Raw genomic sequence first — 144,179 nt, forward strand, 5'->3', positions numbered from 1 at the left:
TAACCACTTTTTCCAAGAGATTTGAAAAAGCCCTCATAAACGCTGCGTATCTCGAGAAGCGGTATATTTTATTCTCCGCCCCACGCAAGCGTTATGGCAACAGTCATTGGGCTTATTCAGTCAGTGTCTTGCCAGCCTCACCCGAGGCGATCTCTGGTTTTTTTGTGGCAGTATCCAGAGAAAAGCGAGTTACCCCACTGAAGCTGAGTGATAAAATAAAAAAGTGTGCAGGTGAATATAGGCTTTATTCAGTTCACTTGACCACTTATTAAAATTTATTCGGTACGCTCTGGGGATAGTTAGAAATCCTTAGCATAGGTCAATTAGACAAAAAATAACGTCGACATGTTTCTGCTCTGTCGGCCCGAGGGTCTAAGAGCTTTCGTCAGGACAAATATACAAAAAAACACAGAGTGAGTAAAAAATAATGTCACACTTTTGACATAAAGGGACTCTATTAATTAATAGTCTTACCCTTGAAGGTTTTCATATACCTAGGGATTTGAGAGAAAAGAAAATGGGGGTAACTAATAACCATTTGGCAATTTCATACTAGAAGAGTGGTCTTTCAGACATGCATTGTGTCGATATGCCTATTGCATAATTTCTACAACCAGTAGTGCAATTATAAGAAACACACAACAAAAGTGACATTAAGGTGAGTGAAGGGGAAGAAACGGCGATATCACAGTAGTGCACAATTGACTTTATGGTATGTTAATTCATACCTGTGAATCTTGGCTTAGTTTACTTAGAGCGCTTCGATAGCAAGGGGCGGTGGAAATGTAAAGTCGCTCTTGTACATGTATAGGCATTGTACCTCGTGAAGAGGTCTTACCTTAAAAAGAAATCAACCGCATTTCAGCAGGAGGGTTCAGGCTGCAGGAACATCAAAAAACGGAGTTGTAATGAAGCTGTGTGCTGGTAACTGACACACGGCGGTGATGTGGAGACATATGTCTCTAAAAGTGCCTCGTTTACCATACAACAAATGTCCGCTTTCTCTCTCCATGACTGAATTTGGTAAAACGCCATCGAACGCGTGCTCCTGGCGTTCAGGAGGCAGAGCCAGCACAAGACGCGGAGTACGCTTCGAAAGCGGGTGAGTGTTTCCACATCACCGCCGTGTGTCAGTTACCAGCACACAGCTTCATTACAACCCCGTTTTTTGATGTTCCTGCCGCCTGAACCCTCCTGCTGAAATGCGGTTGATTTCTTTTTAAGGTAAGACCTCTTCACGAGGTACAATGCCTATACATGTACAAGAGCGACTTTACATTTCCACCGCCCCTTGCTATCGAAGCGCTCTAAGTAAACTAAGCCAAGATTCACAGGTATGAATTAACATACCATAAAGTCAATTGTGCACTACTGTGATATCGCCGTTTCTTCCCCTTAACTCACCTTAATGTCACTTTTGTTGTGTGTTTCTTATAATTGCACTACTGGTTGTAGAAATTATGCAATAGGCATATCGACACAATGCATGTCTGAAAGACCACTCTTCTAGTATGAAATTGCCAAATGGTTATTAGTTACCCCCATTTTCTTTTCTCTCAAATCCCTAGGTATATGAAAACCTTCAAGGGTAAGACTATTAATTAATAGAGTCCCTTTATGTCAAAAGTGTGACATTATTTTTTACTCACTCTGTGTTTTTTTGTATATTTGTCCTGACGAAAGCTCTTAGACCCTCGGGCCGACAGAGCAGAAACATGTCGACGTTATTTTTTGTCTAATTGACCTATGCTAAGGATTCCTAACTATCCCCAGAGCATACCGAATAAATTTTAATAAGTGGTCAAGTGAACTGAATAAAGCCTATATTCACCTGCACACTTTTTTATTTTATCACTCAGCTTCAGTGGGGTAACTCGCTTTTCTCTGGATACTGCCACAAAAAACCAGAGATCGCCTCGGGTGAGGCTGGCAAGACACTGACTGAATAAGCCCAATGACTGTTGCCATAACGCTTGCCTGGGGCGGAGAATAAAATATACCGCTTCTCGAGATACGCAGCGTTTATGAGGGCTTTTTCAAATCTCTTGGAAAAAGTGGTTACAAGTGTCCTATCTCCTTTTTGATAAACTGTACCTTAACTGGAACAGCCTTAGGGTATTTTGGCACCAGAAGCAAAGAATAGCTTTTCGACTCTCATTTTGTTTGTACGCATGCAACGCTAGACTCACTGCCAAGTGATAGAATTACCAATTTTTCATGCAACTCAGTGCAGAAACAAAAGTTGCAGCTGCTGCGCTGCATTGCATGAAAAGCAGAGAGTAGACCAGCGCCATATCTACTCAGATATAGCACTTTTTTTTTTAATCTACCTACACTGGTGCACTTTAGGTTGCCACGTGCAAATACACACACCCTTGTACTATAGTGCAAGGGTGTGTGCATGACAGCAGCATAGATTTTGCACTGTAAGGGCAAGCATAATTCTACTACATAATACTATGCTTCGGCATAGTTTAACACTTGTATGCCTTAGTATGTGTGCTGTGCGGTGTAGCACACATATGCAAAGATGGAAAGGTTAGAGAAATGGCAATTTTCTCAAACTTCAGCCCTGCCCTGAGGAGACCTTAATTTTAGGCACAAAGCTCTGTCTACTTTTTTAGTACATAGGGCTTGGCATTAGATTTCATGGGTGGGTGAATAGGAATGTCCATAACTCATCCTAGGAACTACCCCTTGAAGCACAATAGTGCAAACCAGCACAAAGTGTTACTTTGCATTATTACTACAGGCTACTTTTCCAACTAAATAAGGATTTGACCTAGAAAGTAAATAACAAAATAACACTTCGCACTGATTTGCCTCACTCTTGTGACACAAATATGGTGCAAACTGTTAATAAATCTGCACCATAATGGTTAAATGTTGGCGGTATCTGGAGAGGCCCCTATCAAGGGAGGAAAAGTATGTCTCACTTGGGTCAGGTCAGCATTTGCACAAAATCCAATTCGAGGGCCTTTGTGTCCTATATGCATAAACTTCAGCTTTGAAGAAATTGGTCAGTGTTTTAGGGCTTGATTTTTAAAAGTAAGCATTGTAGCTATGTTCAATTAGGTGCGCAACGTTTTCACCTTGCACAGGAAGAAACCCAATGTGGATTTATCCAATGAGGGGTCATAAAATTTCAACTGTGTACAGTGCGTTTTTGATTGTGGATATTTTAGCAGTTTGATGGAATGTCAACGCCCGCAAATGTGGTACAATGGCTTGGTTTTTGATGTTCATGTGTCCCATATTGCTTTGGTGCAGAGATATATAAAGGTGGGTGATATTTACGCTGTGTATTCCTTGTGATGAAGGATAATCAATGGGCTGGTTGGAGCATGCTAGGAAATTCAACTTCTGGAATCTAAATGATCAATGTAAAAGTCTTAGGGCCCGATATGGATGTCGGGATGAGAGCCTCAGGGGTCAGAGGCTCTCTGTCCAATATCTTGACCTTTCCCTCTGACCACCGTATTTTGATTACGGTGGTCAGAGGGAAAACGACAAGGGGCTCTGTGAGCCCCTCAAAAGAGGAGCGGAATAGTAATCCCTTCCATGATGGCGAAGCCAGGCTCGCCTCCCCCATCAGCATTAAGATAGCGGTTTCCAACAGCCTTTCCCTGTCAGCCTTTCAGACATAGATAGGCTTTCTAAAAGTGAAATTGGGGTCCTTAGCAGGGCCCCCTTTCCCGCTGGCACTCCGCTTAGGAGCCTGGGGGGCACCTATGATGCCCCACTGAAAATCCCTGCAGTGTGGAACAGGCACCGTGAAGTGCCTGTCCCACAGTGCAGGGATTTTCATAACCGCCCATTTCTCAATGGGAGCTTGTGCTGTAGGTGATTTCCGCCCACCGCAAAAGCATCCATAGAAAAATGGGAGTTTGCAACTGCATCATGTGTGGTTGTGTTGTAATCAGGTGTGCGGAACCGCCGACCTATTGTTGTGCGGTTCCCTCACCGAAACGGTGTCGGTCGGCAGCAACTCCGATCAACATCGCAATGAGGGCCTCATTGTGGAAGAACCAAGGTGTCCATTTCTTTGGTCTTGAATGGTGGTGGCAAGTAGCTGGATTTAGGCGTTGGACCAGAAGGGAAGTTACATAAATAAATAGGCATCTGGCTGGTGTCTGAAGATGTACAAGAGGAGCAACTGGGGGCTATATTTCCAGCATTTAAATATTTCATTTTCCACATTGGCAATGGCAGAATTACCACCAGGGAATGCCCTAAACCACAAAAAATTGCATCCTTCAGACAGAAACAGGAACAATACTTACAGGGTGAAACATCTGCCATCACGATGGACCATTCAAAATACAGAATATTTACAGAAGGTACAATAGATTATTTTCTAAATATCCTCATCTAAAAGTAGTGTTCTGGCTCTCATTGCCAAGAGAAAAACTTTTACCTATTAGAAATCTAGAACGCCTTACAATTCATACATCCTCTATACTGGAAAGTGGAAATTCCACCAGAAAAAAACACTACATTAGACCTAGCTTTCTTAACCCTGTGGAATTATTTACTGGGCCAGGTGTGGCCAAACATACTGCATGTGCACCGTGATTTGCTATTACAAATAAAGTTTCCTTTGAAAAACTCCTTGAAAATAGGGTAACACATTAAAAGAAAGGAAAACAAAAGAAGGAAAGTATGATCAAATGTCTGCCACTCCAGAGCCAATTGACCAGTTAATTGGAAGAATGTTTCAGAAGGTGGTGATGTGCATTTTGTGAGTTCCATCAATAAGATGGTACATTCTTCTTTAATGCAATGACTGAAGAAAATGTAAAACAGAGTAAAGGAACTATGATATTTAGTGCAATGGGGAACATCCATTACAACGCGGATTTTAGACTGCAGTGCCATTACAACGCAGGATTTACAACGCAAGTCGTTACCACGCTGGAGGGCACTCTAGACTAAGGAATAGTAGATTTACTATTCCAACACCAGTGCAATGTGCGTATTTTGGGCACTCAGGGACATTTCACTTGGTGAGATTGTGGGGTTACAAGATTGGCTAAACGGAGCACAATATCCTGGTAAGTTTTTGCTGGTCACTGGTCTAACTGCATATAAAATATTTTCTCCAATTACACACTTAACTGATATTATTTCATATAGTAAGCCTGCTCTTTTTAATCACTAATCAGAGAATGAAGATGGGAATATCCCCTGCATGGTGTGTGTACACCACTGATCAGTGTGGCCGACTGCATGTGAAACTGGTAGACATTTTATTTTTATCCTGTTGTCATACTGATCTATTACAAGTGCAGAGGCCTAGGCTTGTCCATTACAATGGCAGATCCCGGACCTGTCCTGTGACATGGTGGGGTGTACCAAGTATTCCTTCATGATGCACAGTGGAGTATTTTCCCTTTCCTACGCCTAACACATTAATAATGGGGGCAGAGTTCTGTGTTTTAGGATTTGTGGTGTGACTAAACACTTTTCAAGTCAAGTCAACAAAGCTTTATTTCGATATTTGATATCATAAAAGCACATTTACAATTTAAAACACAATTAATAATAAATACATAAAGTGAATTTCATCTAAAAAACATTTTTACAATGGATAGATAAAAATATATTAAACTTTTACAGCTTTGTGGATGTTTAAAAACAATTAATTGTATGGATTCATCGTAACCCCTTTAATCTTATCAACCATGCCCAGCTTAAGAATTTAGCCACCCCACAGGCTAAGGTTGTGCTGGCATCAGCCTTAAGTATTCTAATCCTTTTCCCAATGCCTGTCACGTCTTGTATAAAGGTTCATTGTTATGTGTGACCCAGAACCTTTTGTAGGAATCCTAGGACAGATTTACTAATATTTCTTGCAACACAACAAAGAAAGGCAACTTGCTACTTTGGGTTGAATTGCATGAAAGGGAGAGACCTGAAGTGTGCCATATCTACTAAGATACAGCTCACTTCTGCTCTTGCCTAGAACTGGTGCACTGCATGTTGTTTAGCACCAATGCAGGCACCTTTGTGTCATGCTGCAAGCGTGCCTGCTTTATAGGCAGGGTCGTTTTGTGCAGGAAGACATACCTCACTGCACAAAAACTATTCTAAAAGGCAACTTCCTCTTTCTATGTGTGATGAAGAATGCGTCATGGAGAATGTAACTAGGATAAAAAAAGATATTTCTCCTTGCTATGCCTCTGTCGGGTAAGCGCACTATTTTAGAGCAAAACACAGATTTTCAAGTCTTTGTAAATCTGGGTTTGCCTTAAAATGCATGGGTGGGTGCCGGGGAACGTCCATGCTCCAGCCACGTAACTCCTACCCAATGCATACTACTGCAAAACAGTGTTACTTTGGATTTACTAAAGTACACAAAGCCACACAAATCAACTTTGTGTGGCTTAGTAAATGACAAAATAGATTTTGTGTCGGGCTGCACCAAAATCGTGATGCAACCCAGACACAAACCCTTTGTAAATCTGGGCCCCAGATGCATTTGTGTGAGTACAGAGAATGTGAGTGTTACATGAAGACTTTGTTAAGAGAACTCACACTTCATTGTGCCTTTGATTTAGGTAGCCTTTGATTGGAGACAGCACCTTTGCAACTTGCTATGAGAATCATTACTTTACAAACAGACTGTCCCTGAAGAGCAGCCTGCAAATGTCATTTGAAAAGGAACCACCCCAAACCAGTACTGAGGCATGAGACACTGGATACACACCCAGTCTAATATATGTGTATAAAAGTGGGATCAACACCACCCCACTTTGTCGCAGGTCCAAGTTCTTCTAGAACAAGGGAGGGAAGGTTCCACAGAGTACTTTAAGTGCTGCATTGCAACCACGGCTGGTATCTGTCTGACAGCCAGACTACCAGTTGTGATGAGGATATTCCCTGAAGTCAACACTTTCTGCTGGAACAGCCGAGGGTCTGCAAATTACAGCTGCTGTGTAGTATGTCTGAAGGCAAAAATAAAGTGCTATGACATGGTCTACGCTGGCAGAGCAATAGCACTTTTGTTACTTTCCATTCAATCATGCTGCACAACAGCCATGCTGCTGTATAATTGTGCAAAAAACATTGATAAAGCCAGTAGATCTCGAATAGGTGAGGCGTATTGGATTTGCTAATGCTTTTATTATATAGTGTACATTTGGCATTAGAGTGCTTTACATCAGCTCCAGATTACATTACAGTTTTTGATTTAGGCACCGGAAGGTTAAGTGATCTGTCTAAACTCACCGGATGTCAAGCTGAGGGCGTGGTTTACACTGGGTACCCTAGTTTCAAAGTCAGCAGGTCTAGCCGAAAGACCACATCTTCTCTCATTTTATTGATCATGACTAGACCACATAAACAGTAAATTTCCAAAGGGGTGAATCTAAACTGGTCCAGGCTAAGCACTTTCTTGCGAGTGGACTTTTTCGTGCTTTTCGTCAGGAATGATGACAGAATCTATGACAGCTAAGAACACGAAGCATGATGTCCTATTCAGAAGGAGCGACCATCCATTGGCGGTCCTATTTCTTTTTTTTACTTTTCTAAATAGTACCTTGTGTTTCATACAGTGGTTGCTGCCAGAGTTTATTTGTATACACCTTCAAAGGATGGTGGTGGGATGTGAGAATGTTTCTTCATGCACCAATTTAACCCTTTTTTGTAAGTTCAAATTAAATGACAATTTATCAACTCTATTTGTGACATCAGCATGCAATGTTTCATGGACATTCCATATATCTTAAATTATCCTAATTCATAATGCAATAACATATATTTATTAATTTCTAAGTCCTTTAGTTTATCAGTCTGGGAAGGGTGAAAGTCAGAGTCATCCATGACAAGTTACACACTTGTGACCTTCTGACAGCTTAACTCATAGCCTCATTCTTATTGAAGGGAGAACACTGGTCATTTGGAGCATTTTTTCTCAAAGCATTTGCTCCATTTCAACTTCACAGCCGTAGCTGCAGTTATATACAAAAACTCAATGGTCTATTTAAGCCCTCACATCCCATTATATTAGTCGATGCACAATATGACCTGCACCACTTTGGAAGTCTCAAATCCTAATAGTGTCTTCACTTTTATACAGTTGACCAATTCCTCTCTGGAAAGGGTTGTGGAAGGAGAGAACATTGGAGCCCAACATGGGGCACCAATATTACACAAACTAAGACTCTGACTTAGCTCTGCAAGGTTTGTTTTCACACTTATGAGTGTCACAAGTGAACTTAGTTAGAATGTGCCAGCGATTAAATGTAATAGGTTTTTGTGGCCCCACACCACCCCACCTAGTAATATTGTAAGTGGTCTTCCTGTTTAGGGACTGTTAGTAACCTAAATACACAGATGCAACTTCAGTTATGTATCAAGTGAGGTTGTGTTGGGCTACAACAACCTGTCCTGTGAAGATCAGAAGAGGACTGCTCTCCAGTCTGAAGAACCTGAAGGTAAACTGGACCCTGCTAGCAGTGACTTCAAGAGTCATTTGGCCACCAGCAACATCTCGCGGCCGTAGAGGGGGAGACCACAGCTCCCAGGTTGCTCAGCGGCTACCCCGCCCACTGCCACGCATTTCGCGCGCCCAGAGGCTCTTAAACATTGGAGGCTCCTTCTAAGGAGCGGGGGTGATTGTTAACAAAGCAGGGCCACCGGACCTACGCTGCTCCAGTCGTCCCTGGGTTCCTGACACTGCTGGTCTCCCTGCCGCCGCCAGCAACTTCTCGCAGCCGCAGGGGGGGAGACCACAGCTCCCAGGTTGCTCAGCGACTGCCCCGCCCACTGCCACGCATTTCGCGCGCCCGGAGGCGCTTAAACATTGGAGGCTCCTTCTAAGGAGCGGGGGTGAATGTTAATGAAGCAGGGCCACCGGACCTACCTGCTACGCTGCTCCAGTCGTCCCTGGGTTCCCAACGCTGCTGGTCTCCCTGCCGCCGCCAGCAACATCTCGCGGCCGCAGAGAGGGAGACCACAGCTCCCAGGTTGCTCAGCGACTGCCCCGCCCACTGCCACGCATTTCGCGTGCCCGGAGGCGCTTAAACATTGGAGGCTTCTTCCGCGTCATGGGACGCGCGCGGGCGTCGCCGGGCTAAGCCCGGGCAAAGGGCGGGCAGTCTGTGGCAGTCCGGGGCAGAACGAGGCTGGGCTGGGCCAGAGGCTCTACATGCTGCGGATGCCATTAACTCCAGTACTGTGAGATCTTGCAAACTATTTTCATTTAGTGTATCTGAAAGTTTGTTGTGCCCTAGGACCTGGCACAATCGTAATTTTATTGTATTGTCGAATTTCATGTTAGCTTTCGGCCACTAGTAGTAGTCTTGTCTTAGTTGTATTTTACTTCATTTTGCTCTTTTCTTCCCTTTTAGCTATGTCTAAATCAAAAATTTTGAACAACCCACCGGTTTTGGCTACACTTGATAATTACCTGGTGAAGGTGGTCAGTAAAATTAATAATGACAGGCGATTGTCCTTGGGGTTAGGAAGTCCGCCCTTGTCCACTACCCCACTACTCACATCAGCCCCATCAGCTCTGGGTGACAGTAATGGCCTTAATAATCCAGATGCTACCGATAAGGAAATCACAGAACAACCAGTGTCAAACCAAGTTGTACTGGATGACTCCACTGACACCTCGATACAGTGTTCCCCGACCCCTGCCCCCAGAGTGGGCAGGGCCTGCAGAAAAGTCCAAACCAAACGAGGGGGAACTCATAACACAAAAAGAAGAGCAGTTACGCCTCCTAGAAATATTATTGAGGAGGGAGAGTCTGCAGTTAAAGATGGCGCAGTTACCCTGGATATTGGGCAATTTAACCTTTTGGTAAGCGCCATTGACTCTAAGATAGAAGGGATTATTAAACCCCTGGTGGCTAAACTCGACCAGCTTTCTGATGAGGTGATAAGACTAGGGGGCCTTTTGAATACCCATATGGCTTCAGTTAGAGGTGCTAAGACCCAAGCTGAGAGCAACTTTGCCAGTGTTAGCAAAGCCTCTGCGAGTAGTTCTAAGGCTCCAGTTGAGAGCATCAGCAGTAATGTCAGTATAGCTGCTGGACAAGAGGGTGGACCATGCGTCAATAAGATAGCTACGCAGAGTGCTCTTTCTGTGGCCTGTTTGGACAAGCAAGTCGTAAAACTAGATGAGACCAAAGAGGGATGGACCAAAGTAAAAAGTAGGCGTTATATTAACCTACCACCTGATTGTGCACCATATGTGGTGGTCTTAACTAATGTACCATCAGTTGAAACCCATTCGAGCCAGGGCCAACAAGAATCCAATGATTCGTTAAAAAAAACAAAAACGTTTCCTGGTGAATAGACAATGTGGGATCCCAATTGCTTATTCTGATCAGGTGTTGACCACCAGAAGGGTTAACTGGATAGGGAACTCAAGGAAGAACTGCAGGGGAGATTGCGTCATTGTTCATTTTAAACACCCACAACATGCCGCTACCGACCTGCTTAGAGCAGCTTCTCTACCGATCCTTGATAATAATGTGTGTGTGCGGTCACTTGGTTTCTTTTATAGCCACCTTAACAAAGCCCCTTATGGCAGCAATAGTACCAGGTCTTATACTCCTTTGCATGGACCACTGTTTGATATACCGATCCAAAATTGATTTAATACTCTAAACTCCTTGGATGAAAATGACTCACTTGCCCAGGATGATCAGTGTAAACCTGACGAAACCCGAAGTGCCCGGCTATATAAGGAGGTTGATAATATTATTGCATCAGAGTCTAAAGTGGTGGCCAATTTAAGTCCAAACATCGAGAATGGAACCCAGTGTTCTGGTAACAGGAACGAGGAAAATGGTTCTAAGTGCCCTCTGACTTTGGATAGAATAGGAATAGGGGGCAAAGGGATTACAATTGTTAGCTGGAACGTTGCAGGACTAAAATCTAAGGGGAATGTTCTAGGCTGGTCGAATTTTATTAACACCTATGATATCCTTTGTTTCCAAGAAACATGGTGTAGGGAAGAAGTCAGTTATGAGGGATTTGTTTCCTATAATCTGTCAGTACAGGGTACTGGACCAGGGAGAGCGAAAGGTGGCCTATTGATATTAGTTTCTATACAACGCCCAATAGTAACAAAAAAGTATATCACTGTGGGGGACCACGTTCAGATTCTTTGGCTCATGGAAGACAAAGGGCGTAATATCCTGTTGTTAAATTACTACAATAACATTTTTGACAACACCAGGGCGAAAATTGTAACCGACCTTGCCAGTACAATTGAAAATGTATGCCTAGAAGGGAATGTTACTTTTGATTTTATTTGGGTGGGTGATTTTAATATCACATTATGTGAACTGTCAACACAAAAGGTCTGTGGGGTCACAAATAATGCTGGATGGGACGATTTGCATTTTGGACATAACAGTTATGGAGAAGCATTACATAAATTCATTGGCTATTATGACCTGGAAATTATGGATTACATGAAAGATGCAAACGGCCAGACCATTCCGACTTTTAAAAACCAACATTCTAGCTCTGTTATTGACCATGTGATTGTCTCCTCCGATATTATCTCGTGTTGTTCCCCCCCCAGAATTGAAGAAACTACATTAAGTGACCACAATTATATAATTCCGGACACAACTCTCTGGGGTAGTAGCTTGGTTAAAGTAGGGATCACAATCTCTAATGTTGAGCGACACAGACCCAACGGAGTCAGATTAAGATGGGTAGGGGACAAGGCCCATGACCTAATCAGTTCTATAGTGTAGGATAGTTTGGCAGAAATTATTTTCATTCTTGAAAATGGTGCTGATTACGAGAAGATTTTAACCTCTTTTCTTGGCATTAATAATTCTATCGATGCCAGGTTCACTAAACACAATTTTGGCAAGAGTAGAAACGAACCAGGCTGGTTTAACCATCTATGTACCATCTCTTTATCTAAACTTAAACAGGCACTTGCAAAAAAGCCCGGGGACACTGATTCAATTATTAAATTACGAGCGGAATACAAGATCGCACTGAAACAGAGGAAGAGCGAATTACAGCAGCTGGCCTGGGATTCTCTTTACCAAGCAGCAGAACTATCCAATAGTACTCTGTTTTGGGCAACGGTCAACTCTCCTTTTCTTAAAGACAAAAAAATACCAGAGCTGACCTCTAATGTCCAGAGCGAAGGGTGGGTTACTCACTTTTCTAACATCTTTGATTCTAATGGAAGTGTAGACACCGACCCTTGCAGGTGGGTTGTTTTACCGTTGGATATAACAGCCGATGAGGTTGAACTTGGCATACGTGCGAGCAAGGAGGGCAAAGCCCAAGGCCCTGACGGGGTGTCAATTGATGTATACAAGGCAGCATCTGAGATGTGGGGACCTCTCTTGGCTAATGTTTTTAATGCAGCTGTGTGTTCTGAGGTCCCTAAAACCTGGGCAGAATCTATTATTGTCCCGATTTATAAAAAGGGCAGCAGGTCTGATGTGAAGAATTACCGCCCCATTTCTCTTCTTGACTCCTCAGTTAAGATCATGAGTAGGGTCATGTTTGTCAGGTTAGAGGAATGGGCCGAGCGAGAGGACATACTAGCTGATAGCCAGTATGGCTTTAGGAAGGGCAGGGGTACACTCGATCAGTGCATCAATCTTGACTTGCTGATCGGGAAATATACTGAAGCAAAACCTGGCTCACTTTACTTATGCTTTGCTGACCTGAGCAGCGCCTTTGACATGGTAGACCATTCTATTTTATGGTCAACCCTGTTACAGTCGGGGGCTCCAGAGGGCATAATTTTCTTTCTCGCCAGGTTGTATGGGAACCTACAAACTTGTGTGCGCTTTGGCACCAAAGGTGAATGCACCCCAAAATTTTGTGTTAAAAGAGGTATTAGGCAGGGCTGTGTATTGGCCCCCTACTTTTTATACTATTTATTAATGGAATCGATGCCATTCTGTAAAATATTAATGCAGACGCCCCCCAGATCATCGGCATCCCTGTACAGGTGTTATTATACGCCGATGATGCAGTTTTATTATCTATAACTCCCCTGGGACTACAACGTTTGATTGATAGTTTTTCTACCTTTATTAAGGATAGGAAACTACTAATCAACAAGGGGAAAACATACACTATGACCTGTGGGGTTAAAAGTAAACTTTCAACTGCCTTTTTTATTGATAGCGAAAAGGTGCAGCAGGTAGATAAATTCTGCTACCTTGGTATCACCTTCTCCAAAGATAGGAAATGGACAGAAGAATTTAATAATATTCGGAACAAAATGGCCAAAAATTCCTTTGGTGTTTTAAGATTTGCTGCTAAGGTTGGGGATCGACGAACCAGGGATATGCTTAAGATTTATCAAGCAAGATGTGTATCCATTGCATTATATGGGGCGGGTGTATGGGGCCACAGTTGCGATAACAATAATTTGCAAATAGAGGAAAATTCTTTCCTAAAAAAGCTCCTGTGTCTACCACCTTCGGCCCCAACTGAGTTAATCCATCGGGAACTAGACATAAACTATTTGATAGACCTGTTATCCCTAAGGCCACTTATGATCTGGCGTTCAATTTGGCTTAAGGTGGAAAAATCTTTTAATAGGTCTATAATAGACGATTGCTTGACTCTTGATAAACATCTTAAGATACCTTGGGTAAAATATGTTGTTGGTTCCTTTTCTGAGATATTTAACCTGAATATTCTGCTTGATCTAAGTGCAGCATCTAGGATACCCAAAGCTGAGCTGGAAAGAATTTTTTTGGCCTTTAGGGCAAGGAAGCGGGCCTTAACTTATGGTTCCTTGAAAACTGTTGTGTTTTACACTAGATACAGTTTGGTAGAAGGTTTCCCTTTGTATTTAACCATCGTGACCAGGCCATCTCACAAGTTTGTACTTACCAGACTTAGATTCGGTATGGCACACCATCTGGTGGCTTTCCCTTCCATTAAGAAACATCTGTCGGGGCCATGTATGTGTGATGGCGTTTCTACTCAGCACTTTTTATTGTTTTGCAAACTGTACTCAAATTTACACACTGCTTTTTTGAAACCGATGCTTATAAAATACGGTGTACGTACAGTTAATCAGGCAATGATTTTAATCTTTAATCTGGAATCATCCGATATCTGTTTTTATACAGCCACGTTTTTAAATTACTGTGTTAATGCCAGGAAAAGCATGTGTTTTTAATGAATTATATCTGTAATTTTGTCTGTAAATCTTTTTTAAATACTGATGTATTTGTTATTATGATATTTTTTATCCTTGTGCTTTTATGGTCATTTTACATGTGCCGAATAAAGCTTCATGAATTGAATTGAATTGAATTTCATTGAGTCATTTGGCTAGCCTGCTGTTTGAGTTATAGAAACGCAATAAGTTTTCAGTGTGTGGCTATGACTCCCAGTAGTGCATAACAGTATGTGGGTGGTGTGGGGGTGTGTGGCCATGACTCCCAGCAGTGCCTAACAGTATGGGGGTGGTGTGGGGGGGTGTGGCCATGACTCCCAGCATGCCTAAATGTATGGGGGTGGTGTGGGGGGGTGTGGCCATGACTCCCAGCAGTGCCTAACAGTATGGGGTGTGTGGCCATAACTCTCAGCAGTGCCTAACAGTATGGGGGTGGTGTGGGGGTGTGTGGACATGACTCCCAGCAGTGCCTAACAGTATGGGGGTGGTGTGGGGGTGTGTGGCCATGATGCCCAGCAGTGCCTAACAGTATGGGGTGGTGTGGGGTGTGTGGCCATGACTCCCAGCAGTGACTAACAGTATGGGGGTGGTGTCGGGGTGTGTGGCCATGACTCCCAGCAGTGCCTAACAGTATGGGGGTGGGTGCAAGGGGAGTGCCAGAAGCCTGCAAGGGGGAGGGTAAGAGGGTGCAAGGTGTAGGGCAGGAGGCAGCACTCAACCCATATGGCCCAGGTACACACCCATGCACCATGCTCAATGCACATGGACTGTTAAAGTACTGACAAGATATCGGACACTGGGCACTGGTGTAGGCAGAACAAGGGCCTCCTGTGACCAGTGCAAACACTAACACCAGGGCAAGGTCAGGTATCCTACACAGGAACTCACAACCACTAGCATGGCAGCATGCTTCATGGGGGGTCAGACACACCATGAGGGATGCCCACTTGCAGATCACACTCAAACTACTAGCATGGGTGTGGCACACACCCCTTACAGGAACTGATTCCCTGGGGACAGGAATACTGATCTGATGACTCATCCAAGCAAAAAAAACACAGTGCTGAATCACAAGTCCATTGTGCCACTCACACAATGCTGTCAACACAGTTTTGTGACGCTGTGGATGCACACAAGTAGCACCATGGACCTGGGTATTGAGAAGGTAATGCATCTTGGAGAACTGACACGTTCTTAATCCCTCTGCCAGAAGCAGGTGTACTGGTCCTGGGGGATTGACAGTGGGTGGCCGTCACGGCACAGCAACACCTCTCAAAAGTTTCAGATTGAAATCAGAAAAATTCCACTCAGTCCACATCATAAACAGGCTGCATTACAACCCTGTGCATGCTTGAACCAGGCATTAGGATTGACGCAGCATTGTGTAGATTGGCCCACACAGAGCACTGCTGGATCTGTGTGGTGACTGCGACACAAGCCACAGCAATGGCTCTGCCAGTCACCGTAAACAGCACCCAACATGTAAAGCACCCCTGAGCACATGTCAATCTCATCCCACAACATACCCATACACAAGTGAACAATTACAACAATCCAAAGCAGGTGGAACAGTGCTAACGGCAATGGTTATTACAATTGGATGTTGCATGATAGTGCATTAACAGTGTTTGTCTCTCACACACACAGGGGAACATGTGGAAACTACCTCCAACCAGGAAGATGGATCCCTGTCCCAGGCTCAGCAGGACCCTGACCCCACCGACAGCAACGCCTCTTAACACACCGTGGCTGACCCCAACCAACCAGGCCCCTCTGGATCCCAAACCCATGCAGCAGCTGGATCAGATATATCTGTGCCACCCACCACACCCATTCCCCCCACATCCCAGCAGACATCTGGGAGCCCTGACCATCATCCACAACAGAGCTAGTCTGACAATGAAGGACAAGGTTCGCCGGGCACCCACGAGGTGGCAGATGACACTACCACTGCCAGCACTCATGGGTCCTGTCGACCTGATGTGCCCACAAACGCAAGCCGTGCTCGTGTGGCCAGGGGTGGGTGGAGTGGCGCATGGCAGAGGCGAGAACCTTACCAGCCAGCTTCAGGGCCTGGTATTTCCGAACTCAGAGACATCATGGATGTATACCGGCGGGACACCAGGGAGTTCAGCCTGGTAGTGGAGGCCCTCAACAAAATGACAGATCAGCAGGCCCAGCTACATGCCAGTCAAGAACAACACCAGGGACGGACGGAGGCAAGCCTGGATGAGCTCCTGACAGTGCATAGGGAAATTAATCAATCACTCCGTCTGATCGCTGCCAACATGCAGCACCCTCCCTGTGTCACAAGGCCAGAAACATCTAAGCAAAGACCAACAACAGGCACAGGGAGGGAGGAGGAGGAGGATTTGTCAGACGAAGCATCCCACGCATCGTCATGGCCTGCACGTGAGGGTCCTCCAAGGAAGGTGGGTCGTCAACGGACAAGACATTGAGAGGCATAGGGCCATGCACAACTCCTAGGTCACCTGGTCTGGCATCTTGCCTTCGTGTGCAACAGCATCACCTCATTGACTTTCTGACTTGCCCACATGGACTTGCTGGTCGCAATGTGCCCAATGATGTCAAGCACTGTGGCCTGGACTCTGTTGACTCAACTTGTAAGGCATCAAATCTCCAGCTGTGAACTTTGGATTCCCCCACTTTTTGTACAGCACCTGCTCACTTCTCACGCACAAGATCTGTAAATAACATAATACGCAGTGGTGGAGACGTTTTATACCCAGATGTAAAAACATATGTGTGGGGACATGGAAATAATACAAGAGTATTAAACAAACTGCAGCCATCCACACACTGGGATCTGAGTCCGGTTGAGGACACACATAGGTCACAATATTCCAACAACTACATACATGGATAGCAAAACACACCTGTGATGGTTACAAAATGCAGACGGGGGGTTGGCTTGCAATACTGCAATTACAGACAGGTACTGAAGAGTCACTTGGAGATGTACAGATCATGGGTAATATGTAGGTGTCCACGGAGGGAGTACCAGGATCTGTGTACAGAGGTATGAGAACAATCAGCCGCATGCAGTTGTACTGTGGATGTCAAGAATGGTGTCCAGGCCAAGGGTGGCAGGATGGACTGCGGGCAACGGGGTGTTGGATGGTAGACGTACATATTAGTGTATTGGCCTGGGCCTGTGGAGTGCCTACTGAGTGTGGCTTTAGATTATGAAGGAGAACCTGCAGGTAACTGTGGGAGTATTGTAGGTATCTCAGGTGAATGGTCATGTGGCAGTAGCAGGGGATGTTGAGGATGAGGTGTGTGCATGCACCCTAGAGTTGCACAAGTACTCCTGGAGTCTGGTACTCGTAACTGTGTAGAGGTTCTTGCTGTAGTTGTGCTGGCTGGTGTCGTTGACGGCGACCAGGCTGAACACCACCTCGTCAACAGACATCGCCATAGCCATCCCAGAAGACCAACAGATCTCCCGCAGACAACGCACCAACAGAGTGGGTGGGGGAATCGCCATCATTCACATGAACATTCCCAGAGACACTACCAACACCAACGACACACTCCACACCGCCCAGCACATGCACTTACAGATACACACTGACGCCAACAACACCCTCAGAGGAACACACATCGACAGACCACCTGGACCACGACCACGATCCATCAACTCCATCCCTGACCTCATCAGCACGCACGGCCTTGACTACACGGATTCCATACTCCTTGGGGACATGAACTTCCAGCTTGAGAACAACAACAACGCAAGCTCCACTGCCATGATCGACAACCTCGTCAACCTCTGATTAAAACTACTCATGACCGCACCCACCAACACCGCTGGACACACACAGGACCCCATCTTCTTTGCAATTCAACACGTCCCCTTCAACCACACCACCTTACACCACTGGACAGACCACAGATGCCTCCACTTCATCTTCGGTAAATCCACCACACCACCCCTTACAAAGTACATGCCACGCCGCTGTTGGTGCAAGGCCACCGTGGACTAAGTGACCACCACCCTCGCCCTGGGACCACCCGCCGACCACACCTACCCTGACTCTGCTGCCATCAACCTCAAACAGTGGATCAACAACTGCGCCGACATCCTCGCCACACTCAAGGCCTCCGACACATATCACAACAACAAGATAGCGGCATGGTTCACCAAAGACCTCAGGACATACAAGTCCACCTGTTGGAAGCTGTAGTGGATCTGGCTCCGCAACCAAACACCATACAGCTACACTGTGCACACAAGCGCCACATGCAGACACCACCAACTCATCCGGACCGCCAATAGGACAGCCTAAACAGCAATGCACATAATAGCAAACAGGACTTCAACATTGTGATTGAACTCACAACTCCCACCTACAACACCAATGACATAGCACCATCACAAGACCTGTGTGACTCACTGTCCACCTTCTGACCCTGTAAGATCATCCACATCCACAACAGCTTCCATTCCGCTACCCCCCCACAAACGAGTACACCCCCCCTTATTCCAACATCCACAAAAATAAGCTGACCGCCCGGTACTACGTCAGCAATGAAGACACCATCAGTACCATTGACTCCATCCACTCCGGATCCTCATCTGACACATGGCTACTCAACATTTCAAAAACATCCAGCTAAACCAGCGCACCTCTTCTCCCAAAAACAATCCACATCACCTTCCAGACAGCTACCTTCAGTGGGAGCCGGGAGAATGCTGAGCTCAACGTCTCAATGAATATGCAAAATGCGGACCACAAATACCTCAAGAACTTGTGGCCCATCTCCCCCTCACAGAAAAGGTCACATTGAAGATCCTCAACAGACTGCTGACCCGCTACCTCGAAGACCACAACATCATGGGACCATCCCAGTCTGGATTCCGCTGCTGCCATAGCACAGACACCGCCCTCATCACCGCCAACAACGACATCAGCATCCTCATGGACAAAGGAGAAACATCCGCCCTCATCCTTCTGGACCTCTCACCAGCCTTCCACTCGGTCTGCCAAGACACCCTAACAGCACGCATCCATGATGCCGGAACCCTAGAGATAGCCCTGGCCTGGGCCACATCCTTCCTCTCCCGCAGGGTCCAGAGCGTCTGCCTCCTACGCTTCCATTCCAAGACCACTGAGACCATTCGCAGCGTCCCACAGGGATCATCCCTCTGCCCGACGTTGATCAATATCCACATGGCACCACTCACCCATGTTGCACTACAACATATCCTCACCATCATCTCCTATGCCAATTACACACAGCTGATCATATCCCTCACCAAAGAACCACAGACTGGCAAAGGAAACCTCCACAGAGGAATGAAGGCTGTTGCCAAATGGGTGAAGGACAGCAGGCTGAAGCACAATTCTGACTAAATGGAGGACCTCATCCACGGCCCCACCACCTCAGCCTGTGACAACTCGTGTTGGCCAACATCGCTAGGTACTGCCCCAGAACACACCAACCACGCACGCAACCTGTGGGTCAACCTCAAATCCTCCATCACCATGAACATGCAGGACAACGCAATCTCATCTTCCTGCCTCAACACCCTCTGCATGCCCAGTACGATCTTGAAATGGATCACTTCAAACTCTTGATAAACAGTCATCTGGGCCCTCTCCATGAGCTCACTGGATTACGGGAACGCACCATATGCAGCTACACCAACCAAACACATGAGACAGCTGCAACACATCCAGAACGCCTCATCACATATGAGCGTCCATGTCCCCAACACGGCAACATCACATCACACCTGAGAGGCCTGCACTGGCTCCCTGTCAACAACAGGATCCCCTCCAGACTCATCATCCATGCATACAAAGCTACTAACCACGCCAGACCAGCATACCATTGCAACCGACTCAACTTATACAGACCCACCCGCAGCCTTCGCTCTGCAAACCTCGCACTTGCCACAGTCCCTCACTTCCAGAAAACCACCGTCAGTGACAGATCCTCCTCCTACCTTGCCTCAAAGACCTGGAACATACTCCCTACAAGGCTACAACTGACCCAGGACCTGCTGGCCTTCAGAAGACTTCACCAGACTGGGATTTTCAATATGTAGCAGCCCCCCCACCAGCGCATTGAGACCCTCACGGGTAGGTAGGGTGCTTACTAATAAAATAGATTGATTGTTTGAGAGATGGCTTAGTGTAATTGTGTGTGTAGGATTGGGGTGTTGTAGATGATAGTCACAATGAGGGTGGACAGGCAGGTGGTGTGATCCGGATGTGCAGATGTTTGACAATGCGGAGTGTGTCCTTGGTGTTGTATGTGACTCTGAGGGTGTACCTCCTTAAGTTGGACCAATCATAATCCTGGTTTTGGTCTGTGGTCCCAGTGGGTTTTGGACTATCCATCTATGATGGCTATGTAGAAGCGCTGTTCTGATGTTGCGTACTACCACGTTACAGTAATGAAGGGGATGTGTGGTGCAGTAATGTTGACGAGGTAACACAGTACAATGTGGTGCTGCTGGAAGTTGTGTGTGTGATGTACGAGGCCCATATCCTGTTTGCACGTAGACGCACTGTTAGGTGGGGCTGTATCGTGTTGCCAGTATGAGTTGCACACACAGGCTGAGAAGCTGTCATGGGTGTGTTTGTGGTAGCGTGATACTGGGTGGATGATTGTCTGGAGTTCACTGTGTGGAGGGTGCCTGGAGCAAGAGTCTGTTGAGTCACATGAGTCATGAAAAGAGGTGAGCATCTTGCAGTGTGCTTGTTGCCGGTGTTGACGGACCTGCCTTTCTCATGGAGGTTGTGCAACAGTGGCACAGACAAGCTGCGGCATCGCTTTAGGAATAGCTAGATGGAGTAGTGTCTTGTAGGTGTGTGTGGTGCAGGATCTGGCCACTTGGTGCTGCGTTGTGGCTGGGGATGCAGCAGCACAAATGAGTGAACACATGATGGCAGAAGGGGTGTGACAACATGCTAAACAAGCACACAAATCCAAGGATTCTAGCAGGGCACAAAGTGACATGTGTATGTGAAGGCTGGAGTGTCTGGTCACCCATGTCTCAACATGAGGTAAATGTCTGAACAGTCTCCAAAGATCATGGGCACAGGATTAGGCAGCCTAAGGACAAGCGGGGCACATGACACACAGCATCAGCAGGTGTAGCATGCATGTCATGTATAGCAAGCTAAAAAACACATACACAACCATGTACGTCTGGCACTATATGGTACATTTGCCATTCCCAACAGCATGCATGTTGTTACTGTACACGTAATCACATGTGAACAACCATCGTAAACAAGGCCATATTTAACGCATGCAGACTGACAAGAGATGTGCGTTGACAGCAATGAGGCACAATGTACTGTGTTAAACACACTTAGTACACAATAGGATAACGTTGTTTGTGAGGCCATGCTGCATTAGCCATTGTACATGCCCAGTGGCATTGCTCTGAAGACAATAACAGTCATGCAATGATGTCACCTGTAATGCGGCAGAAAGATTCTCCACACGACTTCCAGGGACTGGCCGTACCTTTGATCATCAGAGTGGTGCGATGCTGAAAAGGTTCCATCTCCAAATAGCCCCTTGGTCTGAGTACAAATGACAGACACAAAAGGGAGATCAGGCGAGGGAAGGAGAGGATGGGAACTGCATGGAGGGAGATCTGAAACAAAGTTAAACATGCATAAGGATTCAATACTGTCACAGAATCACAGAATAACTTTGCACCTACACTGTACCAGTCACACCTGTGAAGTGTAACCACTGGCACTGCACCCAATGTGTGATCTCAGATTTAGCAATGAGACTAGATCAGATGCATCAACACCAACAGATAAATAGGTAGTACAGTTTCTCACCTGAACAAAGCAAGTGTAACGCTCACAAGGCTGTTACTATGCAATTAGATCCATGCGGCCATCAAATATTTCACAGTGTATGATTGAGGGTCCTATTCTCAGTAAATCTAATGTATAGTAGTGCTACTGATACAAGGACAACAATCCGTATGTAGCCGTGTGAATCTGTAAGGGCCATGACAGGACAGTAGCATCACCCGCAAGAGCCGTTAGCTGCACCTCGAATGAGGAAAGGAATGACCTAAACACAAGGAAGCCCCACAGGAGCCAGTCATTGGCTCTTGCAACTGTGCCCCACTATGCTAAACATGACAAGCAGGTGTGACCTAACTCAACAGCGAGTAATGAGGAACAAAGCCACTAAAATAAGCCTACCATGACCATGAGATGCTGCACGGCACAAGATAATCCTGTGAATTACCTCACTCGACTGGTGCCACGGACATGTAATATTTGCTATAGCCTAACGTAGTGATGACATCAGCGCAACATACCTGGCATCATGGGAATGGAAAGTGAACATCAACTCACGAGACGGCTAGCGAAGCAGTGTTCTCCACCGGCACTGAGTTAACGACATGACAGTGACATGACATACTGCCACTAGGGGCAATGCATCCATGCAAACAGACTCACAGGACAGTTGACAGAACATGTTGGACATACACTGGCCCACACCGACACAACATTGTCATTTGGAAATCAAACTGTACTGGCCCACAAGGTTGAGTGATGATTGGGACACATCCTGCTGCACACAGTGAGACTGTAATTCTCCATGGAGCCAGTGTTTGTGATGTCGCACACAATGGCAAGCCGTGTCATCCGCAATGTGTCAGGCTCAATGTTACTACACATTGATGCATTCACCAAAGTCAATACTCAACTACAGATGACTGTCCAGAAAGGTGAGTGTCTTGTCATGGGAGTGGCGCAACATGAAAAAGATCCATGGTAACGTGACAATGTATGTATGGGCCTACAACATGCACATGAACAGTTTACACACATTTATGAACCATACCAACAATAAACTTCCTGTTTGTAATCCTTACCCAAACTGACATTTCCACATGTCCGTGCAGGGAACGCAGATTCATCCGACGTTGCCATCATCAAGAGTAATAGCAGGAGGACCAAGATGACACAAACACACAACAGGCAGGGCGACCTGGAAAGGACAGGCACACAAGGGGTCACGTCATGGATATATTAATTCATGAATTCTGACATGGTCATGTACAGAACACTAACAATGCCGTACACTTGTACATTCAAAGTGCACTCAGTGCGCTCATGTGTGTGGCATCACATCGGCACTTGTGTGACACTGCACCACAAACATCAAAGTGACATTGAAGACAGTCTGCTGGACACACAGTATGCTACACATGTCACTCCATGGTAGTAGCATGAACACTATTTTACAGGTACTCACCGTTATGAGAATAAGTTGCGTATGAGCTGACTCCGGATATCATCATCATCCTCCTCATCGCTAGCATCCTGGCCGAGGCCTTCATCCTCAACGGGTGGATGTTCCTCATCATCAGGATCCAGGATGAGTGGCACGCCCTTCTCCACTGCCATGTTGTGCAGCATGCAGCACACAATGAAGATGTTACACACCTTGAGCGGGGCGTATGGTAGGGATCCGCCTGTCTTGTCGAGACACCTGAACCGGCTCTTTAGGAGTCCAAACGTTCGCTCTATCACTCGCCTGGTCTGCCCGTGTGCATTGTTGTACCGCTGGTCTGCAGCAGTTCTGGGGTTGCGTAGTGGAGTCATGAGCCACGGCATGTTTGGATATCCGGTGTCTCCTATAATACATCATGGCAATGAGTGTGTAAAGAGAAGCCGTGAGAGAGACAAATCACATTAAGACATACATGAGAAACAGTGTTTACCCACCAACAAGAAATGCCAGATGGTTGCGCAGCTGCAGCATCATCTGTGTTACCCTGCTCTGCCTCATGATGAATGCATCGTGGCACAAACCTGCAAAACGTGCACAAACATGGGAAATCATCATGTTAGCAAGACACACCACCAGGGCATTTATGGAGTGGTAATGTTTCCTGTTGCAGACGGCCTGCTCCTGAGCCCGTGGTGGCACCAGTCCAACATGTGTCCCATCAATGGACCCAATTACATGTGGCATCTGTCCCAGGGCATAGAATTCATCCTTGACATTGGTCAACTATTCTGGAGCAGGGATACCTGTGTTGCGGTTGTAGATGTGGTTCCAGCCTGTCCGTCAACTTCTGAATCAACTCACGCGTGAATCTGTAGCAGCGTATGCAATCACGTTCCCTCATGGCATCCAAGTCAGGCAACGGCCTTGGCAGAGGGGGTGCCCTGCAGAACATGTTTGGGGAGAAAGGTGTACAACTATCAGCATACAACAATTACAATGTACATAGCACAATCAACACTGCTTCAACACATCAAATGAAAAAAGATTGTGCTGTGGACTATACATCATGGACACTTATGCCAGCTAGTTGGCACTCCTACAACAAAACTGATACATCTGTTGTCAGTGAACTGGACATGACATGCACTGAAATGTTCAGCTGGTCTGCTCTGAGTTACCAGAACAATGTTTCACGTCAGTGACACACGTCACGTGACCTGCATGAGAAGGTTGTCAACACATCCAGACAGCTGACTGCAAGGAACACACGGACGTCACATGTGCTATATTTTGTTAATTTCTGTGATGTTGTGCCTGATTTGTGCATTTGACTAAACTACACCACACCCATCCTCAGAATGCAGATCTGTATGTCTGTGGACAAATGCTCTATGATGCCATCACACACATGAGCTGTAGAAATGCCCCTGTGGCATGGTGTGCGTACATGTGAGACACTTGCAATCACGACACAGACCCATCACAGATGCACCTAAAGAGGATTACGTTCACTGGATACAAACAGCATGTCCAATCTGTTACATGGCACACACATTACATTGTCACACAGGGTAATGCTGAGCGTCAATTGGTCAAGTGAGACAGTGCCCCTGTCCCTGGCATCATGTGACATCTGCCCGTACTGAAGAGTGTGACATCCCAGTGTTCATGTAAATTACAACATGTTCATGGTGTTACTCATGTGACAAGTGTGAAGGTAATGTGAACAACATAGTGGTCCATCACAAATGTCATGTCTCCACAGCCCATCACACATCAACCGTGCCACTAGATCACATGCCCTCGGCTATAGAACTGTGTGCCACACCTAGGGCCTGCTTATGTAAGTATGCCATGCCAATACCTACATGGACATCCTCTTGATGACCCCACACCCACATCCCTGCCATGTGTTTTCCTGTTCTCGCAATAGTAATGGTGCCATGCGTGAGCTTGTTGAATGCACAGTACACATGCATTCACTAGAGCGTGTGAAATGCCCAGTACCCCAATGGTACGTGAGTGTGTACGGGTCGTCTCCCTATTGCATTGTAGACATACGCGAGCAGAGCGTACCCCATGGTACGTGCGTGTGTACGGGTCGTCTCCCTATTGCATTGTAGAAATACGCGAGCAGCGCGTACCCCAATGGTACGTGCGTGTGTACGGGTCGTCTCTCTATTGCATTGTGGACAAACACTAGCAGAGCATACCCCAATGGTACATGCATGTGTACGGGTCGTCTCCCTATTGCATTGTAAACATACGCGAGCAGAGCGTACCCCAATGGTACGTGCATGTGTACGGGTCGTCTCCCTATTGCATTGTAGAAATACGCGAACAGAGCGTACCCCAATGGTACGTGCGTGTGTACGGGTCGTCTCCCTATTGCATTGTAGACATACGCGAGCAGAGCGTACACCAATGGTACATGCGTGTGTACGGGTCGTCTCCCTATTGCATTGTAGACATACGCGAGCAGAGCGTACCCCAATGGTACGTGCGTGTTTTACGGGTCGTCTCCCTATTGCATTGTAGACATACGCGAGCAGAGCGTACACCAATGGTACGTGCGTGTGTTCGGGTCGTCTCCCTATTGCATTGAAGACATACGCGAGCAGAGCGTACCCCAATGGTACGTGCGTGTGTACGGGTCGTTTCACTATTGTTTAAGTTGCATTCGCGACGGAAAACGCACCGTACTTGTGTGGGAATTCCAGATAATACATAGGGAACATCTAGGGGACGAGTAGAATGCCCAGAATGCAGGCTAGTTGTCAAGGAAACAGAGATGTGAGTGTGTTCTACAGGTGTTCAGGAAAATGTCAGTTGGACAAAACTATACAATGTTGCAAAATTTGTTGTGGTGCTCAAGCTCAGTGTTTAAACCATGCAAATGTGTGTCATGGCCTTATGTGTGATGGGATTGGATGAAACATATGATGCAAAGTTATGTGGCCTATCACACTGTACTCCTTGGGCTGACAGCCCCTCAGCAGCACTGATTTAAGGCTGCATGTGACTGTGAGAGGGCACTTGCCTGCACAACATTGGAGTGGACAACACTTCTGCTGTCTCGGCATTCCCTGGACCCTGATTTTGCTGAGCATGGAGAGGGCACCTGCATTCAGTGAGGAGGAGAACAAGGGCCATATGTATCATAGTTCCGTTTTGCGATTCCTAAATAGCGATTTTTAAGGAATCGCTATTTAGGAATCGCAAAATGGTATGTATGAAGAAAATCGCTTTTAATTAGCAATTCCTTAAACTTCCTTAATTGCAAATTCGCATTTTGCGAATTCGCAATTAAGGAATAATTTCCAATGCATTCCTATGGGCCAGGAGGCCCATAGTAATGATTTCCAAATAATTCTCAAATTGCTAATTCGCAATTTGCTAATCGCAATTTGAGAATTATTGCAAGGGTGCAGGGGTGTCTCAAGGACACCCTGCTGCACCCCTGTAAATTACATGTGTGTGTGCATATGGCGCACATACATGCCCTATGGGCATGTATGTGCGTCACATGCCACAATCAAAAATACAAATTAGTGTATTTTGAACAGAAATCTCAATTTACCACCAACTGGAAGTTGGTGGTAAATTGTGATTCCTTAAGCTGAATTCGCAATAGTAAAATGCTTCATACATAGCATTTAAGGAATCGCAAAATTGCGATTCCTTAAATGCTATGGCAAATTAAGGAATCGCAAGTATTTGCGATTCCTTAAGATGCGATTGTTTGATACATTTAAATTCATGCTAATTAGCCTTTTGCAATTCGCAAAAGCCGAAATTCAGCGCATTTCGGCCTTTGCGAATCAAAAAAGGCTTGATACATATGGCCCCAAGGCCCTGCTGGATGCCCTCCTCCCAAACTACAGCAAGCTGTATGGGAAACCAGGGGATCAGGTGAGTGATGACTGCACTACCTCGGACTGTGCACCTGTTGTGTGTGTGACACTACAGCCATTGTGTATTAATGGAACTGAGATGCAATGTCGTTTTGAGTGAGTGCCGGCTGTGTACATTGTGGTATCTCCCATGCAGTGAATAATGTGGTGAAATTGTGTTTACTGCTCACCTGCATTGTGCTAACTGTGACTTTCAATACAATGTGAATCACAATTTCTGCTGTACTACACCTTGCATGTTTTTGTGGCATGATTTACTGAGGTGTGACAGTGTTCCCCCCAGAGTGACAGATGAATGTACTCACTGTTGATGATTGTTATTGATCACCTGTGTGGATGTTGGCCAAATGCAGGGTTTGAAGTCATGGACATTGAAGAGTGTGAATGTTCTTTGTCACCTGGCTAATTGGGTATGTGCGGTTTAGCAACACTGATGCATGAAATATGCCACAGCTGTACCCATCTGATGTGACAAGTATGCAGTGCCTTGTGCATAACTTGGACACTTAGCATGAGGCCTGTGTCACATCTTCCTAAAGTGTGACATGTGCAAAGAGAGGTTGTATACACTGTTGACAATGACAAGCAAATGATCTGTGCCAGGGTGTGCATGTGTGGTCTGCTGAGGGTTCTTAGGTGTATTGGGATATGTGACAGCATGTCACATACTGTCCAACACCCTGAAGTAGCATATCTTGTGCACTGTGTGCCATGCTCAGTGAGTGGTTTGCAGCCCTTATGGCATCTCTAGCCTTTCAAAGACATGTAGTTCATTGGTGTTTGCTCACAGGCCACATACACATGGACAATGATGCAAGTCCGGTCAGCATCCTATGCCCTGTTGTCATCGTCAATGTGGTACAAGTGTGTGTCTTTGAGACTTGGACCAGGTGTACTGATGTTGTTTCACTTTATCTTCCTGACAGGTATCTGCCTATGAGAAGGGGGTGATCTGGCTGGCCATAGCCAGGGCTGTCAGGAGTGAGGGGGGTACTCGCCGGAGGATATCTAACATCCGCAAGAGGTGGCAGGACATCCGATGCTGGACCCGCCGTATTGCCTGTGTCCAGCTGAAGCTGTCACCTCCACACCGGCATGGCGGTGGACGTCACCTCACCCCCCACATGCCTCGGGTCCTGGAAGTGGTTTTCCCAGACCTCCATAGGCAGTTGCAGGAGGGACAGCAGCAAGGAGGGGTTAGGTACATGTCTGTTTGTTGTCATGTGTGTCACATGCTACCTGCAGTGGTCCGAAGCCTGGTGACACTCCCACAGTTGGGGTGGGGTGGTCAGACAGGCACTTTATGCATTGTCATTTAAATGCCCCATATTCAGCAGATGCTCTTTTACATCCCTTCCCCTCCTCCACATTTGTCCCCTGGTTTAGGTCTTTCATTTTTGCGCATGTCTACCTAGGGTGCAATGTATGAGTAGGCATATTGCTTATGACATCATCATGTCGGAGGGAGGCCTGTGACACGTGTTGGTACCTTAACTGTATTTACAACAAGGGGTGGTGAGGGACAGAGTCTCTGAATTAAGCAGAAAGCTCTCACCCAGTCAAGAGATCAGGGCTAGATCCAACACCGTTTTTTAGCTCACTGCACCATCCCAGTTTCAGAACCCGGCTGTATGCAAATTAGTCTGTTCCTGTCCCAGTGCATGATGGGAACAGGGCAAACCAAACTACAGAAGCCAATTCTTACACTGGGAAGGAAACAAGCTCCCGGGGACCGGTTTCTGGCATTACAGCCGTCTTCGGCCCGGTTTGCTTGAATCCTGATGGTGCAATGAGCAAGGGTCTCACATCTGAGAATACCCTTCCACGCTTAGGGTGGACAAAAATATTTACAACAAGGGGTGGTGAGGGACAGAGTCTCTGAATTAAGCAGAAAGCTCTCACCCAGTCAAGAGATCAGGGCTAGATCCAACACCGTTTTTTAGCTCACTGCACCATCCCAGTTTCAGAACCCGGCTGTATGCAAATTAGTCTGTTCCTGTCCCAGTGCATGATGGGAACAGGGCAAACCAAACTACAGAAGCCAATTCTTACACTGGGAAGGAAACAAGCTCCCGGGGACCGGTTTCTGGCATTACAGCCGTCTTCGGCCCGGTTTGCTTGAATCCTGATGGTGCAATGAGCAAGGGTCTCACATCTGAGGTACCTTAACTGTTGCACTACATGTGCACTGTGTTTGGCCTTCATGATATGTTGGCACTGATCATGAGTCTCTACATGGAGTTCAGCAGGGGTCTGCCTCAGTGGCCTTTGTCCCTGGTATACTTTGTACTTCTCATGTGTTAGCTACATGTGCACACTGTCCATGTATACATAATTGTGCTGGTGCATACTCCCACTGGGCAGTGCTTGTGTGCATATTCACAAGAAATGTTGCAAGTTGGTTGTAAGTAATATTGATGGGCAGCCACACAATGTAACCTTGGCTTACTTGATATAGCTGCCAGTTATTGATACCCAGATTATGAGTTCTCATTACTTGAGCTGTATCACTCACATTGACGGAGTGATTGGGGTGTTGTACATGGGAGGTGTGATGGGCCTGCCCGTTTGGCCTTGTCAGTGGTGTGCTGTGTATGTTATTTCTGATGTGAAACTGTCACTGTGCACTTAGCCTGTGCTGCAGGACAATGCAGTCATTGTTGGATTTACAGGCGATGTAATTGGCTCCCAGAGATGATTTTTCCACATCGTTTATTGCTACATGTATGGATTGGTGGTGCAACACAGTATTTTCTTGGTGTGCACACTAAAGTATTCAGATTTCCCATGTGGTTGCGGGTGTGTCAAGAATGCATCAATTTTTTTCAGATTCACAATTGTAGGCACATTAGCTTTGTCATTTTCGGAATTTTGGACATGTGTGCAACTTCAATTGACAGCCAGTGTGTGTTCTGTGCTAGCAACTGTATGGTGTGGTGATAGTTGCCCCTGTGACGAGTGTCACTACGATTTGTGGGGATGGAGGGAGCCTCTCTACCAATCATATACTCACTCAGAGTCAGCAGGTCAGGGTTTTATCCATCACCTCTCTGTTGCCCACTCGGCCCCCCAAGTTCAAACATGGTCATCTCCAAATCTGTCTGTCCATGTGCCTCATGGGAACAGTCCAACAAATACTGTCAAGCCATGCCTTCCCTGGACTGGGAACAAGGTTAATGGAACCACTTTCTGGCATTACAGCCGTCTTCAGCCATGCTTGTCTGTATACACATCTGTGTTTCACACAGGCCTGGCTGTAGACAGCTGCGATGCCAGTGAGAGGTGAGTGAAAACTTGTTTCAGGTCCGCGAATGGCATCACATGGCAGTTCGGGCAGGACTGTTCCCATGTGGTACAGGGTCAAACAGATTTGAAAATGACCATGTCTGGACTTGGGTGGCAGAGTGGGCAACTGAACGGTGATGGATCATCACCTATCCAGTTGACAGGCAGTGGCTCATCATTGTGACTCTCATACAAGTGGTGGCCTTGTCTGTTACTTGTATCTTTGTATACAATGAGCGTTGTGTCTATTACAATTGTGCATTACTAGACTTATCTATGTGCTCAGTTATGTGGCATGTGACTCATGATGCATGCCATGATTCAAAAAGACCACAAAAGAATATTTGCAGATATGTCTGATGTGTACAGGCAACTGATATATTTGTCTTTTTCTCCTTGCCAACAGCATCATCACCACAATCTGGAGGAGACACAGGCACGGACCGGACAGAGGGACCCAGCAACAGTGCCACCAGCTTTGAGGAGTCGTAGGGAGACAGTGGCACAGAGGGTGAGGGGAGTCAGGCGGCCGGTCCTCATGAGCACGACACCTCTTACCATGCGGACGGCTCAGATTCTGACTCCAAGGAAGAGGGGGAATATGCAGCTATGCCATCTGCAACAACTTTGCATGTACCCTCCTCCTCCGGAACCATCTCCATCCTCCCAGTTGTTAGGGTCCCTAGGGTCCGTGCTACCCCGTGTCATCTTTGTCCCCGTCACCGCAGCCCCTGCCCCTGTCTCCCCTGCTGCCCTCAGTGCTGAGCCTGTGGACCTGCTCCGGCAGATCCAAGTTGGTGCAGACATCAATGCTGACTGTCTTCCATTGCAAAACACACATCATGACCCAGTTGTTGTCATACATGGAGGGCATGTCAGCAGCCATGTCTGGCCAAAGTCGGAGTTTGGCAACCATAGAGTCATCACTGATGGCACCACTGTCCATCCTGCAGTGTCAGCCCCCCCCACTCCTTCTGACCCATCCACATCACCCTCTCCCATACCTGTCCAAGTTACACGCAGATGCCACAGGTCAGACACCAGAACAGACACACCCAGCACACCCACACAGCAGATAAAACGCAAATCTCCACGCACCCAATCTCAAGGGGATGTAGGCACACCCACAGGGAGAGGGGACAGACGCCACACACGCATCCACAGACACACGACACCTGACTCACAGCCCTCTAGCTCCACCCCCATTGTGTCCCCGGGTTCAGGTGGTAGTTTGTCAGAACTGGCAGCAGTGTGCAGCACAGAATATTTGTCATCCTTTGGCGCTGCACCAGACACTGTGGAGGATTCCACTCCACCTGCACCCACTACACCTGCCCTTCCCTCTCCTGTCCCTGCGGTGCCGGACAATTACCCCGATGATGCCCCCCATGTGTCCACAGACATCTGATCTCGATGTGCAGGCAAGTTTGGGTGTGACAACATCCACTACACCACCACTGTTGGGGACTTTATTTGGACTGGCCATTGGCCTTCTGTGAGCCTGGACTAATTCTTTCATTTTTTCAATTGTGGCGCTGAATAAAGCTTTTCATTTTTCATTCTGAACTTTTGCATTTCAGGACATTGCTTTGACTGCTGTGTGCCTAAACCACAACTGGAGGAGATCAAGAGGAGAGGCCTAATGATAGCAGCATCACTTAGGAACCTCAAAAATAAAATTGTTGGCCTAAACCTCGCCCCCCCTCCTACAAGTGATCCAAGCCAAGTTGATTCCATCTATCACATATGGAAGTGAAGCAATGAGAGAGAGGGACACGGGAACTCTGAACAGAGTAGTCTCAAAAGCAATGCGGATCATGTTCGGTCTTCCGAAATACATCTCACCGGCGCAGATCCGCCTAGAATTTGGGATGGCCAAAGAAGAACTTGCACGAAAGGGAACCTACCTTAAGACCTGGTACAAAATAAAGCAGAGGAGAGGAAAACACCCTTAACGCACTCCTGTGGAAAGACCTACAAAGTAAAAGTGACAGTCCAGCAAGACATTTTTTGGAGGATGCCATCAATCATCTTGGGGCAAGGCAACTATGGGACCTCCAAGGGAGCCCGTCAGGCTTCAAAAAAATCATAAACAAAATCGTCAAGAAAGAATCCCTCCTGCAAGACAAAGCTTCATTAGCAAAGAGAGCACATGGCTGGCTGACCGTGCAAACATACAAGAAACTTATTCCACAGGCGTACCTGGTGAACAGCTTCTCCAAAACAACAAAAGAATAGTTTTTAGAACTACGACTTGGAGTGCTACCAGCAGCGGGCCACATGGCCCCATGGCTGCGGCCATCAAAACCAGCAAAATGCCGCCTGTGCGGAATGTATGAGGAAAACATCACACACCTCATAACCATCTGCAAAGAGCTGCAGCAAGACCGGAAGAACTTACTGAGACCCTTATTCTTAAACAAAGGAATCAGGTCCTGCAGAGAAGCAGTTTTGAGCTGCTTTAGATGAGACGACGTGCAAATGGCCTGCCGACTGGTAAAATATCTCGGAGTGGCAGAGGCCAGGCTCAAAACGACGAGAGCACAAGTGGACACCGATATCACCTACACAACATCATCTGCCTCCAGTCCTCAGACCGGGCAAGAGACCCATACTGACCAAGAACATTAAATTATTTTTCACAAGAGGCACAAACACTCTGGGAGATAGCCGGTCCGTCCCCGGTGGGGAAAGAACAACCCACTTGCCGGAAGCAAGCGCTCGGACAGAAGCACACATTTTTACCTAAAACAGACACTTATTAGTACTTAATGCTGGATGAACATTGTCCAACTTTTTACAGTTTTAGACCGACCTTTTTAACGTTTCTTTCTTTTTTTTAACTGATCATTTTCTCTTAGTGCTAAAAGCTATTTGTAATGGTTTTTATTAACTGTACAATAAAGCATTTACTTACTGCTGTGTGCCTACGAGTTGTTGTGATGTTCATATTTGCTTACTGTAACATATGTCTATTTCCTGATGGTAATGAGCTGGACCATGGTATGTTTGTGCTATCCCAATGTTGCATCAAACTATCTAGATTGGTGTGTCTGCAGTTTGCATGCAGACATTGTCCCAAAGAGTGTCCCTTCCTCAGTGACACATGTGATGTTCACTTCGGACAGTTACACATTAGTGGTGATGACGTTTCTGTTGATTCCCCAGAGATTTGTACCTTCCCTTCATCAATGGCCTTGCCTTCTCACAGATTAATTCAGATAATTGGTCAGTGCTATCCATGCTACTCACTGTGCTTGGGTTTGTAGTATGTAGTAATGCCTTCAGGGAAACCATCATACTTTATCAAACTATGCATGACAATGTTATCAGCCTTGACGTTATGATTCAGATTGTACATTTATCTTTGGACACACAAAATATAATTTGTTTCTTTGTAGCTAGGGGATTTCTACCCTGTTACATCCATGAGGGAGTACCTGTTGCACCACCTGGACATTCTCATCATGTCCGGGCTGTACATGACACTTTATTATTACATTTGTGCTTCATTTGTTTGGTGGTCTGTTACATGACTGCACACTATTGAGTCACAATGGAGGGGGGGTGGTGCCAGCGAACTAGACAGGTGGATATACATGTGGGATCTGACAATACACCCACATGTGGTATGTCACACAGTGTGTGACAGGATACCATTCTCCGTGGAGTAGGTCACTGCTGTGTGTGATGTGTTGCTATGCAACTATTATGAGTGTTACCAGTTAGGGGTGTACACATACAGGCATGTACTTAAGGTTTGCTTTTGGACATGCACACCCCTATGTATGGGCACTGCTGGGAGTCATATCCACCCACCCCTGTCATGTCTGTGCACTGCTGGGGGTCCTGTAAACACCCCTCTCCTATGTCTGGGCACTGCTGGGGGTCCTGTACACACCCCTCTCCTATGTCTGGGCACTGCTGGGGGTCCTGTACACACCCCTCTCCTATGTCTGGGCACTGCTGGGAGTAATATCCACCCACCCCTGTCATGTCTGGGCACAGATGGGGTCCTGTACACACCCCTCTCCTATGTCTGTGCACTGCTGGGGGTCCTGTACACACCCCTCTCCTATGTCTGTGCACTGTTGGGGGTCATATCCACCCACCCCTGTCATGTCTGTGCACTGCTGGGGGTCCTGTACACTCCCCTCTCCTATGTCTGTGCACTGCTGGGGGTCCCGTACACACCCCTCTCCTATGTCTGGGCACAGCTGGGAGTCATATCCACCCACCCCTGTCATGTATGTGCACTGCTGGAGGTCCTGTACACACCCCTCTCCCCCCTCTCCTATGTATGGGCACTGCTGGGGGTCCTGTACACACCCCTCTCCTATGTCTGGGCACTGCTGGGGTTCATATCCAACCACCACTGTCATGTCTGTGCACTGCTGGGGGTCCTTTGCACACCCCTCTCCTATGTCTGTGCACTGCTGGGGGTCCTGTACACACCCCTCTCCTATGTCTGGGCACTGCTGGAGGTCATATCCACCCACCCCTGTCATGTCTGTGCACTGCTGGGGGTCCTGTACACACCCCTCTCCTATGTCTGTGCACTGCTGGGGGTCCTGTACACACCCCTCTCCTATGTCTGGGCCCTGCTGGGAGTCATATCCACCCACCCCTGTCATGTCTGTGCACTGCTGGGGGTCCTATACACACCCTCTCCCATGTCTGGGCACTGCTGGGGTCCTGTACACACCACTCTCCTATGTCTGGGCACTGCTGGGGGTCATATCCACCCACCCCTGTCATGTCTGTGCACTGCTGGGGGTCCTGTGCACAACCCTCTCCTATGTCTGTGCACTGCTGGGGGTCCTGTACACACCCCTCTCCTATGTCTGTGCACTGCTGGGGGTCCTGTACACACCCCTCTCCCATGTCTGGGCACTGATGGGGGTCAGGCAGATGTTGGCCAAGTTGAAATCTGGCTCGCCACTTGACCCCTGCCCCGCCAAATTTTTGGCTGGGATGGCGGAGGTGGTGAATCCGCTGGTTAATCCCATACTCAACGCCTCTCTGAGGGAGGGGAGGGTCCCTAGCTCTTGGAAAAGAGCGATGGTGATCCCCCTCCTAAAGAAACCGGGTCTCGACGCCGAGGCTCTGGCCAATTTCACTTCTTCCGGCCCTCACGAAGATCATGGAAAAACACGTCCACGGTGTCCTGTCGCGCTTTCTGGAAGCTAACAATCTGCTCCACCCATCCCAATCCGGTTTCCGTCCTAATTTTAGTACGGAAACGGCATTGCTAGAGGTCACTGAGATCATCAGGGAGACTCTGGATGTCGGCGGGAGGGCCATGCTGGTCATGTTAGATCTATTGGCGGCCTTCGACACCGTCCCCCATAGGGCGCTCTTAGCGAGGCTTTATGACATCGGCCTTAGGGGGACGGCGCTCAGGTGGTTTACATCCTTCCTTGAAGGCCGCCGCCAGACGGTCTGGGTTTCCCAGAGCTCTGCCGAGATGCCGCCATTGGGAGTTGGGGTTCCACAGGGTTCTGTGTTGAGCCCCACGTTGTTTAACATCTTTATGTCCCCTTTGGCGGTCTTGGTGGAAGCATATGGGGCCCAGATCGTCTCCTACGCCGACGACACGCAACTCCTCTTCACATGCGGGAAAGACCAGGAGTTTGATGGAGGGAGAATTCGGGACTGTCTTACATTGGTCTTTGACTGGTTCCAACGGAACAGTCTAAGGGCCAATTCTAGCAAGTCCGAGGTTCTATTCTTCGGTTGCGTTGTCGATCCGGAGTGGCAGCACTGGTGGCCGTCCGACATGAGCCCTCCTGCACAGTCTTCCTTGGTGGCTAAAAGTCTGGGTGTCAAGCTGGACAACCAGCTGTCGCTGCGAACACATATTCTTGGTCTGGCTGGCACCTGTTATGGAATTTTGAAAATGCTCCGTAAATTCCTGCCCCTGCTGTCTGAGGAGCACAGGCGTATTACTGTGCAGGCTCTCGTCGGCTCTAGGCTAGATTATGCTAATGCCCTCTTCCTTGGCCTCCCTGATTACCTAGTTCAGCGCCTACAGGTGGTACAGAACTCTGCCGCCCGGGCTATTTTTGGCCTGCGTAGACGAGCCCGAGCTTCCGGGCTGCTACAGGCGCTACACTGGCTGCCTATCCGGAAGCGGATCCAGTTTAAATCCCTGACTCTGATGCACAAAGCCCTGTTTGGATCAGGGGCTGGATACTTGCGGCGGAGACTGGCCTTTTATCGACCAGTCCGCTCCTTGCGCTCGGAATCCCTTTACAAAGCGGTGGTCCCTCGGGTGAGGAAGGCCCGCACGGGAGGGCGCTCTTTCAGCTGCAAAGCTCCACAGCTGTGGAACTCGCTTCCTCTTTCGCTGCGCAGCACTGCCAATTTGTTCCAGTTCAGGAAGAGCCTGAAGACCTGGCTTTTTAATCTTTAGGCTGTTCTTATTGTTTCAGTTTCAGTTCTTTTTCTCATTCTTTTTGCTGTGTTGTGTTATTTTTTATTCTGAGCTGCAGGTGGAAAGCGCTGGGACACTCTTTTCGAGTAGCCGTGCACTATACTAGAACGCTGTAACATAACATAACATAACATAACATATCCACCCACCCCTGTCATGTCTGTGCACTGCTGGGGGTCCTGTACACACCCATCTCCGATGTCTGTGCACTGCTAGGGGTCCTGTACACACCCCTCTCCTATGTTTGGGCACTGCTGGGAGTCATATCCACCCACCCCTGTCATGTCGGTGCACTGTTGGGGGTCCTGTACACACCCCTCTCCTATGTATGGGCACTGCTGGGGGTCCTGTACACACCACTCTCCTATGTCTGTGCACTGCTGGGGGTCCTGTACACACCCCTTTCCTATGTCTAGGCACTGCTAGGGCTCATATCCACCCACCCCTGTCATGTCTGTGCACTGCTGGGGGTCCTGTACACACGCCTCTCCTATGTCTGTGCATTACTGGGGGTCCTGTACACACCCCTCTCCTATGTCTGGGCACTACTGGGGGTCCTGTACACACCCCTCTCCTATGTCTGGGCACTGCTGGGGGTCATATCCACCCACCCCTGTCATGTCTGTGCACTGCTGGGGGTCCTGTACACACCCCTCTCCTATGTCTGTGCACTGCTGGGGGTCCTGTACACACCCCTCTCCTATGTCTGTGCACTGCTAGTGATCCTGTACACACCCCTCTCCTATGTATGGGCACTGCTGGGGGTCATATCCACCCACCCCTGTCATGTCTGTGCACTGCTTGGGGTCCTGTACACACCCCTCTCCTATGTCTGTGCACTGCTGGGGGTCCAGAACACACCCCTCTCCTATGGTTGGGCACTGCTGGGAGTCATATCCACCCACCCCTGTCGGTCGTGTCTGTGCACTGCTGGGGGTCCTGTACACACCCCTCTCCTATGTCTGGGCACTACTGGGGGTCCTGTACACACCCCTCTCCTATGTCTGGGCACTGCTGGGGGTCATATCCACCCACCCCTGTCATGTCTGTGCACTGCTGGGGGTCCTGTACACACCCCTCTCCTATGTCTGTGCACTGCTGGGGGTCCTGTACACACCCCTCTCCTATGGCTGGGCACTGCTGGGGGTCCTGTACACACCCCTCTCCTATGGCTGGGCACTGCTGGGAGTCATATCCACCCACCCCTGTCATGTCTGTGCACTGCTGGGGGTCCTGTACACACCCCTCTCCTATGTCTGTGCACTGCTGGGGGTCCAGAACACACCCCTCTCCTATGTTTGGGCACTGCTGGGAGTCATATCCACCCACCCCTGTCGTGTCTGTGCACTGATGGGGGTCCTGTACACACCCCTCTCCTATGTCTGGGCACTGCTGGGGGTCCTGTACACACCCCTCTCCTATGTCTGGGCACTGCTGGGGGTCATATCCACCCACCCCTGTCATGTCTGTGCACTGCTGGGGGTCCTGTACACACCCCTCTCCTATGTCTGTGCACTGCTGGGGGTCCTGTACACACCCCTCTCCTATGGCTGGGCACTGCTGGGAGTCATATCCACCCACCCCTGTCATGTCTGTGCACTGCTGGGGGTCCTGTACACACCCCTCTCCTATGTCTGTGCACTGCTGGGGGTCCTCTACACACCACTCTCCTATGTCTGTGCACTGCTGGGGGTCCTGTACACACCCCTCTCCTATGTCTGGGCACTGCTGGGGGTCCTGTGCACACCCCTCTCCTATGTCTGGGCACTGCTGGGGGTCCTGTGCACACTCCTCTCCTATGTCTGTGCACTGCTGGGGGTCCTGTACACACCCCTCTCCAATGTCTGGGCACTTCTGGGGGTCCTGTGCACACCCCTCTCCTTTGTCTGGGCACTGCTGGGGGTCTTTGCCACCCACCACTCACATGTTACGCACCATACCCGACATTTCAGCTGTGTGTGCAGCACGTATCACTATTTCAATAGTGATATGCGCTAGCGTGTGGCGCACCATGCCCCCCACTCGTTGATGGTGTATGTGCGGCACGTAACACAGTAGCAATGATGGTATGCGCTAGCGTGTGGTGGACCGCACAGGTATGCTTCCGTTGTTGTGATACGTTGTACTCACCGCCTACGCCGTCGTCGATTTCTATATACGAGGTCGTAGGCGTACAGGGCTGGGATGACATGCTCGAGGGGGTTTATGTCATGTATGTCGCGTACCGGGGTGCAGGTCGGGCCGGACTCAGGTTTTACGGCTGTTTACAGCTCTCATAGCAAAAGAGTTGTACGGAGTGTCGTCAACACGCATCGTACTTCCTGGTTCGGAAATGGCTGCCAGTTTACGTACGGACGTAGCGTACAGCGTCACCCGGAGACAATCTGTATGTAATTTCTAGATGTACGGTGTTTGGTACGAGTCGTACGGAGTGGCACATTGGGTTCGGATCGTACTTGCTCGTTCGTACGGGGACGTTGAAGGTGTACGATTTGTACGGGAAAAACGCTCCGTACGGCTAATCGGAGCGCTTTTTCCAGATTCGGAATCGACCCCCATGTGTAACATTTCTAACCCTTGTTCCCAACACTGAGCGCACACCACAGTTGTCTGATAACTTCGAGCTATTTTCCTGGAGTTAGATACGTCCTAAATAAGTAGCAAAAACATTATCAATTTTAATCTCACGTTTCTAATCACAGTATTTGAGCTTGCAAGAATCTTAGTCCATTCCGCCTCAGCAATTAGGTGTGCCGAGTCCTCTTCCCATTTTTCTCTAAGACATAAAAGAGGTGTTATCATATAATTTCTTAATGCCTGATAAAGAGATGTCACTACCTTCGTGTGTAGTACACGATGTTTGGCAAGCACTGAATAATTGAGGCTCTTCTAAGCCCATACCCCAACGGCGGCACACCCTAGAAATCACCACAGATTGGGTTTAGCCTAAATAATGTTTTAATTTTGACAAAATCTAGCTCCTAGGTCTGTATCTACAGGATTTCTCGAAATTAGTAGCTTCTTTGTTGTTTTTCAGAATTTCCCTTGCGTCGTTTTTGGATACGAACTTTTCAGATTTCGTGCAGATCCTAGTATTCTACATGCCGCGTTTGGTGTAGTTTATTATCACTAGTTTACAAAGTTATGCTATTGGTAGCTTTGATGGAGATCGTTTTTTTATCATACATTAATTATATTTTAGCACATTTCCACCCCATTATTGTAAGACACCCGTTTGCCTTGCCTTATGTCCTCTGACCTGGGTACAGTGTTTGCTGACCTCAAATCGTACTGCAGTCCCCTGCTTTTAAATGACAGTACAATCCGAGTAGCGTGCCCAGTTTGCCAAAGCTTTAACAGCTGTCCAGTGAGAAAAGCCTTGCATGCGCTTTGCCAGGAAATAAATGTAGCAAAAGGAGGAATGTGGAAAATCTTTTTAAAAATACGGAACAAAAATGCAGGAACTCGATACTAAATTCTCAAAAGGGAAGGAGCCATGGGCTTTTGCAAAAACGGAGTAGCTCTCTCTCAGAGCAGCAATGCAAATTCCAACTTCAACTACGGTCGTAGCAAAGTTGAAAATAAAATGCTGGTGGCCAAAACTTTTGCGAGTAGAGGCATAGCACCAATAAATGAAGGACACTCAAACTCTAGAACAAACGTTGCGGCTTAGCTGGAGCGTAGGTTATTAATTATGAATTTTTGGCGGGGACACCGCTCGAAGTTGTCAGGGCGCTTTACATAGAATTAGGTGTTTCTTAGCTGGGGTTGCATTGGGGTCACTTGTGTTTGTTAGAGTCTGTAATGGTTAAAGTGGGATGAACAGTGGCAAATGGAAGCGTTTCTATCGCAAGAGCCAGGTTTAGACCTTCTTGCACACTTCGCGTAGGTTCGTTGTTACATGGCAATGATACGGATGCGATGGCAGAAATAACGCAAAACCATGTGAATATGTTCAGTGCATTTTCTCCTAGCCCGTCCAGCCCCCCGGTGTCTGGTAGGGGGTGTACGTTGGACGGGGTGGGGCTATTTACATCTTGCTTTATGTCCATGCAGGCTACCATTCAGGAAAGGATGCCGGGCCACGCCTCATTGGAAGTCACGGGAGTGACCATGGGTAAACAAGTGCCGGCACACTGGGGTCAGTGGGCCAGATGTAAAGTAAAACGGGTGTGGTTTGAGGCTAACGTGTTTTTCTGATTACAGATTGTCTGTTGGCAAAGAATTAGACGACAAAGAGGACTTTGGGATTTGATCTGGAGCAAGTATGGTTGGACACACTTTCTATAATAGTTCACTCCAAGTGTACCCTGGTTAGGTGTGGCTTCTCTCTATAGAATCGGACACCATTGGAGCTGTCGCTCTTGGGCCATGGCGTATCTGCTGCTGTAGCATCAGGTTTGATGCCCGGCAACCGACACGCATACTTCCTGTGATTTGAGGGTAATCCTGTTTTCCCAGTGTCATAAATCTGAGAGCCCCTTGCAAAGCAACTGGTAATATCGAATGGGGGCTGGTAAATGGACGACCGAGTACGGCTTGTGTACCTGTCAGCGGCCTACATGTATGATGTTTGTAAACTGAGTCTTAGTTTACTGTGGCTAGGGCGTCAGGGGGTCTAGGGCCCGCAGCCAGATTATGCCAGGACTAGGAGACTGGATGCTAGGGGGTACACACAATGCGGTGCAGTTCCGGCACAGCTTTTGTGTGTGACTATGTACTGCACTGTTCAGTGGGAATTTGAGGTGTGTGTATGACAGCCTCTGCAGTTGGCTGAGTGCGCCACTACGGTTTGAGAAGTGTCAATGTGTGGGGTGTGTGGGTTTGTGTGACAGCAATGTGCCATGGGGAGTGATTGGTATCTCTTGAGTGCGTCTTGCTTTGCGGAATGCGCCAGTACAATCCGAGTAGCGTGCCCAGTTTGCCAAAGCTTTAACAGCTGTCCAGTGAGAAAAGCCTTGCATGCGCTTTGCCAGGAAATAAATGTAGCAAAAGGAGGAATGTGGAAAATCTTTTAAAAAATACGGGAACTCGATACTAAATTCTCAAAAATGAAGGAGCCATGGGCTTTTGCAAAAACGGAGTAGCTCAGAGTAGCAATCCAAATTCCAACTTCAACTACGGTCATAGCAAATTTGAAAATAAAATGCTGGTGGCCAAAACCTTTCAGACGAATTATGAATGATAAAATCAATGTAATCTTTAAAATGTCTCATAAATAGCAGACACCAACAGCGGGGGAAACACGGAGGTGGCCAGAGGAGCACGGGGAATCCATTCCCCAGAGCACTTCATGGCAGGAGCCGCTGATGCCGCTTTGCTGCCAGGAGGCACCCTTCAAATCCCCTCAGGGCTCCCAAGACACAGGAGCCCTTCACGGCAGACACCAACACCAGTGGAAACACAGAGGCGGCCAGAGCAGCACGGGGACTCCATCCCCCAGAGCACTTCATGGCAGGAGCCACTGAAGCTGCTTTGCGCGCCAGGAGGCGCACTTCAAATCCCCTCAGGGGTGCGGGAGCCTTTCACGGCAGACACTGACACTGGGGGAAACACAGAGGCGGTCAGGGCAGCACAGGGACTCCATCCCCCAGAGCACCTCAGGCAGAAGCCGCTGACGCTGCTTTGCGCGCCAGGAGGCGCCCTTCAAATTCCCTCAGGGCTCCCACGACGGAAACTGGTGACAACACGGGCGAGTGATTTACCTATCCCCTATAAAGCCTACATGCGACCCCCTGTAATTGACATTATCTCAGTCTATTCCTGAGTTGCCATTATGGGAAAGCGTACCATGCTACCACCTGCACGCCCAATAACTGCTAGCATTAACAGCATGCTTGAGAGGGCAGTTAATATTGTGTCAGGCGAAATCAAACTCACGGAGCGGCGCATGTCACTGGGCATTGAAGGGTGGGCAGACATTTCAAATTTCAGAGTTATACACTAATTGATCATATCCAAGATTCACCCTCGCCTCAGGGAACTGGAACTCATAAATCTCCAATTGCAAGCGGGAGCACAAGCAATAACGTGCATTCCAAACAATGAAACCCAACCCCCAACTGTTAGAGCCACTGCCCCTGTAAGTAATTCATGCATGACACGCGGATAAACTAGGGATTGTTCCCAATTACACCCTAACAGGCATGGCATTGCACCCAGTGCTGAATATACCACTACTTCACACCCTCCTTCCACCCGGGATAGTGCTAATGGACCAAGCAGATCCAATGGAGCAGACCAGAACATATTGCCTGGCAGCCTGAGTAGTAATGCCAAAGCCTCTAGAAGCTGTGACCCCCGATAGCAAATCAAGATGTCTTGTGTTTACCACCTGCCGCCTGCCCTTATGTGCTTGTGCTGGCAGGGGTACCAACCCTAAAGAGGGATCAGCACGAGTCATGGGTCCAATTACGCAATAAATGCGTGGATTGGCTATCAAGGCACAGGAGGTTACACCTATCTGAAATGAAGGACATTATCATGGCACACAGAGTTGGGGGAGTTGGAGCATCTATAAAGAACATTGAAGGGGACTGTATTTTCAATTTTCGTAGACCATCTTTGGTGAGACATCTACTAAGGGCATGCAAGTCCACAACATTTAATAGCACTAATATATGTGCACTACCCCTTGGTTACTTTTACAAACCAAACCATGGGCCCTGTTTCAATGAGTCCGCCCAACCCCCACCTCAAACAGGTTTCAGGCCCTGTCTGGATTGGATGCTCAAGACTGACTATTCCCCTCAGTGGAACCCCCAGACCTCGCTGATGGATCACCCTACCTCCGCCCTGCAACCAAGCTCACTAGCTCACACACACCAATGAAGGTCTTATCCAGCCCAGATCTTCGCATCCTAAGCTGGAATGTTGCAGGGTTGCACTCTAAGCTCCATCAACCCAATTGGTTACAATTTATTAGAGAGCAGGATATTCTTCTGTTCCAAGAAACATGGGCTACCCAAGACTTATTTATCGAGGGGTTTGAATGTCCTAATATTCTAGCTACATCCCCCAAGCATGGTTGACCATTTGGGAGATTATCAATCTTGGTTAACATCGCTGCAGGTGGCAGCATGAAAACCATATGTACAAATAATAATAATTTCCGAGCCATATTGTTTAACAGGGGAGGTTCTTTTTTCTTAATTAATTTCTACTGTACCAAATGGGAATTTTATAAATGTATTCAATGTTATTGCGTCCATCCAAAAATCCAAAGACTGTTTTAAGCCAACTGGAATCTGCCTAGGTGGCGATTTTAACGCCAAGTTACCTCAGCCATGGCCAAGTAAACAGCTACATAGCAGTGGACAAATATGTCAAAAGGGCACGGAGTTAGTGGACCACTTGAACAATCATAACCTAACTAATGGGTTCTCCAATCTCCACTTCTGAGTACATATGTCACAGTGAACTAAAATTAAGATATATCGAAGATTTTATAAGGGCACTCCCTGCATTGTTTTGGCTAGCCATAATGAGAAATCCCGAAGCATCCCTCACCAGGAAGATAATTGATGATTGTATTAGCTGCGTGAAAGGGATGGACATTCTGTGGCTTGCTGGGGTTATTAAGAGTTTGGAAAGTGTTAATTTTGAAGGATTGATTTTTAATCCAAACACAGCTGCCACTGTTGATAAAAAAAAGTCCATAGGTCAGCACCGTATGCACTTCATAGCGCGAAAACATTAGAGAGGGAATCAAAGAAACAAACTGTTGCTAAATTTATACCCATTGATCAAACCGAACACTGTTTGCCTAGCTACATCATATTAACAATGTCACATTGGGAGAGAGGTCTTCTCTTTCATCTAAGAGCTGGGACTATAAGATATTAGCTCTGTTTTCCCCTCGGGTATAATGCAAAACTTGATTCCCTGCCATGCCCATGTGATGGACATAGCGGACAAACACTTTTACTTTTATTATTTTTCTGTAAATACTACATGAAATATGCATAATGGCTGCTAATTCCATTCTTTAAAAAAATGTCACCAATCAAGTTAACTAATGCCCTCAGCCGCATACTCAAAATGGAAAATGATGAATTGATTGTGAGTCTTGGTACTTTCCTGCGAATAGCCATAGGAGCCCACAAATCTATGTGCGACCTGTGAAATATACTTGTATTTTGGTTTTAATAACATGTATTTTGATTATGTCTCTGTAATTGTTTTCATTAAGTAGCTCATCTGTTTACTGCTTGCTTTATTATGAATTTGATATGTTATTTAACTGTTTTGTTGTGATTTTAATCCTTGTATATGCTCTACTTTTATGGATATGTTGTTATCCGAACAAATTTTTGGGGATTGGATTGGATTGGTATCATAAATTCAGGCTATAAATTTGGAGAAACAAGAATTGTAAAATATTTAATGAAAAATGTATTAAACACTGACAGTGTCAAAGCTCAATGCATAGGTGGGAATGAATAACACGCTGGGTCCACACATTTTCTTGTTACACAAAACACCAGAACAAACGCACTACGTCTGCGCCCCTAAGGACTCTTAAGATGGAAGTGTTCGACCAGCATAAACCGGACGAGTGAAAATCTTTCTTTTGTCACCAAATTACAAACTGCATACCCTAAGTCAGCAAGACCGTACAGCAGATGGATAAACAAATCTCCTCACACAATTCTTATGTAGTCAAATATCAACAGACACTTTGCAATGGGTTTGTGTTTATGTACTTTCCAGTACCTGGAAATAAAGCAAAGCATTACCCTTCATTTAAGGGGTGTTTCATGGATGGTACATGGGTTTTCCATTAGAACTACCCATGGGTTATGATGCAAAACCCTACCTGCTCACAATGGTAGACAGGATTTTGCACCAAAAAATAACACCACTTGAAAGCAGACATTAAAAAGAAAAAATGCTTTTATTTCTTCTAACTTTTCCTACTTTGCATGTGTGCTATGCTGTCAAGTACAAATCCAATGTGGGTAACGTTTTAAAGTAGTCTAGCCATAGTATTCGTACTGGAAGGTTATCTTTTCAGAACTCACTAGACACCTTTTACAATGGTGCAACGGTGTGTGTGTGTGTGGCACTCCACAGCCTAAATGTGTGTCAGTGCTAGGGGAGCACAGAATAGTGCCATATCTTAGCAGGTATGGAGCTTTCCTCCTCTCTCCCTCTCACGCAATGCAGCACAACAACTTTGGGTGCTGCACTGGTTTGGGTGACACGTTTGTTAATCCGAGCCCTCGTGCCTTTTACTAACTGGCACGAAACTTTTATTTTCTATAGAGAGTATTCATGATAGATAACTTCATGATCATGGTGGTGCAGTCTTCACTCTCTTTCAAAGCTCTCTCGGATGATTCTTCAAGCCCTTTGGGCTCTTTGCTAACACGTCATATATCTTGCAGGACTCTTAGATCATTTGAACTTAATTTGCTGGTGGTCCCCAGAATTAGGAAAGTTCGCTGGGGCAGTAGAGCTTTCTCTAATGTGGCTCCTAGACTATGGAATTCCCTCCCTCTAGATATTAAAGCTCAACCATCCTTGTTGCTTTTTAAAAAGGCGCTCAAAACTTGGTTGTTCATCAAGGCCTACTTGTAATTATCGCATTCTACTCCTGCTAGATTTTTGGTTAGGCGCCTTGATGCCCCTGGGGCCTAGTAGCGCGATACAAATTTATATATATATATCTTGCATCTTTGTGGGTCCAAAAGTGATCTCACACTACCTGTTAGCTCTTCATGACACAGAGGAGTCAGTTGGTTTCATAATTACATCAAAGTTGCCATGTGTTGATATACTCTGGTCACCTCATCCTGGTAATAGGTTTATCTTGTCTTGAAATGTTCTTAGGTATACGTAGAGGTGTGCAGTTCCTATAGTGAGGAAGGTCGGGGGAGCCTGAGCAGGGAAGGTTCCTCCACTAGAGGGAGGAGCACCCCACTGCTTTCTCCCATTGCGAGAAAGCCAAAATATAAAATAATAATAACTTTTAGTCATTACCATTTTAAGTTTGCTTTGCGCATTGCGGGCGGAGATGCTCTGCTCTTTGAGCAGGGCAGAGGAGGAGTAGTTTGCCCAATCCTGACTGTGCAAAGACTGTTTGGTTGGCCCTCTTGGGCAGCCCAAACCAGTCATGCACACTCTGCCCTTCAACATGCAGGCTGCTTTGCAGCCTGCATGGAGAACATGCCCACCCTATGAGCCCATGGCTTGGCAGCATCCCGACCAATCACAACACTGCCTGAGGTCAATATTTAATGTACTGAACCCTAGGTTACATTAAAAACAGATATAGGCTAGAGTGAATATAATGGTCCACATTAGCTCTAAGTTTAAGTGTTGGTCAACATGTTTCTTGCCGGAAATATCACAAAGGATTGAGGCAATTAGTCAGGACTGTGGGATGTGAACAACTAAACTACTAGGAAGGAAGGTCAGAGGTATATGCGTTACCTAGTGCTGTGCCATTCCCAGTGAATGAGGGTATGTAATACACCTTGATACAATCAATGTGACCACTGATATATGCTGCACTTATCAAGCCACCTTTATATTAATATGGTCACAGTTCCACTCCAGGATGGCACCAATTTTCCCTCCTATCACGATCTAACATGTCTCCTGCTTTTGCCTGTGTTCCAAAAATCAGTGACCCTGAGAGATACTAGTGTTGCGGGCACACCATGATGACGTATTCCGCTATCACTCTTTGTATCCACTGAACCGGCGTACCTGCCCGCAGACGAGCATTAGCCGAGCCAGGGGTATGTCGCACGCTGTCCGCGGTGATGCTGAACCAAAAGTAAGACATCAACGGTCTGTTTGTGGGCGCTCTCACCTATGTGGTCAATGGACACCGCATGTGTATCAGACCCTCTATTTAATTAGTTTCTTCTTTTGCAACCCCACTTCAGGCAGAACAACGCTCTTCTAACACAACTCCACCAATGCTCATGGAGCCTTACCCTTCCTCGATTAGCGGTAAGATTCCACGCTAATTTTTGTGGGTATTTCTCCTTTCGTTGACCCTGCATTGAGCATGAGAGACCCGGTCTAGTGTATACGATAGGTACTTATTGTGTGTAACTTCATTCACTTCACTAGAACTAGTGTGTTCGCTTATCGTTGTCACCGCCTCCATATACTTGATGACATGCATGTTGTACACGAGTGGGCAATGTTGAAATTCACACCCATCTAAGACTCTACATGGGGTATTTTGACCTCTCCAGTCACTGTGTGGCCAATTGATGAAATGTTTCCACATCTACAATCACTGCACACCACTGTCATAATTGATGTGTTGTGATTATTGATGTACTGTTATTCCATTTGGGTACTGAATTCAAGCATGCAACTGCTTTGCATGTCCATTTCTATTCAGCACCAATACTGTCATTGAATATTGTTGCTGCTCTTTTCTCCTTTCTTCTAGGTCGGTTGAGTTATTGACTACACCAAGGTATATTACATACCCTCATGCACTGGGAATGGCACGGCACTAGGTAACGCATGTACCTCCAACGGTTGTTCACATCTCACAGTCCTGACAAATTGCCTCGATCCTTTGTGACATTTACGGCAAGAAACGTGGTGACCAACACTTAGAGCTAATGTGGACCATTATATCCACTCTAGCCTATATCTGTGTTTAATATAACCAAGCATTGCAGCACTGGCCCAACGAACAGCTGCCCTATGATGAAGCATGACATCCCTTGGGGTGTGTGAGGGTTCTTGATCCTGAAGGATCAGATCCCTTGACTTTATCCCTCAGGCTCACCCGACCTTCCTCACTGTAGGAACTGCACACCTCTATGTATACCTACATTCTTGGGGTAGCCTGTGCTGTACCTTGAACAGCCCTTTGTCCCTTCCTGTGATTATTGAAACGTTCTTAGAAATGACAGGAGCATTTGAGATGACTGCTGCTGCACAACAGAAAGAGAACCCTCAAAAGGTATTTTTTTGTCTTCCTAGACAGGCACATTTGTAGAAGACAGAGACCCCAGGAGTCAAAGGATCAAGCCCTCAGGAGAAATCTTTGCAGAATCGATGCATCAAACTATCTTGGAACAGTGAGTTGTCAAAATGTGGTTACCCAAAAAGACAACAGCACTCATCTTGATAAAAAAATGCCTACTAAAGGGCAATAAAGGCTATTTAGACTGCATCCCATCCAGTTAGCAACAAAATCATAAACTTTCAAAGGTGAAATGAAGCTGCCATTAAAGTTTGGGGAAATTAGATTTTCTTTATCGCTTAAGGAACATGGACTAATAAAATAAATGATTGACATTTGGGATTGCAACAACAGGATCCCTGATGCAAATAGCAAACTGCCTAACTAATACTCTTTCATTCTGCAACTCCCTCCAACCGGCGGTTTTTGAACACTGCATATTAGTACATAAATCACATCACAAAATCAGAGACTGGTCACAAATAGTGAAAAAGTGGGTGCAGAATGTGTGACAACTATTTGCGACCTGTCCATTTGTACATCTGGCACCGAATTTCTTGACGAAAACCAAACCAAATGGGAATTCACAGTCAATTTGGACTTTGGCTGGCTGAACACAAGCTGCAAAGGGACTTTCGCCCACATGCATCAACATTGCCATTTGCGATTCCTTATTAGCGAAAAATAAGGAATCTCTAATAAGGAATCGCAAATGGCTATGCATGAAGAAATCGCTAAATAAATTGCGATTTCTTATTATTCCTTAATTGCGACTCGCAAATTGCGAATCGCAATTAAGGAATACCTCCCCATTCATTCCTATGGGCATAGAGGCCCATAGGAATGAATGGGAAGACATTCTCAATTTGGGATTAGCAATTAGTGAATCGCAAATTGAGAATGCGATTTCATGGGTGCAGGGGTGTCCAAAGGACACCCTGTTGCGCCCCTGAAATCAATCTGTGCACATATGTTGTGCACACACATGCCCTAAGGGCATGTGTGTGCACAACATGAAACTTTGAAAAATGCCCAAAAGTGCATTTTTCAAATTTTTCGCAAATTACCATGAGGTTCAACCTCATGGTAATTTGCTCCCCCTAAGTGTGAATTTGCAATTTTTTAAAATTTCATGCATTGCATTTAAGAAATCGCAAAATGCGATTCCTTAAATGCAATCGCAATTTCAGAATTCGCAAATATTGCGAGGGCCTTCATCCTTCATGCATCCCAAAAATTCTAATTGCATTCGCAAACGGCCGATTTTTGCGAATCGCACCATTTGCGAATGCAATTTGCAATGATGCATGTGCCCCTTAGTGGCAGAGATAAACAAAAAAAATACCTTCTTGGGGAAAAACTGCAAATTAATTCTGCTTGTATTACCGCTGAATCAATGCTGCACGGTCAACAACAAAATTCATAAAAACGTTTTTAGCTACCGAAGCTTATTTGTGTTCACAACAGTAGAATCTCTGATCAAAAATTTCGGATCGCGATTCGAAAATTCCACTCAGAAACTGCACGTCTGACTGCGAAGAACTCTGTATAGTGGCCAGATTTCTCTACCACAGTTAAGTAGCAACTGAGAGGCAGGAAATCGTTTTTCTATATGAGTCTACTCTGAAAATGTGTTAACATAGTGGCGAGGTGTGATTCCCAGTTGGGATAAGGGAGGGGTTGTGAGGTGGTGGATACAGGAGCATCCTAGGGAAAGAGTTTGTATTGGTGCATGTTGGAAAAACATGAATAAAAAGATTTAAGCAGCCACATTTGTAAGTCTGTGTGTATTAGTATTAACGAGCATTCTCATTCACCTAGCCATGCTGGACTCCTAAACTTACATTTGAGTGTAGTAGACTTAAATATGCTAGATGCCTGTAAAATGCCTCTAATATCTCATCAATGTTTTTATAGTGTAAGGGTAGCGAGGACATGTGCTTTAGCAACATGAAAAAAGGCATCTACCTTGAACCTTGATGTCCCTCTGCTCCTACAACCACAAAGTCCTTAGATAAATAAGGGGAATGGCTGTAGCATTATCCTTGCCATTCTCCCTCATGCCCTCTTTCCAGTCATTGGCTTTGTGGGTAAATGTATTGATTAGAGAGAAAACACAGGAAGATCCTGTTTCTGTAAAATTCTTCTGCATAATTCTGGGAACATACCAGTCTGACGAGATGAAATAGACTGATGCCAGGTATTAGAAAATGAATCATTAATTGTGTGGCCTGCACAAGGAATGGGTTTACATTTGCCCTTTAGTGTGAACCAAACCCTATTGTAGCGCTTGAGTCTCACTGGGTAGTGAAGGGGAGCAGGCCAAGGCCTACTCAAGGGAGGTGGTGTAGGTTAGTAATCACCATTCACAAATACACTGTAATAACACTCAATTAACGATTGCCCAGTCTGTGCTTTTTCTTTTGAAAAGGAAAAGTACATTTATTACACCCACACTACTGAATACTATGCAACAATTTACAAATGTACACAGGCTGATGGAATTCTTGAGGACCTTGAGTAATCCCTCTTACCTTTCCCAAAGGGAGGTCTAGATCAACAAATAATGTCAGAACATTCACTAGTATTTAAATGCCAGAATGGGATGTCACGTTGAATGATCACGCTTACTATGACAATAAAGCATGTATACTTTGCTTAAGAGTGGTCGTCAGTTTCATTATTTCTTTGAAACATTTACAAGGAAAAATGTTTAAGTGATTTGTGCCATCAAATTTACCCTTTGTTTTTAAAGGAAACAAAAGGTCCTCAGCATAAAGGAATAAGTACAGGTAAATATTATATAGACCACAATAGGCTACTATATACTTCAATCCCTAGTCCAGCTGGACAGGGAATTTAATAATCAAACAAATCATTCAGAATAAGAATACATATTAGCAACAAGGCATTGTAGTTTCAGTAGAGCACAGTCCTGTGCCGTACAAGAGAAGCAAAAGTGAGAAAGTAGTAGAGTAAAGAAATATCAGGCAAACAAGGTGAGTTATCAGGCCACTGCTTTGAATCAGAATTGACAGTGTGTCCTGGAGTAAACCATACATACAGCAATGTAATAGGGTGAAACGTATGTCTACTCAAAGGAGTCGACGTTTCGATCCCGTGCTCAATTTATAGGGATCATCTTCAGGACTTGGGGAATTGTTATTGCCTGAATTGGAAATTAAACGCCTGTAGGGGAAACAGGGAGAAAACAAAAGATAGAAAGGTATAGTCATTTTTAGGAAAGATATTGATGGACATCAGCTTCAACCATTATACTTACAATATTCGGATCCGCAGTGAAATGGTGTTGCCTGATGGCGTGTGCATTCAGTGCAAACATATCTTAATAGGTGAAAGGTGAATTGGCCGCAGTGCTAGACAACTGTCTGCTGGTGGTAGGGAGGCCTGTTTCTGTGGTGAGGCAAGGTGTCAATTAAACGTTGCATGGTGATGTGAGAGGTGAGGTTCACGTGGTATCGGACGCTGGGGGAAGAAGAGCGAAATTTAGGAAACTGTTTGGGATGCTAGAGGCATGGTAATTGCAGGGCACTAAAATTTACAGTGATGATATGTTGAATCCTCACAGCGGGATCAGTGTGGGTAGATGGCCAGGCTCCGTGCAGGCAGTGTATGCGATGACGCCGTCTTGACGCACATCTTGCACTCCAAACCTTGCTAAATGTAGCCTGCACGGAGCCTGGCCATCTGCCCTTGCTGATCCCGCTGTGAGGATTCAACATATCATCACGGTAAATTTTGGTGCCCTGCAATTACCGTGCCTCTAGCATCCCAAACAGTTTCCTAAATTTTGCTCTTCTTCCCCCAGCGTCCGATAAACTTGGACGCCCAAGACCAACCAACTGAACCCTCCATAGAGGCTTTTCGAGTTCTTGATTCCAGCCAATCAATCCGGAAATCCCAAGTGCCTAAGCATTGGTAGGTCATGCATAAATTACCCTCTCAAGAAACATGTAATAATACCGGTAGTGTTTCTGGGTGTATGACTAGCTATACTTCGCTAGTAGCAATACCGCGCCTCACAAGGATGCCATCACCCCTTTATTAGCAATGTTGCTCACCACGCGAACCTCACCTCTCACATCACCATGCAACATTTAATTGACACCTTGCCTCACCACAGAAACAGGCCTCCCTACCACCAGCAGACAGTTGTCTAGCACCGCGGCCAATTCACCTTTCACCTATTAAGATATGTTTGCACTGAATGCACACGCCTTCAGGCAACACCATTTCACTGCGGATCCGAATATTGTAAGTATAATGGTTGAAGCTGATGTCCATCAATATCTTTCCTAAAAATGACTATACCTTTCTATCTTTTGTTTTCTCCCTGTTTCCCCTACAGGCGTTTAATTTCCAATTCAGGCAATAACAATTCCCCAAGTCCTGAAGATGATCCCTATAAATTGAGCACGGGATCGAAACGTCGACTCCTTTGAGTAGACATACGTTTCACCCTATTATATTGCTGTATGTATGGTTTACTCCAGGACACACTGTCAATTCTGATTCAAAGCAGTGGCCTGATAGCTCACCTTGTTTGCCTGATATTTCTTTACTCTACTACTTTCTCACTTTTGCTTCTCTTGTACGGCACAGGACTGTGCTCTACTGTAACTACAATGCCTTGTTGCTAATATGTATTCTTATTCTGAATGATTTGTTTGATTATTAAATTCCCTGTCCGACTGGACTAGGGATTGACGTATATAGTAGCCTATTATGGTCTATATAATATTTACCTGTACTTATTCCTTTATGCTGAGGACCTTTTGTTCCCTTTAAAAACACTTGATACCCATGGTCCCTAGCTACCCATTGGGTTCCCCTTGTCTTTTCAAATGATCAAATTTACCCTTAGCATGAAATATGCACTAAAAATATAGCCCCTGAAGGCACCAAGTTATAATCACAACATCTATGTAATTATAGTCCTTCACACCTGGAGTGTGGTTGCTCATAAACACTTTCATCATAAATAAAAATATTGCACTTTAACATAGTCCCTAAAGAACATCTCTATGGTAAATACACATATGTGCAATTACTACCATTCACCCCTAGAGTGAGTCTCTCAACATGAAAAATCACAGTAAATACTTCCAGGCCACAACTGGTTGCAGCCATTATCTTCCCCCTAGAGGGTGCATAATCGTATGGCCACATGGCCAAGTGAAAGGAGTTAGTGGCACCGTCAAAAGTAATTAAGAAGGAAGAGCAGGTATGAGAATTGTTTGAAAGAACAGCAGACAGGACTAGTGGACGGGGGGGAGTATATAGAGTTTGGGAGGTTGAATACCAGGTGGAATATAGAGCGGAGGTTTGATAACTGTGGGGGAATCAGCACAGTGGGTGTTCAGGACTTTCTTTGGTAACCCTGTTTAAATTGGCAGGTATAAAATAGCCGATGGATGCAGGGGAGGTTACTGTGTTACACAAAGTTTTCATGGTGACGTTTGTTTAACAAAGTTTGTTTGGGGGATATCAGGGTGTAATAGGGGTCATAAGAGCTACGGATTTATAAAAGTTTGATTATTTTGATATGTAAAGCACTGTTTGGATACAGGATATATTACTGGCAAAAAGTGGGGTCTAAACATGAATTAACAGAGGCTTATTACTCTATGCAACTGCTTTTCATCTAAAACCACTCAACACACCTTAACCATGTTGGAGTTGCCAAAGCATACATAAAAAATAATCTCCATTGACTTCTTCAGTCCTCTTGACTATGGACATCACCTGATGGTGATTGTTGAAGAATACTCCCCTTCACAACTGACAGAAGATCTCTCATCGATCACTCAAGGAAGACTCATTGAGAGATTGGATGGCATTTTCGCGACATGAGGCGTTCCTTCCATCTTAAATTCTGACAAAAGTCCACCACTCAACAGTTGAGAATTCAGAGACTTTCTCAGCCATCTTAATGTGAAACATCAGAAGAAAACACCTCTTTGGCCACAGGCCAATGGCCTTGTCGAGCATTTCACGAGTACTCTCAAGACTGCTGTTCAGCGTGCCTGTTAGAAATGGAGGCCAGCCCCTAGATGATTAATGACCTCATCAGCTCTGGGGATGGGGTGCTCGTCAGTCCTGGTGACTGAATTGAGTCCTTGGTAGTCCACACAGAACCGGAGTTCAGGTGGGTCACCAGGGACCCTTTGGGACTAAGACCACTGGGCTGGCCCAAGGGTTGTTAGAGGCCTCAATCACCCCTAATGCAAACATCTTGGAGACCTCCTCCTTGATGTAAGCTCTCACCCGGTCAGTCACTCTGTAAGTTTTGTGCTTTACAAGAGGACTGTCCCCAGTATCCACATCATGGACACAACAATCAGTGACACTGGGAGTCAAGTATAACAGATCAAGAAACTGTCCCAACAGTTTGAGACAGTCATCTTGCTGCTCATGGGTCAGGGCCAAAGAGAGGTTTACACCAACTACTGACCCATTGTGCTCATTTGAAGACAGGAGGTCAGGAAGAGGCTCAGTCTTTTCCTTTATCCCATCATCTGTCGCTAGGAGCATGCCCACTTCGGACCTCTCCAAGTGGGGCTTCAGGTGATGTACATGCAGGACCCACAAGATATTCGTAGGAGACTGCAAGTCTACCAAGTAGGTGACATCACTCTTGTGCTCCACCACCTCAAATGGTCTGGTCTAGAGGTAAGTAAAGTTTATTGTGTTGATTATTTAAAATCTTACAATATTGCACATTCGAAAAGAAGAAAAATAAAAAAGAGAAGAAAAAAAAATCAATAAAAACTATATTCATGGACAGAACAGTTAAAATATGATTCAAAATGTAAAAAGTTAAAACAGTTACATCTCCTAATTTCCTTTTAGCAGTCGTTAGAAATTTTACAAACGTAGCATTTAAAACAATATCATTTGAGTCCAAGCACCTTATTAGGGCCTGCCTGCATGTCCTTATGCCTCGTGCATTAAATGGAATCTTAAGCAAAGTTTTTCTCTCCTGGGAGAGTTCCGGACAAATACAAAGAAGATGAAGGATATCCTCCTCACAGGCATTGCACAATCTACATTCGGTTTGCATTACCGTTCTTGCCCAAGGTGGACAATGGCACAGGCCTGGTATTTTGCCAAATCTTGCATTGAGGAGCACATGGTTATTTTTTTCCGTCCAGGGAGTCACCAAGTATTGTTGGATTTCTTTCTTTTTATAACCATTTATTATTGTCCAAGCATGTTTTCTTTTGGTAAGGATAGCTTTATCATTTAGAATAGATAGAAAGCTTGCAGTTTTGTTAATTATCCTCTTAAATGATGTCTTGGTAATATTTGTATCCCATATTGATGTCACCTCAAACTCTTTTATCGCTTTCGTTAGATACAGCCCTGCCAGAGAGTTTGTGTCATTACTTAATTCTTTCCATAAAAGTTGCGATATTTCATTTCGGTCATCAGTTTTTATTTGGTTCCAAACTTTTATGAAATGTGCTTTCCTTGTATATTGTTGATTAATTAGTCGAAACTCCAATCTTACTTGTGTAGGAGAAGCGTTTGCTGGAAGCCGAAATAACGCCCGGTATACTTTGGTTATATTTTTATTCAGGATTTCAGTATCCCTACCCATCGCAGCTTCACTACCGTATGTGATAGTCGGGTCTAGTCTTGCAGAAATAATACTGAGAAGAGGGCCATAAATTAAATTGGGAAGTGATTTCTGCACAATTTTGAAAGCAGCAGTCAATGCATTTGTTTTCCTTTGGATGTCCCTTTTTTGTAATTGAAAATTGCCTTTTGAATCAAATAGAACCCCCAGATATTTGTACGACTCCACTTGCTCCAGCTCGATATTATCCATATGCATCTTAGTAGTGTGTTTTTTTGTATTATTTTTAGTAACTACCATAATCTTGGTCTGGTCTACTTATCCTGGAGGGCTCAAGGCTCCACTGGGCCATGACCCACACTTTCTGACCAGGCTGAAACTTGATCAGAGTGGCATTCTGATCATACCACTGTTTCATCTCTTCCTGGTTGGCTTCCAGATTCACCTGAGTGAATTGTCTGAAACACCTAGTTTGGTTTGTGAAGGCCAGCATGTAGCTATATACATCCTGGGGAGGTTTACTGGGAGCTTTCTCCAAGCCTTATTTTACCAAACTCAGAAGTCCTCTTACAGCGTGACCATACAGCCGTTTAAAGGGGCTGAACCCTAAGGAGTTCTGTGGCACCACTCTGTAAGCAAACAGAAGGCATGGCAAGAGGACATCCCACTTATGCCCAATAGGATCCTCAAAACCCATATTCATGCTTTTAATGGGTCGAGTTGATTCTCTCAACCAGACCATTACCTTGGGGGTGGTAAGGAGTGGTAAACTTGTAGGTTACACCGCACTTCTGCCACAGGGACTTCATATACTTAGATATGAAGTTGGTATCACGGTCTGAAACCACTTCTCTGGGGAACCCCACATAGGAGAAAATCCCCATACATCCATGTCCCATCACGGGGCGGTCACATTCCAGAGAGGGATGGCTTTGGGGTACCGGGTGGCATGTTCACCCAAGACCAGGATGAACCTGGTTCCCATAGCTGTCTTGTGATCCAGAGGCCCCACAATGTCAATGCCCACCCTTTCAAAGGGGGTGCTGACTTCAGGGAATGGTTGGAGAGAAGCCTTTTGCTTCCTCTCACTCTTACCACATGCCTGGCAAGTCTGACAGGTCCTGCATGAGTATCTGAATTCTTGAGCATTTGGGGCCACAAAAGTGGGTGACAAGCCTTTCAAAGGTCTTGTCTTGCCCCAAATGTCCTGCTAAAGAAACATCATGAGCCAGACCCGGTAGGGAGGCTCTGAAGCACTGGGTTACCACTAGCACACGGGCTGACCCAGGCTCAGCAACCTTAGGCTCGCTATACAGGAGACCATTCTACCAGTAGATCCAATGATCCCAAACTGACCGCCTGCTGCCTGGTTTGTCACCTGTTGCAGCAAACCCACAAGAGAAGGGCACTTCTGCTATTTACAGAACTCCTCCCTCGAGAGTCCTCCTTCCTGCTGCCAATGGGTCAGCTCAGGCAGGTCCCCCAGTAGGTCCCAGAGCATACTCCTAAAGGTCTGTCTCCTCCTGGACTGTGGGAACTTTGGGGGCTGGTTTCCTGCACCCCCTGCCTCTTCTCTTTAAGGCAGGCACCTGGGCCACTCTTTCAAGCTCCAGGTCATCTTGAATACCCTTACTAGCTGCCATGGACCGAGTGGTCACACATGCCCACCCAGGTAGACCCAACATCTCCAAATGAGCTCTTCGCTCCACCTTAGCCCAAGGGGAGCTTTCCAAATCATTGCCTAGCAGACAGTCAACAGGCATGGCTGGCCTCACAGCTACTTGAAAGGTACCTGAGACCCCCCCTCACTCAAAGGGAACATGGGCCACCTTGCAGTGGGTCTCTGAGTTGTCAGCGGCATCTACAGGGTAAAATGCATTGGGGATCACCTGCTCTTCAGACACCAGCCCACAGCTGTCACACTGGCTCTGGTGTCTCTCAGAGCCTCCACCCTTTGGCCATTGATGGTCACCCACTGCCTGTATTTCTTAGTGTTATCATGCAGCTGGGTCCTGGGGACCATCTCACTGGCTCCTAAAGAGACTAGGGATTTCTCTGCGGGACCCCACCCTCCTTGGGCACCCATCTCCTCTACCAGGGCTACACTAGCCATCTGCCGGGGCGGTGCACCGGTGGGTGCTGTTTTACCTTTGTTAAGACACTGAGGCTCCCAGAAGAAGTGGCCCACCTAACCATAACTAAAACATCTCTTGGGACCCCTCTGAACGGGCTTATCTGTCGGGGTCCCTGACTTCTTCTCAGGGGGAGGCTGGGAACCCTTTCCTTGGTTCCAATGTTGATTACTTTGGGGCCCTTTCAGGAACTCCCTCTGTTTACCCTTGTTCCCCATCACTCTTCTACTGGGGAACCTGCCCACCGTTGGCAAAGTCTCCCACATGACCCTTGTGGACCCGGGTACTAACCCACTGGTACGCCTCCTCAGCAAGCTTCCTAGGGATAGTCCGCTTCCTATCAATCAGGTACTGGCGTAGCTCTGGAAAACAATTATTGGACAAGTGCTCCCATGCAATCAAAATCATAAAGCGCTTCAAAATCATTCACTTTGCTACCCTAGTTGCAAAAAAAGACATATATTCCACCAAAATACTTGACTCCAGCTTCGTTCAATTCCTAAACCTTTGTCTATAAAGCTCTGGGGTCAACCCATACCTGGTCATTAAGGCTTCCTTCATGTGGACATAGGAATTCTGGTCCTCAGAAGGCAAGTCCACCAAGGTGTCCCACCCATCACTGAGAAACTGCCCCCACAACCCAGCTGCCCAATCCTTCTCAGGGCTCCGGTGGGAGGTCATAGCTACTTCAAAGGCCTTAAACCATTGTCCAATATCTTCATGCTTAAGGATGAGCTCTCGGAGTGTCCACTAGAATGCACCAGAGAACTGTGTGAAGACGCCAGAAACGCCATTCGAAACGGGCTGCGGCGGCGAGCAGGCTGTCGGTCGTGTGCTCCGAGCAGGTTGTTCTCTGCTCGGTTTAGCTCTGTAAAGCTGTTTGGCCATCGCCGCTGCCGCTGCCTTTGCCTGAACCCCCCCTCCACCTATGCTCACGGAGGCTGAGGCTGAAGCTCGTGGAAGGCCCCCGTTCGGCCCCTCCTATTTGGCCATCTTCACCTAAGCCTGTGCGCTTGACTGCAGAGCGCCCGGCAGGTTTGGGGGGGTCCGGGCCCGGTTCTGCCCTGCGTTGCTCACAGTGGAGATGCAGCTCACGGCAGGCGGGCAGTGGCGGAGTGGCGGGAGTGACGGACCTTGGACCTAGGAGAGACCGGCTAGCAAACTTTGGGCTGGTGTGCTGGTGAGCCGGTGTGAGAAGGTCAGAGAAGGAGCTGAGAAGGAGTGAGTAAAAGGGGGGAGTGCGGTGGAGTGGCAGAGGTGGCTGCAGAGGCTCTGGAGGCTGTGGAGGTTGGCTGTGCTGTGCTGTACTGTGGCCGTTGAACCTGGGTGGCTTGGTTGGTTACGTCGCCCACACAGCGGCACTTGAAGCCTTAACCCCCCCTTCCTGCATAAAAGGGGAAAAAACGCTTCTGGCCCTGTTCACGGGCTCCCGTTCTTGGAAATGCCCTGAAAAGACTTGGAAAGCATCTGATGGTGGTTAATAATAATTAAGCGCGCTGAGTACAAGCCTGCCAGCTGATCTTACTATCTGGAAAGCAGCACAGGAACTGCTGAAAGAGCCCTTCCGTCATGAGACGTCCCGCAGGTAGAAAAGGGGCTTCAACAGGGGGCACCGCTTAACCTCAAATACTGTCTGCATTGGCTGGATTAAGGCAAGACGTTGTCTGGTGCAGTAGCCTTAGCACCATCAGGACTCACCATGAGGTCCGGCAAAGTGAGGAAGGCACTAGGTGACAAGATACCAGGCTCAAGAGGTGTACTTAAACGGAAAAGACTTGACAAAATGAATGCTAACAAGGCAAACAGCCCATTGCAAAACCCATTATTATCACCAATTGCCTCCCTATTTGAGAAGTCCATCCTAAACAAAAACTCGTCGATTTCACGATTCCAGTTTCTGAAAGACCCGGGGGCAGTATTGTTTTCCTCAATGGAGTCTTGGGCTTTTCATCTCCTATTGCCCCTAATATTATCACTTCCCCGGGGGAATATGTGGCGGTTAAGCCGAATGATGCTTTTTCAACATCTACATCTACATCTGCCCCTGGGAGCCAAAGTCTTCAAAAAAGCGATACTCGTGAACCCTTTAAACAAACCGAACAATTGGAAAGCACTGACAATATAATAGGCCTTTGGGGAAAAAAATGTGGAATAATAACAGCAGCATCAGTACACACTACTCCCGAGGACACATCTATGATATCATCAAAACTGCAGTTTCCCAAAACTCCAACAACTGAAAATCCAAGTTCAGTTACAAGAGATCCAACAGTAAATCTGGATCACGATTGTCCAGCATCAATGGAACCGAGCCCTGAAGAGTTCTACCACAAGCCAATCAATTGACAAAAGTAAAGGGATGGATGACTTGGTTGAGTCTTACCCAGGCAACGGAGAGGCAGCCGTGGAAGTCGCAATGGAGAGTCCCAAAGAGGCCAAGCAATTGGACAGTGTGTGCCTCACAGAGCACTTACAAAGGCCAATGGCCCCAGGAAGGAACATTTACCTTCAGTTAATACAAGTCACAACGAACCATTAATAGAGGAACTCATGTCTAAGGTCCATAAGGATGCAGCATCTGTGAATCTTGTTGCTCCCCTTTTAAAAGCATTGCAAACGTCAACAAAAACTTTGATAATGCAATCTGACAAGTTGGACATTCAGATTGATTTAATGTACATTATTGCTTCCTATATTGCAGGGATAAATACAAAGCTGGACAATTTGAATAGTCTAATAAATAGAGCACAAGCACATACATATCAACCTCAATCCTCCTGCACCTGTGGACCAGTTTTAGACAAATTGAGTTCTCTTCCTATCATATTAGAACAGATTCTTACTTTAAACCAAAGATTTATCAATGCGGGTCTGAAGTCGGATGGTTTGATGAGTCCAAAACTCGATCAAAACTCATGGGATGACAAAAATACCTCAATTGCGTTATCCACCAAAGAAGACAATCTGGCACTTGGAAAGACTAAAATGAGTGAAGTCACCAATACAACAGCCGAGAAAGAGACAAGAAATGATGAGCCTTTAAAGCAAATTTTGACAAAGAGACAAAGGAAAAAAGAGCGGACAGCCAGAAATAAGAAAAGCGAGACAGCCCCAAACTTAGGTAATGGAATTTTTCCCATTTTTTCAAACCCAAACAAAGGATCATTTAAAAATGCTTGGACCAGTGAAAGTCATTCTGACACATTAGTAAGTGATAACATGTCTAATAAAGGAAAGTCGATGACCAAAAAGCCCCTAACAGCTTCCAACTATCAGGCACTACGACAAGTCCCTTACACACTGCAAAAAATCAGCGAATTGAGATGTCAAGCATGAATCACTTGTCCATTCCAACTCCTGACAAAAAGTGCAATAAAATCGGCGAACAGTGTACGCAGTCAGCAGTTAATTACAAGATCAAGTCCTCTGAAGATTTAGTCCAAGGCTCAGACAATGATAACAAGGAGGGGCAATTGCTATCAAGTGGCATTATATTGAAATCAATGCCACCAACATTGCAAGTGGATGATCAGCCAGTAGGTAAAAATACTGTTCCAGATAGTATAATCAGCCATGCACAAATGTCATTGCTTAGCAAAGACGGGGCAAAGGCAATTTCAGTCTCTTCTACTCAAACAATATCAGACCCGGGTATTCCAGCAAGTATGGATACTCTTTACTGTGAGCGTCAAGGATTCACCTCAGAAACATTAAGTCCTCCGACACAGGGACTTTTGATATTTTGTGTAATGAATACAGATGTAGTACAAGCACAGGAAGTATCCGGCATCGCGACACGGACAAATAGTTCCAAAACTGGCAACGAGCTGCACCAAATTATTTGGATTCCAGAGTACAAGACACAGGGAGGCATGACATATTGAATAGAAGCAATATCCTGAAGCTTATGGCTGAATTTGAGGACTTAAAAGATATTAAATCAAATGACCTTGAACAGGTACAATTTCTTAAAGGTCCCAACGACACATTAAATGAAAAAACACTGACAACCTGGAAAACGCCAGCAATAGCTAAAGCAATCATGGGGAGATCAGACATTTTTCAAACCTGGGGCATCCTAATATCAGATCCTATTTCCCCACACTGTCCGCCTCCTCTGAAGAAGCCGGCAGTGTTCAAATTATCAGGAAAATCAATGAGGCACATCCAAACCTACAAAAGCCAGTCTATTCAATTCTATATAATGCAAAGGGTAGAAGTGAAGTCCCCCTTGCATGTGTAGGAACAGAACTTGGTAATGGGGAGACGCAACATACAAAGGACAACTGGAAATGGCTCCCTAGTATGCTAAATGAAAAACTGAAGATCTGACCGTTTAAAAGTAAATCGAATCAAAATATTAACAAGGACATACATGTGTTATCTTGGAACATTGAAGGCGCAAAAAGATTACTGGAGGGAGGATTACCCTTGGCCGAATGGGGTGGATATGACATAATCGCGCTACAGGAAACATGGCTACGAGAAGAAATTGCTCTTGTTGGCTTTACACATCATAGTGTAGTGGCTGAAAAATGTAAGACCTACGGCCGCGCCATAGGAGGCCTCTCAGTATATGTGTCAACATCTTTAAAAATTACCTCAAAACAACTACAATCTCCAGATCCAAGTATCCAACTAATTAAACTAACAGATCAAAATACTAGTAATACCAAGTCAACAATCTTGATCAATTACTATACGCAACCCAAATTTCAGTTGAAAAAGACAAAGAATGCGATATTGTGCAACACTATCACGGACTTACGCACTACAGACCCATTGTCTAATATTATAACTACTGGTGATTTCAATTCCAACTTGATTCTAACTCCAGAGGAAGGTGATATATTAACAGCAGATAACATCTATTGGGGTGTTCCTCAACAGACACAAGGTGGAGCGGGAACTCGGAAGGATCTTTTAGCAATCCAATTAGTGACAGAACTAGAGTTTCTTGGTATGCGTGTTCTGAATGGGAGGACTCCGGAAGACCAACCCCCTAGGAAAAGGTATCATGGTCCACATGCTCAATCAGTCTTGGACTTTACAATTTTTAGTCTTTCATTAATCCAGTTAGTAATTAGCTTTTATATTGAATACACTCTGATGAGCGATCATGCAATGCAACATACCAAATTCAACCTAATATGGAAAGATTGCAACCGTCGTTTATACTAGAAGGTCATTTAAGTTCAGCTAATCTAAAACGTATAAACTGGTCCAACTCAAATGAAATCGAGTGGTTTACAATAATGAAGGCAACATTGAATGTTCCAGCGAATTCAGCAATGAATGGGATCCAAGCATGGTCTCTATTTTTGGAGAAATTAAAACAAAAAATGAAGCTACCTGTCATGAATACCAACACTGACGGCTCGCATAGAAAATTTTCGAAAGAGCTACAAGACCTTACGAAGGTTTCTGCGAAGAACTCGCAAGAAGTTGTAGTCTGCCGACAATGGCGCATGTCAGTTGGTCACCTTTCGTGCGCAAAGAAATATATATAAAAATAAAGTCTGGGAATTTAAAAAGAGGGCTAATGAGAGCTTTTGGTCCAAACTGATTTTTAGTTCAAAACTCCAGAACTCAAATACATTTTGGAAAATTATAAATCAGCTAACAAGACATTGTAATGCACTTACATCGAATGTGCAGGAATCTGAGTGGGCTACGTTTCTTGCGACAAAATTTACTGATACCTCTATAAAAATTCCAGGTAGTGATTTTTTCCCAAAAAATCATAATATAATGTACACAGTTAAAGAACAAGGGAGCCAGCCTTCAACTAGTAATCTTTGCAATGTATCAAGCTCTGGTCTCTCGAATAATCCATATGCGGCAGAAGAGATAATAAAAATAATCAAAAAAGGCAAATCTAATGGGGCGCCTGGCCCGAATGGCATACCCCAAGCAGCGTACAAATATGCACCAGAATTCTGGGGTCCACGACTGGCAAAATTGTTTGCAGACGTGCAAATTTACAACAAAGTACCAGAAAGCTGGCAAGGATCTATATTTATGCCAATCTACAAAGGTGGTTAAAGATCAAATCCGATCAATTATCGTTTAATAGCGTTGCAGGACGCTGAGGCAGAATAATTTGCATCGCTTCTTCTAAACGACTTGGTAACTTGGACAGGTGAAAGAGAGTTGATCCCCATTAACCAAACAGGGTTCAGAAAGGGGATCGGAACAACAGCAAATATCTTATCCATCAGCATGATAGCGGAAAAATGCATTAGCAGTAAACAGGACTTGAATTTGTGTTTTATTGATCTTCAAGCCGCCTTCGACAGTGTAGATCGAAACTTATTATGGTCGAAATTAAGAGCATGGGCCATACCAGAGAGCATTTTAAGGGGCCTGCTACTATTCTATTCCGATACCTGGTCTCAAGTCAAAATAGGGGATGGTTTCCGGCTATCGAGAAAAGTTTTTACATCGATTGGCCTTAAACAAGGGTGTGTCCTTGCGCCTCATCTATTCAATCTTTTTTTTTTTTTATTTGAAAAAAGACCTTTATTGTGAGTATCGCCAACTGCCAGTATACATTGTCATTGCAGTACGACCGTACAGTGCACAAAACTTTACACAAGCCCCAAGCGCAGATCCGCTGAATCTTATACACAGCCTGTGTGCCGGCATCCCGGAGGCCCGGCGGCGTAACTTGATGGCATAATTCAACACATCACACTGTTATCGTGCACTGTTGGCCCCCAGCTTAGTATCAGGGCAGTCGATAGCCAATGAATGGAGACACAGTAGTACGGTCTTACATGAACCAGGAAAGGGCAGGAAGGGAAAAGTGGAAAAGGGAAAAGCTAACCTAAACTACCCCTAAACACCCCCCGGGCCCTCCCCGTTTGCTATTTAGTACCGTGAAGGAGTCTCAGTGACGCTTCCTGTGTGAGTGATGTCGCGTATGCACTGTGTATGTCCTGCCCCCATCCCCCGCTAGCCCTGTCCACTAAGCCATGACACACCCGACCCACCCTCCCCGTCAATCGCCTACACTCTCCCTGGACCCACCACCCCCCAGAAGAACATTAAAGCCCCCCCTGCGGTAATTGCCTCAGTTCCAAAGCATTCTCTAACTCCTCATCCTGATGTTCCTCGGCTACCGACATGTCACTGTCGTCCACCTCCCCCCTTTGTTTGTACTCCTTGTAGAGATCCCAAAAGGACTTCGGTCTACTCTTGGGCGGCAGCAGCTCGCTGTACAATTCCGTCTGAGTGCAGCAGTATTGGAGATCCCTGAGCCATCTCGCCTTGGTGGGTAGAGGCCCGCGCATCCAGCACGCTGCCACCACCCTTCTGGCCAACAGCAACGCTACGTCTACTAATCTACGCAACGCAGGGGCTAGCGGTTTGGAGAAGCCCAACAGCGCGAGCAATGGGGATCTCAACAGCGGCTCCCCTAAAATCTTTTCCAGTTCCGCGAAGACCTCCTCCCAGAAAGCACTCACCCCCGGGCACAGCCACGCTAAATGTAAGAAAGCAGCGGTACTGGTCCCGCAGCGCTCACACTCCGGGGAGCCACGTAGGCCGTAGCGGTGAAGTCGCTCCGGGGTATAGTATACTCTCTGTAGAAATTTGAAGTGCACCAAACGGTGTCTGCCATTAAGCGAGACCCTACGGGTGTTGGCGCAGCAATAGCGCCACATAGCATCGTCTATGGGGGTTTGGAGATCCGCCTCCCACGCCGCCCTAGGGGCCGAAGTGGGTAATGTCTGATACGAAGGCCCAAGCCTGTTAACCATAGAGACCAATTTAGCCGGGGTTTTCGTTTTGATGATGTGTGTCAGTTCAGGGATCTCTTCTGGCTCCTGTAGCGCGGGGCCTAGTATTTCTCTGCAGGCCGACCGTATCCTGTGATACTGGAACCTCTGCAGCAGCGACGGAGCCGGGGTGACAGGGGGAAGTTGCTCCCAGGTTTTCAGCGTACCGTCCATGAACAAGTCCTCCATTGTTTGCACGCCGAGGGCCTTCAAGGCCTCTGTCACCCCCTTCTCATTTAGCGGATCCAGCCACAGGGCCCAGGCCACCGGCATCTGTGGGGAGTACAGTAAGGCACAACCCCGTTCTCTCAGCAGTGCTTGCCATGCATGGTTCGTCGCCTTAAGCGAGTCCATCCGCCCGATTGCTCGGTCTGTTGGGAGACAAATTGTGGCTGGCAGGGGGAGTGGATCGGCGAACAGCTTCTCTAGTATGAGATGTGGAATGCGGGCATCTCCATGGATCCAGGAATGTAAATGGGTCGCCTGTGCCACCCGGTAGTAGCGCTCCAAGTCCGGCGCCCCCAGTCCCCCCATTTCACACGGGAGTACCAGTGTCGCCCATTTGACACGTGGTTGCTTTCCGCCCCAGGCGAGCTTGACTAGGACTTGGTTTAAGCGCTTAAAGAACGATTTCGACAATACCACCGGAATATTGACAAATAGGAAGAGGAACCGGGGAAGCACTATCATCTTCATAAGGGCAATTCTGCCCAACAAGGAGAGGGGGAGCTTAATCCAGGCGTCCACATCGTCCACCAGTTTGGTAAACGCGACCCCGTAGTTGTCGCGAATCAGGATCTCAGGATCCGTGTGGAGTCGGATGCCCAGGTATCGCACCGAGTCGTCCGTCCACTGTAGGGGGTACTCCATCTCAAACGGCTGCGTGACTGGGGTCAGGGGGAAAGCGATGGACTTGTCCCAGTTCACTTTGAGTCCCGACAGCGCCCCAAAGCGGACCACTTCCCTGAGTATCGGTGACAGATTGGTTACTGGGTCGCGGACATACAGTAAGGTGTCGTCTGCATAAGTCGAAATGCCAATCTTATATGTGGGGAAGCTGACACCCTCCAGGCTATGGTATTCCCGCATGGCACACGCCAGTGGCTCAGCCACCAGTGCATACAACAGGGGGGACAAGGGGCATCCCTGTCGAGTACCTCTACCGATGTGTATCGGTTCAGAGACCCTGTCGCCGAGGCGCAAGCGGGCCGTAGGGTGATGATAAAGTGCCCCTATTCTCTGCAGAAACGGTTCTCCCAGCCCCAGTTTGCGCAATACCCTAATCATGAACGGCCATTCGACAGAGTCGAACGCCTTCTCCATATCTAGGAATATCGCGATGGCGGGATTCTTCTGTTTCACGTGCTGTATCGTTCCCAGCACAGTGCGGATGTTATAGGTTAGGTTCCTGCTAGGTACGAAGCCCGATTGTTCCGGCGCCACCAGGTCCGGGACCAGCAACGCGAGTCTGTTGGCTAGAACCTTTGCATAGAGCTTCGCGTCCACGTTCAGCAAGCTGAGCGGACGGTACGATCCACAGTGGTCCGAGGGCTTCCCTGGTTTCGGGACCGTAACCAGCAGAGCTTCCCGCATTGAGGGCGGCATTTCTCCCTCCTCGCAAACTGTGTCAAAAAGGGCTATCAGATGTGGGAGTAATAGGTCTTTGAAAGCTTTGTAAAAGCCAGCCGTGAGGCCGTCAGAGCCTGGGGCGCTCCCCGACCGCATGCCACCCAGCGCATCCAGAATTTCATCCTCATGGAAGGGGGCCATTAGAAATTCCCTGTCTGAGTTCTTAAGGAACGGCATCGAAATGTAGTCTAAATAGTCGTCAATCTCGGTTTCCGCACCCTCCGCCCTAGAACGATACAGTTCCGAGTAATATCGTCGGAACGTCTCCAGTATCTGGTCTTCCTCAACCACCCGGTTGCCCTCTGGGGTCTGCAATTCATCCACCACTAACAGTTTACGGGATCCCTTGGCCATACGGGCCAGCAGGGCCCCCGGTCTCTCCCCCTCCCCATAAGCCCGAGCCGTGGCATACTTTCCCATATAGAGGACTTCTCTATCCGCAAGCGCGTGATATTCCGCCAACATGGGCACTAGGTCTCGTCCCGCCGCTCCTTCCGGGTCCGCCGGCTGTTCCCTCTCTAGGGCCGCCATCTTGTTCTCCAGGTCGGAGAGGTCCCGTCTAATGGAGCGTAGGACGCTGGAGTGTTTGGACATGGCCATCCCCCTGATATAGACTTTGAAGGCCTCCCACACAGTGAAGAAGCTATCTACGGAGTTAGTATTGGTGGCAAAGAATCTTTCTATATCTTCCGCCAATTCCCCTCGGAAGGCGTCGTCTAGTAGCGCATAGGGCGGGAAACGCCAAGTATAAGGCGGGATCCCCTTTCTGTCGGTGGAGAGACTGATCAGGACCGGGGAATGATCCGATAACGTGCGTGGGAGAACTGCACACGAGCTGATGCCGCCCAGTACCGAGGAGGAGGCAAGCCAGTAGTCTATCCTAGTGTGTATGTTGTGATACGCTGAGTAATGCGTGTAACCGCCCTGCGTAGGGTGCTTTTCCTGCCAAACATCCACCAGGTCCAGCTTCGTCATTTCCGCTCTCATGTAGACAGCAGACGCAACTGGTCTTCGAGTAGGGCCCGCAGAACGGTCCCTGTCAGGGTCAAATACGAAGTTGAAGTCCCCCCCCCATAGCATCTTGGTGTGCGTGTGTGACCTACAGGTGGCCGCCAGCGCTGCATAGAACTCCGGGCTATCATGGTTAGGGCCATAAACATTTACCAGAAGTAGGTCCAGCCCCCTCCCCGTACACCTAGCCACTACATATCTACCCTCAGTGTCCACAGATAGCGGGGTCAGTTTCAATCTCGAGGCGGGGTTAACCCAGGTGATTACGCCACGGGCGTGGGAGGTGAAACCCGCTGCCACTATATTCCCTGCCAACCCTCTAGCCTGCAACATCTTACTGTGGACGGGCAGGTGTGTCTCTTGCAGCAGGGCCACATCCACATGGTGTCTATTAAGAAAGCTCATTACCTTCCGTAGCTTTCGGTGGTCATTTAGCCCTCGCACGTTCCAGGTCAACAGGGACAGCGCGCGTCTGGGATGCGGGTGTTCAGACATTACAGCAGCAGACATCGTGAATCACAACGTGCCGTATTAACCCCATCGGGAGGTGGAGAACCCTTAAACAGTGCATCATCGCTCAAGGCAAGCAGACAGTCACTCCGCTTACGCGCACTCACCATTCGCCAGATACTCATAGCAAACCACAGGCCCTTCAACTTCCGAACTGCAACAAACCCCTCAACTTTAACCCCACCGCCCTCCCCCCTGTCCCCTCCCCACCCACAGCTGACCACCCCCAACCCGGCCAGACAGAGCCCCCCACAATGCCCCATCAACTCAGGGACCCCAAAGTTCTACAAAACCCCAGAAAGGCCCCCCGAGGGGGCCAAAAGCCAAAAGCGCAAGGGCAGAGGAACCTAGCCGGCCAACGGCTCAGTAGGAATACCAAGGCTTGTGACCTCTTGCGTGCTCCCACCCCGCCCCCCGCCCAATGGCAGTTGACCCTGCCAGCTCTAGTCCTCTCAGTCAAATAATGTCAGATCCTCATGTGGAGGAGCCTACCCCCAGCCGGTTGAGTATCTCTCCGCCATACCACAACACATACAGACCACCCCGGTAGTAACCAGATAGATCTCACCCCAGTTGCCTGCCATAGTGGGCCCACTCCAACCGTGTCCCGGCCGTCGAGCAGCTCAGCTCCATCAGTCCCGCAACATAACCCACATGTCCGGCTACTCCTGTTCCTCCAATGGGGACGAGGCATCCATGTCTTCCCGCTGACTCCTCTGATTGTTGCGGTTGTCCTTCTCCCATTCCTTTAAGGATTTCTTGAGTTCCGCGGGATCGGTGAAAAAGTGAGAGTGGCCTTGCCTGTTGATGCGAAGCCTCGCAGGATACAGCATGGCGTAGTCAAGCCCCAGGTCTTTCAGCTGCTTCTTGTAGGGGGCAAAACGCTTCCTTTCCTCCTGCACCCTCGCCGTGAAGTCCGGGAAGAGGGAGATGTTCATGCCCTCGAACTGTAACTTTCCCTTCTCTCTGGCCAGTCGCAGTGCCAAGTCTCTATCACGATAATTTAATAGCTTCGCTATGATCGGCCGTGGCGGGAGACCTGGTTGTGGTTTCGGCCCCAAAGTGCGATGGGCCCTTTCTATAATGAACATAGGGGAGAACACATCTTCCCCTAAAAGCGTCTGAAGGAGTTTCTCTACAAACAGCTCCATTTTACCGGTGCTCGTGGATTCCGCCACTCCCGTGATGCGTAGGTTGGATCTCCGCGAGCGCGCCTCCAAATCTTCTGTCTTATCCTGTATGACCTGGAGTAGTCGCCCAAACTGCCTGCGGTCCTTGTTCCACTCCGTTTGCGCCTCTTCCGCCTCTGTAAGCCGTCGTTCCGCCATGTCCAGCCTCTCCGCGTGTTTGTCCACTCTCTCGGACATGCGGTCCATCCGATACGTCAGTGCATCAAGTTTGGTACTGATCTCTGACATGCTGCCTTGTAGGCCTTTCTCCATGGTCCCTAGCATGTCACGTATCTCCGAACATAGAGAGTTCTCGGATGTTGTAGGGCATGGAGGGGTGGCTGGAGCCGCCCCCTCGGCCCCCTTCGCCTTCCTCTGGTCAAACGACAGCTTGGGCTGTGTCCTGTCGCCTTTCCCCATGGTGGTCCTAATGGACATACAGCTGTCAGGCCCAGAGATGCGCAGTCCACCACTCGTGGTGTGTGGTCAGGTTCAGTAGGGAGTACAGCAACGCGGGATCCCCCTGTCCAGTGTGGCATGCAACCGGACTGTAACCCAAGATGGCGGCTGCTTGCTCCGGGATGCAGATATGGCCCTCCGCAGGAAACCACCTCTAACAGCGCCCCCAGTAGTCTCCGAGTCCGGTGGTCAGCTAGCTTGCCGCAGCGCTGGGGGGAGCAGGTCACTCACCGCTCCTCCGGTGTTCCTTCTCTATGCGGTGCGTGGCGCCGGGATTCGGCGGGTGGTGCGTCTCGCCATTGGGGAAGCAAATATCCACAAAGCCTCCCTCCAGTGCGTGTGCACTCCGTGCCTTCTCCCGCTGCCTCAGGGAGGTATTGTCACCAGGCTGGAGCTGACCCGCTCCACTGTCCCACAGCACTGGCCACTATCGAGTCGCCCGACCGGGCGTCCTTGCAGGTGATCGGGACCCCCTCGGTCGCACACGCCGCACGCACTGTGACGCAGCCCGGGCAGCCGTCCAGGACAGGTCGGGGATCGCGGCCTGGGTGTTTCCGCTCCGTCCGCCTCGGTATTGAAGTTCGCCGCTTCGGTTCTCCGTACGGCAAAGGGGCCGCCGACTGACCGGAGCCCCGTCCAAAGATCTGCCACTGATGTCGGTGCCGGCAGGGCAGTATCAGGATGGTTTTGCAGGATTTTAGCGGGTTGCCGGTGAGGAGCTCCGCACTCGCGCGTCTTACATGGACGCCGGCTAGCTCCGCCCCCCCATCTATTCAATCTTTTTATCTCAGATATTACAGGGAAATTGAACACTTGTAATGCACATCCTCCAAAACTAGGAGACTTACAGCTCACACATCTAGCATATGCTTATGATATTGTTCTCATGAGCCTAAAGAAGGTGGGACTAACTAGACTAGTAACAGAACTCTCAGTTTTCCTGTTGGCAAACAAGTTGGCTTTAAATGTTACAAAAACTAAAACAATGTTAATAACCAACCGCCGTGTATCACAACACTATATTTGGCTAGAAGGAAAACCGTTGGAGAAAGTCTCAAATTATAAATATCTGGGCTTCTATATAGACGAGAAGCTTGACTTAATAGACCAGGAGAAATATCTGACGCAAAGAGCAGGAGCCTTAATATTTGGGTGTAGCACTCTGTCGAAGAAATTGGAAGGTCCATCATTAAAATCACTATTAATCGTGATGGCGAATAAGGTTCTTCCAACCCTGACATATGCAAGTGCGGCAATGCACGGAAAGGATGCGGACCTATTAAACAGCTTAATAACTAAAATTTATAAAAAGGTACTTCCACTACCCATCATGTCCTCACCAGCGCAAATGCGCCTCTAATTTGGCCTAAAAAACGAAACACTGGGCAGACTATATTCATATATCAAGGTGTGGTACCAGATTAAGCAAAAAGCAATTGACAATACTCTTAATACCTTCCTATGGCAAGAGTTCAAAACACACAAAAAATCAAAAGCAAATCAATTCCTTACGCATGCGTTGGAGGCCACATGCTCGGCAAATCTTTGGGATAAAAATATGCCATTTGCCGCATTAAAACAGACACTAAACAAAGTGGCTAAACTTCATTCTTTGGTAACGGACAAAGACATTTTTTCCCATCGTTCCCACTCTTGGGCTGTGATCAGTAATTATAAGTCACTAACCCCAGCACCTTACTTGGAAACAACTTATTCTATCTTTATCAGGAAAAGGCTGATGGCACTGAGATTTGGCAAATTTCCGACCTTAGCTGAGGAGCCCGCTTGGAAACAGCATGAAGCTGTCACATGTCGACTTTGTGGTAGTCCCAAAGAGGATCTAATTCATATAATTTGTCATTGCAAGATTTTGACCAAGGAACGGACATACTTTTTAAAGCATACTTTTCGGATTGAGACACTACTAACATGTAGATCTGCCCTTATTAGAGGCTTGGACTCAACTGCCCCTCGAACACACTGCAAGTTGGTAAAGTTCCTGCAGGCATTCAAGAAATGCCTTAAAACCACAGTAAGTCTATAATTGCTAATGGTTTATCTTCTTGCCTCATTTCCTTTTATCATGATTTGAATAATAGGAGGAAAATAATCCAGTTTTTATTCTTGTTCTTACTAAATTAATTTTTCATGTGACTGTTCTCTTATCTTTCTTCTTTTTAATGAGTATCTGAAAAGTTTTAATATTGGTTGTGCGATGTATATCAAATTGCTATGGTTTTAATTAACTAAACAATAAAGTTCAAATTTCAAAATTTCAAATTTCATGCTTAAGGAACTCCTTAATTACATCTTCGGGATGAATATTCTTGTTTCTACAGGCACGGATGGTATGCTGCCACCAGAGGAAGTCATTTCTAAACTCTTGGCTTTCAATGCCCACTCCCTCAACATCCTCTCATGCTCCAAATGCATTCTCTTTTCTTCCAAGACTAACTTCTTGCTTTCTAATTCCATCTGACCACCCAGTTTGAGCTTTGCTAGCTTCTTCATGTGCGTTCTATCCTTCTCCCTTTCCTCCAGAACTTCTGGGGACAGGCCCTTTGAAGAAACACTGCTGCCGCCCTAGAAGGTGCTTTCTTCCCGGTCAGACCCAATGGCCCATCTAGCTGCCCATCTACATTCTCTGCCTCATCCCTAGGCTCTTCAGGATGCTCAGGAGCATTTCTAGATTCCAACCAGGCCCTCAGCGCCTTTTGGAACTCTTCCTTCTTGGTGATATCTTTCACAGGGATTTTAAATCTTTTACGAAAGGTTTTAAGCTGTGGCACAGTGTAGGTATCCACCCTATCTTCTTCAAATTGTAGATCCATAGATACGTTGGATGCTGCTTTGCTCATGGTAACAAGGATTGGCTGTTTTTAGCAAAAATGGAAGTCCCAAAGAAAAAGAATTCTACCAAAATGTATGGGCTTGCGTTTCCAGGAATACGACATACTGACCTATATTCATCAGGACTCCTTTATATGTCATCTGCCCCCTGGAATAACATTCTGACCTATGCAACAAATTGAACATCTTTGTGTTGCAAGCACCAGGACTATATGAATAAAAGAAAGTTGAATGAAAGAATACTAGATTGATTGAATTGGAATAAGTGAGTTTGACAGTATGAATGCAGTGTGGTATGTTTCTGGGTAGGCTATGCCATAGGATGAACTTTCCTCTTTTTTATCTTTCCCTTTATCATGTGTGTTTTGATGTTATAAATATAATGTGGATTTAAACAATGTAATCAATTTTTGTACCTTTTGCTACATAAAATCAAAGAAGACAAAAAAATAAAAAATATATATATATTCCAAAAAATCTTCTTTGAGTATATCTGGATTGACTTGTCTCTTGTTATGTGCAGTGCTGGCTCCTAGATAAATCACCCCTTTAATATTGATTGGATCCTCTCTGGGACCACTATATCATAGGGCAGGGTTGCTCTCTTGTGTTCTATTCTTTGTGGTTGCGTTATGGTCTGCACTCACTAGTAGTGTACAACACTCACTGTATGTGAGTCACAAATGCAAGTCCAAATCGTCACCCCTGCCACCAATGGTAGAAATGGGGGTCTCTAGTTGACAGAGGTAGGTACCTTTGACCAAGTAGGGGTCCTTGCTTTTAGTCAGGGTAAGGGGGCTACACTCCTAAAATAACCCCTGCTCACTCTCTTGGTAGTTTGGTACGAGCAGGAAGGCTTATCTCAGAGGCAGTGTGTAAAGCATATGTGAACACATACAGTATCAGCGCCAAGACGCCCACGGGTATATGCAGCGCTTTACAAATATTAAAAATAAATAAATAAATACAGTAATACAGTGAAAACACTACAAATGAACACCACACCAGTTTAGAAAAATAAGTAATCTTTATCTAGACTTGAAACAAGACCAAGTGACAAAAATCCACCATAGACAAATAAAAATATGACTTTTAGATGGTAGAAATAGCTTAGTTCAATGTACATAGTAAATGCAACACTTCAATCTCAAAGTACCTTGGATGCATAATGCAATATAAACAAAAGAGTCGCAGGGAAGGTGATGCACCAGTTCCTTGCTTCGGGGGAGGTGATGCATCGGTTCCTTACTGCAGCGCTGGGGAGGTGATGCGTCGGTTCCTTACCGGAGAGGAGGCGATGCGTTGGTTTCTTACTGCGTTCCGGTTACGATGCGACAAGATGGCGCAATGCAACAAAATGGCATCTTTGATGCAACGCAGAAACTTGGATGCGATGCGTGCACACCCGACGGCTGGGCCGTGAAATCAATGGTTTCTTGAGACGCGACAGATGCTGCGACGTGCTTCTCCCGTGATGCGACGGCAACCTCTGCGGCGGAAACACACTTCTCCGGTGGTGCAACGCGCTTCTCATCGATGCAACGGTGAACAGCTAAGGCGGCAACACGCTTCCTCTGCGATGTGACGGCAACTGCTGCGGCAGCGACACGCTTCTACCCCGTGCGTCTCGCTTCCAGCTCCCAGCGGCACACAGTCTCTAGAGGACCCAAAACAACAGCAGGCACCTCTCTGCAGGTAGAATTCCCAGCAAGGAAATTCAGGGGGAGCCGGTGGTGAAGTCTTTGTGTCCCTTAGACTTCAGAACAGGCGGCAAGCTCAGCTTCAAGCCCTCGGAGACCTTCCTCAAGATAGTTAAAGTACACACAAAGTTCCTTTCTCCTTTCCTTGGCAATAAGTAACCACTACAGGCCAACCCCAAACAGCATAGGGGCAGTCTCCTCCTTCAGTTTCCTTGGTTTCTCTCCTTGGCAAAGGTTTGTCTTGATTCCCAGAAGTGACCTAAAGTTCCTGGGTCTGGGCCCCAATATTTATACTACAAAATCCTTTGTTCTCTGAATGCAGAGTGTCTGTGCCCAGCCAAACCCAGTTCTGTCCTCCCTGGTGCAGCTTCCTGGCAGGAGGTGGAGACAGCATTGTTGAAAGCAGACCTGGCCTAGGTAGCTGAAAATAAATATCCTCCCCCTACTCTCTATTCTATGTAGGCTCAGGCAAGTGAAAGGAAATCTCCTCCCCCTACTCTCTATTCAATGCAGGACCTATTCAGCCCAGTCCTGACTCATCAGACTGCTGGGGTCAAAGCCCTCTCGAGCCCCCTGTCACTCACAAACCAGACATGGAATACACCAACCTAGCAGAGGCATACTGGATGGTTTGCTAAGAAAATACCTACTTTGTAAAAGTGGTATTTTCAAACACAGAATGTAAAAATCACCCACACTAAAAGATGAATTTTAACATTCGGAGTTCAGGCATACTAAACACATTTTTCTACCTTGTTCCCTGGGTCAGTTAGGATTATAAGATGTTATAATCAAACTGCCCATTCTGGCCTATGGGAACAAGTAGCCTTGCAATAGTGAAAAAACGAAATTGGCTGTAATTCACTACCAGGACATGCCACACACATCAGGGCATGTCCTACCTTGACATACAATGCACCCGGCATACAGGAGTACCTTGGGCCTACCTTAGGGGTGACTAATATGTTGGAGAGGAAAGGTTTAGGGACTGGCAAGTGGGTGCACTTGCCAAGTCGACATGGCAGTCCCAGACTGCACACAGGCCCTGCAATGGCAGGCCTGAGCCATATTTTACAAGCTGCTTCCGTGGGGGGCACAACCAGTGTTGCAAGCCCACCAGCAGCATTTGATGTATAGGCTCTAGGCACACATGGTGCACTGTACTAGGGTCTGACAAGTAAATCAAATAGGCAATCATGGAGTCACTAATCCATTACAAAAATTTACAAGAGGGAACACTTGCACTTTGGCACTTAACAGCAGTGGCAAAGTGCCCAAAGCATCTAGACCAGCAAAAACATAGCAAAAACACAGGAGGCAACAGAAAAAAGTGGAAGGGAGACCCATGCCAATGGTGCCAGGTCTAACAGTGCTGGAGTGGAATAGCTTGACCTGAAAACTGTATTGAATTCTCCTCTTCGAGCTTACTGTGAACGCCTCACTCGACCACAGGTGAAAGCCCTGCAACCTTGATGTTCAGTGGAGCCATGATGACCAAGTCATCTCAATGGACCAACAGAAGATCAAGTACTGAGGAATAAACTCTTATATAGACTTGAATCATAAAACGAAAATGAAGGCCTAAGCAGACAAGCATCAACATGCAAAAGATGTTACTTTTACTAGAGGAGATTGAGTGTTTGTTCATCAGTCTAGAAAATGAAAATCTTATGCTCCCTTCAATGCTGAGCCATTTCATGTTGTGACCAGCAAAGAACACAAGGTGACTGCCCAACGTCCTGAGAAGTGTATTACAAAAAAATGTTTGCATTTCCGCCATGCGGCTTATTGCTCGTCATGCACTGACATCAATGTAGAGAGTCGGTCTGAAAAGACAATTGCAGACCCCCTGACTGCTGTTGTTTCTACATCGCCAATGCAAATCATGGACACTTTGACTGCCTTTGCCCAGTTTCCGAAGACACAGTAGAGAGGTTAGAGCACCACAAAGGCTCATCAAAGATCTATAATTGTATATGTTATTTTTTAACTTTCATTCTTTATTTAACAGAGGAGGAGATGGAGTGTTGTGCGAGTTAGCATTGATGGAAACCTTTTGGCTACTTATGGACTTTGTAGAACTGCGACGTAAGTGTTAGAGTGTAGTGAAGTGAATGCCAGTTTAAAATGTTGAGTTAGCAGTTACACACAGAAGAATAAAGACATGTTTTACTAAGCTCTGTGTGTGGTGTAGTCATTAGAGAGTACCCGGGTTGGAGAGGACGCTACAACTTGGGCCTCACCTGCTACCTTTTTGGTACATTATCAGATGATGGTTTCTGATCAGGAAGCCACAGATGGAAAATAATCAATTGTTTGTATCTGTATTTTTACTATTGCGTAGCAGTAACGGGACACTGGTGAATGCATTCAAATTTGGCTGCAATGTAGAATTGTACCTTGAAACAGCTCCTTTAGACAGTGAACTTGGTTCTGTCTTCACTAATAAAGGGATGGTATGAGAAAGAATGGAAAAGAGGTCAAGACTAGATTACCTGTGGTAATCGCCATTACTCTTTCTCCATTCCTTCTTCATACCATTCTTTTGTTCCACCATCCCTCCCATGAGAAGCTGAAGAAGAAAGGTATGCTCGATATGTATATGAAGTAAACTAGGTAGGATCCCCATAAGAGTTCATCCCAGGAAGTGAATGACTGGGAAGGAGAAAGTAAATATAGAAAGGGGACTATGGAAAATGCTGGGGAGGTTTGTCCAGTAAAATTGTTTGGAAGAAGGAGACAAAAACCACACTAATATAGAAAAGGTACAGGGAACAATTGGAGAAAAAGTAATGGAGATTACTATGGGTTTTTCCCTACGAAACAAGTGGTACCAAAGTTAGTAGGGACGCCAATAGTGTATGTGTCCTATGGAGCTCTCCACTTACTCATGAATCAGAATCAAATATCTTCACAATCAAGTGAAGCAGAGCAGTTCTACATTTGTAAGAAAACGTTTTTGGGGGAGCCCACCTCAGGCACTTTGGAATGCGGGGACTGATGAATACCAAGGACTCTACCTCATGCCTCTCTCTTCCACCGCCCTACACTTCCAATCTCTCTATCTCACTCTTGTAGGCTCTTTTTCATCATTCATTTATCCGTTTGACACTTTATTTCTAGGTTTCATTGCCTTCTTTCGCAGCAAAAAAAAAAGCACACAGCAAGAAAAGAAAAGAGAATAGGAGAGAACTATAAAAATCCAAAAAATCACATTACATATAGCATATTTCGAATTCATAATAATCCCAAAACGATCCCCAAATGTCAACGCCAATCTGACGTTTTTTAGACCCTATAACAGCAAATAAGCTCCATTCTAACTTATATAAATTGCACATTTTAGCCCGCCAAAACTCAAATACAGGAGGATCTTTCTGCAGCCACACACTAGCAATGCAAAGGCGAGCAACAGTCCTAGAAAAAAATATCAATTGTCGATGCTTATGTAATGCAATCCCTTGATTATTAGATGGAAGCATCCCCAATAACATAGTAACAGGAGTAATTGTCAGCCAAGAATTCATAACATAAGACACAAATTTCTCTATATCCGAAATAAATCTAAGTAATTTAGAACAACTAAAAAAGATATGCAAACAATCTGCATTATCATCCCCACAACGGAAACACTTTCCATCAAACCCAGCTCCCCATTTAGACATTCGTGCAGGGGTATAATATAGATCAAATATTGCTTTAATGCATTGTACCTTCAGATTGGCTGACATTTATATCTCCCTAGATAATCTTCTCCATAGAAATATTTTGTTCTCCCAATATTGTGGACCATTTAACGTTGTATTTATCAAGATCATCTGGTTTATATGACAATAATAACTGATATAGCACACCAATTCTCTCCTGTCGTCTAACCAACTCTTTAATAGAATGGGGTGCAAAATTAACTTTTGTACAGACTAAAAAATCCCGGATCTGTAAAAATTTTAAAAACTGCAATTTAGATAAATCATATTGTTTAGCTAGTTCATCAAAAGATTTACACACACCCCTAGATGAGGAAAAACATCCCCTAAATTAGTAATACCTTTCATTCTCCAACCATAAACTATGTTATCACCAATCAAGAAGACCACTACATGTACTTCTATTCATTGCTATGTGACCCTCTAATGTGTGTAATAAAGTGTAATCACTTTCTGCCTTACCCCCCCAGGGGGCGTGGTATGAGAAACCTTAAAAAAAGTTTGAACCAAAAAAAACAAAAAACTATGTTATCACCAAATATAGTAGGTAGAATCTTAACAGCATTCAGGGGGGTATAATATGATATTGTACCCAGAAGGTCCGATTTTTTTAATTATTTTCCATACTTTATACACATACTCATGCGTCTTTCTTCCTCCGTCCTACACTTCCATTCTCTCTATCTCACTCTTGTAGGCTCTTTTTCATCCTTCATTTATCAGTTTGACACTTTATTCCTAGGTTTCTCTGCCTTCTTTCTATCTTTTCTGCGTTTCTCTCTCTTGCTCTGGGTCACGGTCTAACGATGAAAAATAAGTCTTGGTCCCTAAAAAGTAGTGCTGGTATCCCCCACGTGCAACCAAACCACCTGCACAAATTAAGCACCCCTGAAGGCTCATTTTTACAGTAACTCGAAGACAGTGAGTGCATGTTTTTCCGCCATGCATCTGGAAAACGAAATACCAAAGCCTCCTTTGCAAAATATATAAATGGAAACCAACAATCATTTATTTCGTTTTAAGAGAAAAATAGATTTCAGCATTCAAAGCATAGACGTTACATGGTAAAGGCAATCAGCAATAACGTGCCAGGCACTTTCATTAGCACACCTGCCGATATTCCCGTATGAGGAATTGCAAAACAGCCCGGAGTGCTTTCATATTTGTAATTAGCCCACAGATGTTAGAAGGAAACATCTGTCACACTTGACACCAAAATAGAACACTTTGAAAATCCGACTGAATCGGATACTCTTTCCTTTAAAGCATAAGAAGGAAGCTGAAACCTTTTACTGCCAGTCCCATTACGTGTTTATAATTAATTGAGCAAACAAACAATATGAGTCCAGGGCTGACTCGTGCACTAAAACAAGGCAGAAAGTTCAATCTACTTCATTACCCTTATATATAATATACTAAACAGTAATAATTCTGTATATGTATTGAGAATAAACTTGGCATTTGCAGTACGCGGCACCTTTAAGAAAAGATAAAGGGTCTGGCTGAAAGTTTGGCTGTGGCCCTGTGGAAGCACCCCTCCGCTTGAAGTTGAGATGTCCGCCGGCCCAGCAGAGATCTCTCGGATTTCCAGGAACCCCTGTCACAATTGTTCCTGTAAATGCTTGAAAGTTTGGAGCGGTGCAGCAAACTTTCAAACAATTTTTTTTTAAACATCCCAAAGTGGGATTTTCTTTCTAAAAATTAAAAAAGCAATGACCTCATCGCCATGGTAGCTTTGTACAAAGATAAACTTCGCAGATGGCACATAAAAGATTGCTCTCCCTACCACAAGGATCCAAAGATATGATGTCATAAATTAGTGCATTCAATTAACCAAAGCCAGGAAGCAACATGGACGGATGAAGCATTCACAGCTGTGTTTAACATGGACTGATGATTTAAAGGACATGCTTGCGCTGGTATTTAATTGTCCTACTACTGCTATTGCATTAATTGATTTAGTGCTGCAAATAAACCATCGTCAAGAAGATTATAGAAGGAAACCAAGCCTCCTCGAGGGATACCCAGTGCTCTCCTGGAGCCACCTTCAGAGATGACCACTTGCACTTATGCAAATAGGAAATGAACATAAGCCTCTCTCTACAGAAGAAAGACAGAAGAGATAGCAGACCAGGGCTTGCATGGACTGTGAGCAACTGTGCCACTTTGTTAAAAATGTGCGCTCAGTTGCAGAGAAAAATACAAGTTGCAAACCAAGAGAGGGACAAAACGGAATTCAAGTTGCTGCAAAAAGTGAAGCACATGTCCTGCTGAAGGTTACTCTGATGACTCCCATGGGACCATCAGAACGATGGACCATGCTAGCTTCGGGAGATGCAGGCAGCTCATGGACCTTAAAACCGACGAAGCCCATCATATTCCAACTCAAAGTAAGCACAAGTCAGAACCTATTAAAGGGATCAACGGTTCTACTCTTACCTCAGGAGAAGTTCACAAAGAAACAGAAGACATCGTGGCAGTTAATTTGGGACATCAATTTTTTCTTTTGACCTTGTAGACATTCCTTATTTTCACATTGTGTTAGGCAGGTCCTGGTTACAGCAACTTAATCTGCTGGTGAACTGGAAACCATCGTAGGTTCATTTCACCTCTGAATAGTGTAAAAATAAAGGTTTTCCAAAAGGCATTCCTATTCCAACTCAGCCTTTGTTGGGTGTCATGCTGTTTAATCCTCTGGAGAAGATTTTGCAATTGTGTTCAGTGAAAATGATGCTGGTATGCTGCAGCTATAGAACATATACTTGCTCAAAGTTCAACGTTTTTTATTTATTGCTCAATTAATGAAAACAATTGCAATCATCACAGGATAATAAATACATGTAACAAACAAGGGATATAAAAACGGGACATACCATAAAATCGATGTCATAAATATCAACATTTGAGGGGGGCGTGGCTTGGACGCCGATCGGGATGGCGGCGTGAGCTTGCAGCTCCGCGCAGGGTCCCGCTAATTCTCCTGAAAACTGCACCCGGAGCGACCCTGGTCGGTGTGACTGGCCTACGAAGAGTTGGGGAGCCGCTGGGGAGCGGCGGAAAGCACTTTGGGGTTCACTGGCCCCGTGGAGACCTCGCAAGACGACGGCCGAGGTGTTGCCTGGAGTGTGAAGAAAATGGCGACGGAGCGGGTCGATGGCCTCGGAAACCGAAACTGAGCGGAACTGGCGTCGACTGGCAGGGTGGCCCGCTTCTGCGAGATCGGAGCTGTGGGAGCTGTAGATGCGGTCCTGAAAGGCGGGGTGTTTGGTGCCCAGCATTGGATCGGGGTACTGGGGGCGACTGCTCGTCTCTACTCCTTCTCCCCCTCCCCCCCCCACGGATCTGGCGGCAGTGAGGTGGACGGCGCTAGCCCTTCTGATTCTTGGAGTTGCGGGCATTGTGGAGGCACTTTGTCGCGATCATTGCTGAGACGCACGTCCCACTGGACAGTGGTCGTTGGGACTTGGCGAGGCCCTCCGCCCGTGTGGAGGCGACGGAGACACCTAAGATGGCGGCTGCGGGGGGAGCGACCAACATGGAGCGGGGCCGGGAGGACGCGGCCACACTATCCCAGGTTGGCGAGGCCTCCCCGCCGATGATGGATCAGGAGCAGAGACTGCATCGGCGCTTGGATGCCATCCTGGATGCTATCACCTCGACCAAAGAGGCATTGCTGCAGGACATTGCGCAGGTCGCTACGGGGCTGGGGCTCCTGCGAGCGGATCATGCCAAGCTGGCGGATAAGGTAAAGGACCATGAGCAGCTCTTATTGGACCTGAAACCGGCGGTGGTGACCGCGGAACATAAGATAACGGACATCCTGACCCGGCTGGACATGTTGGAACGACGAGCGGAGGATGCCGAAAGCCGCAACAGAAGGAACAACGTGCGGGTCGTAGGCCTGCCGGAACGAATTGAGGGGGAGGATGCGGTGGCCTACATGGAGGAATGGTTCCGGACTGTGGTGGCACCGGAGGGACTTACTTCCTTCTTTACATTGGAGCGAGCACACAGGGTGCCGGCTCGCCCGCCAGCGCTTGGCCGCCCCCCCCCACGACCGATGGTGGTGAAGCTCCTTCATTATAAGGACCGGGACCTCCTAATCCAGAGAGCTCGGGCTTCGGGCCCATATGAGGTGGAAAACAGCAGAGTCATGATCTTCCTGGACTACACTCAGGCGGTACAGAAGAATAGGGCGTCCTTTCTGGCAGTGAAAAAGGAACTGAGGGAGGAGGGCATCCAGTACTCCTTGCTCTTCCCGGCCAAGCTGCGGATAATCCTGGATGGGACCACGCACTTTTTTCAGACCCCGGATGACGCATGGCTGTGGTTGGAATCGTATCGAGCTGGCACGGACAGGAATCACAAAAGTCGGCGAGACCAGCCTAAACCGCCTCGGGCCCGGCAGTCCCAAAGGATTCGCTCCCGCACTAGGCGTCAGCGAGAGAAACGGGAGGCCCAAATGGCTGCAGACAAGAGAGAGGCGCTTGCAGCGACGGCGGCCATTATGAGATCGCAGCCGGAGAGTGAACTGGCGGCGACGGACTCTGGCGACGACGGTGGCAGGACCGGAGAGGAACTTTCGGAGGCGGAGAGCTCGAAGGGGCCGGTGGTCACCCCCCAGACGTCTGATGACATTTTTCATGGCTGATTCTTCAATGGGACTTGGACACGGTTTTTGGTAGGGTGGCATCCTGTTGGAGCTGGTTGGGTCGCCGGGCAGGGTGCCGCGTTGGCATGGCGGGATGGAGAGCGCGGGGCGCGGGCTCCGCTTGCCGGGGTCGGCGATAACTCACCCCCCCAGGGCCCTTAAGGCCTTCTGTGGTGACGACCACAGGTTAGTCGGATGTGTGTTTGGTTTAAGGTTTGGATCGGGGCTGACACCGGGTTTGTGGGCTCTGTCCTGGGGAGTGGGGTTCGGGGAGTTTTCTTTTCTATAGTTTGGTTCGGGGGGGGCAACTGCTATGGTGTGGGTATTGACTGGCTGCATTTGAACTGGATCGCTCTATGCTGGTATGGGGACGTTACCTAACTTGAAATGCCTAACGTGGAATGTCCAAGGACTGCGAACTATGGTCAAACGCCACAAAGTGCATGCGTATTTGGTGAGGCGGGGGGTTCAGGTTGCCATGTTGCAGGAGACTCATTTAACGAAACAGGAATGCACCGCACTACAGAAGAGATGGCGGGGTCAAGTTTTTGGCACCACTTACTCAGCGTTTGCTAGAGGGGTACTGATATGGGTGAGAGCAGGGATACCATTTCAGGTGCTGAATCAATTGGTTGATCCCGAAGGCAGAAATGTGGCAGTGGAGGGGAGGTTATATGGTCGGGATGTGGTTCTCAGCTGTGTATATGCTCCAAATGTGGATCAGGCCCGTTTTTTCGATGGTTTATCCGGATCCTTGGCCTCCTTCCTAGCGGGTCCTGTGATACTGGGGGGGGGACTTTAATTCGATCACGGATGTGGCCTTAGACAGATCTCACCCTCCCCTTGTTGACTCCCCGGTGAGTAAGCTGGCCATGCATAGGAAGGATTGGCAAGAAAGGTGGGGGCTGTTGGATGTATGGTGGGAACAACACAGGGATATTAGGGACTACTCCTTTTTCTCAGCACTCCATGCTCTACATGTTAGAATTGATTCGGTACTGTGTAGCGGGTCCCTGGTCCCATTGGTCTCTCACACGGAGTATCTGGCCAGAACCATCTCGGATCACAATCCTCTGCTGGTGCATGTCCAATGGCAGCGGGAGCGTTCCGCGATTCCAACATGGCGGCTCCGGCCCGACACGCTGGAGGACTCGGTGTTCAGTGATGCAGTCCAACAGGGCATTGATCAGTATTTTAATGAGAATGAGGGTACAGCTGCGTGTAGGTCCACTGAATGGGATGTGATGAAAGTGGTGGTGAGAGGTGTGTGCTTGGGTAGGTTTTCGAATGCTCGATTGTCGGTGCTGAATGCGCTTGCCGGTGCGGGAGGAGAAACTGAGGGACCTGGAGCGACTTGCAGGCCCGGTTGCTGGAGGCAAAGGAGGTGCTGGCCACCGAAACGGAATGGTTACGGTGCTATGACTACAGACAATACGCCATTAGAGCGCATGCCGAAAGGGATAAGGTGGGTACGCTCCTGGCCAGGCTTGCTAATCCTGAACTTAGAGGCTGCCCGGTCCTAAGCATCAAAACTGCACTAGGGGAAAGGGTATATTCCCAATCGGCGGTGCTGGAGTGCTTTCGGGCCTATTATGCGGGGTTGTACGAGAGTCAGTTGGGAGTGGAGGCCTGCGAAATCGCGGCGTATCTGGAGTCAAGGCAGCTTCCGGTCCTTGACGATGACGATGCAAAAGACTTAGGTGGACCTATCACGCTGGCCGAGATCAGGACGGCCATTAAGCACATGGCGAGGAATAAAACGCCCGGTGTGGATGGCCTACCGATAGAGTTCTACCAGAAGTACGTTGATAGTTTGGCACCCAGACTGCTGGAGGTGTATACGGAGGCTTACAATTTGGGGGCTCTGCCCGGATCAATGAGGGAAGCACTGATAGTGCCGTTGCTAAAACCTGGCAGGGAAGCGACTGATGTGAGGTCCTACAGGCCATTGTCCATGCTGACGGTGGACTACAAGATATTGAGCCGGATCTTGGCCACCAGGTTGACCCCACACATGACTGGCCTGGTGCACAGGGACCAGGCGGGGTTTATCCCCACGAGGAGCACGGCGTTAAATATTCGTCGCCTGGTTGGGATACTGGATGGTACAGGAGATACGGACGGTGCCCGGGTGGTGTTATCTGTAGATATTGAGAAGGCTTTTGATAGTTTGGAATGGGTCTATCTGGATGAAGTGCTAGTGAGGTTTGGTATTGGTGAAGGGTTCCGCAGGTGGACGAAGGTGCTGTATTCCTCGGCAACGGCGCGAGTACGCCTGGGCAATATGGTGTCAGCGGCTTATCCAGTTGGTAGGGGAACACGACAGGGGTGCTCCCTTTCCCCTCTTTTGTTCGCACTGGCGATGGAACCCTTGGCGGTGCGTGCCAGGTCGGGAGACATGTATGCAGGGATCGCAAGTGGAGGGCAGCTGCACCACATCTCACTGTATGCGGACGATCTGCTGCTGTATATGGAGGACACGGAACGGGCTCTGGAAGGGGCGATGGAAATGCTGTCCGAGTTTGGCCGATTGTCGGGCCTCAGGGTTAACTGGGCGAAGACCTGTGTCTTCCCGCTTCGAGCGGATGCGCCCTGCCCCGCACGTGACATGGGGGTGGTCTGGGAGCCATCTTGCTTTACTTATTTGGGAGTCCGTATCTATCACGAGGCCGCGGACCTATTAGAGGGCAATATTGGTACGGGCGCTGAGAGGTTGTATGTCTTTTTGGGCATCCCTTCCCCTGACGGTGTTAGGTAGGATTGCTCTGTTGAAAATGGTAGCGCTTGCACGGCTCTTATATTATTTTCGAACGCTGCCCATTTAGATTCCTCAGAGGATCTTTAGGGACTTGCGGACGATGGTTATTGACTTCCTTTGGGGGCATGGCCGCTGTAGAGTGGCACTGACCACATTGCTTCGCCCCAAGATTGAGGGGGGGATGGCCGTCCCTGACTTTGAGTTGTATTACTTGGCAGCGCAGCTACAGGTTCTTACGCAGCATGTGGCTAGGGTGTTCAGAGGGCCGGAGTGCGACCGAGAGCAGGGGATACAACGCCATGTCCTGGCCTATATCGTTATGCAGCAGAAACTGGAGTTGCGGGGCCTCACTATGGAGGAGCGGACGCTCAGGTTCTGCTGGCAGAGGAGTCTGAGGAGGGCGAAGGCGACCCGACCATATGCACCAGAGATACCGATAGGCATGCTGACAGCACTGCCGCATGGGGGCGATTGGTCCCCATTATTGGAATGGGAGGAGTCGGGACTGCAAGTGGTAGGGGACCTGTATATCGATGGGACCTTGGTACCCTTCGGGGTACTACAGGAACAGTTTGGGCTGCCGGAGGGGAGCTTCCTCTTGCATGCGGCCGTGGTGGCGGCCATTCAAAAGCATTGGAGAGGGGGGCTCATCGAGCCGGACACGACTATGGCTTGCCAGTACGTTGTGATGGCCGCCGGCACCTTTAAGGCGGTGACCTGCCTCCATAATAGGATGCTGCATGAGGGGCTGGATCCGCTCCTGGGGCTGAAAATGAAATGGGAGGCGAGCATAGGCAGGCCCATTCCGGACACGGTGTGGGGCCATATTCTTAAACGCACGTGGAAGGGCACGAGGAACGCGCGTTTCCAGCAGGTGCATTTCTTTGTCTTACATAGGGCCTACTTGACACCGGAGATCAAACGGTACTTCCAGGTGCAGGAGGCGCGGTGTCCGAGGTGCTTAGCGTCGGAGGCGGATATGGATCACCTGTTCTGGGGCTGTCCGAAATTAGAGGCTTACTGGGCGGAAGTGGGGGAAATTCTCAATGCAGTGACAGACAGGGAGGTGGAGTTTGATATGGCGGCGTGCTTGTTGCTCTGGTTCCCACACACCAAACACACTAAGGTGACAAGTAAGTTTATTGACCTAGGGCTGATACTGGCGCAGAGAGAGATTACCTGGCACTGGAAGTCCAGGGAGGGACCGTCTGTGAGGAGGTGGACGAATGACTTGCTGAGGTGGTCCGAATGGGAGAGTGTGCTCCGTATGAGGCAAGCTGTCAAGCTTGATAATGAAAACAACTTAGAATCAGCGCGTGCATGGGAATTGATAGTGCAGGCTCTGCGTGACTCACTGGTGGAGGATGAGGACTGAATGGATAGGACTCAAGGACACTGCGAGGCTTACGAGTACGGAGGTATCAGCGGATCTGTAGCGGGACCCATACAAGAGTCAGGAACATGGCACATACCATTGGCGGTTGCTGGGGGGTGGGATTGGGGTTGTTCTGGGGCAGTTTAGGGGTGGGCTAGGAACCGGGAGGCGGATTGGATACGGCAGCGATTCCGGAATGGGACTGCTTACTGGGTCTGTGGAGAGTGGGTGGACAGCGGAGAAGCGGCAGGGGCGCATGGGACGGACATGATGAGGCCCTCGTAGGGACTGGGGAACGGGATTGTAGCATCTCCGTAGCACTGGAATGTTGGTCTAGGATGGCTGATGTTGGGGACAGGTTAGGGGTTGGGGGGGTAAAAGCAGATACGTAAAGAGATTTCGACCATTGTCCCTTAGGGACGCTCACCATGATGTCTTGCTACTAACTGGGATGCTGTGCCGCCCGGCCTCCGGGATGCGGGCTGAATGGCTGTGTATGATCTACGCTCTTATGATTGATGCGGGGGGACACCATGAGTGCACTGGTTGAGCAATTGTATGCAATGGTTTCTAATTCTGCAATAAAAACAAATTAAAAAATATATATATATATCAACATTTGAGAGCACATACACTTGATCAAATAAATAAATAAGAGTTAAAACAGTCAATACTAATTGATCCTCCAGATACTATTTAGCAACTAGATAGAATAAATAATAAAAGTACTCTCACATGATGACCCGCGGGCCCAACATGCGTCCTTATCATTACATTTCATATGTAATAGTCATCCGAACACTTTGAGCATGCAATTGTAGGCCATATCTATCTAAACACACCTTCTAACGCGGTTTGATGTGAAGTCTTATTAATCCACGTGGTGTGTCTTCCTTTAAAAGTACATGTGCTACTAAACCTCCACCTTCTTAAAACATAGAGACCAGACCATAAAAATACCATGAGTGGCTGTCGTGTGAATCAAGTGCACTACTCTACTGGACAAAAGCAGATGATTGAAAAAAAATGTACTGGTGCTATTCAGCCACTGCATTCAGAATGGATACTACAACCTTCATGTATTTTATAAATGTTCTGACCTATTGGCCTGAATCACCTTTTAAACACTGCTCCACTGCATCTCTGAAGGTACTAATCTTTAGCTGCCTAAGAATTGGAACCAGCCATAAGCATCTTGGAACAATAAATGTAGTGCGTATACATATAATGTGCTGTAGAGTTTCCAATGCTGCTGCACAGCACCATGCATAGCGTTTCTTGAGTGCCTGTCAGCTGGCCATATTTACAGTCTTTAAGTGAAATCAGCCCCAAACGGACACGGTGGAGTTGGATTTTTCTATCCTGATTAAATGAACAAGAAAAATAAGGTGGCATCAATAAAAACTGGTACAGCTCGGCCGATGGAATGACATTGGCTCTTGCACAGATTGCCTCTAGGTCAGCAGGGGCAGATTGCAGTCTTGCTTGCTTTAGTAAAATTCTAGCTAACTGTTAAGGTGGAATAGGCTGTTTTAGTGGAATAGGCTGTTTTAGTGGAATAGACTATTTTGGTACAATAGGGTGTTTTGGTGGAATAGGCTGTTCTGGTAGAATAGGGTGTTTTGGTGGAATAGGCTGTTTTGGTACAATAGGGTGTTTTGGTGGAGTAGGGTGTTTTGGTAGAATAGGGTGTTTTGGTGGAATATGCTGTTTTGGTGGAACGGGCTGTTTTGGTGGAACAGGCTGTTTTGGTGGAATAGACTGTTTTGGTGGAATATACTGTTTTGGTGGAATAGGCTGTTTTGGTGGAATATGCTGTTTTGGTGGAACGGGCTGTTTTGGTGGAACAGGCTGTTTTGGTGGAATAGACTGTTTTGGTGGAATATACTGTTTTGGTGGAATAGGCTGTTTTGGTGGAATGTGCAGCTTTGGTTGACTAGACTGTTTTGGTGGAATAGGCTGTCTTGGTAGAATAGGGTGTTTTAGTCGAATAGGCTGTTCTGGTGGAATAGGCTGTTCTGGTGGAATAGGCTGTTTTGGTGGAATAAGCTGTTTTGGTGGAATATGCAGTTTTGGTGGAATAGTCAGTTTTGGTGGAATAGACTGTTTTGGTGGAATAGGCTGTTTTGTGGAATAGGTCGTTTTGGTGGAATAGGCTGTTTTGGTGGAATAGGCTGTTTTGGTAGAATAGGGTGTTTTGGTGGAATAGGCTGTTTTGGTGGAATAGGCTGGTTTGGTGGCATAGACTGAATATACTGTTTTGGTAGAATAGATTGTTTGGTGGAATAGGCTGTTTTGGTGGCATAGACTGTTTTGGTGGAATAGGCTGTTTTGGTGGAATATGCTGTTTTGGTGGAATAGGCTGTTTTGGTGGAATATGCTGTTTTGGTGGAATAGGCTGTTTTGGTGGAATAGGTAGTTGCACCAGAATCGACGCTATCGTCTTTGCTGCTTTGCCTCGCAGGTGCACCCACGATAAACATTAGTAAAGTTGGACCTAAAACGCACTTTTTTTTATCATTTCCTGGCCTCCAGCATCAGACAGATTTGTCTGAAAAGTGTTCTTTTTCTTTCTTCTCCACCCTTCCTTGCTCGCACAGTGCAGTATTACCACGGATCTCCTTTCAGAACAACACTTCAAACTTCTACTCTGAAATAGTTTTCTCTCGGAAGAAAACTCATTTGCGCACCAGCCATTCTGTAAGCCGTATTTTTGCTAACAAGATGTTGCACTCGACAACCTTTTTGATTTGTTGCGTTTTCGTCATGCTCGGCGGCAGTCACAGGATAGTTGCAGGGGCTGTTTCAGGACAATGGATTACCCCATGGATTGCTAGATTTAAATACGAGTGGACTTGAGCTGTCAAGGACAATTCACAGAGCTGATGAGCAAGGGCAATTCGCCACTTTGGCCAACACAAGATAAAACTGTTCTCTAAATATATTAGGATGCTCCTTTTTCTAGGCGTCTCCCATTATTTCTTCATAAAATTCGTTTTGTTTCCCACAACACTGCGATTTGTGCAATCAAATATGGTTATTTTATTGCACTTGTATGGCTTTCTTAAAATGCATTCGTTTAGGAACAAACAGTTATCAGCAGATACTATTAGGAATTCAGAGCGAGTCTCACCAAATGGGAGCAATTGGTTTTTGGTTTGTTTAAAAATGGTAATTGGTCCTTTTGATTAAAATGGTAAATATACATTGTACATTACTACTGCTGAAACAAATGGATTCTCTTCTTTTTTACTGCCATTACAATCTCAGTGAAGTGTAGTTCGTTTTCATGCCATCTGTTGTTGTTTAGTGTTTCATTTGCAAATGCAGCAGCCATGGGACTAAGTTCCTTCAAGTATACCTTATAAAGATATTGTAAGTCATCGTAGGGGTGGGCGGAGTTTGCTCCGCTGAATTCCACAGAGTCAAAAGAAAACTCAGCGAACTCTACCTAACTCCATGCGAGGGGCGGAGCTGTGCTTGGCTGCCTGTTTGTGCTAATTGGTGCTATAAGCACACTCTACGCAGCAACGCGTGCACGAACAGCACCACGCGGTTGCCTGCACGTGCAGCCATTTTGTTTTTCCTATTCTGTGCATGGTGCTATGGCCTACTTCTCAATCCTAACTTTATCTTTGCCATCCTTACTTCATTTACCTTATCCTCACCTGTTTTACGTTTATTTCCTTAGTGTGTGTATTTGTGTTGGTGTATTTGACATTTTTGGCTCTTCTTTTTTATTTTCAGTGACTTTTTTGTCCCTTTATTCGTTTTCTCCTAACTTCTCAATTTTTTCCTCTGTAGTCTATTCCTTCTCTTCCTCCTGTCGTTCTCTTTTTTTCATTTCACTCAGCACCATTGCAGTGTGGGAGAGGCAGCGCCTGTGCAGGCGGTGCACTAAACCGCACACACTTTGGGCACATGTGCCGCCACGGGGTGCAGCCTCTGCCATTTTTAGTGAGGAGGAGGTGGCCACACTTGTTTTTAGGTCTTGCGACCTATCAATGCGCGCAAGCGCATTGAGCGGAGCGAGAATTCATGTCCTCAAAACGCTCGTGAAACCAAGGGTTTAGTTTGTGCGGTTTTCTTTAAGTTCACGTGAATCACGTGACCAAACAAGCACGCGCATCAGCCTCCCTCCTAATTGCATTTTTTCACAGCCGCACAGCACATCAAAGGGCTTCTCCCAGCGTGTGCTGTGCGGCTTCTCCTCTCCTAATTATTCATGGCCGGCCGCAGGCCGGCCGTACTTTCAGTTTCCCGGCCCACATTTGGCAGCTTCTTCTTTAGCTTTCGCTCTCCACCTAACTCGCTCATCTAGCTTTCTACGTACACATAGAAAACAAATATATTGGTTCACTTCTTGCTTTGAATTTCTATGAACGTGTGTACTTTGCTTCCTTGGCGTTGCCTTTTCCACTTCTTCCCACCCGTCCTTTGTGTCTTTCTTGTCTTGCTGCCCCCTCCGTCTCCTATACTTCTGTTTGCACCCCCGCCACGCTCCGCCTTTCATCTCTTCTCCGTCCTGGCTGCTTTCTCTCTTCCCTGGTCTCTGGCAGTCCTCCCCTGCTCCCCCCTCTGTGGCTTCACTGAAGCTGTCTGAATGTAGGTCAGCCGCCCGGCCTGTGCTCCTGACCCCTCCCACCTGTAGCCAGCAACAAACAGTATATGTGGTGGCGTTTCATTCATCTCCACGCAGCATCACGATTATTGAACATATATTTGTATTGATGTGCGCTTTTAAAGTAGGCTGCCTAGCAGAAATCAACATGGAGTACTGCGTGCAACAAACAGTATATGTGGTGGCGTTTCATTCATCTCCACACAGCATCACGATTATTGAACATATATTTGTATTGATGTGCGCTGGAAGACCAAGCCTTTTATTATTTCCACTGATCCGAAATGATTAGACCCAGGGCAGCATTGCAGTGTTAACAAGATACTAAATGTAGACCATGGCACATGACAGGAAGAGCTTTGAAAATTAAAAAAGATGAAATTGTGGCACTTAAAAAAATAAATAAAGTCTAGACAAATGAGGCGCTGAGTGGGATAGCCTATAAGAAGCGACGCTGTGCGCGGTCCTAAGTGCTACAAGGAGTACATAGAGCGTGTAGCCATGTACAGGGTTTTTTGTGCTTCAGACTGTACTCTGCAGCAAAAAAGCTGCGTGTGCACACGCTTTCAAAATATCGAATCTAGCGTAACATGAATGATGGACAACTCAATTTTAGATTTGATTGTGCAAGTTAAGAATTACAGTGCCATGCTTTATAGCATTATATCCCCAGTGAAATGTATATGTGCTATAGGCACTTCATTTTTAATCAGTTCTATATGTATAAACTATTAACGTTTCTCTAACTTCCTATTTTACCCGTACCATGTCTCTTTTTACAAGAAAACCGATATCTTATTACTATCAGACTTTATTAGGGGTGTGTATGTTGACGAATACTGTCTTATAACTGTATTTTTACATTTACTGTGTAATTATTTAAAAATGTAAATGTATAAAAAAGATTGCATACGTGCTTTGAACTGCAAACACACGTGGCGCTGCAGAATGCACATGAAATCCGTAATAAGATCGCAGTTCTGTTGCCGGGGACTGAGCCAATACCACTCTGACAAAATGATTAGACCAAAGCCAGCTCTGGCCCCAGTGAAGGTTAGCAACAATCCAGGTTAGTAATCCAAGCATCTGTTTCCGACGGGCCGCCATATGCTGCTCACGTCTCGGCAGACGGAGGGAAGGGCCATAAAACCCCCCACTCCACTTCAAAGTGGGCACAAGGGATTCTTCAGAGTTGAAGGCCATCCCCCACCCATAATAGGCTGCCTAGCAGAAATCAACATGGAGTACTGCGTGCAACAAACAGTATATGTGGTGGCGTTTCATTCATCTCCACGCAGCATCACGATTATTGAACATATATTTGTATTGATGTGCGCTTTTAAAGTAGGCTGCCTAGCAGAAATCAACATGGAGTACTGCCTGCAACAAACAGTATGTGTGGTGGCGTTTCATTCATCTCCACGCATCTCCACGTTGCCAATAGGTCTCGCAGTAGGAAAGTTGGAGCTATTGGTTTTGTAAATGACAAAGCCCTTTATGTTTTTAAAATGAAAACAAAAAAAAGGCATTGTTATTTGCAATTGTAATAGCTCCAACTTTCCAACTGTGAGACCTATTGGCAACGCCAGTGCTTGTTTTGTGTGCAGTGCCACCTCCCCTCCATGCTAGCTGCAGGCCCAGGAGTGGGTACGGCCTGCAGGAGCATCGGCTCCTATAGGGGAGGGTGCGCCATTGTGTTCGCCAATGCACTGGGGTTCAGAGCACTGAGCAGCAGCTGATGCACTGCCGGGCTGATATCCTGTACTGGGAGAAGGACTAACTCGTCCTGCTGGGCGTCCAGGTTGCGGGGCTTGTTGAGTACTTGTAATTAATTGTTACTAATTTGTTGTGTCCTATCCTATAATGCTAATATTATTTCAAAATAGTATGCTGCTCACACTCAGAGGTAGGTTAAGTTCACGTAACATTACAAACAGTGTTCCCTTGAATATGCGCGCCCGCGCACCTCAGTGCCCCCCGAGCGAGCACAGCTGTGTGTGTGGCACACACATCCCTAGGGAGCATTAGCGCCGCTGCCACTGTAGTGTGAAAAACGGGCATTTCCAACGTGCAGAAGAAATGACATTTAGAGTACGGCTGTGGGGCTCATTGTGTGCTTTTGTTTAAGTATTCGTGTTGATTGCAGAGCCCGTCACGATCTGCAATGAACATGAATGCTTTAAACAAAAGCATACAATCCACACGCTGTCACACTCTAGAAAACAAAAAAAATGCAGCACCAAACACTGCGTGTGCTTTTAGAATCACCTAAAAGCACACGCTGTGTTTGCATACTTACTGCATTTCTTCTCTTATTGCGGGGTGATTGTGTGCCTTTTTGTAAATTTTTCATGTTAATTGCAGCTCATGAAGGGGGCTGCCATTAACCAGGGCCGGACTGGGAACCAAAACCAGCCCTGGCAAAGTGCTCCCCCCACCCCCTCCCGGGGGGTTGGGGGTGCAGCCGAGCTGTTTGCCAGGGCCTGTTTTCGGCCGATTTTGTTACAGGGCCAATTTTGCAGCTATGCTGCAAAAACGGCCCTGTAACAAAGTCGGCCCCCAGGAGCCCAAAACCGGCCTTCCCCCGTGCGGTGCACCAGGGGATTGCCCGGTGCCTGCTACGGCCAGTCCGGCACTGCCATTAAAATGAAAACAGTCGCATCTGGTGACGTTTGAAACTGGCGGGAGCAACGTTATAGTTGTACTGCACTGCTACTTAGTTTTCCTCATCATGCCTCTATTTTTGGCCGTTTTATTGTTAGATCTCTACTGACTGCCAATAAACAAAGAGGAGTTGTTAAAATATTTCTGTATTTGTTCAGAACCTCTGCACAAAACGGCTCCTCCATTATTCAAGAACTACATTCAGTCGACAGGCGCCTTACCTAAAATCAATAAATGTTGTCAAAGACGGCTCTGTTTTTCTTGTTAGGCAGCAAATTCCTGGAACTTAATTCACCAGCCCTGCGACCAAAAGTCCTACGAACCTTGAATTTTAATAGATAACAGGTGACTTTAACTCGCACTTTGACTGTGTCCGGAGGTGCAGTATGAATTGTGCTGGCATTTCCCTTGCTGGAAGATGCCTGAATCACCAACCACCCCCGAGTTTGGTATGGAAGGATGGGTCTTCTGGGGCATATTTATGTCACCCAGCCCGGATTGGCTTACAGAGGGAGTTGAACATGGTTTAGACCAGGTTTCTAAGAGCTTTTCTATCAAAGTTTTGTTGAAAGGAACAACAGCTGTGAAGCAGTAGGCCCACGCTGCAAGAATTCTATTTGGAAATTTGATTATGACTCTGAAATAGGCTAATTGTTAATGAACTACTCTCCTCAGTGTGGGAAGGGGCTGGTCGGGAGTTCATATTGGTCTATTGGAAGGTATCTACACCACTAGCATTCTGTAGGTCTAAGAAAAGGCTGAAATCTGTTTAATGATGGGTGAGTAAACCTTCCACCCCATCGTCGTCCTCCTCATTATGTGGAGCATCTTGAAGCCCTTGAATAGCATCAGAAGTCGATTCTACGGTAGTACAGGCATTGGGGAACAGACTTGAGCTCATCCAAAGTTGGTTGTACCTTGTTAATCCCACAAAAAGACACAGACCTGGTCCGGGCTGATGTTGGGTCCAGATCAGAGACAGGTGTCAGCGTCAGATCTCGGGTAGGCACCACTGAGGTCAGAGCAGTTGCCAGAGCAGTCAGAATCAATAGGGCCTCCACCACAGGAGTCAAACTATAGGCCAGCACAGATGAGGACCGGATGGAAGTCCAACTGAATCAGTTGGCATTAGGACAGGCCCCACCAACAAAAGCCCGATTGTGGGTCTCTGTGGCTTAGATGGACTTGAACACTGTCTACAGTGAGCTGGCATTGTCCATTAAGGCCTCTATCAGCAACAAACCTTGATCCGGCACACTCAGGCATGCTGCAGCCAGTTTCGGCATGGGTTCAGAGATGCAGGATGGAAGCAGAGTTGGGTCCTTTGAATGCTGACTGAGTGACTTCTACCTGAAGCAGAAGTAATTGGATGGTGACGAGTCACTCTTGGACACCTTGCATTTGTTACAGGGCCGGCTTTAGCACTTTTGGCGCCTGATGCGAGAATCATTTTTGGCGCCCCACACCCCATGACCGCCTCCTCAGATTCTCTTACTACCACCGGGCATAAGTGCCCCTCATCTCTCCAGTCATAGCGTATTGCTAAACACAGCGCCCCTACATGAGGTTGGCGTCCCCTCCCCAGGTCAGCGTCCAGTGCAGCCACACCAGTGTCACTGCCCTGAAGCCGGCCCTGATTTGTCATGACGAGTGTCTCTCTTATTCATCTTTGGTTTACCCGAGGATGGTGGCTTAGAGGGAGACTGGGAACTGGTATGGCAGCTGCCTCAAGAGTTGGAGTGGGAGCAGGTCCACTGCTTGGAGGATGTCCTAGGAAGAAAGGGGAACACATGCAGTAGCGGCCAGCATGCTCGTGGGAGGGGGGGGCGCGAGTTGGGAATAAAATTAAAAGTTAGGTTCCTTTACCGCCGGTTCCGTGCTGCCTCCGAGTCCCCTCCTGGCCTCGTGTTCTTAATCCTGGTGGAAGAACAGGAAGCACTCAGCAGGCAGCCTCCCGCCACTATTCTAGGAGAAGCCAATCACAACGCTGCAATGGCAGCATTGTGATTGGTGAGTCGCAGCGGAGAGCGCCCCAGCCAGGCCATTTTCTCTATGTAGGCTGCATCATGCAGCCTACATAGAGAACAAGCATTGGCATAGCCAATAGGTCTCGCTTTTTGAACCCTATAAGTATTTAGTTATGCAGCAGAATATCCTTGATGCAACGAGACCAACTGTTGCATGGCTAAACACTTATAAGGTTCCAAATGCGAGACCCATTGGCTATGCCAATGCTTGTTTGTTTACCTGCATGTTTGGCAAGGGCTGTTTATTTTTTTATTTTTTTCTAAACTTTATTTCGGTTAGTTTTAACCATAAAAGTACATGCAATATACGTTTTCACTTTTCCACAGTTCATTTGTAATATTAAAATACATCAAATGCAATCGGAGGGGCGAAGACAAATTATTTAAGACAATAAAATTTTAAATAATTTAAAAAATGTAAGTTAAAAAGTTAAAATAGCATTTGTTGGTCCAAAATATTTATCGCATCTCAACAGGTTAAACATAAAATGGCGTGTTATTTAAGTGATTTCCTTCGTATAGACCACATAGAAAACAGAAATTTAGTGATAGCAAACACTGTCAAAGGGTTCATGTCGGACTTTAAAATCCTAAAGAAAACTTGGTAGTCCCTTATGCCCAGATTGTTACATAATTGTATTATCCACTTTCTTCGTATGTGTGAATAGGCTGGACAGAACGGAGTAACATGTAGGGTGGTTTCATTTTCAGTTCTGCAGCCGGGGCATAAATGGATTGGGCCCCCCGTCCACCTGTCGGTCGTAGAATAGAGGGGCAACGTTCCATATCTAAACTGTAGGTACAGCTTCTTCGCTAGAGTGGGTTGGATTACGTCAATTTCTTGTTCAAAGCTGTATGTGGACTTATGGCTCAGGAAGGTACCAATCAGGCTCATTGATGATGCTGAGCTGATGGTCCTCCAGAGGCTAAAGTCCCTCACAGCGCTGGACAAGGTTTTTTTGGAAATAGTTGAGGATGCGACCTCAGGATTTAACCACAGATTTTCGTATCCAATTTGAGCAAGAGACTGTCTTACAAAGCGTAACCATGGAATTCTACCTGCCCCTGGGGAGGCTAGAACCACCTCTAGTTCCCTTTTGTAGTTTTCCAGCTCGGGGGTGCTCCAGAGCCTCCTCCAATAAAGAAGGGGGCGTGAGGCGATGATTTCGGCTATAGGCCTAATATTCAGGTCCAGCCTAAGTGGAACTAGAGGAGTACTTCTGGGCAGGGTTAGGATTTGCCTAATGAAGTTGTTTTCTGTAATAGTTAGGTCAGTAGAAGGAGCATGTCCCCAAAGTTCCGCCCCATAAAGGGAGGAAGATCTTGCTTGGACTTTAAAGGTTTCCAATTGGGCACTTATAATATTATTCACAGTTTTTTTGAACTTTTAAAATTCCCCCACTTGTCTGTACTAGTTTTAGGTTTGCCTTAGCCATTTGTGCTCCCCATCCCATTTTGTCTGTGAGAGTCAACCCTAGATAGTCAAATGTTGGGACTCTTTCTAACGGTCTACTTTCCATCATGGGGTGAGGACAGTTGGTGGTATTGGCATTAAATACCGTATACTTGTCTTGTTGATGTTAACTACTAGATTTCTGTGTTTGCAGAATTTGATAAACTGGTTTAAAACCCTCTGCATACCCATAGGGGATTTTGATAGGAGCAGAGTATCATCTGCAGACATTAATGCAGGAAACCTTAGCGAGGCTAATTTTGGGGAGTCAATGTCATAAATTGATAGTAGGTCTTCAATGAGCCCATTAAGAAAAAGGGAGAAGAGGGTCGGTGCAAGGACTCAGCCCTGCCTAACCCCTTTCTCAACCGGGAAGGGCCCTGTTAACTGACCATACGTCCCAAAACGCACTCTAGCATAGGTGCCATCGTATAGATGTTTAAATTGATGGCATAAGTAGAGTGGCACCACCATTGATGATAACATTGCCCAGAGTTGGTTACGATCCACCATATCAAAGGCTGACTTTAGGTCCACAAACGTTAGATATAAACTTCCCCGGTCCAGGATAACATGCTTCCAGTAAAGAACCTGGAGCCGGAAGAGTTGGTCAATGGTAGACGTTTTGGCCCTAAAGCCTGCCTGGATGGGGGGGTCAGTATATTATTATCGTTTACCCAGTCCTGTAGGCGTTGTAAAAGTAGTCTTGCATAGATTTTCTGACTAACATCAATGAGGCTGATTGGCCTATAATTTGATGGTTCAGACGGAGAACCCCTCTTAAAGATGGGGATAATCTCCGCCCCCAGCCATGTGTCTGGCAAAGGTAGACCCTGCAAAATTGCATTGTAGAGTAATAGCAGATAGGGGGCCCATACTACTGGTTCTTCTTTGAAGAGGTCACCTGGTATCCTATCTAACCCAGGAGCTTTGTTAGATTGCAGAGAATGTACTGCAATAAGAACCTCATCCAGGGTAAAAAGCGGTGTTGGGCAATTGGGGTCCAAATCCGTTAAAGCAGTAGGGACTAAACTATTTGGTGTTAGGGGGATAGAGTATAACTCTTTAAAATATAAAGACCAAGATTCTTCAGATATATTTGGATCAATTGAGGTCCTACCTTCTGGTTTCCCTGTGTGAACTAAGTTCCAGAAGGACTGTGTATCTTTGGCCTCAAGTGCGAGTCGGATGGCATACCATCGATCTTCTTCCCACTCTTTTTTTGCATTAAAAATCATTAGTTTATAGGCACGCCTGGCTTCAGTCACGGCGGCCGGGGTACCTTGTTTCAATGCCATGAGTAGCCCCTGCTTCATTTCTTTGCATCCCCCATTAGACCAGGGGTGTTTAATAACAAAAGGCGTAGGTTTACTAGGCGTAGTTATATAAAAGGACTTCGCCAATAAATCAATTAGTTCCTCATGCAACCCTGCCAGGGACCTTTGTACATTATCACTAAAAAGGTTGAGTCATAATTAAGTTTGCCCTTTCTAGGAGGGGATTTATACTCAGGTACAATTTAGCCAATTCATCTGTGAATTTCTTCATGTTGGCCCATCTAATTCTCCTCCCACCTTGGATTATTCTGAGATCACTGTTATCGTAAGTTTCGGTGATCTCAGTTATCAAGTCAAAGTTGATCTCAGTTAACAATGGGTTGTGGTTGCTTTCCGTACGACTAGAGACTTGGAAGTTTAGAATCCTGGGTCATATGGGCATACTAACCATGAAGTAATCAATTACAGAGGAATGTCCCCTAGCACTATAAGTTGATTGGCCTAGGCTGTCCCCCTTAAAGCGCCCATTACATGCTCTAATACAAAAAGAGTTAGTTATGGAGGTTAGCTGGAGGACCGTGGATGACCATTGTTTAGCTGGGTACATGCTAGGGTGGGGGATTGACCATATTTCGTCCTCTTCTGTTGGGGTAAGGTGGACTCCAGTGAGTGGTTCGTAATGACAATTGAAGTCACCACCAATCATCAACTCAACGTCTCCCGGGAGGGAGTACAAAAGGGAGGTCAAAGAGTCTAAGGTTTTGGAGGTGCCCCCCTGTCCTGCTGGCCTCGCGTAGATATTAATGAGTGCCAATTTAGGTGTTTTAATATGTGACAGTATGATGCAGGTTATGTTAGGGGTGTTAGTATCAATTATTTTTACAGAAAGCCGAAGGTGAGCACCCACCCAAATACATAGTCCCCCCGATGGTCTACCTCTAGGGCCCTTCAGAGCTGGCTCCATAAACGTAACATAACCCGGTCTATATATAGGGTTAAGAGCCCATGTTTCCTGAAATATACATATCCCGTGGAGGTATACAAAAGTAAGCATGGGCGAATTTTGCGGATCTCCCGTTCGCGAATTTTGCGGATTTGCGAACTCGCAATCCGCAAAATCCGCGAATTCGCAGATTTTTTTTTTTTGTGTTCGCAAGGGTTTCTGCCAGTTCGCGGGGATTTGGTACTAGTTCGCAATTGCGAACTTACTTGTCGGCTCGCAACGGTCGCGACTATGTTGTTTCTACGTCTGGTTCATCATCACAGCCTCCCAGCACCCTCTGTTTCACCACTGGCACCCTCTCTTTGACCCATGCCACCCTCTGTTACATCAATGCCACCCTCTGGTTCATCATCACTGTAGAAGATGGGGGGGGAAAAGCAAGCCCACCTGCCCTGCTTGAACTGACATGAATTAATTTGGGGTTAGTTTATTAACAACACCTGCCCTGCCCCAACTGACAATAATGAATTAGGGGCTAATTAATGTGTCACTGAAAGAATTTCAAGTTCCAGCCTGGCACCTGCTTGTCTGCTCCTTTAGCTGTAAATCAGGACCTTTGTGGCATACAGTTAAGGTCAGAGCAGGGTCACACAATAGTTGCAAGCAGGCAACCGAATTCTGGAGGGCCCCCTCAGGAAGCACTACAGAGAATCGTTACAAATCATGAGGTTGACCTTTTGCACCTGCTCATTGCTTTTGCTTTTGCTGAAATCGTTTTTTGGTTTTTTCGCGCTATTCGCGGGGCGCGGCGTCGTGCGAAACCGACCGCGGAAGCCGCCAATTCGTGCGAATGAGCATTTTATTTTTTTGCGGCTTGTTGTTTCGCGAGTTTTTTTGCAGTATTCGCGAGCCGCTTGCAGCGCAACACGCGAATTTACCCCAAGGTCGAGTACGGGCGCGGCCATTTTGTTTGCGTGACGTATTTCCGTTTCCGCCCGCTATGTATAATCTCGCGCAGTAAGCGCATTGCGAGTAGAGGTTCGCACGAGATCGCGCGGGAAATCTAGAGGTTTGCACGAGATCGCGAGGAAAATCTCGCGCGAACTTACTTTCGCGCTCGTGAACGGGCGCCGGCCATCTTGTTTTTCATTCATTTCCTGTGTCTGGGCATGGTGTTTAATCCTCTTGGTATCTTTGCCATCCTTTGCTTGTTTTCAGTTTTTTTTTTACGATTTTGCTTCTTATCTATCCCTCTCTTTTCCTAGCTGTATATTTTTGTCTTTTCTGCTATTTTTCTTTACTTTTGAACTACTTTTTTAAACTCTTTTCTTTTCTTCTTCCCTATCCTATTCTTTCTTAATTTTCTACTTCTTCCTACCTTACCTGCCCAGACCATGGTCAAGCCAGGCGCCGTGAAGCTGCCCAGGCACTTGAGGGCCGCAGCGGCGGCGGGGAGTAGTGCTGGACCCAGTGCCAGGACAGCATGTGGGAGATTGAGGGGGGAGCAGGTGACGCGACGGGAGATATTCAGCCCGGAGGAAGTGGGCGCGCTGGTCTACTTCGTCCAGCGCCGCCTGCCCAGGACCATCGCGGGAGGCGGCAGGATCGCGGCCGGCGGCTACAACATGCGGGAGCGCCGGAAGCGGTGGGAGAAGGTGTGCTGGGCCATATCCCACCTCTACGGGGTCCAGCGCACCTACAGCCAGGTCACCCATCGCTGGACGGACCTCCTGGACCGCGAGCGCGACCTGCTGGACCAGCTCGGCTTGGAGATCCCCGGGCTTGGTGAGTAGTAGTAGCCATTTAATCACTCACTACTATGATGTTTTCTCCTGCTCTGTGTTGTTGTATTGCAAATATTTGTTTTTTACATGGAGCAAGCCAATAATGCCGCTGATGACTATTACATTGTAGTTAAATTATATTTCAAAATCTTCTGTGCATTTCAGGTGCACTGCTCTCCTTCTCAGTGGCGTTGCTACTATGCTTATTTGTTTTCTATTTCGTGGTCTCATTGGCCTGAGTAACTATTATGTATGAGTGTACTTTACAGAACTGCGTAATGCTAGACACTAAGGGGCAGATTACATTTACAAGCCCCTTGCGCCACGTTTACGTTGCCTTGCGTGACGCAACAGCGGCGTAAACGTGCTGCATCCCTGCGAGTCATTTACAGCATGACGCATCTAGGGAGATGCGTCACGTTATAAAGCCATGGGCCTGCACCACAATGGGTGCGTTCCTAGTACGCAGGGTGGGCGGTCCGGCGGCTGTGCGCCTCGCAAAATTGCCTGCGTGAAATCTACAAGATTTAACGCAGGCACTTCTGCGACGCTGCTACGTCAATTCAATTCCTTATGTCTGCTCGAAGCAGGCGAAAGGACTGACACAGCATGTTAAGTATTGGGTGGCCCTGAGCATTACTGGAGTTGCATTGCGTTGGCGACGTGACTCCAGCGATGCGCCGCTCTTACGTGATGAGATGCGTCACGCAAGTGCCTACCCTTGCGCCAGGGCGCGCCGCATTGTAAATGAGGCGCATCTGCCGTGTCGCAAGGGTAGTTTTGCGTGACGCATTTGATCTGGCGCATCTCTGGAGATGCGCCAGAACGCGTAAGTAAGTATGCCCCTAAGGGGCAGAATTGCAATTACCGTCGCATCCCTGCAAAGTAGCAGGGATGCGCCATTAATTGTGCGGCCCGCTACCACCACCAAACATGGTGCGCCATATTTGCAATGTGGCGCACCATGGGCCCAAAACGTCACCGAAGCTTTACTGCTGGAGTTGCGTCGCAACGATGGCGCAGCTCCAGCAATGCTCTGGGGTACCCTATCTCCCCAATGCTGGGTCAAGCCGTACGTCTGCTTCAAGCAGGTGCAGGGTTTGTGTGACGCATCATTGTCCTAAAGGTGACTGATTGAAATTTTGTAGATTTCCCTCAGCCACTATTAGGATGTGTTCCAGCGCAGGAATGCCCTCCCTTGCGCCGGAACGCCCCCTGATGGCGCAGGGCTTTATAACGGGATGCATCTCCCAAATGCGTCACGTTGTTATAATATTATACGCCGCACCATGGCGCCCTTTTTTGTTTAGCTGCTGCGTCACAAAAGTCACGCAAGAACGGCGCAAAAGAGCCGCAAGGGGCTTAAATCTGTCCCTTCCTTTGTACCCCTGACAATAAGAACAAGCATTTACAATGCAACGGTCTCGCCTTTGCAAAAGTTAGCGCTTTTGGCATTGTAAATGACAAATGTTTTATTTATGTGTTGGTTTTGGAAACAGATAAATAAATGGCATTGTCATGAGCAGTAGAGAGTGAGTAGTAGAGAGTGAGTAGTAGAGAGTGAGTAGTAGAGAGAGTAGTAGAGAGAGTAGTAGTGAGTAGTAGAGAGAGTAGTAGTGAGTAGTAGAGAGTGAGTAGAGAGTAGTAAGTGAGTAGTAGAGTGTGTAGTAGAGAGTAGTGAGTGTGTAGTAGAGAGTAGTGAGTGTGTAGTAGAGAGTAGTGAGTGTGTAGTAGAGAGTGTGTAGTAGAGAGTGTGTAGTAGAGAGTGTGTAGTAGAGAGTGTGTAGTAGAGAGTGAGCAGTAGAGACTAGTGAGTGTGTAGTAGAGTGGTGAGTGTGTAGTAGAGTGGTGAGTGTGTAGTAGAGTGTGTAGTAGAGTGTGTAGGAGAATGTGTAGTAGGGAGTGTAGTAGAGTGTGTAGTAGAGAGTGTGTAGTAGAGAGTAGTGAGTGTGTAGTAGAGAGTGTGTAATACAGAATGTGAAGTAGAGAGATTGAAGTAGAGAGATTGAGGTAGAGAGATTGAATTAGAGAGATTGAGGTAGAGAGATTGAAGTAGAGAGTGTGGAGTAGAGAGTGTGGAGTAGAGAGTGGAGAGTCTGTAGTAGAGTGTAGTAGAAAGTAGTGAGTGTGTAGTAGAGTAGTAGAGAATGTGTAGTAGAGTAGTAGAGAGTAGTAGAGGGTGTGTAGTAGAGTGTGTAGTAGAGCGTGTGTGTAGCAGAGTGTGTAGTAGAGTGTAGTAGAGTGTGTAGTGTAGAGTGTGTAGTAGAGAGTGTGTAGTAGAGAGTGTGTAATGTAGAGTGTGTAATGTAGAGTGTGTAATGTAGAGTGTGTAATGTAAAGTGTGTAATGTAGAGTGTGTAATGTAGAGTGTGTAATGTAGAGTGTGTAGTAGAGTGTGTAGTAGAGTGTGTAGTAGAGTGTGTAGTAGAGTGTGTAGTAGAGTGTGTAGTAGAGAGTGTAGTAAGTAGTGACTGTAGTAGATAGTGTGTAGTAGAGAGTGTCTAGTATAGAGTGTGTCGAAGAGAGTAGTGGCTGTAGTAGTGAGTGTGTAGTGAGTGTGTAGTAGAGTGTGTAGTAGAGAGTAGTGACTGTAGTAGAGAGTGTGTAGTAGTGTGTAGTAGAGAGTAGTGACTGTAGTAGAGTGTGTAGTACAGTGTGTAGTAGAGAGTAGTGACTGTAGTAGATAGTGTGTAGTAGAGAGTGTCTAGTATAGAGTGTGTCGAAGAGAGTAGTGGCTGTAGTAGTGAGTGTGTAGTGAGTGTGTAGTAGAGAGTAGTGACTGTAGTAGAGAGTGTGTAGTAGAGTGTGTAGTAGAGAGTGTGTAGTAGAGTGTGTAGTAGAGAGTAGAGTGCGTAGCAGAGAGTAGTGACTGTAGTAGAGTGTGTAGTAGAGTGTGTAGTAGAGAGTGTGTAGTAGAGTGTAGTAGAGAGTAGAGTGCGTAGCAGAGAGTAGTGACTGTAGTAGAGAGTGTGTAGCAGAATGTGTAGTAGAGAGTAGTGACTGTAGTAGGGAGTGTGTAGTAGAGAGTAGTGACTGTAGTAGAGAGTGTGTAGTAGAGAGTGTGTAGTAGAGAGTGTGCAGTGATTTGAGTTTTACATCAAATTAAAAACGGGAACGGAACAAACTCATCCTATACATTATTGTGGTAGGTGCCCACGCATATAGGGTTAAATGATGCGTTAGATGCCACAGGTCCCACCAACACGCTTCCTTTATGATAGGAGAATGCCCAACATCGCGGAGATTTGCTCTCTGCTCTTCCCGGATATTTGTATTTTCAAATGAATAATGTTATCCTGCTAAACGAAGACGATGCTCAAACTATAAAAGAAGAGGGTTTCACAGATATGTTAGTCCTTCCGGGCAAACGAAATGACCCAAAGAAAGATCAAGTGACAGTTTAGAGCTCCAAGTGAGTCTTAATAAAATCAGTGTCTGGAACGCATAGCATCAAAAAACGAGCGGGGCATCAAACTGCAGTGTCATTCAATCAAAGCTTCAAGGCTTCTGAGCGCTAGCCGAGAATTATTTTTTGTGAAGCACTAATCACTGTGGAAGGTGCCCCTGCTATCCCAGATGTGAGAAGTCAGTCTGATATGAAAATAAGCAGTATTTGGAATGAATGTATTTGGCAGGGGGAAGGTGGGGCGGCGCAAGACCGTACTGACGAGTGAACAGGAGCCATTTTGTACCGAGTGATTCTGCCTGTGTGCATGTAGACAAACCAGGCAGCAGCATGAGCATGTGATTCGGTAAAATAACAAGCATTTACAATGCAATGGTTTTGCCTTTGTTAAAGTTAGAGCTATTGGCATTGCTCTTGACACTCTGAAGCTCCACTCTGCATTCTGAAGCTCCACTCTGCACTCTGAAGCTCCACTCTGCACTCTGAAGCTCCACTCTGCACTCTGAAGCTCCACTCTGCACTCTGAAGCTCCACTCTGAAGCTCCACTCTGAAGCTCCACTCTGCACTCTGAAGCTCCACTCTGAATCTGAACTCTGAAGCTCCACTCTGAATCTGAACTCTGAAGCTCCACTCTGAATCTGCACTCTGAAGCTCCACTCTGCACTCTGAAGCTCCACTCTGAATCTGCACTCTGCACTCTGAATCTGCACTCTGAATCTCCACTCTGCACTCTGAATCTGCACTCTGCACTCTGAAGCTCCACTCTGCACTCTGAAGCTCCACTCTGCACTCTGAAGCTCCACTCTGAATCTCCACTCTGCACTCTGAAGCTCCACTCTGAATCTCCACTCTGCACTCTGAATCTCCACTCTGCACTCTGAAGCTCCACTCTGCACTCTGAAGCTCCACTCTGCACTCTGAATCTCAACTCTGAAGCTCCACTCTCCACTCTGAATCTCCACTCTGAAGCTCCACTCTCCACTCTGAATCTCCACTCTGAATCTCCACTCTCCACTCTGAAGCTCCACTCTGAAGCTCCACTCTGAAGCTCCACTCTGAAGCTCCACTCCACTCTGAAGCTCCACTCTGAAGCTCCACTCTGAAGCTCCACTCTGAAGCTCCACTCTGCACTCTGAATCTGCACTCTGAAGCTCCACTCTCCACTCTGAATCTGCACTCTGAAGCTCCACTCTGAAGCTCCACTCTGAAGCTCCACTCTGAAGCTCCACTCTGAAGCTCCACTCTGCACTCTGAATCTGCACTCTGAATCTCCACTCTGCACTCTGAATCTCCACTCTGCACTCTGAATCTCCACTCTGCACTCTGAAGCTCCACTCTGCACTCTGAAGCTGCACTCTGAATCTGCACTCTGAATCTGCACTCTGAAGCTCCACTCTGAAGCTCCACTCTGAAGCTCCACTCTGAAGCTCCACTCTGAAGCTCCACTCTGCACTCTGAAGCTCCACTCTGAAGCTCCACTCTGCACTCTGAAGCTCCACTCTGACGCTCCACTCTGAAGCTCCACTCTGAAGCTCCACTCTGAAGCTCCACTCTGAAGCTCCACTCTGAAGCTCCACTCTGAAGCTCCACTCTGCACTCTGAAGCTCCACTCTGAAGCTCCGCTCTGAAGCTCCGCTCTGAAGCTCCGCTCTGAAGCTCCACTCTGAAGCTCCACTCTGAAGCTCCACTCTGCACTCTGAAGCTCCACTCTGAAGCTCCACTCTGAAGCTCCACTCTGAAGCTCCACTCTGAATCTGCACTCTGAATCTGCACTCTGAAGCTCCACTCTGAATCTGCACTCTGAATCTGCACTCTGAAGCTCCACTCTGCACTCTGAAGCTCCACTCTGAAGCTCCACTCTGCACTCTGAAGCTCCACTCTGAAGCTCCACTCTGAAGCTCCACTCTGAATCTGCACTCTGAATCTGCACTCTGAAGCTCCACTCTGCACTCTGAAGCTCCACTCTGAAGCTCCACTCTGCACTCTGAAGCTCCACTCTGAAGCTCCACTCTGAAGCTGCACTCTGAAGCTCCTCTCTGAAGCTCCACTCTGAAGCTCCACTCTGAAGCTCCACTCTGAAGCTCCACTCTGAAGCTCCACTCTGAAGCTGCACTCTGAAGCTCCACTCTGAAGCTCCACTCTGAAGCTCCACTCTGCACTCTGAAGCTCCACTCTGAAGCTCCACTCTGAAGCTCCACTCTGAAGCTCCACTCTGAAGCTCTACTCTGCACTCTGAAGCTCCACTCTGAAGCTCCACTCTGAAGCTCCACTCTGAAGCTCCACTCTGCACTCTGAAGCTCCACTCTGAAGTTCCACTCTGAAGCTCCACTCTGAAGCTCCACTCTGAAGCTCCACTCTGAAGCTCCACTCTGAAGCTGCACTCTGAAGCTGCACTCTGAAGCTCCACTCTGAAGCTCCACTCTGAAGCTCCACTCTGAAGCTCCACTCTGCACTCTGAAGCTCCACTCTGAAGCTCCACTCTGAAGCTCCACTCTGAAGCTCCACTCTAAAGCTCCACTCTGAAGCTCCACTCTGAAGCTCCACTCTGAAGCTCCACTCTGCACTCTGAAGCTCCACTCTGAAGCTCCACTCTGAATCTGCACACTGAAGCTCCACTCTGAAGCTCCACTCTGAAGCTCCACTCGGAAGCTCCACTCGGAAGCTCCACTCGGAAGCTCCACTCTGCACTCTGAAGCTCCACTCTGAAGCTCCACTCTGAAGCTCCACTCTGCACTCTGAAGCTCCACTCTGAAGCTCCACTCTGAAGCTCCACTCTGAAGCTCTACTCTGCACTCTGAAGCTCCACTCTGAAGCTCCACTCTGAAGCTCCACTCTGAAGCTCCACTCTGAAGCTCTACTCTGCACTCTGAAGCTCCACTCTGAAGCTCCACTCTGAAGCTCCACTCTGAAGCTCCACTCTCCACTCTGAATCTCCACTCTGAATCTCCACTCTCCACTCTGAATCTCCACTCTGAATCTCCACTCTCCACTCTGAAGCTCCACTCTGAAGCTCCACTCTGAAGCTCCACTCTGAAGCTCCACTCTGAAGCTCCACTTTGCACTCTGAAGCTCCACTCTGAAGCTCCACTCTGAAGCTCCACTCTGCACTCTGAAGCTCCACTCTGAAGCTCCACTCTGAAGCTCCACTCTGAAGCTCCACTCTGCACTCTGAAGCTCCACTCTGAAGCTCCACTCTGAAGCTCCACTCTGAAGCTCCACTCGGAAGCTCCACTCTGCACTCTGAAGCTCCACTCTGAAGCTCCACTCTGAATCTGCACTCTGAAGCTCCACTCGGAAGCTCCACTCGGAAGCTCCACTCGGAAGCTCCACTCGGAAGCTCTACTCGGAAGCTCCACTCGGAAGCTCCACTCGGAAGCTCCACTCTGCACTCTGAAGCTCCACTCTGAAGCTCCACTCTGAAGCTCCACTCTGAAGCTCCACTCTGAAGCTCCACTCTGAAGCTCTACTCTGCACTCTGAAGCTCCACTCTGAAGCTCCACTCTCCACTCTGAAGCTCCACTCTGAAGCTCCACTCTGAAGCTCCACTCTGCACTCTGAAGCTCTACTCTGAAGCTCCACTCTGCACTCTGAAGCTCCACTCTGAAGCTCCACTCTGCACTCTGAAGCTCCACTCTGAAGCTCTACTCTGAAGCTCCACTCTGCACTCTGAAGCTCCACTCTGAAGCTCCACTCTGCACTCTGAAGCTCCACTCTGAAGCTCCACTCTGAAGCTCCACTCGGAAGCTCCACTCGGAAGCTCCACTCTGCACTCTGAAGCTCCACTCTGAAGCTCCACTCTGCACTCTGAAGCTCCACTCTGCACTCTGAAGCTCCACTCTGAAGCTCCACTCTGCACTCTGAAGCTCCACTCTGAAGCTCCACTCTGAAGCTCCACTCTGCACTCTGAAGCTCCACTCTGAAGCTCCACTCTGAAGCTCCACTCTGAAGCTCCACTCTGCACTCTGAAGCTCCACTCTGAAGCTCCACTCTGAAGCTCCACTCTGAAGCTCCACTCTGCACTCTGAAGCTCCACTCTGCACTCTGAAGCTCCACTCTGAAGCTCCACTCTGAAGCTCCACTCTCCACTCTGAAGCTCCACTCTGAAGCTCCACTCTGAAGCTCCACTCTGCACTCTGAAGCTCCACTCTGAAGCTCCACTTTGCACTCTGAAGCTCCACTCTGAAGCTCCACTCTGCACTCTGAAGCTCCACTCTGAATCTGCACTCTGAAGCTCCACTCTGAAGCTCCCCTCTGAAGCTGCACTCTGAAGCTCCACTCTGAAGCTCCACTCTGAAGCTCCACTCTGAAGCTCCACTCTGCACTCTGAAGCTCCACTCTGAAGCTCCACTCTGCACTCTGAAGCTCCACTCTGAAGCTCCACTCTGAAGCTCCACTCTGAAGCTCCACTCTGAAGCTCCACTCTGAAGCTCCACTCTGAAGCTCCACTCTGCACTCTGAAGTGAAGCTCCACTCTGCACTCTGAAGCTCCACTCTGAAGCTCCACTCTGCACTCTGAAGCTCCACTCTGAAGCTCCACTCTGAAGCTCCACTCTGAAGCTCCACTCTGCACTCTGAACGGTCAGACTCCAAAAATCGGCCCTAATCACAATAGTATTATTTCACCTGCGTGAATATAAGTCTTTGAAATTCTGGCCAGTGGTAATACACACAAGTTATATAAAATTGTTGTTCCAAAGAGCATTAAATGGAAATAAAACAAGTACCAGACCCATTGACACCTGCACCTTAAAAGTGAAACTGACTGAAGCAAGCGCCAGGGCCACGTTGAAAAAAAAAGCCACACACATTAGATGCAGTCAAGGCGCGCTCACGAGGTCAGAAGGCACTCCACATGAACAACTACCAAACACATTGACGCCTGCACTTTCAAAGTGAAATGAAACAAAGTGAAACTGACTAAAGGAAGCGCACGGCCCATTAGATGCAGTCAAGGCGCGCTCACGAGGTCAAATCTCCAAAGGAGAAGCTCGTGACAGCCTGACTACAGCAGAAAAAGCTCGTAACAGTCTGATGTCCACAATATTCCCAGAAAAGTGGCAACATAAGTTGTCTCGCATAGACAGCAAAAGCTTCGCTTTTGCTTTCGTCTAGGCGAGACCTAAAAATAGTGGCGGTGGATTGATAGTTAGACTATTTAAATGACTGGTAATGTAGCAGGCAACTGTTAGTGTTGTCACTGATCTGACTGAAATCACAATGGAGTTTGTCTGTCACTTTGCGTCTTGCCTGCGGACTGCTGCCTGCCAGTCCTAGGTGAACGTTTCAGTACTTTGTTTAGTGAGTTACGTGACTTTCGAAGTCACAGGTCCGCAAATAAATGAAAACTAACCCTAATCAATATAATTTCGCGGAAATATTTTGTTATTGTTCTTTTGAAATGTTTGATTTGGTTGACATTGACAAGCAACAATCATCCATGTTTTCTGTTCTTTCTTTCATGTTGTACGTCAGCTCCCCCCAGGGGCGAGAGGAGGACACAGGAGCAGCAGGCGGCGGATGCTGTTCAACAGGGCCAGGATCGGGCAGGCGAGGGCTCTTCTGCTGGCCCCAGTAAGTTTTCATTTTAGACTAGTACCTATTTTTCCTAGCGTTCCTCATTTGACTTTTTTCAAAATTGTCTTTGCTCTTCTTGTAAACTGTATCTAAATTCTTATCCTGCCTCTACTATGACCCCCTGTGGTATTACTAGATTATTCTTATTAGTCTGTCTGTGTAGCTAACTAAGATTGCACGGTTGGCGAAACTCCCATGATTCTAGTCAGCAATAGCTCTATCAACTTAGTGCAGTCCTCTGGGATTGTCCATAATGTCTTTTGAAGTGTTCTATCTGGACTCATGCTTGCAAAAATTGCAAAACCTTTCGCTCAGTCACTCTAGTCTGGACCAAAATACACAGATTGTATTTAAGTTTAAAAGCTTTATTAAAAGTAAACACATTTATTAAAATGAAGTCATAATAATACTAAACGTTTAACTGATAATGGAAAAGTGGTTAGTGCTGACGATTAATTGAAGACATTTCTTGTGGTCGAGCCGAGCTCTCACCTGGTTTCAACTTGATCTTGTTGTTAGAAGTCCATCTTCTGTCTGTGTGGAGAAAAATGGTGCGTGTTAAAAAACAGCCTTCATCAGTTGTGCCAAAAAGTGCAGCAAGACAACCTTCCCTGGAAAAAGGGACATTTTTTTTAACTTTAACGTAGACAGTCACAAATTACATTGTTTTCACATGTCTTCATTCCTAGACCAAAGACTAGTGAGTGCTTTATTCTAACATTCTTAAATGTACTTTGTAGGTGGAACATCTGGTGGCGGGGCCAGTGTGGAGGTGGTGGTGCTCGACACGGAGGCGGAGGGCGATTCTTCAGGGGAGGAGGCGGCGGCTGTGAGAGTTGAGACGGTGGTGGTGGCGGCCAGAGGTAAGCTCTTATATATTCCTTACTTATTGAGATTGAAGACTAGCTGGGAAGGCAAGAATATGAGATGCATGGCTGGGTGAATGATGAAGCAATGATGGGTGGAAGGACAACAGCCTGGGTGGGTGACACAGAAACTGTATGTGTCCATAAACCTGGATCATGCTACTATCTGACTCTTAGATAGCATATGTGTATCTAGAGCAGGGGTACTCATAGTACGGCCCGCGGGCCGGTGGTGGCCCGGCAAGCCTTCCTTGGCGGTGCGCAGACCTTGCAGACAATCACTGCTCCCCCGGCCCCCACAGAGCAGAGGCTTTTTTGTATTTCACCTGTTAGCGCCCCTGCATCTCCACTCTGACAATCACTGCTCCCCCGGCCCCCACAGAGCAGAGTGGAGATGCAAGGCCACAAAGAGGTGAAATAGAACAAAGCCTCTGCTCTGTGGGGCCAGGCAAGCAGTGATTGTCAGGGTGGAGAAGCAGGGGCGCTACAACAAACAAAGCCTCAATAATATGTTAATGGTCTTTTAAAGACCTGTTAAGTACTTTGGTGTTGTTGTCTGTGTGTGCGCGTTGAGGAAGCGGTCTCAACCCGGGCTGAAGGCTGACACAGATAGACACACACACAGTGAGATGACAGAGGGGGAGGGTGAGGGAGGACAGGAGGGAGAGAGAGATGGAGAGGGAGGGCAGGAGGGAGAGCAGGAGGGAGAGAGATGTATGTAAATGCTGGGTCTGGTGGCTCAGTGGATGAGGGCATCTGCTGCAGGGACCTGTGTGCAACCTCATGGTCACAAGTTATCGTTTTGCTTTAGCCCCGCCCCCTCTGACTCCGCCCCCACCAGTGCGGCCCTCGGCCCCAAACTACACTGTAAATGTAGCCCCTGAGAGAAAGTTTGTGAGTACCCATGATCTAGAGAGAGTAGACGGTCAGTGCATGAACTAAGTGTAACTTTGAAGAGCATGTAACACTGCACCCGCACGTCCGTTCCAGTGTAGGAAAGGCAAGGAAAAGAACTTTTAATTTTGTCCAAATACTACCATCATAAGTAGCAGTAGTTTGTATTGCAAGCACTGCATAGATCCGGTTATTACGGTGGCCACTCCCTACCTCTCTTAATAAGTTTAGTAGTACTCAGTCATTCATGTGTGGATGTATCACTGGTCACTCAATAAAAAGCAAAGCACCTAAAGTCATCCCATATATAAGCAAAAACATCCCATGTGAAGTGATAGATAATCAGATTATTTATCTTCTTCAATTTTCCATTTCTAGTACTCATTTCCACTGTAGGGTGAAAGTTAAATTAATTAAGCAGTAGCCCTTGAGTTGTAACAGAGTATTCTCAGTGCCACCCATAATAGAAAAGTAAGAGCTTCACCACCTGCATGTACTGGACGGGTACAGTAACGCAACGCAAGTCTAGGTCACTCCTCATGGCGTGCGTCTCTTTTTCTCGGGTGCAAGTTTACTGCGCTGGCATTATGCCGGCTTGCAGAAGATAACGTACCAATTTTCCAAAACAAGAGACAAGAAGAAGAATAAGACTGGTGTACTTTCATAGTCGACTCCAATGGAAGTCCATAGTGCTCGTAGAATTTGTTCCTTAAACTCCCACTAATGTTAGAGCAAGGATGAAGAAGTGTGAGGTTAGATAGATACTGGCCTCAATAGTTATGTAATGCGTTTGCAAGTTGCTAGTTGTAGTGCAACACAAATTTCTGCTGAATGATTGAGTTAATCTTAAAGAGCATTGGTTACAGACTATGTCTTTCTTTCTTCATATAGGTTCTCCTTCCAAACGAACAAGGAGGAAGGAGCTGGCTAGAGCGGCCCGGCAACGGAGGATCGATGCCACTGTGGCCGAATATATCGGCGGCTGGTGGCCCTGGAGGACGAAGAAAGTGTGCAGTCGACCACAACAACTACGTCGTCTGCATCGGCCTCCATTCCCCCACGGGCTGCCAGTGCCACCCAGCACAGTGGTCCACCCAGACTGAGCCGGGCTGCCAAAGCCAAACGCCACCGCCGAGTAGCAAGGACAACAGCTACAGCTTCCTCTCACAGCCGTTGCACCTACAAGGCATTGAAGGCACGCCTGCGCCGCAGTACCCTGATGCTGTCCCGCCTCCAGCAGGAGCTCCACCACTTTTCCAACCAGTTGGAGGGGCTCCGCGTAGAGCACGCCTTGCTCCGCCAGGAGCATGATGCCCTGGCCCAAAAAGTTGACAGCATCCACCCATAGTGTCCCTTGCCCCTTTTTTAGAGACTTTTGGGGGGTGGGAATTGGGAGTTGGGTTTTTGGGGACTTTTGAAGGACAATCGTTGGGGTTAGGGAGGGTCTTGCGGGAGATTATTTTGTTAGGGATATAAATATACTTTTTCAAACTTTATCTGAGCATACCCGTTTCTTACTGCTTGCCTGGTGGGTGGGGGTTTAACGTTGACTTTGTTTTCCTGAAAGTTTAGTATCATTTTCTTCCTTTAAGTGTAAATGCCCAAATGTTTTCAACACTAAGTGCCTCTCACAGACTAAGTGAAGTGAATCCAAGAGTCCTAGGACTTTAGTAGTACTACCTTCAGTCTCTCGTCTCTCGTACTAATACTCCATTATACCCCCAAACCACCAAACGCTTATCTTACCTGTAATTTGTGTTTGAAAGTAGGGCTAGACCCAGGGCTGGCTCCACGGGAAACAGCGAATAAGGTTGGCAATCTTGGTCGGATAAAATTTCCTCATAGCGGTGGTACTAGTGGTGTGACACAGTGGCAGTTGCATGCCTATGAAAAAAAAGAAAATGAAATCTGGTTTGTCCTCCTGAGCAATTCAACGGTACAACTGAGAATATAGCAGGTGACAGAAGTACAGTAGAACAGTGCCACATTGTAGCCTAACAAATGGTAAAGTATAACTACTAATTCGGTTGAAGTTCTTTCACATTAGCAATGGTTCTTTGTCAAGCAGAGTAAGAAAATATCCTCGGATTTCTTCACCAGCCTGTTGCTATCACCTTATCCTCCCCAGCAAGTGTGTGGATTTATTGCTGTCATTTAGTCACACATCAATCAAAACCACACAGCCCGGGGGAAGAGGGTTAGGGTTTGAAAAATGGATGGGTACGGGGTTTTTGGGAAAGGTTTTGGGAGACAAGAAAAAATAGCACAGCATAGACAAACAATTGTGAACATAAACAAATCTTTGGGTACAAACCTATCCATCAATCTTTGAAAGTGCATGCACTACTGCATACATGTCAGTGAAAAGTAAGTAGTACATTCGACAACTGTGGAAGAAAGAATGCGACAGTACAGGGCCTGTGTGGAATAAATTATTGATAACGATATTCAACATAAGGTCTCTGTAGCCAGATACCCGAGAGCCTTGCTGGTCACTATAAATCCATTCACAACAACACTCAGTGGGGTTGGTCTGGAAGGTATAGTAGATAGAAAAGGAGAAATTGCTTTTTTTCTAGGTGTCCCCTCACTCACCAGGGTTGCCCCTTGGTGACATGCTTCATCATTGGGGCCATCCCAGTCCTCTACGGCCTGGGGCGAGCTGCGACTTGCGAATTACGTAGGAGCACTTACAAATGACTATGTGTGGTGCAGATGTGATAGTGGAGTGGACTAAGTGATGTGTTAAGGGATCAATTTAGAAGCAGAGAGAGATCCAAGAAATGCAGTCACAGTCAGAGAAAAAGGCAAGGGATACTGTATCTATGTGGTTGTAGTGGTCCTGTTGGAAGTGGTAAGTAAGTTGCCTGAAGAAAAAAAATCCTCCTATTAGCGGCACTCCTCCATTGCAGCCGACGCTTCGTCCATCGATGTTGGTCACCAGAAGACACCCTGTAAAAAAAAGCACAGCATAGACAAACAATTGAACATAAACAATTCTTTGGGTACAAACCTATCCATCAATCTTTGAAAGTGCATGCACTACTGCATGCATGTCAGTGAAAAGTAAGTAGTACATTCGACAACTGTGGAAGAAAGAATGCGACAGTACAGGGCCTGTGTGGAATAAATTATTGATAACGATATTCAACATAAGGTCTCTGTAGCCAGATACCCGAGAGCCTTGCTGGTCACTATAAATCCATTCACAACAACACTCAGTGGGGTTGGTCTGGAAGGTATAGGAGATAGAAAAGGAGAAATTGCTTTTTTTCTAGGTGTCCCCTCACTCACCAGGGTTGCCCCTTGGTGACATGCTTCATCATTGGGGCCATCCCAGTCCTCTACGGCCTGGGGCGTGCTGCGACTTGCGAATTACGTAGGAGCACTTACAAATGACTATGTGTGGTGCAGATGTGATAGTGGAGTGGACTAAGTGATGTGTTAAGGGATCAATTTAGAAGCAGAGAGAGATCCAAGAAATGCAGTCACAGTCAGAGAAAAAGGCAAGGGATACTGTATCTATGTAGTTGTAGTGGTCCTGTTGGAAGTGGTAAGTAAGTTGCCTGCAGAAAAAAAATCCTCTTATTAGCGGCACTCCTCCATTGCAGCCGACGCTTCGTCCATCGATGTTGGTCACCAGAAGACACCCTGTCCACTGCCTGCCTGATGCTGAATTGTGGCTCGCTACTGTGAAGACTGACTCCATCCTTTTTTCCCCATTGCAGAGACTGAAACCCGGCCTGTAATTATTCAACGAAAAACAGGAAGTGATATAATATTACAACACCACTGATAAATAAATATAAGGTATGTAGGCTGTGGAGTGCAAAAAGTCACAATTTGATTTTCCTAGTAGACAGTACAATATTTTTGAAAGTGCGTACTCTGAGTCACCTTTTGAAGGATAAATAAGTATGGGCAAATTAATGTAGCGGATCTTGCCCCTCAAGCTAGGTGTACTGTAAACTGTGTTTTAGAACAAAATTAGATCTTCCTAGCAGTGCTCCCACCCAGACCATTACTCGAGCCAGTCGCAAAAATGTAGAAGACCCCCAATCAAATCTCAAAAAACGAGGCCTAGCAGAAAACTGGTGACAAAACTTACTTTGAAAGTAAAAGTAGGCCGAAGTACCCCCTTCCTAATTACCCCTTACCCACCGTGGATTGCATTCAAACCACTTGCAAGCAACCAAGCAAAAGTAGCCATAGCCAGCATCGCTCCAAGACTCGAAATCCCCCCCACTCAAACACATGCAATAGAAATACTGCTAACCCTAACGAACCCTAAGTTAAGAATAGTGGCAAAGGCTTTCTTTAACTATGCCAAATCCCCCCTTTCCCACCATGGATTTTCTTCAAATGACTTGCAACCAAAATTACACATTCTCACGAGTGCTCTAAGACCCCAGAACTCAGTTGCAAAAATCTAGAACACCCCGAAACACATGCAATCCTGCTGCTAGGGCTAACCCTAACGAACCCTAAGTTACAAAAAGTGCCAAAAGGCTTTTCCGCGAGGATTTTGTCCCAACCACTTCTACCCGGTATTAGACCTTCCCAGGAATGCCCCAAGACACGCCAACCCACCCGCCAAGAAGCATAACACCCCCAAACAGGCCAAAAGCATAATCTCATACTTGCAATATTTCTCGGCCTTCGGTCCAAACGCGCTGCGTAGCTAGGCCATAAGTCGGGGTTGCCACGACGGATTTCCTGAAAAGCAAATGCAATAAAGATTAGAGTGTCCCAGCAGTGCTCCCAGACCACGAAACTCACCCACAAACAGACGGAACCCCCCCTAAGAGCACCTCAAAGGCAAGCAAGTCATCAAAAACACAAAAAAATTTCCGCCTGGGATTTGGTCCAAAACACTTTTATCCGGTATTAGAGCTTCCCAGCAATGGCCCCAGAGCCGTCAACCCAGGAGAAAACGAGTAGAAGACCCCCAAACAGCCAAAGAGCAAAAGTACAAAAATGGGGACTTAGTCAATTTTTCACAAATTTCCCAAATCACTCCGCGCGCGCTCTGCAGCTAGGCCCTAACTCCCCTCTGCCACCATGGATTTGCTTCAAACCTCTTGCAAAGTAAAGTATATATAGCCAGCAGTGCGCCCAGACCCCGAAACCCACCCACAAACACCAGGAAGCCCCCCAAACAGGCCCCCGAAAACGCTACATTGAGCAAAATGTCAGAAATAGCCCAAAAAAAATCGGCCTGGATTTTGTCCCAACCACTTCTACCCGGTATTAGACCTTCCCAGGAATGCCCCAAGACCCGCCAACCCACCCGCCAAGAAGCATAACACCCCCAAACAGGCCAAAAGCAAAATCTCATACTTGCAATATTTCTCGGCCTTCGGTCCAAACGCGCTGCGTAGCTAGGCCATAAGTCGGGGTTGCCACGACGGATTTCCTGAAAAGCAAATGCAATCAAGATTAGAGTGTCCCAGCAGTGCTCCCAGACCACGAAACTCACCCACAAACAGACGGAACCCCCCCTAAGAGTACCTCAAAGGCAAGCAAGTCATCAAAAACCCAAAAAAATTTCCGCCTGGGATTTGGTCCAAAACACTTTTATACGGTATTAGAGCTTCCCAGCAATGGCCCCAGAGCCGTCAACCCAGGAGAAAACGAGTAGAAGACCCCCAAACAGCCAAAGAGCAAAAGTACAAAAATGGGGACTTAGTCAATTTTTCACAAATTTCCCAAATCACTCCGCGCGCGCTCTGCAGCTAGGCCCTAACTCCCCTCTGCCACCATGGATTTGCTTCAAACCTCTTGCAAAGTAAAGTATATATAGCCAGCAGTGCGCCCAGACCCCGAAACCCACCCACAAACACCAGGAAGCCCCCCAAACAGGCCCCCGAAAACGCTACATTGAGCAAAATGTCAGAAATAGCCAAAAAAAAAATCGGCCTGGATTTTGTCCCAACCACTTCTACCCGGTATTAGACCTTCCCAGGAATGCCCCAAGACCCGCCAACCCACCCGCCAAGAAGCATAACACCCCCAAACAGGCCAAAAGCAAAATCTCATACTTGCAATATTTCTCGGCCTTCGGTCCAAACGCGCTGCGTAGCTAGGCCATAAGTCGGGGTTGCCACGACGGATTTCCTGAAAAGCAAATGCAATCAAGATTAGAGTGTCCCAGCAGTGCTCCCAGACCACGAAACTCACCCACAAACAGACGGAACCCCCCCTAAGAGCACCTCAAAAGCAAGCAAGTCATCAAAAACACAAAAAAATTTCCGCCTGGGATTTGGTCCAAAACACTTTTATCCGGTATTAGAGCTTCCCAGCAATGGCCCCAGAGCCGTCAACCCAGGAGAAAACGAGTAGAAGACCCCCAAACAGCCAAAGAGCAAAAGTACAAAAATGGGGACTTAGTCAATTTTTCACAAATTTCCCAAATCACTCCGCGCGCGCTCTGCAGCTAGGCCCTAACTCCCCTCTGCCACCATGGATTTGCTTCAAACCTCTTGCAAAGTAAAGTATATATATAGCCAGCAGTGCGCCCAGACCCCGAAACCCACCCACAAACACCAGGAAGCCCCCCAAACAGGCCCCCGAAAACGCTACATTGAGCAAAATGTCAGAAATTTCCACAAAAAAAAAATCGGCCTGGATTTTGTCCCAACCACTTCTACCCGGTATTAGACCTTCCCAGGAATGCCCCAAGACCCGCCAACCCACCCGCCAAGAAGCATAACACCCCCAAACAGGCCAAAAGCAAAATCTCATACTTGCAATATTTCTCGGCCTTCGGTCCAAACGCGCTGCGTAGCTAGGCCATAAGTCGGGGTTGCCACGACGGATTTCCTGAAAAGCAAATGCAATCAAGATTAGAGTGTCCCAGCAGTGCTCCCAGACCACGAAACTCACCCACAAACACCAGGAAGCCCCCCAAACAGGCCCCCGAAAACGCTACATTGAGCAAAATGTCAGAAATAGCCAAAAAAAAATCGGCCTGGATTTTGTCCCAACCACTTCTACCCGGTATTAGACCTTCCCAGGAATGCCCCAAGACCCGCCAACCCACCCGCCAAGAAGCATAACACCCCCAAACAGGCCAAAAGCAAAATCTCATACTTGCAATATTTCTCGGCCTTCGGTCCAAACGCGCTGCGTAGCTAGGCCATAAGTCGGGGTTGCCACGACGGATTTCCTGAAAAGCAAATGCAATCAAGATTAGAGTGTCCCAGCAGTGCTCCCAGACCACGAAACTCACCCACAAACACCAGGAAGCCCCCCAAACAGGCCCCCGAAAACGCTACATTGAGCAAAATGTCAGAAATAGCCAAAAAAAAATCGGCCTGGATTTTGTCCCAACCACTTCTACCCGGTATTAGACCTTCCCAGGAATGCCCCAAGACCCGCCAACCCACCCGCCAAGAAGCATAACACCCCCAAACAGGCCAAAAGCAAAATCTCATACTTGCAATATTTCTCGGCCTTCGGTCCAAACGCGCTGCGTAGCTAGGCCATAAGTCGGGGTTGCCACGACGGATTTCCTGAAAAGCAAATGCAATCAAGATTAGGGTGTCCCAGCAGTGCTCCCAGACCACGAAACTCACCCACAAACACCAGGAAGCCCCCCAAACAGGCCCCCGAAAACGCTACATTGAGCAAAATGTCAGAAATAGCCAAAAAAAAATCGGCCTGGATTTTGTCCCAACCACTTCTACCCGGTATGTGACCTTCCCAGGAATGCCCCAAGCCACGCCAACCCACCCGCCAAGAAGCATAACACCCCCAAACAGGCCAAAAGCAAAATCTCATACTTGCAATATTTCTCGGCCTTCGGTCCAAACGCACTGCGTAGCTAGGCCATAAGTCGGGGTTGCCACGACGGATTTCCTGAAAAGCAAATGCAATCAAGATTAGAGTGTCCCAGCAGTGCTCCCAGACCACGAAACTCACCCACAAACAGACGGAACCCCCCCTAAGAGCACCTCAAAGGCAAGCAAGTCATCAAAAACACAAAAAAAATTCCGCCTGGGATTTGGTCCAAAACACTTTTATCCGGTATTAGAGCTTCCCAACAATGGTCCCAGAGCCGTCAACTCACCTGCAAAGAGGTACAACAACACCCCCACAAGTGCTGAGTCTTTCTTCATTGGGCGTAAACCAGCCCTCTGGTTTGATGGAAATAGGAGTCTGGAGGAGGAGGATAGAGGAGCATGTTCTTCTAAACTTGTGAACCTGAGGAATGCAGACTGCGGCAACTTCAAATCAATTAGCAAACCAGCGAAGACAGTTCTGCTGATGGGCTTGATTTTGTGATTATCTGATTAAAGTTTGAAATATATTAACTGTGCACAACAAAGAAAGACAGACACACAGGAATAAAAGTGAATAGGGACGAAAAAGAAAGTTATTGATTCGTTGTCTCATTTTCAGGGCTCGGTATCACGGTCCAGGAATAAGAATAAGGCTTCGTCATCATACTCTGCGAATTCAGGCAGGGTGAGCTCAGTGTCACCTGACAGAGTAGAAATTCCCTCATCTATGTTGCTGGCCACCTCCTCTTCATCCGGCACGCTCTCTCGTACTCTGAAATCTGGTGGTATGAGGTGCTGATTCATCTTGATCATTGTTAACCTCTCCACATTTTTGGGCGAGAGGCGGCTCCGTTTGGGAGTTACAATGCCACCAGCAGCACTGAAAACGCGTTCAGAAGACACGCTTGCGAGTGGGCAAGACAAGTAGTTTAAAGCCAGGTTGGTGAGCTGTGGCCACAATTCTTTTTTCCCATGCCAATACGCCAATGGGTCAGAATTAACATAGACCTCTGTTGAGTCATTCAGATAGTCCTTCACCATCGAACTCAAGGTCCTCATCCAAGGTTCCTCCACTTTGCTTAGCTCTTGCTGTGCCTCTGACCTTTTGAGAACCAAACCCACGCAGAGCTAGCCAATCCTCTTCAGCCTCCAATGTTTCTGTTGTGTTTCGTGCAGATGATCCGGTTGCCGGTGTCTTTAACGGCTGAGAGGTCACTTGTGCCACAGCCACAGGTGCAGAAGTGGATTGTTTTGTCTGGGGATGGCCTGCTGATGTACTGCCATTTCCTTCAATTTCCAGCCGTTCTGTTTCAAACCTCTTGGCTGACAAGGCTAGCCAACGTTTGTACTTTGGAACATGTTCATCATCAAAAGGAAAGAATGCTTGGCCTGAGAGCGCCTTTTTGTAGCGTGGATCCAGAATAGTAGCACAAATGTAATGCTGTTCTGAGTGGATCTTTTTAAGACGTTCATCACCTTGTAGGAGCTCTAATAATTGCTCAGCCAGAAGCAAAGAGTCTTGGTTTTTGTCATCTTTTTCAAACACAGAACACACCTCCTTCAGTTGGTCCTCCAGCATGTACAACAATGGGATAGCTTTTCCCAAATTAGAGTCCTCCTTGCTGACTGCACGCGTGAAGAACTCAAAAGGACGAAGCATGCGTGTCAGGCTTTGAACTATGTTCCATTGCGGCCCACCCATCCTCAGCTCCTCTGTACCCTCTGTAAGGAAATATTGATCGAGTTCCGTATACTGCTCATACAGACGCTCAAGCATGTAGAAGGTTGAGTTCCAACGTGTTACCACCTCCTGGATGAGTGCTTTCACTGGCATTTGACGTTGATATAGCAGGCTCCTCAGCTGCTTCCGGGCCTTAAAAGAATGGCTGAAATGCTTGCACATTTTTCGGCAGGTGTCCAATACACTGTACGCTGCACTGCCTTTATTACCCAAGAATTTTTGGACAACCAGGTTTATACAGTGCGCCAAACACGGCACTCTGAAATAGTAACCGTCCCTCATGGCCTTAACTATATTGGCGCCATTGTCCGTGGAAACATAACCAACCTTGCGTTTTAGTGGGGACAGCCAGTTAAGGACCTTTGTGTTAAAGACATCCAAAATGTTTTCTGCTGTGTGACGTTTCTCCAAACCAAACATGGCTAGTGTTGCATGTTTCCGAGCAGCTTTAAAAACAATGTCCATGTCAACACCTGTGTTTAGCTTTGCTTTAGCCCCTGAAAAAGAGACCCAGTGTGCAGTGATGCACATGTAATCAGCGCCTGCGCCACTGGTCCACATGTCTGTTGTCAGATGTATAGTGTGAACAGCACTCTTCTGCAAAGCTGCCCCAATCACCTTCAGAACATCTTCATGTAGTGCTGGAACCGCAACTCGGGCAAAATAGAACCGGCTAGGAACCTTCCATTTAGGGCAGAGCGCTGCCACTAATTCTAGAAAACCAACCCCTTCTACAAAAGAAAAAGGGAGAAGGTCCAGAGCTAGCATTTTAGCCAGCTTAGTGTTATACAGACGCGTCATTGGGTGGTTGCGTTCATATTGCGCTTCTGTAAACAACATCTTTTTAATGTTGCCCTGGACCAAGGATTTACGGGATGATGATGATATCTTCGACCCACTTACGCTCGCTGATGAACTTTTCCGCATTGATGTCTCACTCTCTCCCACACTCTTAGTGTGGCTCACATGGGGTGTGCTGCTGACAGGGGTACTGGGTGTAAGTGAAGTGTTTGAATCGTCTTCTTCCTCCTCGTCATCATCAGATGAAAAATCAACGTTTTGATTACGTGCAATTCTGGCTTGCATAAACGCCTCTAGGTGCGGAAGCCATTGGACAGGGTGCGCTCTCTTAAGATGACCTCTCTGGCCTCCGGTACCATAGTTAGAACCAAGCTTACCACGACCAACTCGAACCTTACAAAGGCTACAAATGGCTACGTTTTCCATTTTTGGGCAAACACTAAAGAAGTCCCAGTCTGGAGACTTGAAATGTCTTTGGGGGCCGGAGGAGGCGGCGATACTGGTGGTGGTGGTCCTGCTGCTAATGCCAGATGAAGTGGAGGATGTGGATTGCCGAACTTCAGTACGTTTTGCACTTTCACCACCACGAATTGAGGTCAAGGACGAGGTGGGTACCTTCTAGCGAGGAAGAAATATGGAAGCGGTAGGTTTTGGTGTACTACTTAACTCCAAATCTAATGATTCCATTTCCATTGCCTCCTCGCCGACATCATCATCACGCTCAGCAGCTTCTCGGGATAGGGTCAAAATGTCTCTTTGCTGCATGGCCAGTGGGGCTGCAGTGACCTTTGTGATGACTGGCTCGTCGTCATCGTGAGAGGCTTCATCACCAGCAGTATCTGTCACTTCTTGTTGAGCCTCATCACACTCCATAGGTATGAGTTTTTTGACGACCTTCCTTTTACGCTTAGGTACCTGTGTCAGATCATGGTGTGCCTCACTGTCAGACCGCAGTTGTGGTTCCCAAGACAGATCACTTGCATCAGAACGAGGTGGGCTTGAAGAAGATGTAGACACCCCCCTTGATCTTTTCCTTGCTAGGGATGTGGAAGACAATGAATGATCATCAGGAGGAGTGGCTTCCAATGATACCTCGGCTTCATTGTCGATTTCCTGATGTGCCCCTACTTCGGGAGGAACAACTATTGTGGGCACTTGTGAACCTCCATGCACCTTTGCTTGCGCATCTCCTTTTGCTGCCTCTCCTTCCACATGTACTTGGGCGTGTACTTGCACATGGTGTTGTTGTTGCGGCTGTGGTTGTTCAACACTTGTCAGATGAGTTACAACAACCTGTGTTGATTCAGGGACATTGCTGCTACTTTCTTGCGATGAGCCAACATCACTGGTCGATGGTGATTGGAGAAGTACACTGACTGCCTCTGAGGCACTCAAGGGCTTTGACTTAAGTTGGCGTGGTGGTGGAGGCACTGAACCCAATGGAGCAGGGGTGCTGCTCCCAGCTTGGTCCCCAGCAGATCCTGCTGCTGCAGGCGTACTTTTTTTTTTTCTCCCAAAAAACGTGGCGGGTGGCACACCAGCCTCCTTGGTAACTTGCTTCTTCTGCTCCTTACTAGCAACTTTCTTGCTAGAGGAGCTACGGAGACCTTTTTTTGGGGCCATCTTCTTCAGAGCAGGTCAGACAGCAGGCCGCAGTTGCACGAATTGTAGAGTTGTCTGAGGCCAGACGTGACGTCGCGTGACGTTATGCTGCACACACACACCGCTGCAGGACTTCTTCCTGGCACTGGTGGTTCTCTTGAGTCTTGTGCACCTAAAAAAAATGGAAGACAGAGGAACATCAGTTCAGTTATACAGCACAAAAAAATCGAAAAACACTGCAAAATCAGCACAATCCCAATCCATCCATACCCTCCATAATGTTTAAATTCAAGACAACCCACAGAAAGACTAGGCCCATGCAAGACTCACTACCCCTGGGCATAAATAAAGGTTGAAAAGTAGGCAAAATGGTTGCAGGCCTAACAACAAAGCCTGCATTCAAAATGGCCACTTGCCTGCCAGCACATGGCCAGTGCCTGTAGCTGCATTCAAAATGGCCACCAGCCACATGGCCTGTCCCTCCCCATGAACACCCCCAAAAATCGAAAAACACTGCAAAATCAGCACAATCCCATTCCATCCATGCCCTCCATGATGTTTAAGTTCAAGACAACCCACAGAAAGACTAGGCCCATGCAAGACTCACTACCCCTGGGCATAAATAAAGGTTGAAAAGTAGGCAAAATGGTTGGAGGCCTAACAACAAAGCCTGCATTCAAAATGGCCACTTGCCTCCCAGCACATGGCCAGTGCCTGTAGCTGCACTCAAAATGGCCACCAGCCACATGGCCTGTCCCTCCCCATGAACACCCCCAAAAATCGAAAAACACTGCAAAATCAGCACAATCCCATTCCATCCATGCCCTCCATGATGTTTAAGTTCAAGACAACCCACAGAAAGACTAGGCCCATGCAAGACTCACTACCCCTGGGCATAAATAAAGGTTGAAAAGTAGGCAAAATGGTTGGAGGCCTAACAACAAAGCCTGCATTCAAAATGGCCACTTGCCTCCCAGCACATGGCCAGTGCCTGTAGCTGCACTCAAAATGGCCACCAGCCACATGGCCTGTCCCTCCCCATGAACACCCCCAAAAATCGAAAAACACTGCAAAATCAGCACAATCCCAATCCATCCATGCCCTCCATGATGTTTAAATTCAAGACAACCCACAGAAAGACTAGGCCCATGCAAGACTCACTACCCCTGGGCATAAATAAAGGTTGAAAAGTAGGCAAAATGGTTGCAGGCCTAACAACAAAGCCTGCATTCAAAAGGGCCACTTGCCTGCCAGCACATGGCCAGTGCCTGTAGCTGCACTCAAAATGGCCACCAGCCACATGGCCTGTCCCTCCCCATGAACACCCCCAAAAATCGAAAAACACTGCAAAATCAGCACAATCCCATTCCATCCATGGCCTCCATGATGTTTAAGTTCAAGACAACCCACAGAAAGACTAGGCCCATGCAAGACTCACTACCCCTGGGCATAAATAAAGGTTGAAAAGTAGGCAAAATGGTTGGAGGCCTAACAACAAAGCCTGCATTCAAAATGGCCACTTGCCTCCCAGCACATGGCCAGTGCCTGTAGCTGCACTCAAAATGGCCACCAGCCACATGGCCTGTCCCTCCCCATGAACACCCCCAAAAATCGAAAAACACTGCAAAATCAGCACAATCCCAATCCATCCATGCCCTCCATGATGTTTAAATTCAAGACAACCCACAGAAAGACTAGGCCCATGCAAGACTCACTACCCCTGGGCATAAATAAAGGTTGAAAAGTAGGCAAAATGGTTGGAGGCCTAACAACAAAGCCTGCATTCAAAATGGCCACTTGCCTCCCAGCACATGGCCAGTGCCTGTAGCTGCACTCAAAATGGCCACCAGCCACATGGCCTGTCCCTCCCCATGAACACCCCCAAAAATCGAAAAACACTGCAAAATCAGCACAATCCCATTCCATCCATGGCCTCCATGATGTTTAAGTTCAAGACAGCCCACAGAAAGACTAGGCCCATGCTAGACTCAAATACCCCTGGTGAAAAGGCCACAAGTACAGGCCCAAAAAACGAAAATCACTGAAAAATCAGCACAATCCCATTCCATCCATGGCCTCCATGATGTTTAAATTCAAGACAACCCACAGAAAGACTAGGCCCATGCAAGACTCACTACCCCTGGGCATAAATAAAGGTTGAAAAGTAGGCAAAATGGTTGCAGGCCTAACAACAAAGCCTGCATTCAAAATGGCCACTTGCCTGCCAGCACATGGCCAGTGCCTGTAGCTGCACTCAAAATGGCCACCAGCCACATGGCCTGTCCCTCCCCATGAACACCCCCAAAAATCGAAAAACACTGCAAAATCAGCACAATCCCATTCCATCCATGGCCTCCATGATCTTTAAGTTCAAGACAGCCCACAGAAAGACTAGGCCCATGCTAGACTCAAATACCCCTGGTGAAAAGGCCACAAGTACAGGCCCAAAAAACGAAAATCACTGAAAAATCAGCACAATCCCATTCCATCCATGGCCTCCATGATGTTTAAATTCAAGACAACCCACAGAAAGACTAGGCCCATGCAAGACTCACTACCCCTGGGCATAAATAAAGGTTGAAAAGTAGGCAAAATGGTTGCAGGCCTAACAACAAAGCCTGCATTCAAAATGGCCACTTGCCTGCCAGCACATGGCCAGTGCCTGTAGCTGCACTCAAAATGGACACCAGCCACATGGCCTGTCCCTCCCCATGAACACCCCCAAAAATCGAAAAACACTGCAAAATCAGCACAATCCCATTCCATCCATGGCCTCAATGATATTTAAATTCAAGACAGCCCACAGAAAGACTAGGCCCATGCTAGACTCAAATACCCCTGGTGAAAAGGCCACAAGTACAGGCCCAAAAAACGAAAATCACTGAAAAATCAGCACAATCCCATTCCATCCATGGCCTCCATGATGTTTAAATTCAAGACAACCCACAGAAAGACTAGGCCCATGCAAGACTCACTACCCCTGGGCATAAATAAAGGTTGAAAAGTAGGCAAAATGGTTGCAGGCCTAACAACAAAGCCTGCATTCAAAATGGCCACTTGCCTGCCAGCACATGGCCAGTGCCTGTAGCTGCACTCAAAATGGCCACCAGCCACATGGCCTGTCCCTCCCCATGAACACCCCCAAAAATCGAAAAACACTGCAAAATCAGCACAATCCCATTCCATCCATGGCCTCAATGATGTTTAAATTCAAGACAGCCCACAGAAAGACTAGGCCCATGCTAGACTCAAATACCCCTGGTGAAAAGGCCACAAGTACAGGCCCAAAAAACGAAAATCACTGAAAAATCAGCACAATCCCATTCCATCCATGGCCTCCATGATGTTTAAATTCAAGACAACCCACAGAAAGACTAGGCCCATGCAAGACTCACTACCCCTGGGCATAAATAAAGGTTAAAAAGTAGGCAAAATGGTTGCAGGCCTAACAACAAAGCCTGCATTCAAAATGGCCACTTGCCTGCCAGCACATGGCCAGTGCCTGTAGCTGCACTCAAAATGGCCCCCAGCCACATGGCCTGTCCCTCCCCATGAACACCCCCAAAAATCGAAAAACACTGCAAAATCAGCACAATCCCATTCCATCCATGGCCTCCGTGATGTTTAAGTTCAAGACAGCCCACAGAAAGACTAGGCCCATGCTAGACTCAAATACCCCTGGTGAAAAGGCCACAAGTACAGGCCCAAAAAACGAAAATCACTGAAAAATCAGCACAATCCCATTCCATCCATTGCCTCCGTGATGTTTAAATTCAAGACAACCCACAGAAAGACTAGGCCCATGCTAGACTCAAATACCCCTGGTGAAAAGGCCACAAGTACAGCCCCAAAAAACGAAAATCACTGAAAAATCAGCACAATCCCAATCCATCCATGGCCTCCATGATGTTTAAGTTCAAGACAACCCACAGAAAGACTCAGTCCACCCACCACTGAGTACCCCTGGGCAAAAGGCCCCAAAACAGCCCAAAAATCGAAAATTCCAAAATTTTAGTTGCAGCAACTGTAATGCCCCAAACAAACTTACTTGTAAAATTTCTAATCCAACAGTGATCCAAAGAAAGTCAAAAAGGCCTCAAATCCAAATATCCAGCAGCATCCAAAAAAGTAATCCTTCCAGCTCCAGATCCAAATGAAAAGTGACCAGGAGATGGACAAAGCACTGGGAGGAGCCTGCTGAACAGGAACAGGAAGTTGAAGACTGTGGGGCACTTCCTTCCTCCCACCCCCCTCCCCCCTCCCCAAAATGGACTCCTCGCTAAAAAAGTGCAGGCAAATGTCAACCTAAGGAGTTATTCAGATAAAAATCATCATTTCTAGAAGGTTTATGCTGCTTGCTGGTGGATTTCTTGTGCAGAATTGCAAATTTTATATTTTCGCTCGCCGCATCTCAAATCTCGCAATTGCGAAGTACCGCGAGACGTGATCTCGCCGTATTCGCGTTGACAAACTCTCGCTGGCAATCCGCGATGACGTTGCGCGCTCGCCAATTCCCGCGGGATCACACAGCAAGATCCAAAATGGCGCAGCACTCGCAAACTATCGAGAAAAACAACCCGGCAAACGATGACAAACGCTGCGCGCCGCAAAAATTGTATCACCAACGCCGCGCGCCGCAAAAAAAATCCGCTGCGTGCGAATTTGCGGATTTTGCGGGAAATTCGCAAATCTCGCGGATTGCGGATTTCCCAAAAATCCGCAAAATCCGCGAGCGAAACGGATTTTCCGCCCATGCTTATACAAAAGCGCACCAGTCAGGATTATCCTGATTGGCGGCGAGGCCCGCTATGTTCCAGGTTAGAATTTTTAATGTTTTGTTATGGTTATAAATACTAGGTGGCTGTTTGCCACGATTAACCAGATTGATTGATCCATCAGGGGCATTCGTGGGCTCATTTCGTGCTAAATTAGATGGTACAGGGGTGGGAACGGTAGTAGAGGGTACTGGTAGAATTAATGTTGGACCTCTTAGTGATGAGTCCCCAACCAAGGGAAATTCATCACTGAAGGATGTGAAGTCAGTTCGGTCCTCTACACCCTTCAACTCCAATGTAGCATCTAATGGTGACTGATCAAGATCTCGCCTGAGTCCCTTTTCCACAGATCCCCCGTTATTTAAGGATATGCTATTCCGTGCAGATGTTTGGGACTCAAAGCGTCAGTCGCAGTCACCCAAGCCAGATAAAGCATTAAATCTATTAAAGAGCATGATGTTCCCTGGAGGACATGGATTCAGCTTTTCAACCTGTGGGAATAAGTCTCTCGCGGTTTGATACCGGGGTTCGTAAAAGTGGGACAGTGGCAGTGTAAAGATTCCAGGCAGCAGAGAGTTTTGGGGCCAATTGCAGATGAATTCGACGCACCTCCAGTCTCTGAAATTAATAATGACACAGTCCCCCACAATAGTTTTGGTGCTCTTGCCAATCCAGTTCACTCTCCTTGCAAAGAGAATTTCTGCTGTAATGTTTGTTGGGAGTGGCCGTTTCTGGTTGAGCCAGAACGTGCACTTATTTTTGAGTTCTGCATAGGTCTCCCTTTTTCCCTGCGATAGAGCAGGGGGTAAACAGACATAATATCGATTCCAAAATATCGTTTGGACAAAATATCGAGTAAAAAATATAGACTAGCCAAAATATCGACCAGACATAATATAGACTACAAAAATATCGAGTAATATCGATATTAATAGCCAAAATATCGAATCAAAAATATAGACTAGACATAATATCGACTAGATAGAATATAGACACAAAAAAAATCGAAAATAAGGTAGTTATTAATAATTTTTATTAATTGTGTAATATAAATCTGTAGCGGGTTGTGGGTTTATAGGGGAATAGGGTGGGAAGTAATTTAATTTTAATTAATTAATTATGTAAATTATTAATAATTGTTAATTAATTAATAATTGGTAAATAATTAAAATATAATTGGTAAAAAATAATAAATAATTAATAAATAATTTTTTGTAAATTATTTTCTGTAGCGGGTTGTGGGTTTTAAGGGAATAGGGTGGGAAGTCATTTTATTATTATTAATTAATTATGTAAATTAATAATAATTGTTAATTAATTATTAATAGGTAATTAATTAAAATATAATTGGTAATTAATTATAAATATTTAAATAATAAATAATTAATATTTAGTAAATTATTTTCTGTAGCGGGTTGTGGGTTTGTAGGGGGATAGGGTGGGAAGTAATTTAATAATAATTAATTAATTATGTTAATTAATAATAATTGTTAAATAATTATTAATTGGTAATTAATTATAAATATTTAATTGATAAATAATTCATATTTAGTAAATTAATTTCTGTAGTGGGTTGTGAGTTTATAGGGGGATAGGGTGGGAAGTTATTTAATAATAAATAATTAATTATGTAAATTAATAAAAATTGTTAATTGTTAATTATATCATAGTAATTTTAACCCCTACGCTATCCAGCGCTTTCCCTACTGTTGCACCCACTGGAGAGGGAATAGTAATTCTAACCCCTACGCTATCCAACGCTTTCCCTACTGTTGCACCCACTGGAGTGGGAATAGTAATTTTTACCCCTACGCTATCCAACGCTTTCCCTACTGTTGCACCCACTGGAGTGGGAATAGTAATTTTAACCCTTACGCTATCCAATGTTTTCCCTACTGTTGCACCCACTGGAGTGGGAATAGTAATTTTAACCCCTACGCTATCCAACGCTTTCCCTACTGTTGCACCCACTGGAGTGGGAATAGTAATTTTTACCCCTACGCTATCTAACGCTTTCCCTACTGTTGCACCCACTGGAGTGGGAATAGTAATTTTAACCCCTACGCTATCCAAGGCTTTCCCTACTGTTGCACCCACTGGAGTGGGAATAGTAATTTTTACCCCTACGCTATCCAATGTTTTCCCTACTGTTACACCCACTGGAGTGGGAATAGTAATTTTAACCCCTACGCTATCCAACGCTTTCCCTACTGTTGCACCCACTGGAGTGGGAATAGTAATTTTTAAACCTACGCTATCCAGCGTTTTTCTACTGTTGAATTCGCTATAGTTGTTACACTAAATTTTAAACAATTTGATATGCTACAGTAAAAATATTATGTATGTTTAGTTAATAATATGTATTTATATATATATATATATATATTAATAATATTTTTTTTGTAATTTACATTAATTATTTATTAATATTACATTTATTTAATCATTTTAACTAAGTTTATATTAAAGATATTTATTTTTATATTAGTTTTAACTTAATTTAAAGACATATAAAAAAAACGATATTTTGACAGTCTATATTATTTACAGTCGATATTTTAGAGTCGATATTTTTGTACTTACCTGTATAGAGATAGAAACTCGATATTTTGTCCCTCGATATTTTCTCATCGATATTTTTGCAAGTCGATATTAATGGGCTCGATATTATTTCAGTGATCCAGAGCAGGGACCCCCGCCAAAACCACCACATAAGGCGCTGATTGTGGTGGAAGATCGGTGTTGGGCAAGGGATCTGTGTTCTGGGCTAAGGGGGGAATTTTAGGTCTTGGTGCTGTGTTATCAGCAGCTGTTTGATGAGGTTTGTCCCTTATAGCAGAATTTGCACCTGATGGCAAGCTAGAGGGTAAGGTATCAACAGAGGTTAAGGCAGAGGATCTTTGGATGGGGACAGTACGACTATTAGATGCTGCAGCAGCGTTAGAATCTGTTGGCCTTAGGCCTGAAGTTTTTGTCTGCCTAAGAATAGAGTCAGTAGCCCTCGTACCCGCTTGCTTCTGGAGTGATGCGACTGAGAGTTCGAGGCAGACTAATCTATTCTGTATTGAATCTAGTCGTGTAGTAATAGGGGTACAACATTTTTTAAACGTGCTTTCCAGCTTCTTCCAGAAGAGTGGGCCCGTGTCAGATTGGTCTTCTCCTCCGGGAACATTTCTTGGTCCACTGTGCTCTTCTATGGCATTCGTTAGTGGAAGGAGTGGACTAGATGGAAGTCCTGCAGGTGGTGCTTCATTGGGCATGTCCCTTTTACCGGTCTTGGCTTTTTTGCCTCCTAGGGTGGTTTGGGCGCCAGTGCGCTTCCTTTTCGCAGCCGCTCCCACATCACGTTGGGGAAGCGATAATTTTGCGTTGAGCGGGTTTTAATATTGGGGGAAAGTAGTGCCTTGTCAGGATTTTGAACAACCGTCCCAATAGGGGAATTTGAACTAATGTCATCAATAACAACTATCTGTGGGGTGTCACTTCGCTCTACAACTCCCGAAGGCGGCAGTGTATCTTGGGAGTTAGGTAGATGGCGAAGAGGGGATCTGGCCCTCGCCAGGCTTTCCAGAGAGGATCTTTTATCAAATGGGGTTTCCAAGGAAAGTCTCTGTTCGGTAAGTTCAATATCCTTGGCCAGGGCTGACAATACCCTGACTAGGAAGTTATCTAGGGTACCCAGAAGTGAGCCCCCGGTTGATTTCCTAATATTTGGGGCGTCAGAAGGTACAGTTGTCATGGTTGTTTTTAGTGGGCTTGTCACTTAACTCCTTGGTGAGAAGGGCCAGTTGCAAATAAACAAAGATGAGGAAGACTGACCTTAAATCACGAGGGCAGATGATAAGGGGGCGGCCCGTCCCGTCCTTGGCCGGTCTTGAATGGGCTTAAACGGGCCCGCCCTTGGCCCGGGCTTCGCCTGGCGCCCGCCCGTGCGCGTCCCGCGATGCGGGACCTCTCTCCCAGATTTAAAGCACCGGCTGGCGCGCAATCCTTAGGTTGGGCGGGATCAGGTGAAATCAGCCGCAGGGAGTGGTGGGGCTTGTGGTCTTCCCCCTCGGCGGCCGCGCACGCAGATGAAAGTGCAACTGCAGCGGGGGAGACCTGGACGGGACTGCCAGCTGTTATTGGCACCCCTCGTCACCTTGTAGCCCCCAAGGGAACACCAGTAGAACGGCAGCAAAAGACCTGGTACTTTCGGCCAATAGGAAAGGGTCCAGCAGTAATCCTTGGTAAGAGGTACCCGCTCTTCAGCACCTCTCTCCCAGATTTAAAGCGCCGGCTGGCGCGCAATCCTTAGGTGGGCGGGATCAGGTGAAATCAGCCGCAGGGAGTGGTGGGGCTTGTGGTCTCCCCCCTCGGCGGCCACGCACGCAGATGAAAGTGCAACGGCAGCGGGGGAGACCTGGACGGAACTGCCAGCTGTTATCGGCACCCCTCGTCACCTTGTAGCCCCCACGGGAACACCAGCAGAATGGCAGCAAAAGACCCGGTATTTTCGGCAAATAGGAAAGGGTCCGGCAGTAATCCTTGGTAAGAGGTACCCGCTCCTCAGCACCTCTCTCCCAGATTTAAAGCGTCGGCTGGCGCGCAATCCTTAGGTGGGCGGGATCAGGTGAAATCAGCCGCAGGGAGTGGTGGGGCTTGTGGTCTCCCCCCTCGGCGGCCGTGCACGCAGATGAAAGTGCAACGGCAGCGGGGGAGACCTGGACGGGACTGCCAGCTGTTATCGGCACCCCTCGTCACCTGGTAGCCCCCACGGGAACACCAGCAGAACGGCAGCAAAAGACCCGGTATTTTCGGCAAATAGGAAAGGGTCCGGCAGTAAGCCTTGGTAAGAGGTACCCGCTCCTCAGCACCTCTCTCCCAGATTTAAAGCGCCGGCTGGCGCACAATCCTTAGGTGGGCGGGATCAGGTGAAATCAGCCACAGGGAGTGGTGGGGCTTGTGGTCTCCCCCCTCGGCGGCCGCGCACGCAGATGAAAGTGCAACGGCAGCGGGGGAGACCTGGACGGGACTGCCAGCTGTTATCGGCACCCCTCGTCACCTTGTAGCCCCCACGGGAACACCAGCAGAACGGCAGCAAAAGACCCGGTATTTTCGGCAAATAGGAAAGGGTCCGGCAGTAATCCTTGGTAAGAGGTTTATTTTAGTGGTACTGATTATTGCTGCATATGTCATCCAAATACATATATATGTCAAATGTGGGGCTTCGGCCCAATATATTGAAAATAAAATTTGTTATTAAAAAAAGGTATAACTCTTGTTCTACTGATTGGCTTTAATTTGCTTTATTGTCATTTTATTTAATATTTTCTCTATTTTCCTAAATTGGTTTGGAATTGTTCTTCTGTTTTCACTTTATTACTGTTTGTGTGCTGCACAACTAATTTACACATTGCGTCTAAATTAAGCCTAACTGCTTTTGTCGCAAGCTATCAGAGGATTTAGCTCAAGTTAATTTAGTGGCTTTCGTGGTTCCCCTTGACAAGGACTGTGGCTGTAGCTTGAGTAGGGTTTTCACCCCCACCTTCCCTCAACCAATAACCCAATTTCTGACACTCCTCCAACAGCAACACAATAATTTGAAGGCCATTTGGTTATTTATGAGAATCAGCATTCCCCAACAGTGTTTCTTTTAGATTACGCACTCTCTTCCACTCAACATTTACATTACAGAGTGACTTTAGTGGGGTCCTGGCAGGACTTCCAAGCCCAGAAGTCAGTTCAGTGAAGAGGAGGTGAGACACTACAGGCACTTATAGTGGGACCACCTCTTCAGCAGCCAGGGTGCCGAGTTACTGTTGGTGGGTTCCTAGCTTTACTTCCAAGCCCAGATGCCTGTTCAGCAAGAAGGAGGAGCCTGTGGATGTAGGACACTACCAGCACTTATAGTACAGCAATCTATCATTCAGTGCTGGATGTGACAAGGTCAGGGCAGGGCCAAGCTTCACCAGCCAACAGCCAGAAGAGGATGGGCCACTCCTCTTGGTAAAAAGATCTGGGACATAAGGTATACTGTAATCTTTGAAACAGGTGATCTTTTGCTATTACCAGGCTGGCTGCTAAGCAATAAACAGCCAACCACCAGTCCTAATTTTGGAGTGTGTACAAACCTGCTTAGTTCATGCGATACTGAGTCTTGTGTAAACAAATAGATTGTAACTATGGGGAAAAGGAAGGCAGTTGGTGCCCTGCTGGGAATTAAATTGACATAAATAATCAGCTAAATTATCCTCAAAGAACAGCACACTGAGGGAAATTGATGTTCTAATCGAGGAAGTAGAGATGATTCTGAATCCGACTAGCAATTTGTGCCCCTCCTGCTCTAAAAAACTGATTGCTAAACTATTTAAGCCACGGCAAGCTTCCAACACGGAGGGCAGTTTGCGCCCCCCCTGTTTATTAATGGGGCTGCCAATGTTGGAGCCTTTACAACCAAATGAATTGCTTGCATTTATTACTCCCTTGGTCTCACGTCAACCAGCTGTGGTCATTCAGGCCAGATGAACATGTAGAAGCCCTTCTGCACTAGTGCGGGACTCTCAGTGCTAGGACTTGTGGGGTGCATTGAGCCTTGAGCCCACGCCATGAGCTCTGAGGGAGCAGAGGGCTGGAGCTCCCGTGCAGTGCCCGCCGAAGCCAGCAGTCCCCAAAGAGCGGGGACCCGACAAGTTCCCAAGACCCTGACTTGCCGCAACAGAGCCCCCTGTGGGGGTTGCGCTCTTGCCGGCCACCAGTCCCTCCTCGCAGCTACGAGGGCAGAGAGGGAGCCCCGGGCGTTCCGTGAAGGAGGCTCGACTAGGTTTGGGTACAGCCTGCGGCCTCGCCCCACTTGTCGCCAAGTCAGCAAGCGGGTGGAGGATGGGGAGTGAAGACAGCAGGGAAGGCGGCAGTGATTGGCAGCAGGTGGAGGTCTTCACATCTCCGGCCACCTGAGAGACCTGCACTGGCTCCCCGTCAGCAAGAGGATCACGTTCAGGCTCCTCACCCACGCAACCAAGCCCTCCACGACCTGGGCCCCAAGTACCTCAACAACCGCCTGGCCTTCTAAGCGCCCACCCGCCAGCTACGATCAACCAGCCTCGCCCTCACCGCCGTTCCACGCATCCGCAAAGCCACTGTCGGGGGAAGATCCTTCTTCTACCTGGCAGCCAAGACATGGAACTCCCTCCACATCCACCTTCGACTGACCCAGGATCACCTTTCCTTCAGGTAGCTCCTCAAAACCTGGTTCTTCGAGCAGTAGCGGACCCCCCCTCCCCTCCCCCCAGCGCCTGGAGACCCGACCTGGTGAGTAGCGCGCTATACAAATGCCCATGATTGATTGATTGATGGATTGATTGAGGTCTTGACTCCACCTCACTCCACCGCGCCTCCGGTAAGACCCGCAAAACTTGTGCATCCCATACTGCAAGTTAGCGGCCTCAACCCACTCCCCTCTGCCTCCCATTGGTCCCACCTCAAGTAACGCAGTGTGGAGGGGAAAGTGAAGTTGCACATTGAGCCGAGCTCACTGCATTTTTGCCAGGTCGCAGTAGCAGCAGCAACCGCATGAGAGCACTCTTGCCAGTGCCTCCACTGGCCTGCCCATCCAACTACGGTCACGGCCTACCAGCAAAGAGGGCAAGGTCAGCCACACTCACCAAAGCCTGCAAATGGACTGGTTACTACAGCCAAGGCCCACCACTCGAGGCTTGTAGTCCTTCAGTAGCCTCCACCCACATAGGCCCTCTTCCAATAGCACATTGCTGCAATGACAAAGAAAGGAACACGGCCTAAGCCACAGGACACGCCAGTACATACAGATGTAAATGGCGACAGCAGAAACTCAAACGACTCAAGATGTATGACCTGCAGTGTTAAGTACGGGCCCGGAAGCCCTCCTCCACTGAGAGCAGTGCAGAGTATGACCACACAAGCCAGCACAACCACGACTTTCGAGCCCCAGGGAACAAGCGCGCGCCTCGCACGGCAGCAGGGGGAGGGCCTGTGCGATTCCCTTTCGGGAGCGTGCAGCAAGGCGCGATGATTGTGACCATATGGCACTGCACACTCCCGCAAGGGAATCGCCAGACGTGCAAGCGTTGACATTGCAAGCAATGCAACACGTGCACGTTTTTGCCCCCAAAGCTGTGCCGATGGCTAAAGGTCTCTCTCCTGTGCAGCGCATGTGTGCTGCGTAGGCGAGACCTTAAAAAGAGGGGCCCTGGGGCCGACCAAACAGTCAGTACCCCCAACAGTGGGCAAGCCACTCCTCCCCTGCCCTCGAGCGGGACCACCCACCCGCCCTCCCACAACCAGGGCCTCCAGGTACTTCCGCTTTCTCGCAGTGCGAGTAGCAGAAATATAAATGGTAGGTTTACCATTTTATGTTTCTGCCTTCTCGCACTGCGAGAAAGCAGTGAGGCAACTCACCCACGGCCCTATGGAGGAGCCGCACTGCATGAAAATATTAACAAAGGCACACATTCAACCCGCAGCTGCGCTCTCTTAAGAGAAGAAATGCAGGAAGCATATCTGCCAAGGTTTCAGATTGCTTACGTGTGACATTTTCATAATTTCAGTGAAATTATGAGTGACATTAAGCGACTATGAGTGACCCTTTCTTGTGAACAGTATAATGTCACCCACACTTAGTAGTAGCATGGCACAGCCTAGGTCGGACACCTGTTTCTGTGCGAGGCTGCAGAGAAAAAACACATTAAACAGATTTCAATAACCTAAACTGTCTCACTTGCTGGCGTGTGTGATTGGACTCCTGGTTCTGGCCCTGGCACTTATTATTTTACATATTAAAGTAGGTGGGTCCTAAACCAGTTCCACAGTTGAAAGCCCTGTCCCGCTCAGCAGTACCACAAAACCTTCACATCTACGATAGAGGAACTTTAGGAAGGCAAATTAGCCCACTTAGGGAAAGTGTCCCAAAGTTGGAATCCCTGCCCATTATCCCATTGGAAGGATTGATGGTTGCAGGCAGGAAAAAACACAAATAATGCCCTCTATGCACTTGGAGACAACCTCTCAGTGCATCAGGTGCATTGACTCTAAATCAACAAAATGCTGACCCGGTCGGAAATACAGTTCAGTGGTCTTGAAGAGAGGCCTCTTCATAAACTTACTGAACAGCAGGTATGATGGGGCATGCCTGGTGTTTGGGGTAAACTGTTCCATGTTCTCAACAGCTGTGATGCAAGAGGCCGGCACAGGACAAAAATATTTTCTATGGACAGGTGATGGCACAAATATAGCATCCCATTGTTGCGCTAGTCAGTAGCACGTGCCATGCTCCGGACACCGAGGGCGCTCAGGTATCTGCAGACACAGGGACATGTGATAGATAGCAAGGAGGCAGGCAAGCAAAGAAAACCATGATACTACTATCTGCACAGTGTGCACTGGTAGCAGTAATGCTGACACTCGCACTGTCAGGAGTCTGCAGACCATCAGTAACAGCTCGAGCAGCACAACAGTCCCAACTGTTATCTCGGGCGCACATCGCTCTGCCACACTGGAGTTCAGTCATGCATCATAGCAGCGCTCAGCTAGACAGCTGAGCATGTGCTATAATGCGTGATTTTGCATTTCAGTGCAGTGATGTGGAGCACTGCACTGAAATACATTAGACTAACGCCTGATGTGTGGTACTTGGCAGGGCCGAGAAACCTACAAACGCAGCATTTGCTTCCAGGTGGCATAAGCTTAAAAGTGGAAGCACAAACCATTTGTCTCCGAGCCATGCAGTGTCTGCCATAAGCACCTCTCCTCCCTTTTTCCACAAGAGAAGTTCAAGCATGAATGGCAAAATATCCTAGTTTGCAAATGTTTTCTATATAATTCTGGTTCTGCAATATTTAATGCATAATGCATCATCCTCTGCATAATTTGCTGATTTTAACTAATAAATTGTTTGTAGCTCAAACGGATCAAATGTTACTAAAAAATGTGACTTATGTGTCTGCGAAGTGGACAGCCCTCTGCAAAGGTTGACTGATCACCTTTGTCACTGCTGGATTTGTATGTTACACTGGTACTAATAAGGCAACATTTTTTCCAGAGACTGTTAGCATCTGTAAAAATGTAAAAATAATAAAGTATCAGAAAATATACTGCATTACGCTGCAGCCTTTTTTTTGCTGCATAATTTAGTCAACACTGTGGCATAATTTTGTCCTCCATTGCTGCATAATTCCAGTGGCCCCAAAGCAGGCAGCACATGTTAAAAGTGCTTGTGCATGAAGCAGAGACTGTGAAGTTTGGGAACTTAGTTTGGTGTGCTTGCAAATCCTGCATTGCAGACCCCTGGTGAGTTACAGCTAATACTGCGGAAACAAGCCCTGTGGGACAATGTTTGTTGGTGCCCCCCCAATGACTCCCTCCGCCACTGATTCCCTCACTACCACCCTTTAACAGTGCCCCTCAAGTCTCCATAACCATACTCTCGCTCAGATGAGTTTAACTTGATTTACAGCACCAATGATACCAGTGTAGGGTGTCAGAGCACTTTAAATCACACTCATTACACAGAGACAATTAATCATATGTGTGTAAATCTCTGTATAAGAAATGTTACATAAGACAAAGGACTACAAGGGGTAGGAGTCACATGACATCCATACTAGTAGGCAGTATAGTTTAATAGTGATTGGTCTGGAGAAACACACTGAATTTAGAATGTAATACCATGATCGGGGTTCTCTTTAGTAACCAGAATTGATTTCTATTCAAATGAACCCTTGTTGCAACATTAGGATAATCAGACTGGGGAAAAACATGCAGCTCTTAGATGATAGTTGATCGCTCACTGTTTTATGTTAAGATTTTGACTTATACTCCAAGTACCAATAGGATCTCCCTGACAAAAGGAGTAACCCACTGACCCATTTACATTATGTGCACTTTGTGATCTGGATGGTACATGCTCTTTGCAGCAGGTAAATTAGCCCTCTGTGCTACCTTTCCATGAGTCACAACTTCCACTTGACAAAACTCCATCTCTCTCTAGGAAGAACATTAATCACCTGAGTTATTATGATATTTGTATTGTTGCCTAAAATTCCTGGAGGACAGCAAGGAGGCAGCAAGTGCTTTTAGAAACATAATATACTTGTAAGCATGACACCCTACCTGTAGTCATCGCCCGGTGAGATTGCAACGCCCTAGAGCCACCCAGGTCCTGTGACCTCAGTGAGTGTCGCGCTAGGGTGTGCTGCTTCATATGACTGCCTGCAAGACTGGAGGGGAACTTCAGGATGGATTGTGGTTGACAGGCCCTTAATGTTAACCCACAGTTGCCCCCCTTAGGGTCCACATGTTGGTGCTAAGACACCAGGGCTTCTAAGGCCTAGCAAGGGAATGTGCTCTCTCAGGAGAGTGGTCTGGTGGTCCGGTCATGAAGGCTGAACCTTGTTCCCCGGTTCCAAATCGGCAGCTCCGACCATAGTGCCATATCCTCTCCTCTGCTGAACACCATTGAAAGAAACTTGCTATGCCTTCAGCTACAACCCAATTGTGCCCCACTATAAACTCCTGGATGCAACACAATTCAAATTACGCATTAGACGAGAGTAATATGCTGATTAAAAGAGTGAGTCTATCTAAGAGCCTCTCATGAGGGACCATATCAAAAGCCGTAGACAGATCGAGTAGTATCAGAACAGCCTTGCCCCCCTGGTCCAGCTTGGGGTACTGAATCACTTACACTTGGAATTACCAATCCCATTCCCTTACCCTGAAAACCTAATTCTTGACCCTGAAATGATGTGCCCTCAGCAGCAGCTACTGTGTGACAAAGCAGTAAGACTTTGGCGCCCCATCCTTGTGGAGAAGGTGGTAGCTGAGGTAAGAGTTGGGTAACGACCTGAATCTCCTGAAGTCAATTTTCCAAGACAAAAATGTGTCTTTTTGAGAGGTAAAGCAAGGTTCATTGGCGGTGAGACTAGTTAAACGACGATGATTCGAAAAGTGTGGCAAAGCTGATTATTTCGAAAACAAAGTGTTTTGAAGTATATAAGCGATTATTGCTTTAAACCCAGATCTTACAAACAGAATTCTGAAAATATGGATTATAAGCTTGTTTTTAAAAATGCCTCCTACCTCTGCCGGTCGCACAAAAACACTTGTGTGTCGCTCTGACGACGATCACGTCCCGGGATCAAGTGACAAGACCAATACTGTGCCTCCGGTTCACAAAAGAATACATGTTCAAAGGGCACGGAAGGGGCTGAGAAGTTGACTTTTGTCAACAATCTCTGTTCAGGTTGATGCGGGGGCTTAGGAGGGAATGGGCCCACCAGGCTGTAAAACTATAACATCCTGCGCAAGAGGGTCAGGTAATGTGACTTCTCTGCTAGGGAGTGCAGGAAGGAAAAACAAAGCTACCACCGGCCGGTGTGTCCAATCTTCAAAGCATGTGTGTGCTTCTGGGCACCAAAAGGGTGGTGTGATTGTAGGAAAACAGTAGGCAAGACCCAGTGCATGGATTATCCACATGATGGCTGGTACCCCCAGAGTAGACTCACAGGAAGGCTGGTTGGGACACGGCGAATTGATTGGTTACATTTTGGTTGCCTGCTCAGCGCTGTTCAGGAATATTCTATCTCTGATGCATAGCATTTTACATTTGAAAGTGCAGTTGCATGCTCATATATGTTGCACAATTTTAGTGTGCTGGTGCTGCCTCATTGGCAGTTTGCCTCAATTGCGGTATTGTCAAAGGGGCGCTAGAATATGTGACTAATGCATTTTAATGCGGTGATGCGGACACTAGCATTAAAATGTGTTAGTCGAAATCCTGATGCGACCCTACCCTAACCCAGCCCTGAAACTGCGAAAAGTAAAATTATAATTACAACTTTAATATCATTTTATTTTTCCTGCTCAAAAAGAGCATTTGTTAAAGTTTTGATGTTAATCGCAGCAGCCATCATGAGCTGAAATTAACATGAAAACTTGAATAAATGCACACAGTCACCCCGCAGCCCAGCTCTATTAAGAAAAAAAAGCAGCAACATAGCTGCCAAGGTTTCAAATTCCCATGTGGGACAGTTTCAAACCTGGCTTAACACCGTTCACGTTGATCTGTATGTGAGGAAATGTACAGTCTTTTCACTTTTTTAAGCAAAAGTTTGGAGTGATATTTGGTGCTGCACCCACACGCCCAGTCTGGTTACTGGCGCACATAGCCTTGGTTGCAGCACACATAGGGCCATATGTATCAAGCACTAATGCGTTCGCGAATTTCGGCGTTTGCGAACACATTAGTGCTAAATGGTATGTATGAAAGAAATCTGCGTGCAAAATAAGGAATCGCAAAATTTGTGATTCCTTATTTTGTGATTGCATTTAAGGAATCGCAAATTGTGCGATTCCTTAAATGCAATGTAAGAAGCATTAAAAAAATGCAAATTGGCCTTAAGGAATCGCAAATTACCACCAACTTCAAGTTGGTGGTAATTTGCAAATTCTTTGAAAAATTCACTTTTTTGCATTTTTCAAAGTGCAATGTGAAGCGCATACATGCCCTTAGGGCATGTATGTGTGCCACATGTGCACCCATGCTAATTTCAGGGTTGCAACAGGGTGTCCTTTGGACACACCTGCACCCTTGAAATTATTCTCAATTTGCGATTCTCAAATTGCGAATCGCAAATTGAGA

This window comes from Lissotriton vulgaris, chromosome 4_1 (genome assembly GCF_964263255.1).
Source record: "Lissotriton vulgaris chromosome 4_1, aLisVul1.2, whole genome shotgun sequence".
Taxonomy (NCBI): domain Eukaryota; kingdom Metazoa; phylum Chordata; class Amphibia; order Caudata; family Salamandridae; genus Lissotriton; species Lissotriton vulgaris.